At 35.5% G+C, this 144,179-nt stretch overlaps 1 long non-coding RNA gene across 1 annotated transcript; it reads right to left on the reverse strand.

Moving 5' to 3' along the window:
• Positions 1 to 10,205: 10,205 nt before the first annotated feature.
• On the reverse strand, positions 10,206 to 116,678 carry LOC133092404 (uncharacterized). The gene is made up of 3 exons (XR_009701050.1): positions 116,597 to 116,678; positions 31,817 to 31,835; positions 10,206 to 10,347 (listed from the first exon to the last, which is right to left on the reverse strand). It is a non-coding gene; the product is annotated as an uncharacterized LOC133092404 (long non-coding RNA).
• Positions 116,679 to 144,179: the final 27,501 nt, after the last annotated feature.

The following is a 144,179-nucleotide window of genomic DNA, read 5'->3' on the forward strand; positions in this document are numbered from 1 at the left end:
TAGGTCTCATTTCTTTATTTTTGTGTTTATTTCTATTGCATTGGGACACTGACCTAAGAAAACATTGGTACAATTTATGTCATAGAATGTTTTGCCTATGCTCTCTTCTAGAAGCTTTATGGTGTCATGTCTAATGTTTAAGTCTTTAAGCCATTTTGAGTTTATTTTTGTGTATGGTGTAATGGTGTGTTCTAACATCATTGATTTACATGTGGCTTTCCAGGTTTCCCACACCATCTGCTGAAGAGACTGTTGTTTCTCCATTGTATGTTCTTCTTCCTTTGTCAAGGATTAATTGACCATAGGTGTGTGGGCTTATTTCTGAGCACTCTATTCTGTTCTATTGATCTATATGTCTGTTTTTGTGCCAATACCATGCTGTTTTTATTACTGTAGCTTTGTAGTATTGTCTGAAATATGGAAGGGTTATGCTTCTAGCTTCTTGTCCTCAGGATTGCTTTAGCAATTCTGGGTCTTTTGTGATTCCATGCAAATTTTAGGATTATTTGTTCTAGTTCTGTGAAAATTGTCATTGGTAATTTGATAGAAATTGCATTAAATCTGTAGATTGCTTTGGGTAGTATGGCCATTTTAACTATATTAATTATTGGTCTCCAAGACCATGGGATATTTTTCCATTTCCTTGAATCATCATCAATTTCATTTATCAATGTTTTTTAGTTCTCAACATATAATTCTTTCACCTCCTTGGTTAGGTTTATTCCTAAGTATTTTATTTTTTTGATGCAATTTTAAATGGAATTCTTTTTTTACTGCCCCTTTCTGATATTTCATTAGTGTAAAGAAATACAACAGATTTCTGTATGTTAATCTTGTATTCTGCTACCTTGCTGAATTTATCAGTTCTAGTAGTTTTTGTGTGGAGTCTTTGGATTTTCTATATATAGTAGCATGTCCTCTGCATATAGTGACAATTTTACCTTTTCCCTTCTGATTTGGATACCTTTTATTTCTTTTTCTTGTCTGATTGCTGTGTTGAGGACTTCTAATAGTACTTTGAATAAAGTGCTGAGAATGGGCATCCTTGTCTTGTTCCAAATTTTCACGGGAAGGCTTCAACTTTTCACCATTTAGTATTATGTTGGCTGTGGGTTTGCCATAAATGGCTTTTATTATTTTGAGATATGTTCCCTCTATACCCACTTTGTCAAGAGTTTTTATCATGAATCGATGTTGAATTTTATCAAAAGCTTCTTCTATATCTATTGAGATGACCATGTGGTTTTTGTCTTTTCTTTTGCTGATGTATATCACATTGATTGATTTGCGTATGTTGAACCAGCCTGTGACCCTGGAATGAATATAACTTGATCATGGTGTATGATCCTTTTCGTATGTTTTGGATTTGGTAAAATTTTGTTGGGGATTTTTGCATCTATATTCTCAAAGATAATTTGAGAATTTAGGTAGTGTCTTTGTCTGGTTTTGGTATCAGGGTGATGGTGGCTTCATAGAATGACTTTGGGAGTGTTCCCTCCTCTTCAGTCTTTTGGGAGAGTTTGAGAAGGAGAGGCATAAGTTCTTTGTATGTTTGGTAGAATTCCCTAGTGAAGGCATCTGGTCCTGGATTTTTGTTTTGAATTACAGATTTCTATTTCACTTCTAGTAATCAGTCTGTTCAAATTATCTATTTCTTCTTGATCCAGGTTTGGTGCGCTGTATGTTTCTAGAGACCTGCCCATTTCTTCTAGGTTGTCTAATTTGTTGGCATATAACTGTTCATAGAATTGTCTTATGGGTTTTCTTTTAAATTTCTGTGGTATCGGTTGTTATTTTTCCTCTTTCATTTCTTTTTTTGTTTATTTGGGTCCTCTCTTTTCTTCTTGGTGTGCCTGGCCAGAGGTTTGTGGATTTTGTTTATCCTTTCAAAAAACCAGCTCTTAGTCTTAATGATTTTTTCTGTTGTTTTTTAATCTCAATTTTATTTATATCCTCTCTGATCTTTATTATTTCCTTCCTTCTGCTGATTTAAGTTTTGTTTGTTCTTTTTCTAATTCTTTTGGGTGGTAGGTTTGGTTGTTTTTTTGGGATTTTTCTTGTTTTTTTTTGAGGAAGGCCTGTATCGCTATGAACTTCCTTCTTAGAACTGCCCTTGCTGCATCCCATAGATTTCATATGGTTGTTTTCATTGTCATTTGTCTCGAGGTATGTTTTTATTTCCTCTTTGAATTCATCATTGACCCACTGGTTTTTTTAATAGCATGTTGTTTAGTCTCCACGTAATCATTTTTTCTCATTTCTCTTTCTGTGATTGATTTCTAGTTTCATGCCATGGTGATCAGAAAAGATGCTTGAAATAATTTTCTATCCTATTAAATTTGTTGAGGCTTGCTTTGTGTCCTAGTATGTGGCCTAGCCTGGAGAATGTTCCATGTGCACTTGAAAAGAATATGTATTCCGGTGTTTTTGGATGTTGTGTCCTGTAGATATGACTTACTATTCTAATTATTCCATTCTATTGTGTGATTCATGATCTCTTTTGCCTTATTGATTTTCTGTCTGCAATATCCGTCCATTGATGTCAGTGGGTGTTAAAGTCTCCTACTGTTATTGTATTCCCATCAATTTTTCTCTTTATGTCTATTAATATTTGCTTTATATATTTAGGTGCTCTTATTTTAGGTGCAGATATGTTAACAAGTGTGATATCCTCTTCTTGTACTGATCCCCCCTTTCATAATGATTATAATGTCCTTCTTTGTCTTTCTTTATGGCCTTTGTTTTAAAGTCTATTTTTTCTGATATGAGTATTGCTATCCCTGCTTTCTTGTCATTTCCTGTTTCAAGAAATCTCTTTTTCATACCCTCACTTTCAATCTATAATTATCTGTCACCCTACAGTATGTCTCCTATAGGTTTTATTATCTAATCTGCCACTCAATGTCTTTCAATTGGAGCATTTAATCCATTGCCATTTAGAGTAATTATTGTTAAGTATGTATTTATTGCCATTTTAAACCTTATTTTCCAGTTGATTTTGTATTTATTCTTTGTTCCTTTCTGCTTCTTTTTGTTTTTCCTTTTGTGGTTTGATGGTTTTCTTGTACATTATGCTTGAGTTCCTTTCTTTTTGATTTTTGTGAATCTATTATATGTTTTTGATTTGTGGTTACCCTGGTTTTCAAGTATTTTAACCTGTAACTATATCTACTTGCTTTAGACTGGTAGTCATATAAGCTCAAACACATTCTAAAAGATCTACATTTTCTTACTCTCCTCGCCCACATTTTGTGATTTTTATGGCCTACTTTACATCTTCATGTTTATCCTTTTGCTGTTCATTGTAGTTATAATTGCTTTCACGGAAATTTTTTGATTATTTTTTAATCTAGGTACTGGCTTATTTACATGAACTTCAGCCCTTTTATGTATTTATTTTTTCCTATTGATTTCCCCTTTCCTATAGATTTTTGTTTCTTTTCTATTTAGAGAAGACCTTTGAATATTTCTTTTAGGTTAACTTTAGTATTGCTGTATTCTTTAATTTTTTCTTGTCTGAGAAATTCTCTCACTCTCCTTCTATTCTAAATGATAATATTGCTCGGTAGAGTATCCTAGGTTACAGGTTTTTCCCTTTCAGGACTTTGAATATACCTTGCCACTCCCTTCTGGCCTGCAATTTTCTGTAGAGAAATCAGCTGATAGCTTCATGGGGACTCCCTTGGAACTGACTTTTTGTTTTTCTCTTGCTGCCTTTAGAATCCTCTCTTTATCTTTTTTTTTTTTTTTTTTTTGCCATTTTAATTATGATATGTCTTGGAGTAGGTCTGTTTGGGTTCATCTCGTTTGGGATCCTTGTGATTCCTGTACCTGCATATCTTTTTCCTTCCTTAGGTTTGGGAATTTTTTAGCTATAATTTCTTCAAAAACATTTTTGATTCCCTTTTCTCTTTCTGGGGTTTCTATTATGAGTAGATTGGCACAGTTTATATTATCCCATAGATCTAGTATGTTGCTTTTGTTTTTTTTTTCACTCGTATTTCTGTCTGCTGTTCTGATTGGGTGGTTTCCATTATTCTATCTTCCATATCACTTATTCATTCTTCTACATTATTTAGTTTGCTATTTATTGCCTTTAGCTTGGTTTTCATCTCAGCAATTGAGTTGTCTAATTTTGATTGGCTACTCTTTATAATGTCTAGTTCCTTGTTACAGTGATCTGCATTTCTATTGATAGCCTTTCTTAATTCTTTCAGTATTTTTATTACCTCCTTTTTAAACTCAGGGTCTAGTAGACTGAAGAGGTCTATTTCCTTGTTTGTTCTGTCAGGAGATTTCTCTTGTTCTTTCAGTTGGGAGTAATTCCTCTGCTTCTTCATTTTTCTTAGATTTCTGACTATGAATTTAGGAGAAACAGTTATGTACTGTGATTTTGAAGGGTTGTTTTTATGTGGGAGTATACCTGTATAGCCTGCTTGAGTCCAGTATTTTTGGTGCAAGGGCTGTTTTTGCTCTGAATGCTTACCACATCTTTCCTTAGGGTGTTCTGGCACTTGATCCCTTGATAAGGGGTTGTGTTTGGTGTTGTGGTGACCAGAGCCTACACTGGATGTTGAACAAGGCCTCCTGTTTGCTCTGTGGTTGCCCTGTTGCAAGCAGGGTCTGTTCCCCAGTTGTTGGAGTTGAAGCCCCCAGAGGTTCTAATCTGCAGTGGGAAGTAGGCAGGATGGGAACACTCCCTCTGGGAAAGGAGCTGCTGCATGTTCTTCCCAGGAGCTGTCCTCTAGGACATGCGATTCTGTGACTCCACTTGCCACCTGGTGTGTGTGCCCACAAAGATCACTGTTGCTGGCACTGCACTTGGTGGTTGCCTCTGCTTGTGGGCTCTAGTAATCAGCTTGGAGGTCCCTTAGGCATGTGTGCATACTCACAAAACTGCTGGTGCATAAACCCATGTGAGCTGCATCCACTGAGCCCACAGATAATCAGCTCAGACGGCCCTTGTTAAACAATTTTTGAATGGGGTTTTGCATCTATGTTAATAAAAGATATTGGTCTGTAGTTTCCATTTATTGTAATGTTTTTATCTGATTTTTGTATTGAGGTACTGCTGGCTTCAAAAAATGAGTTGAGAAGAGTTCCATCTCTTTTATTTTTCTGGAAGATATTGAGTAGAATTTACATTATTTTCTCATATCATGACTGATAGAATTCATCACTGAAGCCATCTGTACCTACAGTTTTCTTTATGGGAAAGGATAAACAGATATTTAATTTCTTTCATAGATATAAGGTCCTTAGCATTGTCTGTGTCATCTTGTGTGGGTTTTACTTTTGTATCTTCCATGGAATTCATCTGTATTATATAAATTGTCAAGTATATTAGCTATTTGTAACATTCCCTTATTACTCACTTACTAGCTATAGGATTTCTATTGCTGTTCTTTTATTTTTCACATTATTTTTTCTTTATATTTGATGAGATTGGATTGAAGTTTATCACTTTTATCTTTTCAAAGAAGCAGCTCTTAGTTTCACTGATATTTTCTATTGATTGCTTAGTCTCTATTTCATTTAATTCTGCTGTGATCTTTATGCTTTCTTTCCTTCTACTAACTCGGTTTTGCTTGTTCTTCATTTTCTAGTTCCTTCAGGTGCAAGGTTAGACTGTTTGAGATTTTTCTTGTTTCCTGAGGTATGCCTGTATTGCTACAAACTTCCCTCTTAGTACTGAGTTTGCTGCAACCCATGATATTTGGATCATTGTGTTTCCATTTTCATTTGTCTCCAGGTATATTTTTTAGTTTCTTCTTTGATTTCTTCGGTGACCCATTGGTTATTATTAGCATATTGTATAGCCTCCATGTGTTTGTGTTTTTTGCAGTTTTTTTTTACTTGTAATTGATTTCTAGTCTCATGCCTTTGTGGTTGGAACAGATGCTCAATATTATTTCTTTTTAATTTCTTGTTTTTTTTAATTTTTTATACAATTTTTAAAGGTTACAATCCATATACAGTTATTAAAAATACTGGTTATATTCCCTGTATTGTGTAATATATCCTTGTAGCCTCTCTTACACCCAATAGTTTATATCTCCCACTCCTATATTGCCCCTACCCCCCAACCACTCTTAACCATTATAGAGTTTGTTCTCTATATACGTGTCTGCTTCTTTTTTGTTTTATTCACTAGTTTGTTGTATTTTTTTAGATTCCACATATAAGTGATATCATACAGTATTTTTATTTCTCTGACTGATTTCACTAACTTAGCATAATGCCCTCCAAGTCCAAACATGTTGCTGCAAAAGGCAAATTTTCACATCTTTTCTCATTAGTGGTTTATATACATATAAACCAGGAATGGAATTGCTGGCTCATATAGTAGTTCTATTTTTAGTTTTTTTGAAACCTCCCTACTGTTTTCAACAGTGGCTTCACCAATTTACATTCCCACCAACAGTGTACAAGTGTTCCTTTTTCTCCACACTCTGTCCAGCATTTGTTATTTGTGTTCTTTTTGATGATAGTCATCTGATTGGTGTGAGGTGGTATCTCACTGTGGTTTTGCTTTGCATTTATCTGATGATTAGTGATGTTGAGCATCTTTTCATGTGCCTGTTGGCCATCTGCATTTCCTCTTTGGAAAAATGTCTATACAGATTTCTGAATATGTGTTTTGTTGATGTTTTCTTTTGCTGTGCAGAAGTTTTTAAGTTTAATTAGGTCCTATTTGTTTATTTTTGCTTTTATTTCCTTTACTTTAGCAGACAGATCAAAAAAAAAATATTGCTGCAATTTATGTCAAAGAGTATTCTGCCCAAGTTTTCCTCTAGGAGCTCTATAGTATCCAGTCTTACATTTAGGTCTTTAATCCATTTTGAGTTTATTTTTATATATGGTATTAGAGAATGTTCTAATTTCATTCTTTTACATGTAGCTGTCCAGTTTTCCCAGCACCACTTGTTGAAGAGACTGTCTTTTCTCCATTGTATATTATGGCCTCATTTTTTGTATATCGATTGACCATAAGTGCATTGCTTTATTTCTGGGTCCATTTTTTAAATTTATTGAGTCTTGTTTGTGGCCTAATCTGTAACCTATCCTGGAGAATGTTCCACGTGCACTTGAAAAGAATGTGTTGTCTGCTGCTGTTGGAGCAATGTTCTCTGTATATCTTTTTTTTTTTTTAATAGATCTTTATTGGAGTATAATTGCTTCACAATTCTGTGTTAGTTTCTGTTGCACAACAAAGCAAATCAGCCATATGCATACACATGTCCCCATATCCCTTCCCTCTTGAGCCTCCCTCCCATCCTCCCTATCCCACCCCTCTAGGTCATTGCAAAGCACCGAGCTGATCTCCCTGTGTTGTGCTGCTGCTTCCCACCAGCCAACTATTTTACATTTGGTAGTGTATATATGTTGATGCTACTCTCACTTCGCCCCAGCTTCCCCCTCCCACCCCATGTCCTCAAGTCCATTCCCTATGTCTACGACTTTATTCCTGTCCTGCCCCTAGGTTCATCAGAGCTTTTTTTTTTTAGATTCCATATATATGTGTTAGCATACGGTATTGTTTTTCTCTTTCTGACTTACTTCACTCTCTATGACAGACTCTAGGTCCATCCACCTCACTACAAATAATTCAATTTTGTTTCTTTTTATGGCTGAGTAATATTCCAGTTTATATGTGCCACATCTTCTTTATCCATTCATCTGTCGGTGTGTATATTAAGTACACCTGGTCTAATATGTCATTTAAGGCCAGTGTTTTTGTATTGATTTTCTGTCTGGATGATCTGTCCCACTGATGTAAGTGTGATGTTAAAAACCACAACTAATATAGGTTACTATTTTTCCCTTTGTGTATGTTAATATTTGCTTTATGTATTTAGGTGCTCCTATGTTGGGTGCATATATATTTACAATTGTTAACATATTCTTGGATTGATCCCTTTTTCATTATGTAATGTCCTTCTTTTTCTATTGTTACAGTCTTTGTTTTAAAGCCTACTTTATCTGACAAAAAGTATTGCTATCCTAGCTTTCTTTTTATTTACCTTTTTTTATTCTCTCACTTTCATAGTGCATGTCCTTAGATCTGAAGTTAGTCTCTTGTAGGCAGCATATATATGGGTCTTGTTTTTCTCTTCATTCAGTTATTCTGTGTCTTTGATTGGGGCATTTAATCCATTTACATTTAAAGTAATTATTGATAGGAATGTATTTATTGCCAATTTGTTAAATGTTTTAGGGTGGTTTTTGTAGGTTTTTTGGCTCTTTCATCTTCTTTTGCTCTCCTTTCTTGTGATTTGTTGATTATCTTTATTGTTAGGTTTGGTTTCCTCTTTTTTTCTCTGTGTAGGTATTATAGATTTTTTGTTTCTTATTACCATGAAGTTCATATACAACTACATTTTAAGAGCCCTGCACTTTTACTTCCCCCACCATGTTTAATGTTTTTTACATCATATTTTACATCTTTTTGTTTTGCATATCCCTTAACTACTTATCGTGGATATTGATGATTTTACTACTTTTGTCTTTTAACCTTTCTACTTCTTTTATAAGTCATTGATCTACTACCCTTAGTGTATGTTTCCCTTTACCAATGAGATTTTTCCTTTTGTAATGTTCATAGTCCCTTTAACCTTTCTTTTAAAGCCCGTTTAGTGGTGCTGAACACTTTTAGCTTTTGCTTGTCTGTAAAACTCTTTATCTCTCCTTCATATCGGAATGATAGCCTTACCTGGTAGATTATTTTCCTGGTAGATTATTTTCCTGGTATAAAACCCAGTAGGCTTTTTCCTTTCATCATTTTAAATATATTGTGGCACTCCATTCTGGCCTGCAACGTTTCTGCTGAAGAAGTCAGCTAATAGTCTTACGAGAGTTCCCTTGCACATAACTAGTTGCTTTTTTCTTCCTGCTTTTAAGATTCTTTATTTTTAACTTTTGCCATTTTAATTACAATGCGTCTCGGTGTGATCCTCTTTGGGATGATCCTGTTTGGAATTTTCTTTACTTACTGGACCTAGATGTCTGTTTCCTTTCCTAGGTTATAGCAGTTTTTAGCTATTATGACTTCAAAGATGTCCTCTGCCCCTTTCTCTCTTCTCCTTCTCAGACCCCTATAATGCAAATATTAGTATGCTTGATGTTGTCTCATAGGTCTCTTAAACTATTCTCATTTTTAAAAATTCTTTATTCTTTTTTCTTTTCAACTTGGGTGTTTTCCACTGCTCTGTCTTCCAGACTGTGGATCCATTCCTTTGCATTATCTAATATCCTGTTGTTCCTTTTAATGTATTTTTAAAGTTCATTTATTATATGCTTCAGCTGTTTGGTTCTTCTTTACATTTTCTAACTCTTTTTGAAATTCTCACTGTGCTCATCCATTCTTCCCCTGAGTTTGGTGAGCATCCTTATGGTCATTACCTCAAACACTTTATTGGGTAGATTGTTTATGTCTATGTCGCTTAGTTCTTTTTCTGAGGTTATGTCTTGGTCCTTTGTTTGAACATATTCCTGTGACTCATTTTGCCCAATTCTCTGTGTTTATTTCTATGTTTTAGGTATGTTTCCTGATCTTGGAGAAATGGCATTATGTAGGAGATGCCCCATGGGGGGCTAGCAGCACACTCCTCTCTCTGTTCACCAGAGCTATACACTGTGGGGGTACCCCCTATGTGGGCTACATTTGCCCTTCTGTTGTTGCAAGGCCCACTACTGTAGGTACACTGGCAGATGGGCCTGGCCCCTGTCCCAGTTGGCTGTGACGCTGTGTTGTGTGCAGTAGCTGTGTGCCTGCTGGAGGGCAGGGCAGGCTTCCTGTGTGTTTGGCTGCAGAGCCTGGAGGGTGCATGAGGTTGCTGGTGGCCCACTCTTGGTTGGGGCTGGGCGCCCATGTGCCTGTCTGTGTGTACCCGGGGAAGCATGTAGTACCAGCCTGTTGGAGGAAAGGGCTGTGTTCCTATTTATTGGGTGGGCCAAAATGTTCATTTGGTTTTTTCCGTAAAATGGCTCTAGTAGCACTTAGTTGTCTCTAACTTCATTTGAAACTATTTTGTTAGATTGTATGTGACAGCTGTCATATCAGCGTGCATTTAAAAAAAGACTTATCAAAATTGGTGAATTTTTGTATAGCCATTTTACTACTGAAGATGGAAGAAAACAACATTTTCAGCATATTATGCTTTATTATTTCAAGAAGGGTAAAAACATAACTGAAACATGAAAAGATTTGTGCAGTGTATGGAGAAGGTGCTGTGACTGACTGAACGTGTCCAAAGTGGTTTGCGAAGTTTCGTGCTGGAGATTTCTCGCTGGATGATGCTCCATGGTCGGGTAGACAAGTTGAAGTTGATAGTGATGAAATCAAAACTATAACAGAACAATCAACGTTATATCACACAGGAGATAGCTGACATATTCAAAATGTCCAAATCAAGCATTGAAAATCATTTGTACCAGCTTGGTTATGTTCATTACTTTGATGTTTGGGTTCCACATAAGTTAAGCAAAAAAAAATCTTGACCATATTTCCACAAGTGATTCTGTTCTGAAATGTAATTTAAAAGTTCTGTTTTTAAAACAAATTGTGATGGGCGATGAAAACTGGATGCTGTACAACAATGTGGACTGGAAGAGATTGTGGGGCAAGCGAAATGAACCACCACCAACCACACCAAAGGCCAGTCTTCATCCAAAGAAGGTTATGTTGTATATATGGTGGAATTGGAAGGGAGCCCTCTATTATGAGTTCCTTCTGGAAAACCAAATGATTAATTCCAACAAGTACTGCTCCCAATTAGACCAACTGAAAGTGGCACTCAAGGAAAAGCATCCAGAATTAGTCAACAGAAAACCTATAACCTTCCATCAGGATAATGCAAGACTGCATGTTTCTTTGATGACTAGGCAAAAACTGTTACAGCTTGGCTGGGAAGTTCTGATTCATCCACCATATTCACCAGACATTGCACCTTTGGATTTCCATTTATTTTGGTCTTTACAAAATTCTCTTAATGGAAAAAATTTCAATTCCCTGGAAAACTGTCAAAGGCACCTGGAACAGTTCTTTGCTCAAAAAGATCAAAAGTTTTGGGAAGATGGAATTATGGAATTGCCTGAAAAATGGCAGAAGGTAGTGGAACAAAAGGGTGAATACGTTGTTCAGTAAAGTTCTTGGTGAAAATGAAAAATGTGTCTTTTATTTTTTCTTAAAAAACCGAAGGCACTTTTTGGCCCACCCAATAGATGTCTGCAAGGCCCAGGAGATCCTATATTCATTTTACTTGCAACATTCCCTAACCTTTTTTTTTTTTTTGGTGTTTATTTATGTCTTCTGGGACTATAAACCCTTTAAGTGTAGGAGCCCAATGTGTGACTTGGACTCCTTGCTCCTTGGAAAGAACCTCTGCAATTGTGCTTATTCTCTCATTTGTGGGTCACCTGTCCAGGGGTATTGGTTTTGACTGTACCCCATTCTCTACCTCTCCTACTTTATGATTCTTTATATCTTTAGTTACATAGATCTTTTCTGCTACTCTTCAGGTCTTTCTCATAGATACTTGCTCTGTAAATACTTGTAATTTTGGTGTACCCATGGGTGGAGGTCAGCTCAGAGTCTTCCTACTCCACCATCTTGACCACACCCATAATGGATATCTTGATCTGTTTATATTAACCATGGATATCCAATTCTAATTGATATTAGATAAATTGATATGATAAATGATATGATAAATTGATGGGATATTTTTAGGACTTCAACTGAGAAATATTGATGCTACTCAGTTCTGTAGCTATTTTTATTATTTAATTGCAATGTAGATCTAGCACTTAATATCAGAGTACCAGAATGCCAGATTTTAAAGAACATTCATAGTCCACTAAATTATTTGTCTTTATGTAGTACCTTATATAGGTTATTTTTTTTGTCAAGGGCTGTTTTATTTATTTTTTTAATTTTTATTTTATATTGGAGTATAGTTGATTTACACTGTTGTGTTAGTTTTAGGTGTACAGTAAAGTGATTCAGTTATACATATACATATTTTTTAAAATTCTTTTCCCATTTAGGTTATTACATAATAATGAGTAGTGTTCCCTGTGCTGTACACTAGGTCCTTGTTGATTATCTGTTTTAAATATTGTAATGTGTATATGTCGATCCTATACTCCCAATTTATCCCTCCCCACCACCTTTCCCCTTTGTTAACCATAAGTTCATTCTCTAAGTCTGTGAGTCTGTTTCTATTTTGTAAACAATTTCATTTGTATCTTTCTTTTTTAGATTCTGCCTATAACCAATATCATATGATATTAGTCTTTGTCTAACTATGATAATCTCCAGGTCCAAACATGTTGCTGCAAATGGCATTATTTCATTCTTTTCTATGGCTGAGTAATATTCCATTGTATATATGTACCACATCTTCTTTATCCATTCCTCTGTAGAACATTTAGGTTGCTTCCATGTCTTGGCTCTTGTAAATAGTGGGGCGATGAACATTGGGGTGAACATACATTTTAGAATTATGGTTTTCTATGGGTATATGCCCAGGAGTGAGATTGTTGGATCATATGATAGCTCTTTTCAGTTTTTAAAGAAACTTCCATACTGTTCTCCACAGCAGCTGTACCAATTTACATTCCCACCAATAGTGTAGGAGGGTTCCCTTTTCTCCACACCCTCTGCAGCATTTATTGTTCGTAGACATTTTGATGATGGCCATTCTGACTGGTGTGAGGTGATATATCACTGTGGTTTGGATTTGCATTTCTCTAATGATTAATGATGTTGTGCATCCTTTCATGTGTTCATTGGCAATCTGTATACCTTCTTTGGAGAAATGTCTATTTAGGTCTTCTGCCCACTTTTGGATTGGGTTGTTTGTTTTTTTGATATCGAGCTGCATGAGCTACTTGTAAATTTTGGAGATTAATCCTTTGTCAGTTGCTTCATTTACAAATATTTTCTCCCATTCTGAGAGTTGTCTTTTCATCTTGTTTATGGTTTCCTTTGCTGTGCAAAAGCTTTTAAGTTTCATTAGGTCCCATTTGTTTATTTGTGTTTTTATTTCCATTTCTCTAGGAGGTGGGTCAAAAAGGATCTTGCTGTGACTTATGCCATGGAGTGTTCTGCCTATGTTTTCCTCTAAGAGTTTGATAGTGTCTGGCCTTACATTTAGGTCTTTAATCCATTTTGAGTTTATTTTTGTGTATGGTGTTAGGGAGTGTTCTAACTTCATTATTTTACATGTAGCTGTCCAGTTTTCTCAGCACCACTTATTGAAGAGGCTGTCTTTTCTCCGTCGTATATTCTTGCCTCCTTTATCAAAAATAAGCTGACCATATGTGTGTGGGTTTATCTCTGGGCTTTCTATCCTCTTCCATTGATCTATATCTCTATTTTTGTGCCAGTACCATACTGTTTTGATCACTGTAGCTTTGTAGTATAGTCTGAAGTCAGGGAGCCTGATTCCTCCATCTCCACTTTACTTTCTTAAAATTGCTTTAGCTATTTGAGGTCTTTTGTGTCTCCATACAAATTTAAAATGTTTTAGTTTTAGTTGGAAGGAAAACATCATTGGTAATTTGATAGGGGTTGCATTGAATCTGTTGATTGCCTTGGGTAGTATAGTCATTTTGACAATATTGATTCTTCCAATCCAAGGACATGGTATATCTTTCCATCAATTTCTGCCATCTTTGATTTCTTTCATCAGCATCTTATAGTTTTTGGAGTACAGGTCTTTTGCCTCCATATGTAGGTTTATACCTAGGTATTTTATTCTTTTTGATGTGATGGTAAATTGGGTTGTTTCCTTAATTTTTGTTTCTGATGATTCCTTGTTAGTGTATAGAAATGCAACTGATTTCTGTGTGTTAATTTTGTATCCTGCACCTTTACCAAATTCATTGATGAGCTGTTGTTTTCTGGTAGCATCTTTAGGATTTTCTATGTATAGTATATATCATGTCATCTGCAAACAGTGACAGTTTTACTTCTTTTCCAATTTGGATTCCTTTTATTCCTTCTTCTTCTCTTATTGCTGGTGGCTAGGACTTCCAAAACTATGTTGAAAAAAGCGGTGAAAGTGGACACCCTTGCCTTGTTCCAGATCTTAGAAGAAATGTTTTCAGCTTTTTACTGTTGAGGATGATGTTAGCTGTGGGTTTTTCATATATGCCTTAATTATGTTGAGGTATGTTCCCTCCATGCTGACTTTCTGGAGAGTTTTTATCATAAATGTCTGTTGAATTTTTTCAGAAGCTTTTTCTGCATCTATTGAAATGAGCACGTGGTTTTTATTTGTCACTTTTTAAATGTAGTGTACAACAGTGACTGATTTGCAGATACTGAAAAATCCTTGCATTCCAGGGATAAATCCCACTTGATCATGGTGTATGATCCTTTTAATGTATTGTTGGATTTGGTTTGCTAGTATTTTTTTGATGATTTTTGCATCTGTATTCATCAGTGATATTAGCCTATAATTTTCTTTGTACTATCTTTGTATGCTTTTGGTATCAGGGTAGTGGTAGCTTCATAGAATGAGTTTGGGAGTGTTCTTTCCTCTGCAATTTTTTGAAATAGTTTCAGAAGGACAGGTGTTAACTCTTCTCTAAATATTTGATGGAATTTGCCTGTGAAGCCACCTGGTCCTGGAGTTTTGTTTATTGGGAATTTTAAAATCACAGTTTAAATTTCAGTACTTGTGATTGATCTGTTCATATTTTCTATTTCTTCCTGTTTCCGTCTTGGGAGATAGTACGTTTCTAAGAATTTGTCCATTTCTTCTAGGTTGTCCACGTTATTGGTATATAGTTGCTCCTACTAGTCTCTTATGGTTCTTTGTGTTTATGTGGTGTCCCTTGTAACTTCTCCTCTTTCATTTCTAATTTTATTGACTTGAGCCCTCTCCCTTTTTTTCTTTATCAGCCTGGCTAAAGGTTTATCAATTTTGTTTATCTTTTCAAAGAAGAAGCTTTTAGTTTCCTTGATCGTTGCTATTGTTTTCTTCATCTCTTTCATTTAATTCTGTTCTGATCTTTCTGATATCTTTCCTTCTACTGCCTTTGAGTTCTGTTTGTTCTTCTTTTTCAGTTTCTTTATGTGCATGATTAGGTTGTTTATTTGAGATTTTTCTTGTTTCCTGAGGAGAGATTGTATTACTATAATCTTCCCTCTTAGAACTGCTTTTGCTGTGTCCCATAGGTTTTGGATCATGTGCTTTTGTTTTTATTTGTCTCTAGGTATTTTTAAATTTCCTCTTCGACTGACTTCTTCAGTGATCCATTGGTTGTTTAGTAGCATATTGTTTAGACTCCATATGTTTGTGTTTTTTTCTTTTTTTTACAGTTTTTTTTTCTTATAGTTGATTTCTAATCTCATAGCACTGTGGTCGGAAAATATGCTTGATATGATTTCAATATTTTTTTAATTTAATTTTTAAAAAGTTTTATTGGAGTATAATTGATTTACAATATTGTGTTAGTTTATACTGTACAGAAAAGTGAATCAGCTGTACGTATACATATATCCCCTCTTTTTGGGATTTCCTTCTCATTTAGGTCACCACAGAGCATTGAGTAGAGTTCCCTGTGCTATACAGTAGGTTTTCATTAGTTATCTATTTTATACATAGTATCAACAGTGTATATATGTCAATCCCAATCCCCCAATTCATCCCACCCATGCCTTCTGCCTTGGTATCCATACATTTGTTCTCTACTTCTGTCTCTCTATTTCTGCTTTGTTAACTAAGGTCATCTATACCAATTTTTTCAGATTCCACATATATGCGTTAATATACGATATTTGTTTTTCTCTTTCTGACTTACTTCACTCTGTATGACACTCTCTAGGTTCCTCCAAGTCTCTGCAAATGACCCAACTTCATTCCTTTTTATGGCTGAGTAATGTTCCATTGTATATATGTACCACATCTTCTTTACCCATTCCTCTGTTAATGGACATTTAGGTTGCTTTCATGTTCTGGCTATTGTAAATAGTGCTGCAATGAACACTGGGGTGCATGTGTCTTTTTGAATTACGGTTTTCTCTGGGTATATGCCCAGTAGTGGGATTGCTGGGGCATATCGTAGTTCTACTTTTAGTTTATTAAGGAATCTCCATACTGTTCTTCATAGTGGCTGTATCAATTTACGTTCCCACCAACAATGCATGAGGGTTCCCTTTTCTTCACACCCACTCCAGCATTTATTGTTTGTAGATTTTGTCATGATGGCCATTCTGACCAGTATGAGGTGATACCTCATTGTACTTTTGATTTGCATTCCTCTAATGGTTAGTGATGTTGAGCATCTTTTAATGTCTTTGTTGGCCATCTGTATGTCTTCTTTGGAGAAATGTCTGTTTAGGTCTTCTGCCCATTTTTGGATTGGGTTGTTTGGTTTTTTTAACATTGAGCTGCATGAGCTGCTTGTATATTTTGGAGATTAATCCTTTGTCAGTTGCTTCATTTTCAAATATTTTCTACCATTCCGAGGGTTGTCTTTTCATCTTGTTTATGGTTTCCTTTTCTGTGCAAAGCTTTTAAGTTTCACTAGGTCCCATTTGTTTATTTTTGTTTTTATTCTCATTATTCTAGGAGGTGGGTCAAAAAATATCTTGCTGTGATTTATGTCAAAGAGTGTTCTGCCTATGTTTTCCTCTAAGAGTTTGATAGTGTCTGGCCTTACATTTAGGTCTTTAATCCATTTTGAGTTTATTTTTGTGTATGGTGTTAGGGAGTGTTCTAATTTCTTACTTTTACATGCAGCTATCCAGTTTTCCCAGGACCAATTATTGAAGAGGCTATGTTTTCTCCACTGTATATTCTGGTCTTCTTTGTCGTAGATTAGGTGACCATAGTTGCATCGGTTTATCTCTGGGCTTTCTATCCTGTTCCATTGATCTATATTTCTCTTTTGGTGCCAGTGCCATACTTTCTTGATTACTGTAGCTTTGTAGTATAGTCTGAAGTCATGGAACCTGATTCCTCCAGCTCTGTTTTTGTTTCTCCAGATTGCTTTGGCTATTCGAGCTCTTTTGCATTTCCATACAAATTGTAACATTTTTTGTCCTAGTTCTGTGAAAAATGCCATTGGTATTTTCATAGAGATTGCATTGAATCTGTAGATTGCTTTGGGTAATAGTCATTTTCACAATATTGATTCTTCCAGCCCAAGAACATGGTATGTCTCTCCACCTATTTGTGTCATCTTTGATTTCTTTTATCAGTATCTTATAGTTTTCTGTGTACAAGTATTTTGCCTCCATAGGTAGGCTTATTCCAAGGTATTTTATTCTTTTTGTTGCAGTGGTAAATGGGATTGTTTCCTTAATTTCTCTTTCTGATCTTTCAGTGATAGTGTATAGGAATGCAAGTGATTTCTGTGTATTAATTTTGTATCCTGTGACTTTACTAAATTCATTGATTAGCTCAAGATGCCACCCTAAAACTACTAAAGTTTTTCTATGTATCATGTCATCTGCAAACAGTGACAGTTTTACTTCTTCTTTGCCAGTTTAGATTCCCTTTATTCTTTGTTCTTCTGATTGCTGTGGGTAGGACTTCCAAAATTATGTTCAATAATAGTAGCAAGAGTGGGCACCCTTGTCTTGTTCCTGATTTTAGGGGAAATGCTTTCAGTTTTTCACCATTGAGAATAATGTTTGCTGTCATATATGGCCTTATGTTGAGGTAGGTTGCCTCTATGCCCACAAATGAGTTTTGAATTTTGTCAAAAGCTTTTTCTGCATCTATTGAGATGATCATATGGTTTTTATCCTTCAATTTGTTAATATGGTGTAACACATTGATTGATTTGTGTATATTGAAGAATCCTTGCATCATTGGGATAAATCCCACTTGATCATGGTGTATTATCTTTTTAATGTGTTGTTGGATTTGGTTTGCTAGTATTTTGTTGAGGATTTTTGCATCTACATTCATCAGTGATATTGGCCTGTAATTTTCTTTTTTTGTGACATCTTTGCCTGGTTTTGGTATCAGGATGCTGGTGGTCTCGTAGAATGAGTTTGGGAGTGCTCCTCACTCTGTAATTTTTTGGAAGAGTTTGAGAAGGATAGCTGTTAGCTCTTCTCTAAATGTTTGATAGAATTCACCTGTGAAGCCGTCTGGCCCTGGACTTTTGTTTGTTGGAAGATTTTTAATGACAGTTTCAATTTCATTACTTGTGATAGGTCTGTTTATATTTTCTAATTCTTCCTGGTTCAGTCTTGGAAGGTGGTACTTTTAGAATTTGTCATTTCTTCCAGGTTGTCCATTTTATTGGCTTATAGCTGCTTGTAGTAATTTCTTATGATCCTTTTTTATTTGTAACTCCTCCTTTTTCATTTCTAATTTTATTGATTTGAGTCTTCTCCCTTTTTTTCTTGATGAGTCTGGATAAAGGTTTATCTATTTTGTCTTCTCAAAGAACCAGCTTTTAGTTTTGTTGATCTTTGCTATTTTTTCTTTCATTTCTATTTCATTTATTTCTTCTCTGATCTTCATGATTTACTTCCTTCTACTAACTTTGGATTTTGTTTGTTCTTCTTTCTCTAGTTGCTTTAGGTGTAAAGTTAGGTTATTTGAGATTTTTCTTTTTTCTCAAGGTAGGAATGTACTGCTATAAACTTCCCTCTTAGAACTGCTTTTGCTGCATTCCATAGGTTTTGGATCATTGTGTATTCATTGTCATTTGTTTCTAGGTATTTTTTGATTTTCTCTTTGATTTCTTCAGTGAGCACTTGGTTATTTAGTAGCATATTGTTTAGCCTCCATGATTTTGTGTTTTTTACAATTTTTTTTTTCCTGTAATTGATTTCTAATCTCATAGTGTTGTGTTTGGAAAAGATGCTTGATATGATTTCAATTTTCTTAAATTTAGCGAAGCTTGATTTGTGACCCAAGATGTGATCTATCCTGGAGAATGTTCCATGAGCACTTGAGAAGAATGTGTATTCTGTTGTTTTGGGATGGAATGTCCTATAAATATCAATAAAGTCTATCTGGTCTAATGTGTCATTTAAGGCTTGTGTTTCCTTTTAATTAATTTTCTGTCTGGATGATCTCTCCCTTGGTGTACATGGAATGTTAAAGTCTCCCACTATTATTGTGTTACTGTCGATTTCCCCTTTTATGGCTGTTAGCATTTGCCTTATGTATTGTGTTGCTCCTATGTTGGGTGCATAAATATTTACAACTGTTACATCTTCTTGGCTTGATCCCTTTACCATTATATAGTGTCCTTCCTTGTCTCTTGTGACAGTCTTTATTTTAAAGACTATTTTGTCTGATATAAGTATTGCTACTCCAGCTTTCTTTTGATTTCCATTTGCATGGAATATCTTTTTCCATCCTCTCACTTTCATTCTGTATGTGTCCCTGGGTCTGAAGTGTGTCTCTTGTAAACAACGTATATACGGGTCTTCTTTTTGTATCCATTCAGCCAGTCTGTTTCTTTTGGTTGGAGCATTTAATCCATTTACATTTAAGGTAATCATTGATATGTATGTTCCTATTACCATTTTTTTAATTGTTTTGGGTTTGTTTTTATAGGTCTTTTTCTTCTCTTGTGTTTCCTGCCTAGAGAAGTTCTTTTAGCATTTGTTGTAAAGCTGGTCTGGTGGTGCTGAATTCTTAGTTTTTACTTGTCTCTAAAGCTTTTGATTTCTCCATCATATCTGAATGAGAGCCTTGCTGGGTAGAGTAATCTTGGTTGTAGGTTTTTCCCCTTTCATCACTTTAAGTATATCCCACTGGCCTGCAGAGTTTCTGCTGAAAGATCAGCTGATAACCTTATGGGGATTCCCTTGTATGTCATTTGTTGCTTTTCCCTTGCTGCTTTTACTATTTTTTCTTCGTATGTAATTTTTGATAGTTTGATTAATATGTGTCTTGATGTGTTTCTCCTTGGGTTAATCTTGTATGGGACTCTCTGCACTTTCTGGCCTTGACTATTTCCTTTCCCATGTTAGGGAAGTTTTTGACTATAATCTCTTCAAATATTTTCTCAGACCCTTTCTCTTTCTCTTCTTCTTCTGGGACCCCTATAATTTGAATGTTGGTGCGTTTAATGTTGTCCCAGAGGTATCTGAGACTTTCCTCAATTCTTTTCATTCCTTTTTCTTTATTCTGCTCAGCAGCAGTTATTTCCACCATTCTATCTTCCAGGTCACTTACCCGTTCTTCTGCCTCAGTTATTCTGCTATTGATTCCTTCCAGCATATTTTAAATTTCAGTTATTGTGTTATTCATCATTGTTTGTTTGCTCTTTAGTTCTTCTAGGTCCCTGTTAAAAGTTTCTTGCATTTTCTCCATTCTTTTTCCAAGATTTTGGATCCTCTGTACTGTCATTACTCTGAATTCTTTTTCAGGTAGCTTGCCTATTTCCTCTTCATTTGTTTGGTCTTGTGGGTTTTTACCTTGCTCCTATGTCTGCAACATATTTCTCTGTCAGTTTTTTTAGATTTGTCAAGGCTCATTTTATGGCACAGCATGTGATCAGTCTTGGAGAATGTTCCATGTGCACTTAAAAAGAATGTATATTCTGTTGCTTTCAGATGAAATACTCTATAAATATCACTTAAGTCCATGTGGTATAATTTTGCCTTCTTCTTGGATTGAGCTCTTAATTTATGTAGTGTCCTTCCTTGTCTCTTGTAACAGTCTTTATTTTAAAATCTATTTTATCTATTTTGTCTGATGTCAGTTTTGCTACTCCAGCTTTTTTTCTTAAATTTTCATTTGAATGGAATATTTTTTCCATCCCTTCACTTTGATTCTGTATATGTCCCTAGATCTGAAGCAAGTCTCCTGTAGATAGCATATATACAGATCTTGTTTTTGTATCCATTCAGCCAGTCTATGTCTTTTGGTTGGAGTATTTAATCCATTTATATTTAAGGTAATTATCAATATGTACATTCTTATTGCATTTTTTTTCCTTTTTTTTCTTTCTTTATTTATTTATGGCTGTGTTGGGTCTTCGTTTCTGTGCAAGGGCTTTCCCTAGTTGTGGCAAGCGGGGGCCACTCTTCATCGCGGTGCGCGGGCCTCTCACTATCGCGGCCTCTCTTGTTGTGGGGCACAGGCTCCAGATGCGCAGGCTCAGTAATTGTGGCTCACGGGCTTAGTTGCTCCGCGGCATGTGGGATTTTCCCAGACCAGGGCTCGAACCCATGTCACCTGCATTGGCAGGCAGATTCTCAACCACTGCGCCACCAGGGAAGCCCCTTATTGCAGTTTTGTTAATTGTTTTAGATTTGTTTTTGTAGGTCTTTTTTTCTCACTTTCCTCTTTCGTTCTCTTCTCTTGTGATTTGTTGACTAACTTTAATTTTGTGCTTGGATTCCTTTTTTATGTGTGTGTGTGTGTGTGTGTGTGTATCTATTGAAGGTTTTTGGATTGCGGTTATGATGAGGTTTTGATATAGCAGTCTATAGATAAACAAGATTGTTTTTAGTTGCTGTTTTTTTAATTTCAAATGCATTTCCAATATCCTGCACCTCTACTTTGCCTTTCTCATGATTTCTGGTTTTGATATCATATTTGTGTGCAGATGATTTCCTACCTTTACTTTATGTTTGCCATCATGGGTGAGCTTTTCCATTTGTAATTTTCTAGTTTCTAATTGTGGCCTTTTTTTCTGCCTAGAGAAGTTACTTTAGCATTTGTTGTAAAGCTGCTGTGGTGGTGCTGAATTCTTTTAACTTTTGCTTGTCTGTAAAGCTTTTGGTTTCTCTGTCAAAGGATCCTCTGTCAAGGATCTCTGAATGAGATCCTTACTGGGTAGAGTATTCTTGGTTGTAGGTTTATCCCTTTCATCACTGCAAATATATCATGCTATTCCTTTCTCGTCTGCAGCGTTTCTGCTGAGAAATCAGTTGATAACTTTATGGCAGTTCCTATGTATGTCATCTGTTACTTTTAATAATTTGTTTTTCTTTAATTTTTGTCAAATTCATTACTATGTGACTCAGTGTGTTCCTCCTTGGGTTTATTCTGCCTGGGACTCTGCACTTCCTGGACCTGGGTGACTGTTTCCTCTCCCATGTTAGGTTAGTTTTCAGCTATTATCTCTTCAAATCTTTTCTCAGGTGCTTTCTCTCTTCTTCTCCTTCTGGGGACCCCTATAATGTTAATGCTGGTGCATTTAATGTTGTCCTAGAAGTCTCTTAGACTGTACTCATTTCTTTTCATTATTTTTTCTTTATTCTGTTCTGTGGTAGTGATTTCCACCTTCTGTCTTCTAGCTCACTTATTCGTTCTTCTGCTTCATTTATTCTGCTATTTATTCCTTCTAGTATATTTTTCATTTATTATATTGTTCATCTCTGTTTGTTCTTTAGATCTTCTAGCTATTTATTAAACATTTCTTGTATCTCTCGGTCTGTGCCTCCTTTTTCCATGATCATGGATTGTCTTTACTATCATTGCTGTGAATTCTTTTTCTGGTAGATTGCCTATCTGTCTGAACTTAACTTCACATAGTTGTTCTTCTGGGGTTTTATCTTGTTCTTTAGTCTGGGACATATTCCTCTGCCATTTCATTTTGTCTAAGTTTCTGTCATTGCAGTTTCTGTTCTGCAGGCCACAGGGTTTAGTTCTTTTTGCTTCTGCTGTCTCCCCCCTGTTGGATGAGGCCATTCTAAGAGGCTTCTGCAGGCTTCCTTGCAGGTGGAGCTGTGTCTTGACCCACTGAGGGGCAGGGCCTTCTACTCCACCATCTTTTCTCCACCTCCTGAGCTTGTAGCATTCCCTGTAACACTCATATCATTCCTGTTAATAATCCACAAGATGCAATATGGCTTCCACCTTGTGCCGGTTCTCTATATAGTTTAAATTTAATCATGGAGTGTGGGGTAGATTTTGAGAACTTCTTATGGCATTTCTATAGTACATAGCATTTTGCAATTTGTACCATTTATAGTCTGTTGTATTTTGATGATGGTAAGGTGGTCATGCTAAGTGTACTCTGATGTATATTCAGAATAATAGCTTTGTCTCTAAATTATATGGTTGATAAAATCTCTGAACCTACAATGCATACCATCAGGACTTTAGCAAATTAGCATTATTTTTATTCATTTTCCTTTTTGATTCTTTTTTTTAAAAAAAAACACCTTTATTGGAGTATAATTGCTGTACAATGGTGTGTCAGTTTCTGCTTATAACAAAGTGAATCATTTATACATATACATGTGTCCCCATATCTCTTCCCTCTTACATCTCCCTCCCTCGCATCCTCCCTGTCCCACTCCTCTAGGTGGTCACAAAGCACCGAGCTGATCTCTCTGTGCTATGCGGCTGCTTCCCACTAGCTATTTTACGTTTGGTAGTGTATATATGTCCATTCCACTCTCACTTTGTCCCAGCTTACCCTTCCCCCTCCCCGTATCCTGAAGTCCATTCTCTAGTAGGTCTGCATCTTTATTCCTGTCTTGCCCCTAGGTTCTTCTGACCTTTTTTTTTTTTTAGATTCCATATATATGTGTTAGCATACAGTATTTGTTTTTCTCTTTCTGACTTACTTCACTCTGTATGACAGTCTCTAGGTCCATCCACCTCACTACAAATAAATCAGTTTCATTCCTTTTTATGGCTGAGTAATATTCCATTGTATATATGTGCAACATCTTCTTTATCCATTCATCTGTTGATGGACACTTAGGTTGCTTCCATGTCCTGGCTATTGTAAAGAGAGCTGCAATGAACATTTTGGTACATGACTCTTTTTGAAGTATGGTTTTCTCTGGGGATATGCCCAGTAGTGGGATTGCTGGGTCATATGGTAGTTCTATTTTTAGTTTTTTAAAGAACCTCCATACTGTTCTCCATAGTGGCTGTATCCAATGTACATTCCCACCAACAGTGCAAGAGGGTTCCCTTTTCTCCACACCCTCTCTAGCACTTACTGTTCATAGATTTTTTGGTGATGGCCATTCTGACCAGTGTGAGATGATACCTCACTGTAGTTTTGATTTGCATTTCTCTAATGATTAATGATGTTGAGAATTCTTTCATGTGTTTGTTGGCAATCTGTATATCTTCTTTGGAGAAATGTCTATTTAGATCTTCTGCCCATTTTTGGATTGGGTTGTTTCTGCTTTTGGTATTGAGCTGCATGAGTTGATTGTAAATTTTGGAGATTAATCCTTTATCAGTTGCTTCATTTGCAAATATTTTCTCCCATTCTGAGACTTGTCTTTTCGTCTTTTTTATGGTTTCCTTTGCTGTGCAAAAGCTTTTAAGTTTCATTAGGTCCCATTTGTTTATTATTGTTTTTATTTCCATTTCTCTAGGAGGTGGGTCAAAAAGGATCTTGCTGTGATTTATGTCACAGAGGGTTCTGCCTATGTTTTCCTCTAAGAGTTTGATGGTGTCTGGCCTTACATTTAGGTCTCTAATCCATTTTGAGTTTATTTTTGTGTATGGTGTTAGGGAGTGTTCTAATTTCATTCTTTTACATGTAGCTGTCCAGTTTCCCCAGCACCACTTATTGAAGAGGCTGTCTTTTCTCCACTGTATATTCTTGCCTCCTTTGTCAAAGATAAGGTGACCATATGTGCAGGGGTTTATCTCTGGGCTTTCTATCCTGTTCCATTGATCTATATTTCTGTTTTTGTGCCAGTACCATACTGTCTTGATTACTATAGCTTTGTAGTATAGTCTGAAGTCAGGGAGCCTGATTCCTCCAGCTCCATTTTTCTTTCTCAAGATTGCTTTGGCTATTCAGGGTCTTTTGTGTTTCCATACAAATTGTGAAATTTCTTGTTCTAGTTCTGTGATAAATGCCAGTGGTAGTTTGATAGGGATTGCGTTGAATCTGTAGATTGCTTTGGGCAGTGGAGTCATTTTCACAATGTTGATTCTTCCAATCCAAGAACATGGTATATCTCTCCACCTATTTGTATCATCTTTAATTTCTTTCATCAGTGTCTTATAATTTTCTGCATACAGGTGTTTTGTCACCTTAGGTAGGTTTATTCCTAGGTATTTAATTCTTTTTGTTGCAATGGTAAATGGGAGTGTTTTCTTAATTTCACTTTCAGATTTTTCATCATTAGTGTGTAGGAATGCAAGAGATTTCTGTGCCTTAATTTTGTATCCTGCTACTTTACCAAGTTCATTGACTAGCTCTAGTAGTTTTCTGGTAGTATCTTTACGATTCTCTTTCTATAGTATCATGTCATCTGCAAACAGTGACAGCTTTACTCCTTCTTTTCCAATTTGGGTTCCTTTTATTTCTTTTGCTTCTCTGATTGCTGTAGCTAAAACTTCCGAAACTATGTTGAATAATAGTGGTGATAGTGGGCAACCTTGTCTTGTTCCTGATCTTAGTGGAAATGGTTTCAGTTTTTCACCATTGAGGACAATGTTGGCTGTGGGTTTGTCATGTATGGCCTTTATTATGTTGAGGAAAGTTCCCTCTATGCCTACTTTCTGGAGGGTTTTTATCATAAACGGGTGTTTAATTTTGTTGAAAGCTTTCTCTGCATCTATTGAGATGATCATATGGTTTTTATCCTTCAATTTGTTAATATGGTGTATCACATTGATTGATTTGCATATACTGAAGAATCCTTGCATTCCTGGGATAAACCCCACTTGATAATGGTATATGATCCTTTTAATGTGCTGTTGGATTCTGTTTGCTAGTATTTTGTTGAGGATTTTTGCATCTATGTTCATCAGTGATATTGGCCTGTAGTTTTCTTTCTTTGTGACATCTTTGTCTGCTTTTGGCATGAGAGTGATGGTGGCCTCGTAGAATGTGTTTGGGAATGTTCCTCCCTCTGCTATATTTTGGAAGAATTTGAGAAGGATAGCTGTTAGCTCTTCTCTAAATGTTTGATAGAATTCGCCTGTGATGCCATCTGGTGCTGGGCTTTTGTTTTTGTTGGAAGATTTTTAATCACAGTTTCAATATCAGTACTTGTGATTGGTCTGTTCATATTTTCTATTTCTTCCTGGTTCAGTCTTGGAAAGTTGTGCATCTCTAAGAATTTGTCCATTTCTTCCAGGTTGTCCATTTTATTGGCATATAGTTGCTTGTAGTAATCTCTCATGACCCTTTGTATTTCTGCAGTGTCAGTTGTTACTTCTCCTTTTTCATTTCTAATTCTATTGATTTGAGTCTTCTCCCTTTTTTTCTTGATAAGTCTGGCTAATGGATTATCAATTTTGTTTATCTTCTCGAAGAACCAGGTTTTAGTTTTATTGATCTTTGCTATTGTTTCCTTCATTTCTTTTTCATTTATTTCTGATCTGATCTTTATGATTTCTTTCCTTCTGCTAACTTTGGGTTTTTTTAGTTCTTCTTTCTCTAATTGTTTTAGGTGTAAGGTTAGGTTGTTTATTTGAGAAGTTTCTTGTTTCTTAAGGTAGCCTTGTATAGCTATAAACTTCCGTCTTTGAACTGTTTTTCCTGCATCCCATAGGTTTTGAGTCGTTGTGTTTTCAATGTCATTTGTTTCTAGGTATTTCTTGATTTCCTCTTTGGTTTCTTCAGTGATCTCTTGGTTATTAAGTAGTGTGTTGTTTGGCCTCCATTTACATTTAAGGTAATTATCAATATGTATGTTCCTATCACCATTTTCTTAATTGTTTTGGGTTTGTTATTGTAGGTGTTTTCCTTCTCTTGTGTCTCCTGCCTAGAGAAGTTCCTTTAGCATTTGTTGTCAAGCTGGTTTGGTGGTGCTGAATTCTCTTAGCTTTTGCTTGTCTGTAAAGTTTTTAATTTCTCCATCATCAAATCTGAATGAGATCCTTGCTGGGTAGAGTAATCTTGGTTGTAGGTTTTTCTCTTTCATCACTTTAAATATGTCCTGCCATTCCCTTCTGGCTTGCAGTGTTTCTGCTGAAACATCAGCTGTTAACCTTATGGGGAGTCCCTTGTATGTTATCTGTTGTTTTTCCCTTGCTGCTTTTAATTTTTTTTTTTTGTATTTAATTTTTGATAGTTTGATTAATATGTGTCTTGGCGTGTTTCTCCTTGGATTTATCCTGTATGGGACTCTCTGTGCTTCCTGGACTTGATTAACTATAATTTCCTTTCCCACTTTAGGGAAGTTTTCACCTGTAATCTCTTCAAATATTTTCTCAGTCCCTTTCTTTTTCTCTTCTTCTTCTGGGACCCCTATAATTCGAATGTTGGTGTGTTTAATGTTGTTGCAGAGGTCTCTGAGACTGTCCTTAATTCTTTTCATTCTTTTTTCTTTATTCTGCTCTGCAGTGCTTATTTCCACTATTTTATCATCTTTCAGGTCAGATATCCATTCTTTTGCCTCAGTTATTCTGCTATTGATCCCTTCTAAAGAATTTTTAGTTTCATTTATTGTGTTGTTCATCTATGTTTGTTTGCTCTTTAGTTCTTCTAGGTCCTTGTTAAACGTTTCTTGTATTTTCTCCATTCTATTTCCAAGAGTTTCGATCATCTTTACTATCATTATTCTGAATTCTTTTTCAGGTAGACTACCTATTTCCTCTTCATTTGTCAGGTCTGGTGGGTTTTTGCCTTGCTCCTTCATCTGCTGTGTGTTTCTCTGTCTTCTCATTTTGCTTAACTTACTGTGTTTGTGGTCTTCTTTTTGCAGGCTGCAGGCTCATAGTTCCCGTTGTTTTTGGTGTCTGTCCCCAGTGGCTAAGGTTGGTTCAGTGGGTTGTGTAGGCTTCCTGGTGGAGGGTAGTGTCTGTGTTCTGGTGGATGAGGCTGGAACTTGTCTTTCTGATGGGCAGGACCACGTCTGGTGGTGTGTTTTGGGTTGTCTGTGACCTTATGATTTTAGGCAGCCTCTGTGCTAATGGATGGGGTTGTCTTCCTGTCTTGCTAGTTGTTTGGCATAGGGTGTCCTGCACTGTAGCTTGCTCGTCGTTGAGTGGAGCTGGGTCTTGGCATTGAGAGGAGCTGGGTCTTGGCGTTGAGATGGAGATCTCTGGGAAATTTTTGCTGTTTGATATTACGTGGAGCTGGGAGATCTCTTGTGGACCAGTGTCCTGAACTTGGCTCTCCCACCTCAGTGGCACAGCCCTGATGCCTGGCTGGAGTACGAAGAGCCTGTCCTCCACATGGCTCAGAATAAAAGGGAGAGAAAAAAGAAAGAATGAAGAAGATAAAATAAAGTTATTAAAATAAAAAATAATTAAGAAAAAAAATTTTTTTAAGTAATTAGAAACAAAAAAAAAAAACCGGGCACACAGAACCCTAGGACAAATGGTAAAAGCAAAGCTATACAGACAAAATCACACACAGAAGCATACACATACACACTCACAAAAAGAGAAAAAGGGAATAAAACATATATATCTTTGCTCCCAAAGTCCACCTCCTCAATTTGGGATGATTCGTTGTCTATTCAGGTATTCCATAGATGCAGCATACATCAAGTTGACTCTGGATATGTAATCTGCTGCTCCTGAGGCTGCTGGGAGAAATTTCCCTTTCTATTCTTTTCTTGCACAGCTCCCAGGTTTCAGCTTTGGATTTGGAGCCGCCTCTGCGTGTAGGTCACCTGAAGGCATCTGTTCTTTGCTCAGACAGGACGGGGTTAAAGGAGCAGCCAATTTGGGGGCCATGGCTCACTCTGGCCAGGGGGAGGGAGGGGTACGGATGTGGGGCAAGCCTTCAGCGGCAGAGGCTGACATGACCTTGCACTAGCCTGAGGCGCACAGTGTGTTCTCCCGGGGAAGTTGTCCCTGGATCACGGGACCCTGGCAGTGGCGGGCTGTACAGGCTCCTGGGAGGGGAGGTGGGGATAGTGAACTGTGCTTGCACACAGGCTTCTTGGTGGTGGCAGCAGCAGCCTTAGCGTCCCATGCCCGTCTCTGGGGTCCGCGCTGATAGCCGCGGCTCACGCCCGTCTCTGGAGCTCCTTTAAGTGACGCTCTTAATCCCCTCTCCTCGTGCACCAGGAAACAAAGAGGCAAGAAAAAGTCTCTTGTCTCTTCGGCAGCTCCAGACATTTTCCCGGACTCCCTCCCGGCTAGCTGTGGCGCACTAGCCCCCTTCAGGCTGTGTTCACGCCGCCAACCCCAGTCCTCTCCCTGGGATCCGACCGAAGCCCGAGCCTCAGCTCCTAGCCCCCGCCCGCCCCGGCAGGTGAGCAGACAAGCCTCTCGCGCTGGTGAGTGCTGGTCGGCACCGATCCTCTGTGCAGGAATCTCTCTGCTTTGCCCTCCACACCCCTGTGGCTGCACTCTCCTCCGTGGCTCCGAAGCTTCCCCCCTCTGCCACCTGCCGTCTCTACCCGCGAAGGGGCTTCTAGTGTGTGGAAACCTTTCCTCCTTCACAGCTCCTTCCCAGAGGTGCAGGTCCCATCCCTATTCTTTTGTCGCTGTTTTTTCTTTTTTCTTTTGCTCTACCCAGGTACGTGGGGAGTTTCTTGCCTTTTGGGAGGTCTGAGGTCTTCTGCCAGCGTTCAGTAGGTGTTTTGTAGGAGTTGTTCCACATGTAGATGTATTTCTGATGTATTTGTGGGGAGGAAGGTGCTCTCCGCGTCTTACTCTTCCACCATCTTGAAGCTCCCCCTCCTGTTTGATTCTTGTTTAAATAATCATTTTCTAACCCACACACAACACATTCTTCTATATATATCCTATTAATAGTTTCAAAGTACTTGCTTTTATATTTAGTTATTTAAGCAATCTAATATTTGTGTGAGTATATTTTTATGTTGTTGTAGGAATTTAAATACTTTTAATGTAGATAAATAATTTTTTATTATTCATCCTCCAATTGTTTATAGTGCCTTGTCTTTCATATACCAAGTTCCATACATTTCTGACTTGGTTTCTGGGCTCCATTTTGTGCTTACCATTAGTATCCTTGTCAGTCAATCCAATAAATTAGTGAATTTAATTAGTATAGAGATCTAGTATGGCAAATTATACCTTACTCATTTTGTTGCAGTTATCTTGTTATCATATCTGTGAGTTATTAGGTAATAATAATAATAATATCATACTTAAATATCTTAGTAGAAGAGTAAACCTAATCTTAAAGTTATTAAATTTTACTAAAATTAAACTATACAAAATAAGTACAAAAATAATGAAAAGTGACATTTTTTTACAAACATTAGTTTGTTAATTTGGAGACTATGTTAAAATACTTTAGTAGGACTCAGGCCAAAGTGGGATGCAAGATAAAAACAAATCCTCTGTTGCTAATTGACAGTCAGTGAGATTATCATGAGAAAATTATAGTAATCTTCTACTATAAACTTTCCAATTCATATTTCATGTTCATGTCATTTTAATCTACCTGTAGCAAAACTCAACTAGATCACTGTAAAAAGTAAAATTTTCACCTACTCCAAAGTTGCATTTCATGATCCTAATATACTTTTTTTCAAACATTATTTACTATTAGCTCATTTCATATTCATAAATTTTAGCTTAAGGAAACCTCTTCTTACATTCACCACACTACTTGATCCAATATCCCACTGTGTTTATTTACTTATTATGTTTACTCTTCTTTGAGTTTACTTATTCATCTCTACATTTATAGAATCAATTTATGTTTCAATGCCCAGATTAAATGTTGACTTACCTGTCACTCCAAAGCACAGTGACCTCTTCCTTTGAGTATGTTTATCTTTACCCTCTATAACATAAACAAATTAATTTCTATCTTATATTATTATTAGTTATGTGATAGCTCCATCTCTTTTAATAGACTGTCTATTCTTATAAGCCATACCTGTGTCTGGTTCACCTTTATTTACTCAAAGTGTCTGTTCTTATCATATAGTACATGATTTACATTCTGTTGGATTAATGTAAACTACAGATTTGTTAAAAGGATACAGAGAAAGAATAATAAATAATGACAATAAGTTAAGGAGGAGGTTGTGAACACTAAAAAAGAGAAGACAAACAGAATCATAAAGAGCATTTGATGTTTGAGGATAGATTAAAATACTACAAAAATTTTGTTATAGATTTTTCTAGGAAGATAATGGTAGGTAAATCCCTAGAACTGATGGTATCTACCCAAGCAATTAGTAATTCAGAGCTGTATGTGGGAAACTGTTGTACAAAATAAGTTGTCAGTATAAATGACCCATGTGTCAGAGAACAAATATGACTCATATAAGTAAATGGAAAATAGACAATTTATATAAAAATTAAATAATAACAAAGACAAAACAACAACAGTTAATAATTATTAAGGGCTAACACACACATGTAGACTCACAGTCACATTCAGAGATACAGCCAATGAACAACTATGGAAGACTCTAGTTACTGTTCATAGCCCAGGAACAGGGATCTTAATTGTCATAAATTGTTTCCTGATGATATAGGCTTATGTGCTGCTTTGATTTAAGAAAGCAATAAATCATGGACATCACTATGACATATACTGAAAATAAAACAAAATAAATTGGTTAACTGTCATAGTGGTATTGAGCCTTCATTTTACCTAACTTTCTAGTCAAATTTAACAGACTAGATCATGACTGCTGGGATATCATACTTTCTTTGGTTTACTCCTGTCTTACTGGCTGCTTCTTTTAGATCTCTCTCCTATACTAATTCCTCTCATCAACCTGATTTCATATATTGGAGTGCCAGTGATACATTTACTGGACCTTTTCCCTTTTCTCACTAAACTACACTACAAATCTATACCACCTATCTGCTGATATTTCCCAAATTATATCTCTAACCTGGCTCTAGTTCTCTTCCCAAAACTCCACAATATTTACCCAACTGCCTATTTGATATCTTCATTTGGAGATGTCACTTGAAATAGTGCCAGGTGTCTACTAGGTGACCAATAAATATTTACCAAATCAAGAAATTAAAAGAATGATACTTACAACCAAGTAGAGTTTACTCCTGGAATGAAAGAATGGCTCAACATTAGAAAATATTTTAATGTAATTAAATGCATCAACAAATTAAAGAATAAAAGCAATATAACTATTTTAAAATATGCTAAAAAATTTTTTTCAAAATTCAGGAAGCTTTTCCAATAAAAAAGCTGAATTAAAATAGGATTTGATACTACATTAAAATAATTTTAAAACTATGTATAAAATCCTGATAGTAAGCATAATATTATATATTAAAATATTAGTCTTATTCCCATTAAAACTGGGATGAAGACAGTGATACCAACCATCATTCAACTTTGTTCCAGAGGCTCTAAATAATGCAATATAAAAAAAAGAAATAAAATCAAATATTAAAAAGAGATGCAGATGACATGAATGTATGGCAAAATGAAAACAAGAAACAGTATTAAAATTATTTGGAGACTATTGCAAAGTGACTAGAACAAGTATATATTGAAAAAAATTCTTTAAAGTTAAAATAACAAATTAGGAAATTTTTATTACACACACACACAAAGACACTATAATATCTGAAATAAAAAGAAGTATATCGGAATAAAATTGTAAAATTTTGCTGCATGATACAAACCAAAACCTGCACATATATGAGAAAACATGCTACAGACCTGTATAGGAAAACTGAACATCATGAAAATATTTAAAAGATTATATAGTTAATGCAATATATTTATTTATACATTCATTGATTCAACAAATGTTTATTGAATTTAATATCCACTATGTCCCTGACACTAGGAATACAGGGATGAGCAAGATGGCTATGATTCAGCCTCCTACAGCTTACATTCAAATGGTAGATACAAATAGACATATAAACAAATATTTTTTAAGGTAATTATAAATGGTACAAACAAAAATAAAGTAAGGGCATAGGCATGAGCCTGATGGTGGTGGTGGCATTGGTCTTTAAAAGATAGGTGGTCAGGGACAGTCTCTGTGAAGGGGACATTTCAGGAGAGACAACTGAACAGTGAGGGGTCATTACAGGAACAATATGAGAGAAACATCTTCTACTTAGAGGCATCAACAAATGCAAAAGCCCTGAGGCCAGAGTGATTTTGGTATGTTTGGGAAGGGCAAAACAATTAACAGTTGTCTGGAGCAGAAGGGGAATGTGGTAGAAGATGAATTGGGATGAGTAGTTAAAAAAAGAAAAGACTACTGTAGGACCCATACACACATACCCATGTATATTATATCTGCATTGTATTATATTTAAGCATTTCAATATATTTTTTAATACATTGTATTTAAAAGGTGAATACTCTTAGTAGGCAAAAAAAAAAAGTTCTTAAAAAACATAATGTACCAGAGCAGCAAAGATGGTGGAATAGAAAGACCCTGTGCTCACCTCCTCTCATGAGCAGACCAAAATCACAACTATCTGCAGAACAACCGTTGATGAAAAAGACTGGAACCTACCAGGAAAGATTTTCTACAACTAAACACATAAAGAATGAACCACAACAACATGGGTAGGAGGGATGGACTCCCAATATAATCAAATCCCATATACCTCAGGTGGGTGACCCACAAACTGGAGAATAGTTATATTGCATGTAATATAATTACATGAGTGAAAGTTCTGAGCCCCACATCAGGCTCCCCAGCCCAGCAGTCAGGCACCAGGAAGACAAACATCCAGAGCATTTGGCTTTGAAGGCCAGCAGGGCTTGATTGCAGGGGACCCACAGGACTGTAGGAATTAGAGACTTCACTCTTAAAGGGAGCACACAGAATCTCATGCACACTGGGACCCAGGGCAAAAGCAGTAATGTAATAGCAGCCTGGGCCAGACCTACCTGCAGGTCTTGGAGTGTCTCCTAGGGAGGTCGGGGGGTGGCTGTGGCTCACCCTGGGGACACAGACAATAGTGTCAGACATATTTGCAAACATTCAACCATGTGGACTCTGCTGCTGGAGGCTGCCATCTTGGCCCATTAGTGCCAAGACCTGGCCCCACCCTACAGACTCTAGACAGCAGTGCTGGAATGCCTCAGGCCAAACAACTAACTGGGCAGGGACACAGCCCAACCCATCAGCAGACAGGCTGCCTAAAGACTTCCTGAGCCCACAGGGACCTCTAGACATGTCTTTAGACACAGCCCTGCCCACCAGAGGGTGAAGATCCAGCTTTACCAATCAGTGGGCAGGCACTGGCCCTTTCTGCCAGAAAGCCTGCACTAGCCTCTAGACCAGCCTCACCTATGATGGGGTAGACACCAGAAGTAAGAAAACTACAATCCCATGGCCTGCAGACAGAGTCTGCCAACAGTTGGCCAGACCCTATTCAGGGAACAGCTGGGCCCTGGCCATGCCCACTAGCAGGTCAACAGAACCTTTGGGACACCCCAGACCCCATACCAACTGTCAGGAACCGCCCCCTCCCAAGGATCTGAAACTAGCTCTGGGATCCCTGGGCCCTGCAGCCAGACTCCAGGAAACAGCTCTGCCTGCCAGTGGTCTGGCACTAACCCCAGGATCTGGTTTCACCTGCCAGTGGGTGGGCAACAGCTCCAGAGCCTCTGGAACCCTGACTGCACCCACCAGTGAGCCAGCTCTAGCCATGGGGCCCCCTAGGGTTCTGCAACCAGCCACCTGGTGACCAGGCTAAACAATAGCAACATACACACAAGGCAGGTCCTGGCAACCAACCAGACTAGGGGCCAAATAAGCCTACCAGACCACCCTATGTAGTCAGCCCACCACAACAGAAGGACCCATGCAGCCTTCTTAGAGGGAACCCCTAGAGCATATAGGTTGGGTGATGAGAGGGGAGTGTACTACTGGGATGCATAGGACATCTCCTACAGAAGGCCACTTCTCCAAGGTTGAGAAATGTAAATAACCTACCACATACATAAAAATACCAATAGCAACTTGAGACAAAGTTAACAGATGAAGAATACAATAACTAAAGTAAAAAATCAATATTGAAGGAATCAATATTAGACTAAGTGATACATTAGAACCTATCAGTGAGCTGGAAGACAGAGTAGTGGAAACCACTGTTCCTGAAAAGAAAAAAGAAAAAGAAAAAATGAAAAGAAATTAGGACAGTTTAAGAGACTTCTGGGACAACCACAAGCACACTAATATTTGCTTATAGAGGTCCCAGAAAGAGAAGAGAGAAAGAAAGGGCCTCAGAAAATATTTGAAGCGATAATAGCTGAAAAACTCCCTAACTTGGTAAAGGAAACAGTCACCCCAGTCCAGGAAGTGCAGAGAATCCCAATAGGATTAACCCAAATAGGAATACACCAAGATACATCATAATCAAAATGACAAAAATTAAAGATAAAGAGAGAATATTAAAAGCAGCAAGGGAAAAGCAACAAATAACATACGAGGGAACTTCCATAAGGCTATCCGCTGGTATTTGTCAGCAGAAACTCTGCAGGCAAGAATAGAGTGGCACGATATATTTATACTGATGAAAGGGAAAAACCTACAACCAAGAATACTCAGAATACTCAAGAATACTGAGAGCCCAACAAGGCTCTCATTCAGATTAGATGGAGAAATCAAAAGATTTACAGACATGCAAAAGCTAAAAGAATTCAGCACCACCAAACCAGCTTTACAACAACTGTTAAAGGAACTTCTCTAGGTGAAAAAGGAAAGGCCACAATAAGAAATAAGAAAATTATGAAATGAAAAAGCTCACCAGTCAAGGCAAAGATATACTAAAGGTAGGAAATCATCTACACAGAAAGCTAGTAGGGAGGTTAAAAGACAAATTAAAAATCATCTGTATCCACAAGGAGTTAAGGGATATACAAAACAGTTAGATGTAAAATATGACATCAAAAACAGTAATCCTGAGGGGAGGAGAGCACAAATGCAGGGTAGTTAAAACACATTTGAAATTAAGAGATCAGCAACTTAGAACAATCACATATACATAGAGAATGCTATACAAAAATGTCGTGGTATCCACAAACCAAAAATCTATAATAGATATACACACAAAAAAGAAAAAGAAATCCAAACAACACTAAAAACAGCCATCAAATCACAAAAGAGTAGAACAAAAGAACAAAGGGGAAAAAAAGACCTACAAACTATCCAAAACAATAAACAAAATGGCAGTAAAAACCTACATATCCATAATTACCTTAAGTGTATATGGACTAAATGCTCCAAACAAAAGAAACAGAGCCTGAATGGATACAAAAACAAGACCCATATATATGCTGCCTACAAGCAACTCACTTCAGATCTAGAGACATATACAGATATAAAGTGAGGGAACAGAAAACAAGGTATTCCATGCAAATGGAAATCAAAAGAAAGCCAGAGTAGCAAAACTCGTATCAGATAAAATAGACTTTAAAATGAAAACTGTTGCAAGGAACAAAGAAGGACACTACATAATAGTTAAGGAATCAATCCAAGAAGAAGATATAACAATTGTAAATATATATGCAACCAACAAAGGAGTACCTCAATATATAAGGCAAATGTTAGCAGACATAAGAGGAGAAATCAACAGTAACACAGTAATAGTAAGGGACTTTAACACCCCACTTACGTCAATGGACAGATCATCCAGACAGAAAATCAATAAGGAAACACAGGCCTTAAATAACACATTAGATCAAATGGACTTAATTGATATATATAAAGCAGTCCATCTGAAAGACACAGAATACACATTCTTTACAAGTGCACGTGGAGCATTCTCCAGGATAGATTACATGCTAGGCCACAATACAAGCCTCAGCATGCTTAAGAAAACTGGAATCATATCAAGCACCTTTTCTGACCATGATGCTATGAGACTAGAAGTTAACTACAAGGAAAAAAACTGCAAAAACACAAACACATGTAGGCTAAGTAATATGCTATTAAACGACCAATGGATCACTGAAGAAATCAAATAGGAACTCAAAAAATATCTAGAGACAAATGAAAATGAAAACATGATGATCCAAAACTTATGGGACACAGAAAAAAAAAAAACAGTTCTAAGAGGGAAGTATATAGCAATACAAGCTTACCTCAGGAAACAATAAAAATCTCAAATAAACAACCTAACCTTTCACCTAACACATTGATAGAAAGAACAAACAAAACCCACAGTTAGTAGAAGAAAAGAAATTAGAAAGATCAGAGCAGAAATAAATGAAATAGAAACTAAAAAATAGAGATGATCAATGAAACTAAAAGCTGGTTCTTTGAAACCATAAAATTGATAAACCTTTAGCCAGACTGATCAAGAAAAAAAGGAGAGGGTCCAAATAAAATCAGAAATGAAAAAGAACTTACAACTGACACCACAGAAATACAAAGGATCATAAGAGACTACTAAAAGCAACTACATGCCAATAAAAGGACAACCTGGAAGAAATGGACAAATTCTTAGAAAGGTAAAATCTCCCAAGACTGAACCAGGAAAATATAGAAAATATGAAAAAAACAATTACAAGTACTGAAATTGAATCTGTGATTTTAAAAAACTCCCAACAAACAAAAGACCAGGACCAGATGGTTTCACAGGTGAATACTATCAAACATTTAGTGAAGAGTTAACACCTATACTCCTGAAAATATTCCAAAAATTTGCACAGGAAGGAGCACTTCCCAACTCATTCTATGAGGCCACCATCACCCTGATACCAAAAGCAGACAAAGATACCAAAAACAAAGAATATTACAGGTCAGTATCACTGATGAACATAGATATAAAAATCCTCAACAAAATACTAGCAAACCAAATCCAACAATACATTAAAAGTATCATACATCATGATCAAGTGGGATGTATCCCAGGGATGCTAGGATTTTTCAATATCTGCAAATAAATCAGTGTGATACACCACATTAACAAATTGAAGAATAAAAAATATATGTTCATCTCAATAGATTCAGAAAAACTTTTGATAAAATTCAACATCCATTCCAGATAAAAACTCTCCAGAAAGTGGGCATAGAAGGACCATACCTCAACATAAAATAAAGGCTATATATGACAAACCCACAGCTAACATCACACTCAACAGTGAAAAGCTGAAAGCATTCCCTTTAAGATCAAGAACCAAGACAAGGTTGCCTACACTTGCCACTTTTATTCAACATATTTTTGGAAGTCCAAGTCACAGCAATAAGAGAGGAAAGAGAAATAAAAGGAATCCAAATTGGAAAAGAAGTAGTAAAATTGTCAGTTTTTCAGATGACATGGTATTATACATAGAAAATCCTAAAGACACTACCAGAAAACTACTAAAGCTCATCAATGAATTTGGTAAAGTTGCAGGATACTAAATTAATATACAGAAATCTCTTGCATTTCTATACACTAACTACAAAAGATGAGAAAGAGAAATTGAGGAAACAATCCCATTTACCACTGAATCAAAAAGAATAAAATACCTAGGAATAAACCTACCTAAGGAAGCAAAAGTCCTTCACTCTGAAAACTGTAAGACGCTGATGAAAGAAAGTGAAGATGACACAAACAGATGGAAAGATATACTGTGTTCTTGGATTGGAAGAATCAATACTGTCAAAATTACCATACTACCCAAGGCAATCTATAGATTCAATACAATTCCTATGAAATTACCAATGGCATTGTTCACAGAACTAGAACAAAAAAATTTTTAATTTGTGTGAAAACACAAAAGACTCTGAATTGCCAAAACAATTTTGTGAAAGAAGAACAGAGCTGAAGGAATCAGGCTCCCTGACTCTATACTACACTACAAAGCTACACTAATAAAAATGGTATGGTACTGGCATAAAAACAGACACATAGATCAATGGAACAGGATAGAAAGCCCAGAAATAAACCCACACACTTATGGTCAATTAATCTATGTCAAAAGAAGCAAGAATATACAATGAGGAAAAGACAGTTTCTTTAATACGTGGTGCTCGGAAAACTGGACAGCCACATGTAAAAGAATGAAATTAGAACATTCTCTAACAGCATATTCAAAAATAAATTCAAAATGGATTAAAGACCTAAATGTAAGACCAGATACTATAAAACTCCTAAATGAAAACGTAGGAAGAACACTCTGCAGTCTGACATAAATCACAGCAATATTTTGCGGGAATCCATCTCCTAAAGTAATGGAAATAAAAGCAAAAATAAACAAATGGGACCTAATTAAAGTGAAAAGCTTTTGCACAGCAAAGGAAACAATCAACAAAATGAAAAGATAACGTACAGAATGGTAGAAAACATTTGCAAACAATGCAACTGACAAGGGCTTAATTTCCAAAATATACAAACATCTCATATAGTTCAATACCAAAAAAACAAGCAACCCAATCAAAAAATGGGCAGATAACCTAAATAGACATTTCTCCAAAGAAGACATACAGATGACCAAAAGGCATATGAAAAGATGCTCCACATTGCTAATTATTAGAGAACGGTAAATAAAAACTACAATGAGGTAGCACCTCACACTGGTCGAATGGCCATCATCAAAAAGTCTACAAATAGTAAATGCTGCAGAGTATGTAGAGAAAAGGGAAATCTTCTACAATGTTGGTGGCAATAGAAATTGGTGAAGCCATTATGGAGAACAGTATGGAAGTTACTTTAAAAACTAAAAATAGAGTTACCATATGATCCAGCAATCCCACTCCTGGGCATGTATCCAGAAAAGATGAAAACTCTAATTCGAAAAGATACATGCACCCCAGTATTCATAGCAGCACTACTTACAATATCCAAGACATGGAAGCAACATAAGTGTCCACTGACAAATGAATGGATAAGGAATAACTGGTACATATACAATGGAATATTACTCAGCCATAAAAAGAATGAAATATGCCATTTGCACCTACATGGATGGACCTACAGATTATTATACTAAGTGAAGTAAGTCAGACAGAGAAAGACAAAACCATATGAGATCACTTCTATGTGAAATCTAAAAAAAAAATGATACAAAATAACTTATCTAAAAAGAAATAGACTCACTAATATAGAAAATCAACTTATGGTTACCAATGGGGGAAGGGAGAAGAGGGGTAAATTAGAAGTTTGGGATTAACAGATACACACTACTATATATAAAATAGGTAAACAAGGGCCTCCTGTATGGCAGAGGGAACTATATTCAATATCTTGTTATAACCTATAATGGAAAAGAATCTGAAAAAGAATATATTTAAATATCTGAATCACTTTGCTGTATACCTGAAACTAACACAACATTATAAATCAACAATACTTCAATAAAAAACCATAATATAAAAGGAAAAAAATATGTGAGATTCACTGTGGAGGAAGGGCAAATGACCAATAAACATAATAAGATATTCAAATTCTTTAACAGAGAAATATGAATCAAAACAATGGGCTAGTATTTTCGCAAAATATTTGGCATAAGTGAGAAACAATAAAAACATCTAGTGTTACAACATTTTTGGAAAAACAGTATTTATTTGCCCCACCAAAATCTAGTTTTAGAAAATATCCTAAAAAAAAATTATATATAAGGATTTATTTCTAAAGATGGTTATTCAATATTTTTGTAGGCAGCACACTCAAAACAATCCTCATGCCTATCTACAGCAATATTTGAATAAATGATAGTAGTGTGTCTATACTAAGAATATGCTAAAAGAGAAAATGAATAAATAGATTGAGAGTGAATTAATGCTGTATTAATTGACTTGTAGAGATATCCATAATACATTATTAAGTAAATAAGCAATTAAAGAATTGTTATATAATGCCATATATTTATATGAGATAAATCTATATATGCATAATTTCTTTCAGCAAAGAGAAAAGTATGGATGGATCCATATGAAAAGGTTGTTACCTGTTGGTTGAGGGTTAGTTGTTTATTACCTTTAAAAAATACAACTTATTCAAAGAATTCAGTAAAATAAAAAGGAACATAATGATATTAATTGAAGCTTTTCTTTGAAAGTCAAAAAGTCTTCTGGTCCACTGGTGAGGCTTTCTCCTCTTCTTTAAACATCTTCCATGTTTCTGGTGTACCAAAGGGTGGGGTAGTAGGAAAAGTTTGTCCTACATGCAATCAATATGAAAGTATATTGAAGAAAATTTTAAAACAGTAAGCAAACCCACTAAAAGTCAGTTAGATTTTTATTATCATTATGAGCTGGCAATTCTAAACAATATCAGTGATATTGCCTCTCCCTGCCAGAGGGTCCACTATCACCCCCACAACAAACAACCATTTTTCCATGTTCCACCTTTAGTTAAGAAACTAAACTAATATAATGTTACATGGCAGTTATATCTCAATAGAAAAAGAAATGTTTGTCTGGGTAACTAATTTACTAACCTGTAGCTTCTATCATATCTCAATTTTAGAAAACTTTTCTCTACTTAATCCTTTGCTATTAACAAAGAATGTGTGTGTGTGTGTGCCTGTGTGTGTTTGTGTGTTTTTGAATGTACATATTGAATGGTTTTTGGGTATGTGTGTGTATATATATATACATATATATGTATATTTGTGTGTATATACATATTCTGGGGGTGGCATTTAGTAACTATTATGAACAACATTTTTCTTTAGTTAAATCTACTTTCATCACAATAGAAATATATATTCACAAAAAAGGAAATATCCTTAAGAGGGTTAATAGAATCTCCAATTCCATCTCAAAAGGACAACCAATGTCAACCTCTTGGGGTGTATCATTCCATAAGCAGATATTTGTTCCTTCTGATCTTTTTAGACTAAACATAAACAAATTCAACCATTTCAAAATTCAGTTACATGGTTTTCTAAATGTTCTTAAATATGCATTATCCTGTGTTGTGCTATTTATCAAATTATGTAACTTGACTTCATATGTATTCCAAATAGCTTGAGTTTTATAAAGTACTATATGCACTCAATATAAACATAAATATTCTCAAATACACCATTTTGAAATTTTGTATGATGTATATTTTATGCATATCTAATTTGAGAGTTCAAAGGAAGAAAGAAATCCTTTTATTTACCATTTAGATCTGCTTGCCTTATAAACGTTGGTTTTGCATTATATGTGAAACTGAAGAACTAATAGTGCTTAGATAAATCAATAAACACTCAGAAAATGTTTTCTTCAAATTCGAGTGGTATTCTCTTTCTTTACAATATTAAACCTTAAGTGTTATGAACCTCTTCTTGGAATACTAGTTTTCATTTTTTCCCCAACAGTGAAACACTGTCTTAAAATGGCTTTTTAAATAAGAAGCCAAATAAGATAAACAGATACAATTGCAGTTGTTGTGGGGAATGGTTGGGTGGCTACCCTGACCTGCTACTCCTTTTCTCCCTAAAGCCCACATCCAAGAGAGTCCCTGAGGCACTTTCTCAAAATCTCTATGGGTCTCCTGGGCAGTATTTTAGTATTTTACTATGGATGAAATGTATGCCATATGAAGGAATCACTTCAATGACTTCTATAATTCTGAAGAATATTTGAGAAACACTGAAATAATAGGAATAGCATAATATTATTTTAATAATATGAATATTACTGTTTTCTTTTATTGTTCCAACTGGAGACTGTGGTCAGGAGACACCTGTGGTCAGGAAACACTCAGACAAAGGAGACTAAAGTTTAAACTATGTGATAATCAATATATTCTACATGATACAATAGTGTATAAAATTCTATAAAGATGCATTTTGTATCATAAATCATGTATTTTAAGAATTACATTTCATAATGTACACTGAAAAATACTATCATATATATATATAAAACATATCAAATTCTCCTTTGCAAAATAATGAAAATTTTCCACATTATAAATCACAGAATATTTAGTGAAAAACTAACAGCACATATCAGCAAAGCAAATGTGCCTCAGATCTCAATCAGCTGTTTTAGAATCACATAGCTCCCATTAAGAGAGTTCATCCACAATGTTTCCCTAATCTCATTGCCTCCATATTTTATTTTATTGTTAATTACCTATATTTCTGAGGGAGAAGACTTGAATCCAAATCACAAAATAATTGTCTCAATTACTTTCATTTTATTTTATAAAATGAAAACATGTATTGTATAAGCTGAAAGCTCCCATAATCATAGCTTATTAAATATAGTGGTTCTAATAGAATCCAGTATTATAGTAGGGTAGGTTTTACTACATGTTAATTTCTGTTTCTTTATATACTCATAGCTCCCAGAAAGGAGAATATTTTGAGCATGCCTCATTAATTGTCTATTGGTTTGGTTACTGGTCCTTTAAATTCTGTCTGATCATTCCCTCACAATGCCCCGACCAGCACATAAAAAGTAAGCAAGGAATAACAAAACCTTTTCTGGGCACTTGCACTCCTTCTTGCCTTCCTGACTTCCTGACAAAGAGATTTCTGTCTCAGTATTTTAGCTTGTGTACTTCTGTATCTGTGTCTTTATGTGGCATTTCTTCAGTCTTCCTTTTTGACTCTTTAAGCTTGGTCTTTCTATTTGGTTTTGCCTGTGTCTCTCTCTCTCTCTCTTTTTTTTTTTTTTGTCTTTGTAATCATGGGTCAGAAACAACTAATTTTATCCCTCCCATACTGTAAGTGCTAGACTGAAATGTGAAGCTGCCTACTACCTTCATTGTCTCAGCTCTCCCTCAGACATATCAGACTCCAGATGTCCAGAACTAAACCTAATATCTTTCTGCCTGATTCTGCTCTCCCACTGTACCCTCTCTAATGGTGAGTTATAGCAACATCCTACCAGTTATTTTTGAGTCTTTCCTCTATATCACTGCTGTATCTAATTGGACAACCCATCCACTGTTTCCAATGAATCCCCAACTTTCTCTTCTAGATGTTATTATAGAGTAGCTTGATTCAATAATACATCATTTCAGGTTTTATTTCATCTTTATTCAAAAAGAAGACAAAAATGACCATAGTAATTCCAAATCGAAATTCAGAATGAACTGTTTTTACTATAACATATTAACATGCATTTAAAAAATTATAAACATTATTGCATTGTTATTATAGAAAACTGAGCACTCTGTGAAGCCAATAAACAGGTGGATTTTTAATAGTACTACCTGAATATCATGATTATGTATTTTTGCCTGATTTTTAAAAAATGTTTCTTGCCATGTGGGAGTATTTCCAATCTTTGTTTTTCTGACCCATGTTTTCTAGAAAAGTGGCAGCTCGTTTAATGGTCTGACCAAAATACCACAAAGTTTTGAATGTACTAAACTGGTTGTATGTGTTTTTTGTTTGAGTTCTGCTGTAGATTTTGTTTTTGAGTGGAAAGAGAAGTTAGATGGTAGAGAGAAGGGAGTTTACAATTTTTTAGTTATGTGAGAAATCTGAAAGTAGCTTGACTAAATAAAATACATTTCTCAAATATCTTTTTCTTCATTTTCTAGTTCCACTGCATAGGCCAGACTACCACAAGGCTATCTGACACATGAAAGAACTTTCTCTGCCTAAGGGGAAGGAAATGGGATTCAAGTGAACCAGGAGGGAGTTGATTTGCTACTCTACAGTGTTTATACGGCAGAGGAAGAAATTTAGTAGTTTAGAGATCAGGTTTATAATGACCACCTCCAGAGAAACTGAACTATTTTTTTTGTTGTTGTTACCACTTTTAAGTATCTCTTCTTCTAAAAAGCTCAAAGCCTCCAGACAGAACTTTATGTAGAAGTGCACATTATATATTTAGGAATTTGAGAAAGAAAATGGTGTAAAGCATGGAAGGAGAGAAGACTGACGAGGGACTCCGATTCTACATGACATCAATGATAGCAACCTATCCAATTAAGTTCTCATTTCCAGAGAGCACAGAGGTCACTGGAGGTTTTCTTTTTTCCTGATGGTCCATCAGAAAAGAAAAGATAGTGCTCACCCTTCATTAATTAAAACAAAACAAAACAAACTTAGTTGGACATGAATATGAATTTTAAAATCCAAAGAAATCACTTTTTTTTATTGCTTTCAAATATTAATCAGATTGAATACACAAGTTTTTCACTATCACAGATTTTTAAAGAAATCATTAAATGAGGAAAAAAGTTCAACAGAAATAGTTTATGCACTAATTTATTAGAATCATAAACATTTATTTCTTTTAGCTTTCATTGTTTATACAAGACATTGATGATAGGCTGTTAAAGTATAACTTAATCACAGGATTTAGCTTTAAGAGGATATATACTAAAATAATTTAAATATGCTAGTGTGTCTTTTTCCTATCACCTTACTTTCTTCTTTTAGAGGTAATATAATGCTTATACTCTACAGTCTACAGTTTTCCAGATAGATGCCTTACCAAGTAAAGAATCCATTCTTACTGTAGTATACAGAGTTCTATCTTTTAAAAAAATGGCAAAGCAGTTTCAATAACTCCATCAGCCACATTCTTATTTAAATCATAGGATGACTTTTATTTAGTGTCCAGTTCCTGGCAGTGTTCCTTGATCACAATCTAATTATTTTGCATTTGTCTTCTCTGAGTTTGCATTTATCTCCTGAACCCAGTCACCAAAACGGTCTAAATTTTTTAACCTATTTACCAGCTTTCACTTTTTTTCTCTCCATTTTTAATATAATTTGTTAACAGACTAGTCTCCTTTCAGTAGGTTTTAAAAATTATTATTAATATGCTTTGTGATTCATATTACCTAAATACTGTATGACTGTAAAATGAATTCTTGAACGTGTTATACATGTAATTTATTTTAAAGTTGAAAATTTCTTTTGGTGAATCATCATCTGGTGATTCTGTTCTACTTTTGTCATTAGTAAATTAACAATGATACTTTTGGAATCTTTTTCTGTATAAATAAAAGAAATAGATTAATTATAGTAATATATAATTAAGAATTTGCTTTTATCCAATTTAAAATATTTAGTGTTCTTTTAATCCTATACTTTTTAACATTTTAATTTAAAAAATTCTTTTTAGAGGTGCCATGAAAACCAAAAATGGGTATTTTGGAAGATTTTGAATATATTCAGGGAATCTGGCTTCTAACTTCCATCTGTAATAATGTCAAAGCACTGTCTGGTTAAAACTCCCCCATAAGATGGGGTTAAATTCAGTGGCTATGCAATTCTCATGACCTTTTTCAGATACTGGAGATAACTTAGTCATTTTCCATTTCTCAGCTATAATATTTCTTTTGAATATTGTGAACTTTTAAAAAATGTCACTAAAATGTTAACTATTTTTTTTTCTTCACACATTTGTGGATTTTGACTATACTAACATGGGTGTGAAAAAGCCTATTGCAAATATCTTTAACAAACTCTGTATTTCTCAACTTATAGATAATCCTGTTTCACACTTCAATGCATGATTTATGGCATTGAATAATCTATGATCTAGTCTTCTGAAAGGACATGGAAAAACATCTCCGGTTTCCTTTTTTATTCATTTTTATTTGTTTAAAGTAACTCATTTTTTACTCTTAATATTTTTACTATGTTGTTCATATACTTTTTGGATGATTTTGTTAAACTCTAGGAGGGTGTGAATAATGTAACCATAAAATGGAAGAACCCCACAAAAGACAAATGTGATAAACTTATCCATCAAAAAGTAAAAACTTGTATGAAAAATAAACACATTTAAAATCTTCAGAAAGAAATAAAAAATATTATTATTATCAAATACTACAGATAGCTAACAGATGTGGATCATTTACTATGTGCCCACTTCTCTTCTAAGAATGAAACTTCTCTTCTCTTCATTCCTCTCAGTGGAAAATGAAACCAATCACCTATTCCCACTCACAAAACTATTAAGAGGCAGTGGTTGGTTCTAAATCTAGAAAAGTATAGCTTGAGAGAACATGCCCTTAACCTCTCCACTAAGAGTTTAAAAAAATATAAAATTATTTCCATTATGAGTGAAGGAATTCAGAACATGCCACCCTAAAATAAGCCACTCTGGTGTACTGACTATTCTGAGTTAAAGGTACTTGGAAAATGGCAAATACAAAAAAGAAAAGAAAATAACACTCCAACTTTCCAAGCAGGAGGTGAAATTTCCATGTGAAATATGTCCTCCCTATATCAGAAGAAAAGTAACGTTCTTATCATTAAGGATGAGAAGCTGGGACTAAGAGAATTCTGTACAAGTAGACCTTGTTAAAATAATTCTTATCTCCCTTTAGCCTCTCCACATAGGTTAGTTACTTTTCCACAATTGCCTCTCTTTTTTCAACCTAATATAAAAGCCTGTAGATCTTGCCATTTTCTTTTTTCACTTCTTATGAAGGCTCCCATGTCATGTAAAATTGTATTAAATAAACTTGCATGATTCTTTCCTGTTGATCTGTCTTAAGCCAATTTAATTCTAAGGCCCAGTTTAAAAGAACTGTAGTTGGGTAAAGGTAGAATTTAGACTCCCCTGTACTAGTAACCAAAGAAAAATCATTAAAAGAACTAGATGACAATACATGTCAATCAAGTTATCAAAAACTTTTTCTTCAAAAAGATACACAATGACAATAAAAATCTGATGAAAAAGACGACAGTATGAATCAGGCCTCTTAAAAAATTCAAAATATGATTCCCTCTGGCTAAGTAATTCTATGTCTGATCATTTATCTTAAAAGTGAAAAACTGAAAACAGTACAAATTATATATATTAAGTAAGTGTAGAAGTAAAATATGACACAACAACACAGTGGCATATTATGTAGCCCTAAAATATGTTTTTGAAAAGTTTGAAGAGCCTAGGGGAAATCCTGATATTGTATAAATAGTGTAACCACTGCTGCTTAACACAAAAACAAGCAAGCAGCAAGGGGCAACAATAATGAATCCCATAAAGGAATACGTAGAACAATGATTAGGAAACATCCAAATATTTTAAAACTAAACTGATGTAGAAGATGAATCCCAACTTCTGTCAATTACATTTCAGAATGGTTGTATAAACTCCTGAAAGTTTACAGGCTCTCCGACCTTGGTGCTGGATGTTGGGTGTGGCTGGGTATTGAGTAGGAGAAATCTAAGCCATAGGCCTCCCATTAATCATAGGTGTGGGTCTACTTTCTATTACCTTTTGGTATGATAATAAATAGATATAAAGAATTATTTAAAAGCTCCAGAATCTTGTAAAAGCAAATACAACACTTCTTTGTAGGATTATTTTCAGTACTGAACAGATTTTTCTTTCCTAACTCCTAAAAATGAGCTAACAATGAAACATTACAAACCACTATCAGGAAGAATAAGCACATGTAAATAAAAGGAGAATTAGCACACTCAAAAACAATATATAATAAAACAATGTGATGAGACTTTAAAAATACATATGATGAGACTATAAAGTACATATGATTAAACGAAAGATTTAATAGAAACCAGAATGAAAAATCTGGGAAACAGAAACACCAAGATTTTAAAGATTTCTAAAATACTCACAGACTTCTGATTTCAGCTCTAACATATGTAGAGCATGGAAATCATCACTCTTGTCTTCACAACAAGAAAAGTCTGGACAGAAGTGAAAATCAATGACTTTTCTTAGACCCGTCTGAAAACTGAAGTTGCTGGGACAACTACTGCTCTGAAATCTGAAGAGACAGGCACATCCTGAGAGACACAGAGACTGAGGTCTACTGACCCGGAGCAGAAGCCGCTTGAGCCGTAAACTGGTAGGAATACTTACTAGAAAAGTTCGACAGACGGCGAGAGGCTGAGTGTGGACGAGTCTAAGAATGAGAAAATCATGGCGGCTGCAGGCTTAAGGGGGTCCCCTCTCCGATTGCTTCACCACTAGGTTCTTCTGGTGAGGACGAGAAAGATCCCCTTAGAAACCCAGCAAGCAGCATAACTACCACAGTGCAACAAGCCCAGAGCCTTCTCCATAATAAAAGGTCTACTCTCCAGGGGGAAGGACTCTTCCTGAGGTAATTCTGAAAGTTTATACCAGCTGAAGAAAACTGAGGCACAGAAAAAATAGTTGACTTTTTTTTTTAAAGAGTGCATATTTTAAGAGGGCTATAATTATTGGAGTGGACATAAATGTGAGCTTTTTGGCTATTGATATATGCCTACATGATAATGCATTTACATTCCTTGCAAATATTCTGTGAAATAATTCAGTTCACCCACTATTTATCATTACTATTATATAGTGACACATACCAGGCATAGTGACAGGGCAAATAAGCATATAAAAAAATATGCTCAACATTATTTATCATTAGGAAATGCAAACTGAAAAAGCCATAAGATCCTACCACAAACCTATTAAAATTACTAAAATCCAAACAACGGAGAATACAAATTGCTGGTGAGGATGTGGAACTATAGGGACAGGAACAAAATTCATTCTTGGTGGGAATGCAAAATAGTACTGCTACTTTGGAAGATAATTTGACAGTTTCTTACAAAGCTATACAGTCTTACCATACAATCCAGCAATCATGTTTCTAGGTGTTTACCCAACTGATTTGAAACTAATGCCACACAAAAACCTGGACATAAATGTTTATAGAAGCTTTATACATAATTCCAAAGACTAAGAGAAACCAAGATGTCATTCAATAGGTGAATGGAAAAACAAACTGCAATACATCTATACAGTGAAATAAAATTTAGTGAAAAAAGGAATGAGCTATGAAGTCACACAAAGACATGACTACTAAAACTGAAAGTACAGATACTTTATGACCCAACAGTTACTCTTTTAGGTATATAACCAACAGAAATGTGTACATATGTGCACCAAAAGACATGCATAATGATGGATAGCAGCACTATTTATAGTAGCTAAAATCTGGAAACAACCTATAAATGGTCTTTAGAAGTAGAATGGATTAAATACATTGTTTATATAATAGAATGCAAAAGAATGGAGAATGTTATACACAACTACTTGAATCCATATCACAAGCATATTGTTGAATGAATGAAGCCAGATACAAAAGTAGATTCTCTGTGTGATTCCATTTATGTAAAATTCAAATTCAGGCAAAACTGATCTAATAATGTTCTTAGAAGTCAGAATGCTTGTGACTTTTGCAGGCTCTGAAGTGGATCTGGGGAGTTGTGACTGCCTGGGGGCACATAGGAACCTTCTGGAGGACTGGTAATATTTTATTTCTTGACCTGGGTCTTTTTACACAGCATGTTCACTTTTTGAAGATTCATTATATTATACTTATGTCTACATTTTTTTCTATGTATGTTATGCTTTAGTAAACACTTACTTAAATAAATACATGGAGAATGTTTAAGAAGATTAAACAATGTCTAATAGCAGTTCCAGAAAGAGGAAATAAAGAAAATGGAGAAGAGATACACACATACTCATAGTTGAGAATTTTCCAGAAATGAATGAAGACCTGAAGTCCTCAGAATTCTAAAACAAACAAACACACATAAAACCTCTCAGGTCTCTGTTACAGAACAAAAGACAAAAACTACTTCTAGTAAGCTAGATAAGAAATAAAGCAAGATGCAAAATAAAATCTATAATATGTAACTGAGTAGTAAGTAGAAAACATAAAGCAGAGAAAGAGTCTATGAAATATTGGGTTTGGGAAGCAATGTGGAAATCTTAAGTGGAGCTTCTAGGGAGAGCCTTACTGAATGTAGAGAGATATAAAGTATACAAATATAGGCAGGCAGGTAGATGTGGTTGTGGGGGTTGATAGAAGAGGGTGAAGTAAGATATCCTTCTACAAATACTGTAGTTAATTCTCTGTAGTGAAATCATAATTCAGTTACCTATTACCTGATTGTGAGGGATATTCCACGGTGTTATCTAAGGACTCTGGGGAATGATTTTATATGTCAATCGTTAACGTACTATATCATTTGCATCTCCCTCTCCCTCTCTGTGCCCCTTCTACCCCATACACTTAGTAAATGAAGCATAATGTTGCTTTCACTATCATTCTCTAACTATCTGAAAGAGGAAAAGGTCAAAGGATCATACTATTTAAGAATGACAGAAAGACAACAGGAAAAACACACTTCTCTTTAGTACTTGTAAGGGTGTTGGATGGTGTTCATGCAAATAGACTTGATGATTAGGAGGACCCAACCAGCTCAATAATACAGATTTTACAAATTTCTAGCAGAAAAATCTGAGACTGTCTAACTGATATTGACTGACTGTCAAAACTGATATTGTTTAAAAGAGGCATCCTTTGAACCGCATGGTATGAGACTGAGTAGCGAGCAGAGGATTTCTGATTCCAGGGAAAGAGGAATTGCAACCAGAATATTAGCTAAAGAGCAATTGAATAGTTTAAGCCCTGAAGAGAGCATGTTTTGAGTTTAAATTTTGTTTCAACATTTATTTTGAAAAAATTCAAACTTCAATACACCAATTGTTAGCATTTTGTATCATTTGCACTTTCTCTGATCTGTCTTTTTATCTTTCCGTCTGTCTCTCTTACACACTCTCACACATGTATACACATATATTTCACTTTATTATTATTATTGTGAAACTATATATTGTATAACCATTTGAATATACCAAATATCACAGTCTTTCACCTTTAAATAGTTCAGCCTGTGTCTTCTGACAATGAAGATGTTCTCTTACATGACAACAAAACAATGATGAAATCCTGGAAATTTTACATTGTTACAGTCCTTATTCTAATTTTTCTAATTGACCTAACAATATTCTATATCCAGGATCATCTAATGCCTTTAATCATCATGCTCCTTTACTTTCTTTTAATCTATAACTGTTCCTCAGTCTTTCTTATCTTTCAGGACATGGACCTTTTTGAAGCTGTTTAGTAAAATTAGTTTCAATATTTGTTTATTGTCTCTTCTAAATGCATACTTCTAATCAGTAGTACAAAAGTTATCAGGTAATTGTCCTTTCATCCTTCTCTGACAGGGAACAATGTAATGCATTTTTTTATTTTAATATCCCACAGTGACATGAAAAGACATTCATCATGCCAGGAAAAATATAATCGTTGTTATCCTACCAAACAAAAATACCCCAATGATTCATTGTGACTAAAATATCTTAGGCAGTGTGATTTATTTCACATAACAAATAGATACCATATCATTTATAATTTCAGTGAAAACTATAAACATGGCAAATTAGAATATAGTCATTTTAGCTTTTATTTCATTATGAGTTTGAGAAAGAAAACATATAGCTTTGAACATTGAATTGATTTTACTTCAATTGTAATTCAAATTTCAAAGCACTTATCATAATTTCAATGGAATGGCATATATAAATTGTTCTTTAGTTCAGATTAATCTTAAATCAGTTTTGCAAACCATAGAGCACAGAATATAAAAAGTCTAAGTGGACATTAGGCAACTTGCTGCAGACAAATAGTTTCAGATATTTTTGTATTCTGAAAGCTACAATCTGAACATGGTTTCAATGCAGATCAAATATACTTAAAAGCCATCTCATATTCATTCTAACTCCAGATGGAAAACGCTTGGAATACAAAATAAATATTTTTATCTCCATATAGCAAGGATAGCAGTCTTTTTACTTCTCCTACTTGCATATGCTTGAAGAAAAAGCAAATTGTTAATTAGATGATGTTTTTGCATAGTTAAGAACTCATAATTATGTGCTTTCATACATATAACTTCATTTTTTTGCCTAACAGTATAATAAGTGTTAAAGTTTAGTTCTTTGGATATTGTCACCTCTCATCATGTAATTTAGTCTTTTCCAAACCTAAGCTGTCTCTTCATATACTTATTTATTGCTGTTCTGCAATTTATTTGCAGTATTAATGACTTTTAACACTGTATTTTATGTTGCATACCATCCTCAGCTTCTAAGTTTGTATTTTCAATGATAATAAATAGATGTATTCTTGAAAAATTTACTATGAATGTCTTATTTAACTTATATTAAAGAATATGATATGAAATTACATTAAAAATAGTGCAAGAGGATGAATTAATGTTGTCTGGCAAGTAAGAGGTTAGGATGGAAAATGTAGGACATGGTAACATTTGAGTTTGATAAAAGTTGTTTCCACACAAAAATGTGTCAATAGCAAACCAGTACATTTCTATTTTAATCATTATGGCTATAAAAATCATTTAATTTATAACAAGGCATGCTCACTTTGGCAGCACATATACTAAAATTTATAACAGGGCAAGTTTTTTCTCCTTAGTATTCTTTATAAAAAATTACCAATCTATTCTTTCTTGTCTATTCTTTCAGATGAATGTCAGAATTACTCCACGTTTTTAACAGACTATTTTTAGGGCAGTTTTATGTTCATGGTAAAATTCAGTGACAAATACAGAAAGTTCCCATATACTCCTTTCCCCACCCAGCCTCCCTCACTATCAACATCCCACACCACAATGGTACATTTATTACAATTGGTGAAACAACAGCAACACATCATTATCACTTGGAGTCCATGGTTTACATTAGTGTTCACTCTTGGTGTTATACATTCTGTGGGTTTGGACAGATGTGTAATAACATGTATCCAGAGGGGAATGATCAAGATAGTGGAGTAGCAGGACGCAGCGCTCACCTCCTCCCACAAATACATCAAAAATACATCTATACCTAAAAATACATCTGTGGAACAATTCTCAAAGAATACCTACTGAACACTGGCAGAAGACCTTGGACTTAGGAAAGGGCAAGAAGAATCCCCATGTAAACGGGTAGGATAAAAGAAAAAAAAAGAGAGAGAGAATCAGGATGGGACCTGTGCCCCTTGGAGGGAAATGTGAAAGAGGAGAGGAGCTTTGCACCCTACGGAGCCCCACAGCCAGTGGGGAGATCAGCCAGGATGGAGGGGGAGCTTCGGCGCCTTGGAGGGTAGTGCAGCAGCCAGTTTGCAGAATGGAGAGAGACATGCACAGACAATCCCTGCCACCATCCTGCATTCCCCAGACTGAGACACATGTCCACTGGTACAGGCAGGGGCTGGGTGCTAAAGCTCAGGCTTTGGAGGTCAGGCCTAGGCAAAGGTCTGGGGTTGGCTACGCAGAGACAGTTTGAAGGGGCTGGAGTGTGTTGCAGGCGCAACCGAGGGTATATGTGGAGGGAGCCTGGGACTGCCATAGATGTGGGCACCAGCTGCTGCATGTGCACACCCCCCATTTAGGGGATAACAGCCAGCACATGCTGAGGAAAGAGGTGGCATGCATCCATATGAAAAACAACTCTCACACCAAAAATATTAAACCCACACAAGCTATACAGGGACACTCTCACATAAAAATAGCCCTCCAAGACCACAATAGATAATTGTTTCTCTTAAACTCACAGAGTAAGAGAAATATAAGTAAAATGAAGAAGCAGAGGAAACACTCCTAGTTAAAAGACCAAGAGAATTCCCCTGAAAGAATGAAACAGACCTCTTCAGTCTAACAGATATTAAGTTCAAAAAGGAGAAAATGAAAATACTGAAGGAATTAAGAAAGGCTATCAATAGAAATGCATATTACTGTAAAAAGGAACTAGAAACTATAAGGAGGAGCCAAGAAAAATTAGAAAATTCATTTGCTGAGATGAAAGCTGAGCTAAAGGCAATGAATAGCAGAATGAATAATGTAGAAGAATGAACAAGTGGTTTGGAAGATAGAATAATGGAAATCACCCAATTAGAACAGCAGACAGAAAGCCCAATTTAAAAAAAAGCACTATAAGAGACCTATGGGATAATACAAAGCATGCCAATCTATGCATAATAGGGGTTCCAGAAGAAGAATAAAGAGAAAAGAAGATCGAAAATGTATTTGAAGAAATTATGGACAAAAACTCCCCAAGCCTAAAGAAGGAAACAGATGTCCAGGTACAGGAAGCACAGAGGGTTCCAAACAAAATGAACCCAAACATACCTACACCAAGACATATCATAATTAAAATGGAAAATGTTAAAGATAAAGAGAGGATCTTAAAGGCAGCAAGAGAAAAACAAAGAGTTAATTACAAGGGAACCCCCCTAAGGCTATCAGCTGATTTCTCTAAAGAAACGCTGCAGACCAGAAGGGAGTGGCAAAATATATTCAAAGTCATGAAAGAGAAAAATCTGTAACCTAGAATACTCTACCCAGCAAAATTATCATTTAGAATAGGAGAGATAAAGAATTTCTCAGACAAGCAAAAACTAAAAGAATACAGCAATACTAAACCTATCCTAAAAGAAACATTGAAAGGTCTTCTCTAAATAGAAAAGAAGTGAGAATCTTATAGGAAAGAGAAAATCACAATTGGAAAGTAAATCACTTAAATAAACCAGTATACAGATTAAATATTTTTTAATTAAAAAAATTTGTGAAAGTGATGATAACCAGAATGAACAGCAAAAGGATAACCATGAAGATGTAAAAAAGGACATCAAAATCATAAAATGTAGGGGGAGGAGAGTAAGAAAATGAGAAGATTCTTTTTTTTAGAATGTGTGTGAGCCTATATGACTATCAGTCTAAAGCAAGTAGATATAGGAGGGGGTTACATACTTGAAAAACAGAGTAACCACAAGTGAAAAACATACAATAGATTCACAGAAACCAAAAAGAAGAGAACACAAGCATAAAATAAAAGGAAATCATCAAACCACAAAAGGAAAAACAAAAAGAAAAAGAAAGGTACAAAGAAGAAACAAAGAATCAATTACAAAACAAGGTTTAAAATGGCAATAAATACTTATATATCAATAATTACATTAAATATCAATGGACTAAATGCTCCCATCAAAAGATATAGAGTGGCAAGTTGGATAAAAACAAAACAAGAGCCTACAATATGCTGCCTTTAAGAGACCACTTACATCAAAGGACACACAGAGATAGAAAGTAAGGGGATGGAAAAAGATATTTCATGCAAATGGAAATGACAAGAAAGAGGGGGGTTGCAGTACTCATACTGGACAAAATAGACTTTAAAACAAAGTCCATAAAGAAAGATAAAGAAGGACACAATAAAATGATAAAAGTATCAATACAAGAAGAGGATATTACTCTCATCAACATACATGCACCTAATATAGGAGCACCCAAATACATTAAAAAAATACTAACAAACATAAAGGGAGAAATTGACAGGAATACAATAATAGTAGGAGACTTTAACACCCCACTCACACCAATGGACAGATCTTCTAGACAGAAAATCAGTAAGGAAACAGACATCCCAAATAATACAATAGGACAGTTAGACTTAATATTTTCAGGACATTACATCCCCAAAAACTGAATACACATTCTTTAAAGTGCACATGGAACATTCTCTAGGACTGACCACACACTAGGGCACAAAACACGCCTCAACAAATTTATGAGTATAGAAATTATTTCAAGCATCTTTTCTGACCACAGTGGCATGAAACTAGAAATTGACCACAGAAAAAGAAGTGAAAAAAATGATTACATGGAGACTAAACAACATGCTACTAAAAAACCAATGGGTCAATGATGAAATCCAAGAGGAAATTTTAAAATGCCTTGAGACAAATGACAATGAAAACACAACCATGCAAAATCTATGAGTTACATATAGCAAAAAAGTAGTTCTTAGAGGGAAGTTCATGGCAATACAGGCCTTCCTCAAAAAAAACAAGAAAAGTCTCAAAGAAACAACCTAACCTACAACCTAAAAGAATTAGAAAAAGAAGAACAAACAAAATCTAAGTCAGCAGAAGGAAATAATAAAGATAAGAGAGGAAATAAATAAAATAGGGATTTAAAAAACAATAGAAAAAATCAATAAAACCAAGAGCTGGTTTTTTGAAAGAGTAAACAAAATTGACAAGCCTCTGGCCAGGCTCACCGAGAAGAAAAGAGAGAGAACTCAAACAAAATAAGATAGGAAAAAGGAGAAATAATAACCAATAATGCAGAAATACAAAAAAAAAATAAGAGAATATTATGAACAATTATATGCCAACAAGTTCAACAATCTAGAAGAAATGGACAAGTTTCTAGAAACATACAGCCCACCAAAACTGAATCAAGAAGAAATAGATAATTTGAAAAGGCCAATCACTAGAAGTGAAATAGAATCTGTAATATATATATAAACAAACAAACAAACAAACAAAAACCTCCCTAAAACCCTACAGACAAAAGTCTAGGACCAGAGGGCTTCACAGGTGAATTCTACTAAACATACAAAGAATAACTCATACTGATCCTTCTCAAACTCTTCCAAAAGATTGAAGAGGAGGGAACACTCACAAAGACATTGTATGATACCAAAACCAGACAAAGATACCACCAAAAAGAAAATTACAGGCCAATATCTTTGATGGTTATAGATGCAAAAATTCTCAGTAAAATATTAGTAAACTGAATCCAACAGCACATAAAAAAGGTCAAACACCACAACCAAGTTGAATTCATCCCAAATTCACAAGGATGGTCCAACATACGTAAATCAATGTGGTACAACACATCAACAAAAAAAGGAGAAAAACCACATGAGAAAAACCACATCTCAATAGAGGCAGAGAAAGTATATGACAAATTTCAACATTCATTCATGATAAAAAAAATCTTAACAAAGTGGGTATAGACAGAACATATCTCAACATAATAAAAGCTATTTATGACAAACCCACAGCCTATATAATAATGGTGAAAAGCTGAAAGCCTTCCCACTAAAATATAGAACAAGATAAGGATGCCCACTCTCACCACTTCAATTCAACATAGTATTGGAAGTCCTAGCCACAGCAAGAAAAAGAAATAAAAGTTACCAGTTTGGAAGGGGAGAGGTAGAATTGTCACTACATGCAGATGACATGATACTATATTTAGAAAACCCTAAAGACTCCACATAAAAACTGCTAGGACTGATAACTGAATTCAGCAGGATAGCAGGATACAGGATTAACATACAGAAATTGGTTGCATTTCTTTACACTAACAATGAAATATCAGAAAGAGAATGTAAAAAAGAATACCTTTTAAAATTGTGCCAAAAAAATAAAATACTTAGGAATAAACCTGACCAAGGAAGTGAAACACTTATATGGAGAGAACTATAAACTATAAAACATTAAAAAAGGAAAATGATGATGATTCAAAGAAATGGACAGATATCCCAAGCTCTTGGACGGGAAGAATTAATATCGTTATAGCAGCTATACTACCCAAAGCAATCTACAGATTTAATGCAATCCCTGTCAAATCACCAAGGGCAATTTTCACAGAACTAGAACAAATAATCTTAAAATTTATATGGAACTGTAAAAGACCCAGAAGTGTCAAAGCACTCCTGAAGAAAAAGAACAAAGCAGGAGACATAACCCTCCCAGACTTCAGACAATACAACAAAGCTACAGTCATCAAAATGGCATGGTATTGGCACAAAAACAGACATATGGATCAATGGAACAGAATAGAGGGCCCAGAAATAAACCCACACCCCTACAGTCAATTACTCTTTGGCAAAGGAGGCAAGAATACACAATGGGAAAAAGACAGTCTCTTCAGCAAGGGGTGTTGGGAAGTTGGATAGCCGCATGTAAATCAATGAAGTTAGAAAACAGCCTCACACCGTACACAAAAATAAACTCAAAATGGCTTAAAGACTTAAACATTAGACATGATACCATAAAACTCCTAGAAGAGAACATAGGCAGAACATTCTCTGACATAAATCATACCAGTGTTTTCTTAGCCTCCCAAGGCAATAGAAATAAAAGCAAAAATAAACAAATGGAACCTAATCAAACTTACAAGCTTTTGTACAGCAAAAGAAACCATAAACAAAGAGAAAAGACAGCCTATGGAATGGGAGAAAATATTTGCAAATGATGCGACTGACAAGGGCTTAATTTCCAAAATATATAAACAGCTCATACAACTCAACATCAAAAAAATAAAAAGCCCATTCAAAAAATGGGCAGAAGACCTAAATAGACATTTCTCCAAAGAAGACATACAGATGGCCAACAGGCACATGAAAAGATGCTCAACATCACTAATTATTAGAGAAATGCAAATCCAAACTACAATGAGCTACCACCTCAAACTGGTCAGAATGGCCATTATTAAAAAGTCTAAAAATAACAAATGCTAGACAGGGTGTGGAGAAAAGGGAACCCTCTTACACTGTTGGTGGGGATGTAAGTTGGTGCAGCCACTATGGAAAACAGTATGGAGGTTCCACACAAAACTAAATACAGAGTTGCCATATGGTCCAGCAATCCCACTCCTGAGCATATATCCCAACAAAACTATAATTCAAAAAGATACATGCATCCCTATGTTCATAGCATCACTATTCACAATAGCCAAGATGTGGAAGCAACATAAGTGTCCATCGACAGAGGAATGGATAAAGAAGCTGTGGTACATATATACATGGAACACTATTCAGCTGTAAAAAAGAATGAAACAATGCCATTTGCAGCAACATGGATGGAACTCATCATACTAAGTGAAGTAAGCCAGAGAGAGAAAGACAAATACCATATGATATCACTTATACGTGGAATCTAAAATATGATACAAATGAAACAGACTCACAGACATAGAGAACAGACTTGTGGTTTGCAAGGTGGGGGTAGGGGAGGGATGGAGTCGGAGTTTGGGGTTAGCAGATGCAAATTATTATATATAGAATGGATAAACAACAAGGTCCTACTGCATAGCACAGCAAAGTATATTCAACATCCTGTGATAAACCATAATGGAAAAGTATATATATGTATATATATATGTGAATCACTCTGCTATACAGCAGAAATTAACACATTGTATATCAACTCTACTTCAATTTAAAAAAAACATGTATCCAGCATTCTAGTATCATACAGAATAGTTTTCCTATTCTAAAAATCCTTTGTGTTCCAACTATTCATCCTTCCCACACCACTAACCCTGGGTAACCTCTCATCTTTTTACTGTTTCCATAGTTTTGCCTTTTCAGAATGTCATAGTTGGAACCATACAGTATGAAGTCTTTTGTCTTCTTTCACTTAGTAATATGCATTTAAGTTTCCTCGATAGGTTTTGTGGCTTGATAACCCATTTCTTTTTAGACCTGAATCAAATCTCATTGTCTGGGTGTACCACAGTGTATTTATCCGCCCATCTACTGAAGCTTATCTTTGTTGCTTCCATGTTTTGGCAATTATGAATAAAACTGCTATAAACATCTGTGTGGAGGTGTTTTGTAGACAAAAGTTTTTAACTCATTTGGGTAAATACAATTCATGTGGACTGTATAGTAAGAATAAGTTTAGTTTTGTAAGAAGCCAACAAACTATTCCAAAGTAGACGTACCATATTACATTCTGATCAGCAATGAATGAGTTCTTGTTCTACATCCTCACCAGTATTTGGTGTTGTCAGTGTTTGGGATTTTGGCCATTCTAATAGATGTGTAGTGGTATCTTGTTGGTTTAATTTGTAATTCTCTAGTGACATATGGTGCTGAGTATCTTTTCATATGCTTATTTGCTATGTGTATATCTTCTTTACTGAGATGTCTGCTTAGATATTTTGCCCATTTTAAAATCAGATTGTTCAGTTTTAAGAGTTCTTTGTATGTTTTAGATAATGGTTCTTTATCAGATATGTCTTTCGCAAATATTTTCTCCTAGTCTGTGGTTTGCCTTTTCATTTTCTTGACAGTATTGTTGGCAGAACAGAAGTTTTCAATTTTAATGAAGGCCAATTAATTAATTATTTCTTTTATGGGTTATGCCTTTGATGTTGTACCTAAAAAGTCATCACCAAACACAAGTTCATCTCGTTTTTCTACTATGTTATCCTCTAGGAGCTTTATAGTTTTGCATTTTACATTTAGGTCAATTTGGATAATTTTTGTGAAGGGTGTAAGGTCTGTGTTTAGATCCTTTTTGTGTGCATATGGATGTCAAGTTGTTCCAGCACTGTTTGTTGAAAAGACAGTCTTTGCTCTGTTGTATTGCCTTTGTTCCTCTGTCAAAGATCAGTTGACTATACTTGTGTGGATCTTTTTCTGGGCTTTTTATTCTGTTCCATTTATTTTTGTCTGTTCTTTCACCAGTACCACAATATCTTAATTACTTTGTCAAATGTAATGTATAGTAAGTCTTGAAGTTGGATATTTTAAAAATAAAGAACAGTAGCCATTTTAGAATCATATAACTAATTTTATAAAATGACCATTCTATTTTTGCTATATTGGGACTAATTTATAAAACATTATCAGAAGTTCTTTCTAGAAAATTTAAAAGACTATCAGCATACTTATTATATAAAACAATACAATAAATATCATCTCATATACCAGTTTGTGAAGAATCAGGATGATTTCCTAAAATAAAATCCTAGACCTGATATACATTTGTGTTTTCTTCTATTTATTCTACTGTTCCATTTTTAAAAAATTTAAACATTTATATTTGCATGAGCCCATAATGTGAAGATACTATTTATACTCATTTACAAATCTCATTATTCCAGTACCTATGACCTTTGAGTACATCCTTTTCCTGTTGACTTGAAATGCCAATTTTACCATATGCTAAATGAATATGTTTATTTTAAGCCTAGCAGGTTACTTTTCCACTGAATTTACCACCTGTCTTGGGGCTTGAGCCATACTGTTTTAAGTATTATAGATTTATATTATTTTATAATGTCTGGTACTATCTCCCACACCTCTCCAAATCTTTCTCAGATGGACCTTCAATTTCAGACCCTTTCAGTTCCAGAAGCCTTTGGGGAAAGGTTTAGAGAGAGAACTGGTGCAATGAATAGCCACTAGAAGAGTTTCATTTCTTTCCTCTGCTCTAGATAAAGTCTGACATACCTCCACTCCACTTCTATGTCTCCACTGCCCAAATTCAGACATGCTAGTGTCTCCGCTTTGTCTGGCTCCTATTGTCAGAAACAAAGTTGACCATGATAATGTCTAAGTTCATTTCGTGTGCTGTGCCATGATTGAAACTAGGGTCCTCACAAAACTATACTGACTCCAGAGGAGAGAAGACCAGATGGCAGAGTAGAAGACCCTGTGCTCACCTCCTCCCATGAGAACACCAAAATCACAACTAACTGCTGAATAACAATAAAAAAGACTGGAACCTACCAAAAAAGATATTCTACATCCAAAGACAAAGAAGAAATCACAACAAGATGGTAGGAGGGGCACACTCATGATATAATCAAATCCCATAATCACTGGGTGGGCAACCCACAAACTGGAGAATAATTATATTGCAGAAGTTCTCCCATAGGAGTGAGGATTCTGAGCTCCACGTCAGGCTCTCCAGCCTGGGGGTCTGGCATCAGGAGGATAGCCCCAAGAGCATTTGGCTTTGAAGGCCAGTGGGTCCTGATCACAGCAGCTCCACAGGACTGGGGGAAAAAGAGACACCACTCTTGGAGGACACACACAAGATCTCCATGTGCACTGGGACCCAGGGCAAAAGCAGTGACTTTATAGGAGGCTGGGCCAGACCTACCTGCTGGTCTTGGAGGGTCTCATGGGGAGGTGGGGGGCAGCTGTGACCCTCTCTTGGGATATAAAAGCTGGTGGTAAATATATCAGGGAGTACTCATCTGAAGGCTGACATCTTGCTTGGGACATTAGCACCAAGGCGTGGTCCAACCAACAGCCTTAGGTTCCAGTGCTGGGTTGCCCAAGGCCAAACAACCAGCAGGGCAGGAAAACAGTCCCACCCAGACAGAGAGGCTGCCTAAAAACTTCTGGAGCCCACAGCAACCTCTAGACATGCCCCTTCACATGGCCCTGCCCACGTTAGGGCCAAGACTCAACTCCACCCATCAGTGGCAGGGACCAGAAGCAAGAAATATAAAGTCCCACATCCTGTGGAACTGAGTCCACAAACATAGGTCAGAACCTACCCTTGGACCAGCTGGTCCCTGGCCATTGGATGACAAGAGGGGAGTGTACTGCTGGGACACATAGGACATCCCCTACAGAGGGCAACTTCTCCAAGGTAAAGAAACATAACTAACCTTCCACATACATAAAAATACAAATAGAAGTTTAGACAAAATGAGATGGCAGAGGAACATGTTCCAGATGAAGAGACAGGATAAAACCCCAGAAGAATAACGAAGAGGCATGGAGATAGGCTATCTACCCAAGAAAGAGTTCAGAGTAATGATTGTAAAGATGATCCAAGAACTCAGGAAAAGAATGGATGCACAGAGTGAGAAGTTACAAGAAGTTTTTAACAAAGAATGAGAAAAAACAAAGAACAACCAAACAGTTGAAGAACACAATAATTGAAATGAAAAATGCACTAGAAGGAATAAGTAGCAGAGTAAGTGAGGCAGAAGAACAGATAAGTGAGCTGCAAGACAGAGTGGTGGAAATCACTATGGAACAGAGTAAAGAAAAAAGAATGAAAAGAAACAAGGACAGTTTAAAAGACCTCTCAGACAATGTCAAATGCACCAACATTCACATTATAGGTGTCTCAGAAGGACAAGAGAGAGAGAAAGAGCCTGATGAAATGTTTGAAGACATAATAGCTGAAAACCTCCCTAACATGGGAAAGGAAGCAGTCACCCAAGTCCAGGAAGCAGAGAGATTACCATACAGGATAAACCCAAGAAGGAACACACCAAGACACAGTAATTAGACTGACAAAAATTATAGATAAAGAGAAAATATTAAAAGCAATGAGGGAAAAGCAACAAATAATACACAAAGGAACCCCCATAAGGTTATCAGCTGATTTTTCAGCGGAAGATCTGCCAGTAAGAAGGTAGTCACAGGATATATTTAAAGTGATGAAAGGGAAAAGCGTACAACCAAGAATACTCTACCCAGCAAGCTCTCATTCTGATTTGATGGAGAAATCAAAAGCTTTACAGATAAGCAAAAGCTCAGAGAATTTAGCACCACCAAATCAGCTTTACAACAAATGCTAAAGGAACTTCTCTATGCAGAAAAGGAAAGGGCACAATTAGAAACAAGAAAATTATGAATGGGAAAGCTCACCAGTCAGTAAAAGCAAACATACAGTAAAGGCAGGAAATCATCCACACACAAATATGATATCTAAACCAATAATTGTGAGAGGAGAAGAGTACAAATGCAGGGTATTTGAAATGCATTTGAAATAAAGCAATCAGCAACTTAAAACAATCATGTATATATATATATAGACTGCTATAACAAAACCTCATGGTAACCACAAACCAGAAATCTACAAAAGATATACACACAAATAAAAAATGAAATCCAAACACAACACTAAAGAAAGTCATTAAATCATGAGAGAAGAGAACAAAAGAGAAAGTAGGGGAAAAGACCTACAAAAACAAATCCAAAACAATTAACAAAATGGAAATAAGAACATACATACTGATAATTACCTTAAATGTAAAGGGATTAAATGCTCCAACCAAAAGACATAGACTGGCTTAATGGATACAAAAACAAGACTCGTATATGTGCTCTCTACAAGAGACCCACTTCAGATCTAGAGACACATACAGACATAAAGTGAGGGGATGGAAAAATCAGACAAAATAGACTTTAAAATAAAGACTGTTACAAGAGATAAAGAAGGATACTACATAATAACCAAGGGATCAACCCAAGAATATATAACAATCATAAATATATATGCACCCAACATAGGAGCACCTTGATATACAAGGTAAATGTTAAGAGACATAAAAGGAGAAGTTGACAGTAACACAATAATAGTGGGGGACATTAACACCACACTTTCATCAATGGACAGATCATCCAGACAGAAAATCAAGAAGGAAACACAGGCCTTAAATGACACATTAGACCAGATAGACTTAATTGCTATTTAATTGATGTTTATAGAGCATTCCATCTGAAAGCAGCAGAATACACATTCTTTTCAGGTGCCCATGGAACATTCTCCAAGATAGATCACATGCTGGGCCACAAAGCAAGCCTCGGTAAATCTAAGAAAATTGAAATCATATAGAGCATCTTTTCTGATCACAATGAGATTAGAAATCAACTACAAGAAAAAACTGCAAAAAGCACAAACACGTGGAGGCTAAATATGCTGCTAAATAACCAATGGATCACTGAAGAAATCAAGGAGGAAATCAAAAAATACCCAGAGACCAATGAAAATGAAGACACGATGATCCAAAACCTATGGGATGGAACAAAAGCAGTTCTAAGAGGGAAGTTTATAGCAATATAAACTTACCTCCAGAAACAAGGAACATCTCATATAAACAACCTAACATTACACCTAAAGCAACTAGAGAAAGAAGAACAAACAAAACCCAAAGTTAGAAGGAAAGGAATCATAAAGATCAGAGCAGAAATAAATGAAATAGAGACTAAAAAAACAATAGAAAAAATCAATGAAACTAAAACTTGGCTCTTTGAAAAGATAAACAAAATTGATAAACCTTTAGCTAGACTAATCAAGAAAAAAGGGGAGAGGGTCCAAATCAATACAATTAGAAATGAAAAAGGAGAAGTTACAAGGGACACCACAGAAATACAAACGATCATAAAAGACTACTACAAGCAACTATATGACAAATAAAATGGACAACCTAGAAGAATTTGTCCATTTCTTAGAAAGATACAATCTCCAAGATGGAACCAAGAAGAAATAGAAAATATGAACAGGCCAATCACAAGTACTGAAATTGAAACTGTGATTAAAAAACTTCCAACAAACAAAAGTCCAGGACCAGATGGCTTCACAGGTGAATTCTATCATTCTATCAAACATTTAGAGAAGAGCTAACATCTATACTTCTGAAACTATTCCAAAACATTGCAAGGGAAGGAACACTTCCAAACTCATTCTATGAGGCCACCATCACTGTGATACAAAAACCAAACAAAGATACCACAAAAAAGGAAATTACAGGCCAATATCACTGATGAACATAGATGAAAAAATCTTCAACAAAATAGTAGCAAACCAAATCCAACAATACATTCAAAGGATCATACACCATGATCAAGTGAGATTTATCCTAGGGATGCAAATATTTTTCAATATCTGCAAATCAATCATTATGATACACCACATTAACAAATGAAGAATAAAAATTGATAAAAATTGATCATCTCAATTGATGCATAAAAAGCTTTGGATAAAATTCAACATCCATTTATGATAAAAACTCTCCAGAAAGTGGGCACAGAGGGAACTTACCTCAACATAATAAAGGCCATTTTTGACAGACATGCAGCTAACATCATACTTAACAGTGAAAAGCTGAAGGCATTTCCTCTGAGATCGAGAAGAAGACAAGGATATATGCTCTCACCAGTTTTATTCAACATAGTTTTGCAAGTCCTAGCCACAGAAATCAGAGAAGAAAAAGAAAGTAAAGAATCCAAATTGGAAAAGAAGAAGTAAAACTGTCACTGTTTGTAGACGGCATGATATTATACACAGAAAATCCTAAAGATGCTACCAGAAAACTACTAGAGCTCATCAGTGAATTCAGTAAAGTTGCAGGATACAAAATTAATACACAGAATCTGTTGCATTTCTATACAGTAACAATGGAAGATCAGAAAGAGAAATTAAGGAAACAATCACATTTACCATTGCATGAAAATAATAAAATACCTAGGAATATACCTACTGAAGGAGGCAAAAGACCTGTACTTCAAAAATTGTAAGATGCTGATGAAAGAAATTGAAGATGACACAAACAAATGGAAAGATATACCATGTTCTTGGATTGGAAGACTCAATACTGTTAAAAATGACCATACTACCCACGATAATCTACAGATTCAGTGCAATTCCTATCAAATTACCAATGGCATTGTTCACAGATCTAGAACAAAAAATTTTAAAATTTGTATGGAAACACTAAAGACCCTGAATAGGCAATAGCAAACTTAAGAAAAATAAAGATGGAGGAATCAGGCTGTCTGACTGCAGACTATACTACAAAGCTACAGTAATCAAAACAGTTTGGTGCTGGCACAAAAACAAAAATATTGATCCATGGAACAGGATAGAAAGCCCAGAATTAAACCCATGCACATATGGTCAATTAATCTGCAACAAAGGAAGCAAGAATATACAATGGAGAAAAGACAGTCTCTTCCATAAATGTTGCTGGGCCAACTGGGCAGATACATGTAAAAGAATGGAATTAGAACATTCTCTAATACCATACACAAAAATAAACTGAAAATGGATTAAAGACCTAAATATAAGACCAGATACTATAAAACTCCAAGAGGAAAACAGGCTGAACACTCCTTGACATTAATTGCAGCAATATCTTTTTGGATCTACCTCCTAGAGTAATGAAAATAAAAACAAAAATAAACAAATGGGATCTAATTAAACTTAAAAGCTTTTGCATAGCAGAGGAAACCATAAACAGAAAAAAAGACAACCTATATCATGGAAGAAAATATTTGCAAATGATGCAACCAACCAGGAATTAATCTCCAAAATATACAAATAGCTCATATAGCTCAATATTAAAAAAGCAAACAACCTAATCAAAAACTGGAAGAAGATCTAAAAAGTCATTTCTCCAAAGAAGACATATAGATGGGCAACAGGCACATGAAAAGATGCTCAACACTGTTATTTATTAGAGAAATGCAAATCAAAATTACAATGAGTTATCACCTCACAGGGATCAGAAGGACCAACATCAAAAAGTCTACAAATAATAAATGCTGGAGAGGGTGTGGAGAAAAAGGAACAGTTGGTGGGAATGTACATTGGTACAGCCACTATAAAGAACAATATGAAGTTTCCTTAAAAAACTAAAAATAGAGCTTCCATATGTTCCTGCAATCCCACTCCTGGGCATATATCTAGAAAAAAAATGTAATTCGAAAAGATACATGCACCCAATGTTCATTGTAGCACTATTTACAATAACCAAGTCATGGAAGCAACCTAAATGTCCATCAACATATGAATGGATAAAGAAGATGTGGTATGTTTGTGTGTATATACACACACACACACACACATATATATGACTATTATATATAATATTATTATATATATAATGGAATATTAGCCTTAAAAAAGAATGAAATAATGCCATTTACAGCAACATGGATAGACCTAGAGATTATCATACTAAGCTAAGTAAGCCAGACAGAGAAAGACAAATATCATATGATATCACTTACATGTGGAATCTAAAAAAAGTGATACAAATGAACTTATTTACAAAACAGAAATAGACTCACAGACGTGAAAAACAAACTTATGGTTACCAAAGGGGAGGGGGGAGGGATAAATTAGGAGTTTGGAATTAAAATATACACATTACTCTATATAATATAGACAACCAACAAGGACCTACTGTATAGCACAGGGAACTATATTTAATAGTTAACTATATTTAATATCTTGTAATAACCTATAATGGAAGAGAATATAAAAAAGAATATATATATATATATATGAATCACTTTGCTGTACATCTGAAACACATTGTAAAGCAACTATATTTCAATAAAAATTAAAAATTAAAAATTAAAAAAAACCCTCTACTGACTCCAGTACTTTAATCTCAATGATATTACACTACTTAATTATCTCTAGATTGAGAATGACAAAATTTCAGCTTCCTGAAGTGAATATTTCTACTTGGAAGTAGGCTGAGGATGGGGGATAGGAAGCCTGAATCAGCCCTCTAAATCTCCTTCAGTCCATTCCCATCACTATTATATCTACCTGTAATTGTTTGAAAATTTCAGCAGATAGATGTTCCATCCCTGTTTTTCATTAACAGAGTTTTCCCTAATCATATGTTTCCTTGGCCATATCTGTGGGAATTTGAGTAGGAGGAACACTTGATGCCAGCTATAGAGAAAAACAAACCAACAAAAAGACATCAGATAGAAAGTCCCTCATTTACATTTTATTTAATTTATAAATTTATATACATCTGGCTTTATCTCATAATCCTTCCAACTGCTACAATAGAAACTCACTCATTTTTTCTAATACTAGTAACTCCAAATATCTTATGCTATGGATTTTATCCTCTTTCTATATTTTCTGGGACATTTTACTATCAGTTATGCCCTCTTATTCTCATCAACGGGGTAATTTCTCATCTTTAAATAGTTTTAAATCTCCTCTGTTAAAAAAATAAAACTAAAATTATAAACCAGTATTTCCAGATGCTTCATTTACCTCTGGTTATGTCTTTCTCTTTTCTCTTTGAAGCTAAGTTCTTGAAAAACTTTCTCATTAATGCTGTACTTTCTTCTCCTCTTCTCAATTTCCTCCAGTCTGGCTTATATTCACTTTAGCTTACCTCAACTAAGTTAATTAGTGTACTCCTTTTGTTTCAAAATGAAGGATGTTTTTCAGTCCACTTATTATTAGACTTCTCAGCAGTGTTGAAATCTTGGTACACTCTCTTCTCTTGGCTTCGCTGACATACTACTCTGCTTTTCCTCCTGCCTCTCTGCCTGCTCCATTTTTGTCTTTTATAGCCTCCTTTCCCATATATGGCCATGAATTTGGTTTCATAAATTTGACCCTGGGTCCTTCTCTTGTACTGTAATCTCTCCAGAGTCTATTTGCAGACAAACTGCAAATTTTCGTCTTTAACCCATTCTTCTCCTCTGAGCGTCAGACTATAGTCTTCCCTGCTTCCAGAAGATAATTGTAACCTGAAAAACCTCTTGCTGAGTAATTCTCATTTAAGAAAATAAACAAAAATAAATAATTCCCATTGAAATTGGTGATACACAATTATTTCAGTAATTAGGTAATACACACATGCTATTCAATGTTTTCATAATAAAAGCATTAATGCAAAATATAGTAACGAATGATCTTTCTAAAAAGTAAATCAGAAAATCATCTCTCACCCTGTTTTTAATAAACCTCAGTGGTCTCTAATCATGTTCATCATAAAGACTCCTTAACTTGGCTTATTTACCTCCAAAGCATCATCCCTCGTGATGCCTCTGTTTCTTTATTCCACTCCAGGCCCACTGGTCTTCTTTCAGTTACTAGAACACTCTACAGAGTCTTTGCTTATATTGATCTCTGAGGCTGGAGTACCTCCCTCCATCCCCCCATCACCATTGCCTAGCTAAGCTCTATCCTTCCTTCAGACTTCAGTTCAAACATCACTTCCTTAATGAAGCCAATGAATGCCCTTCCTTGGTCAAATCTTCCAATTTGTCTTATGTACCTCTTCTTAAGAGTCCTTATCACTGTTTGATTTTACGTTTATTTTATGATTATCTGATTATTGGTAGTGGATTTCACAAGGCCTGAAATTTTATCTTATTTCTTGACAATTTTATCATTAGACTCTAGTACAGTGCCTGGTATGTTGTAAGCACTTGATATCCACTTGTGGGATAAATGAGAGGAAGGCAGAATAAATGGAATTTACCCAGTTTTCCTTTTTTAAACCATGAAAATTTTGGATTATGACTATATTTTTGGGAGTAATTCTATGAACATTGGTTCATTGTTCTGTTTTGTAAATAAGTTCATCTGTCTTTTTTTTAGATTCCACATGTAAGTGATATCATATGATATTTGTCTTTGTCTGACTTTTTCCACTTAGTATTATAATCTCTAGGTCCATCCATGTTGCTGCAAATGGCATTATTTCATTCTTTTTTTATGACTGAGTAGTATTACATTGTATATATATACCACATCTTCTTTATCCATTCATCTGTTGATGGACACTTAGGCTGCTTCCATATCTTGGATATTGTAAATAATGTTGCTATGAACACTGGGGTGCCTGCATCTTCTCAAATTAGTGTTTTCATTTTCTTTGGATATATACCCAGGAGTGGAATTGCTGGATCATACAGAAGTTCTAATTTTAGTTTTTTGAGGAACCTTCATACTGTTTTCCTTAGTGGCTGCTCCAATTTACATTCCCACCTATGGTTTTCTAGGGTTCCCCCTTTCTCCACATCCTGGCCAACATTTGTTATTTGTAGACTTTTTGATGATAGCCATTCTAACAGGCATGAGGTGATATCTCATTGTTGTTTTGATTTGCATTTCTCTAATGATTAGCAATATTGAGCACATTTTCATGTTTCTGTTAGCCATATGTTTATCTTCTTTGGAGAAATGTTTGCTCAGGTCTTCTGTCCATTTTTTGATTTTTTGATTTTTTTTTTTTTGATATTGAGTTGTGTGAGCTATTTTTATATTTGGGATATTAACCCCTTGTTGGTCACATCACTTGCAAATATTTTCTCCCATTCCATAGGTTGTCTTTTCATTTTGTTGATGGTTTCCTTTGTTGTGCAAAAGCTTTTAAGTTTCATATTTTCCCATTTCTTTTAAGGTTCATTAAGATCCCATTTGTTCCTTTTTTCTTTTGTTTCCTTTGCCTTAAGAGACAGATCCAAAAAAAATATTGCTATGATTTATGTCACAGTGTTCTGCCTATGTTTTCTTCTAAGAGTTTTATACTATCCCATTTTACATTCGGGCCTTTAATCCATTTTGAGGTTTTTTTTGTGTATGGTGTTAGAGAGTGTTCTAATTTCATTCTTTTACATGTAGCTGTCCTGTTTTCCCAGCACCACTTATTGAAGAGACTGACGTTTCCCCATTGTCTATTCCTTTCTCCTTTGTCATAGATTGACCATAGTGAGTGGGTTTATTTTTGGGGGTCTCTATCCTGTTCCATTGATCTATGTGTCTCTTTTTGTGCCAGTACCATACTGTTTTGATTACTGTAGCTTTGTAGTATAGACTGAAGTCAAGGAGTGTGATAACTCCAGCTTTGTTCTTTTTTCTCAAAATTGCTTTGGCTATTCAGGGTCTTTTGTGGTTCTATATCAATTTTTGGATTATTTTTTCTAGTTCTGTGAAAAATGTCATGGGTGTTTTGATAGAGAATGCATTAAATATGTAGATTGCTTTAGGTTGTATGGACATTTTAACAATAGTAATTCTTCCAATCCACTTACACAGGATATCTTTCTGTCTCTTTGCATCAGAAATTTATTTTTAAGTAACTTGATGCAAATATTTACGTTTTGGGAGGACACTATACAAGTAATAATAATAATAATGACAATACTTGATACTTAAATAATGGTGTTGATATGCCAGGCTTGATATGCTTTAAACATATTAATTCATTTAGTCCTCAATACAATACTACAAAATAGGTATTATTTTATCAACCTCATTTTCCAAATGTGAAAAACAAAGCACAGAGAGTAAGTAAGTAAGTTGCTTAAGGACACAAAGAAAGCACATAGTAAGGGTGTGGTCATAGAAAGTCCATGCTTTTAATCACTAAGCTATATTGCTTCTCAAGAACAAAGACTACTTTCTATATTTAATTCAATTAATATACCAAGAAAGTTTGTATAGGGTGGATAATATTGTCTCTATTTGAAAAATTAGGGAACTGAGGTTTATATAGGGGAGATAACCTTCCAAACATCACAGATATTATAAGTGTACAAGTCTAAAATTTCACTGAGATCTATTAAGTATCCTTTTTCATGAAACTGGTTCTAAATCTGTAATTCTCATCCTATCACATGTAGACAATGAAACAATATACATCTATGAATGCAGTATTCTCAAAAATATGTACTTATCGGCTATGCATCTCAATACCCAACTTCTTTGTATATCCTGTTACACAGTGTTCTTGGTGGGGGCATGAAAAAAAAGGATATGTGTTGATAGGGCTATGTTAGGACTGATACCAGTCATATAGGAGGCACTCAATCCATATTGGTTGAATGAAATTCCATAATTTTGTCCATCAGTCATCTCGTTTTAGCAAGAGATTCAGTGGACATTCCTCACAGCAGTTGAAAATTAGGCACTGGGGTTTTGTTTGTTTGTTTTTGTTTGTTTTCTAGTTTTTAGAGTAGTTTCAAATTTTGTCTTTCTCAATATTTTCATTGGTATGTGAATGCTGAATGCAAATGAACTTTTGTTACTGCATTTTCACAGTACTAAAGATAGTTTTGGACAGATGGTAAGCATTTAATCAATATTTGTTGAAAGGATAAATGTTGAGAGAAGACACATCTGGGAAACAAATATCTACTTTCATTAGAAGTAAAACTTGTTTTGAGAATAAAATTATTTGATATTAATATATGCAAAACATATGTATTTTTTTTTCAAAAAATGGTTAAGGTTTCACCAAAGGTTTTGGTCTCTCTCAAATATGTATGCTTTTTGGGAAAACTATTAAACATACTTTAGTTAACCTCATGACTAGTAACTTTTTCACAGTTTAAAGTACATTTATATATATTAACCCTAAGAATCTAAATGTGTAAGATATTAATGAATAGTGTTAGTATGTTACAGAAGTTATTTACATTAATGAACCCATTATTGATTTATGTAAAATAATTTTTCAAAGTTTATGAATGATATAATTAAGATGTTATTCTTTTGTTTGAATATCCGTAGCTCAGTCCGTTTTTAAGACATTCTGTCCTGAAAAGAACATTTAATGTCACTCTATCAAATCTTTTCCCAATTAAAAGAGAAAATGCTTCAGTTATAGAACAAAAGAACAAACAAAAACACCCGGGAAGCAAAGTAGAATCTTCTAAATGGTAAGTGTGCTTGCTTGTCCTCATTGAATCACATGGCTGCTACATTTTTACAATCCACAATTTAACTGTCATACAGAATCTCTGGGTGACATAAAGTTTTTCTGTTTTCAAAGCAATATATTTGCATTCCTATTCTAAAGATTGGTTATATTTATGGCCCCAAGGAGTAATTAAGGGATTATAGTAGAGGACAATCTGCATGCTTCTAGAAATGAGTACTAATCTGGTCAAGAAGGGCTAATGAACTCCTTTTAATGTGTAGGTTCATGTAGATTTGCTGTTGAGGAGTCCTCTCAGTTTTTGTTTGGAAACATTTTTATTTCATTTTCATTTTTGAGAAATATTTTTCCTGGATAAAGAATTCCTTGTTCACACATATTTTCTTTCAGCATTTTAAAGATGTCACTTCATTATCTTCTGCATGTTTCTTTTATGAAATGTTTTTTCTTTGAATATAATGTGTCTTATCTGGCTGCTTTTTCAAATTTTCTTTATGCATTTAAAAAAGTTAATTTTACTCTAATATGCCTAGGTTTTCTTTCTCTCTGCCACAATCCTCCTTGGTATTTGCTAAAGTTCTGGATTGTGTGGATTGATGTCCTTTTATCAATTGTGGAAAATTTTCACACATTATCTGTTAAAATATTGCTTTTATAACATTTTATAACATTCTCTCTCTTCTTATTTTGAAAATATAATTACAGATATTAAATCTTTTTATTGTATGTCATATATCCTGGATTTCTTTTCTATATTACAGACTCTCTTTTCTCTCTGTACTTCAGTCTGTATATTTGCAAACAACCTCTCTTCTAGATCACTAAGCCTCTCTTCAATAGTCTAATCTGCAGTTAAACATATCTGTTGCATTCTTAATGTCAATTATTTTTAATTCTGTAATTTCCATTTGATTATTGTTTATAAATTCCAGTTATATGGTGAGATTCTCCATCTCATCAACAATTTTGTTAAGCATCTTACTCTTCATTATTTTAAAGGCCATAATACATAACTCCAACTCTGATTCACCTTTGGATCTGCTCATATTGTTTATTTTCTTAGTTTCTGTCTTTTAATTCTATCTCCTGGCATGCCTAATAAATTTGATTAAATATTGGTTTTAGCTTATGAAAAATTATAGAGATAATTTGATGTTTTGTCTCATACTATCTTCCTCCAGACAGAATATTCTTCTGCTTTCTCTCAGGCACCTTAAATATGGAGCAAACCAATTTTTTCCAGTGTGGGATTTTGCTTGTTTAGGACTGAGCTTCCCATTTTTGTGAGAATTGATCTAATTCTCATCATCCATGTTCCTAGGGTATAACATTTCTATGATCCTAACAGGAAGTCAGTGGTAATCACTAGAGTTCCTCCCCTAACATTTTTTCCTCCATCCTGTGAAACTGCCAAACACTCTGTGCAGATGCCCAGATCTTTACCTTCCACTTCTGACTCTACTTCTTAGACTCTTGACCCAACATCAAATAAAATTTAGCAATGGCTTGAGGGGCCAAAAAAAATGACACAATGCTAGACTTTCATCAGTGTTCTCTTTTCTTTGGAACTTTTGTCCCCTCAAGTCCTGCTATCTTGGACCTGAACAATAAGGTTTGTTTCTATAGACCCTAAGAAGGCCAGAATCTCAGCTTAGATTCCTATCTACTTCATGGCTGTCTTCTTAGCCTTAGGAACTACAACAGTCCTCCAAGGCAATGTTACGCTCAAAGTTGTGCCCTCCCCATCCTTCTCACCAGGTTCCTGGCCCTCACAAGACATGGTTGTCTGTGTAGCTCTCCATTCTCTTGACTAGATATAAACAAAAATAAATTCCCTAATTTTTCTCAGAGACTTGGTCTGCAACAAGTTACTCTGCCATATCTGAAATTCTTCCTTTACTATAGTTTGCCAAGCTCTTTGCCTTTTACCACTCAATTCTTGAAATCATATGTCTTTGATGAACACTTATAACTAAATATAATATTTCCTAGACATGTAACTATATGGTCATCACCCAACTAAAAGTATACAGTATTTTTAAGAAAGTATATTTATTAACTTACTTGCATATTTATTTCTCTGAGGATTATTATTGTCACATTATAAACTAAAAGAACATGTTAAGATTATATGTTTAATTATTTATTTTTACATGGTGCCACAAAATAAGTCCTTCAAAAATGTTTTCAGGGAAGAGATATGGGAATATATGTATATGTATAACTGATTCACTTTGTTATAAAGCAGAAACTAACACACCATTGTAAAGCAATTATACTTCAATAAAGATGTTTAAAAAAAAAAAAAACTAAAAAAAAAAAAAAAAGTTTTCATGTCCCAGATGTGCCCACCCGCATCCCAAACCCTCTGTGCAATAAACCTTCAGAAGACAAAGCAGACTAGCTCCTTGTTTAACATTTCCATTACAGATGAACAAAAAGACTGATTCCATCTTTTCTCTTTATATACTCTATCATTACCACTAGAGAACCTCAAAAAAAGGACATCAGATTTGGATTCAGAATTATTCTGCATTTCAGTAAATATAGTGTCATTTAGAGGCTCCCTCCTTTAATTAACTTTCAGGAAAAACAATTTTATTTCACAATTAGAGAGGAGTTTAATGCTTGGCTGAGCTACTACATTAACTCTAAAGAAAAATGAGTGAGTTAACATGTTCAAGTGGCTCCTATCAGCTCCACTCATGTTTGGGTGAAGGGGGAGCAAGCTAGATAACAGAGGAGTGTTGGATGATTGAAAATTTGGAAAGAATCACCAATTGAATGTCAAATAGCAAGGATGATGTCACCAAAATAAATTCTCTGGACTTCACAGGTTTAGCCTGGATCAAATAACCACATTTTGCTCAACTGTTCCTGGTCATAATGGAAATAAACATAAAATATTTTTGGCACGTATAGTCTCACATACATGAAACTTCGTGAAAAAATTGATTTCTCCTAAGATGAAATCTAGTACAGCCTTTTATGTGCTACAAGTACATTTTAAAACCAATTATATTATAAAGGATCTTCATTCCCCAAATATTCATCAATGAATAAATCAGTATATCAAATTATATTTTGAAAGTTTTATCAGTATATTTAGTTGTGACTTCTGTTCTGTCAGTTGATACTTCATCTTACTAAATTCACTATTATTACGATGTAACATCCAAACAATTGCAGGTATAATATGTATTTTAATATATACTTTCAAGTACCCTGAATCTCTAGAAGAGTCATTAGGACAATCCAAAAGCTAGGATTTTGGCATAATATGAAATACTTGATATCAGTGATACTTAGTCAATTTGATTAGGGGAAAAAAGGTATTTTGTGAAATTTTTGTATATTTTTAAATTTGAGGTAATGTAACTAGAGGAGCAATCTGAGAGAATATTTTGCCTTAGGTTGAGTAGTACAATAAAGACACCACTTACTGAAACAGGCTTTCTTTCCCCACAGATATATTCCAAAGTTATTATCTATTAATATAAAGGTAAGCTGAAAGTTCTCTCACAAAGAAGTAATTCCATTTTGATGATGTCCTCCATCAGCTGCTCAAAGAAACATAATTGCTCTTCTAACCTCAAGAGATAGAAAAATCTGTTCTTGCAAGACATTTAATTATTTTTTCCTCAAAAATTTTCCTATTACAAAAACAGTATGTGTATTTGTTGCATTCTTTCTCAATATATATTACTAGTGCTTTCATACAAAATATAATGCTGAATAAAGACATCTGATGAAAAGTCTTTTTCACTTTAGACTCTCATTCTGTGACCAGAGAATGCAATTACTTTCCAAATACCAGGCATGCTGAAACAAAGCAAATGATGTTATTATGTGTATGTGTTATCCACTTGACTTATTTTCTTACTCTTTATTTCTCTGAAATTATAAAAGTGGAGAATAAAAATCATAAAAGGAATGTTCAGTATGTTTTACTTTTTGTGAGTTTTATGTGCAAATAAGAGAGCAAGGAAAAAGTGATTGAATTGTGGTAACACAATTTAATTCCAGTAGCCAATATATTTGGGGAAGATAGATAAATATGAAATTCCAAGACTTGGGGTTAATGTTCTACTTCTAACATGGTCTTGAAAAGCAAATCAGTTAGAGATAAGGATTTGGATCAATGGATCTTAATTTTGGGGGGGGGACATAATTATTTCCCCTTTGAAATTTTGATAAAACTTATGGAAATTTAATTAATAAAAATGGACTTATGCTATTTTTAGAATGGCATAAATTTTAGAACCTAAATTTTAGAACCTAAAATTTAGCATAATTTCAAAGGATTCAAGTCCTGAAATCTTTCAATATATTCTAGTTTAAGAAAACTTTATCTAAAATATTTCCACTAGTGTACCTAGAATTACTCATCTAAGACTGGAACAATAAAACCCAGAATAAATGGTCAATGAATACTTGCTCTTCCATTGGATTCATGAATTAAATTGAATTGAATTGGAAAAACAGCACAGAACTGAGGGTTGATGGAAACCTTGAGCTCATGTCCTGGCTAGGAAATGCTAAGTGAATTACTTAATCACCTCGTTCTTTGTTCTATGGCTGTAGAATAAACAGTTGGTGTGCTAGGTTAGTAGTTTTCAAACACAGACACTGCTTCACAATTACCAAATGAGTTGATAAAACAATACGACTTCCCCATCTAACAACTCCCCAACTACTGTGGTCTGTATCCTTGGATGGAGCCCTGGAACCTGTATTGTCCTCTAGGTGTTAATGCGATGAAGTTAAACTGTAGCTACATAGTCCCCAAGGTTTCTATTATCCATAAGGTATTTTTTTCAGCAGTTACTTTTTTATGTCATGTGACCATGTAAAATAGAATTCTGGTCACAGAAAATTCAGATGACCAGGAACATTTGAATTGTATTACATATGTTGCAACACGCTTGCATGTATTCTTTTATGATAAAACTTTATAGAATAATTTTTATTGTCTGTCTTAATTCTATTCTTCTATATTACATGATATGAAAATCTGTTCATGAAAGAAAAATGAAAATTTAGAATGCGGGAGACAGTTGCCAGTCACAGCTCTTAAGACAATACAGTTCTTACATCTGTAATCTTGAATTGTTTAAAAATTTTCTAGACCAGAATTAGTTGGAAAAACATAAGTTGGAAGAGCTTCCTCCCTACCCACCAACTAATCCTCTCCAGCAATTTCATCCAGTAAGTCTCTTATTTGCTTTTAGTTAGTTTTCATCTCTTTCAACTGAACTATCACTATCACTTAAAACATCAGGTTTTCTTGAGGAAACTTATTCTTATTTGATGATTATAGAGCTCATTTCAGAGAGGCAGTTTTTTTGTTTAGGAATATTTTTTAATCATCTTCTGTCCTTTAATGTTACTTTAATAATTTAATCTTTGCTTAATATATTAATGTTCGAGATATTAAATGCTATTACAAAAGGGATTTCACAAGCAGGACAATCCATCATGTGGGTGCTCTCAAAATTTATACCTTTACTCTTACACTGTCACTTTTTTTTTCTTTTTTTTTTTTTTAAAGGGTTGATTTTTATTTATTTATTTATTTATTGGCTGTATTGGGTCTTCGTTTCTGTGCGAGGGCCCTCTCCAGTTGCGGCAAGTGGGGGCCACTCCTCATCGCGGTGCGCGGGCCTCTCACTATCGCGGCCTCTCCTGTTGCGGAGCACAGGCTCCAGACACGCAGGCTCAGCAGTTGTGGCTCATGGGCCCAGCCGCTCCGCGGCATGTGGGATCCTCCCAGACCAGGGCTCGAACCCGCGTCCCCTACATCGGCAGGCAGACTCTCAACCACTGCGCCACCAGGGAAGCCCTACACTGTCACTTTTTTCCTGTGTTGCCCAGGGTTGTCATTAGCCGTGGTAACATAAACAAATTCCTGCTCTTACTCACACCAGGGTATGTTGCCTAAAGTTCCCCATGTGGGAAGCAGCTAAATTATGCTATGACTTGAATAATCTTCCCTTGTGACTTCTAATTCTACGTCCAATTTTAAAGACATTTGTTTTCTTGCTCTCTGGCATTTTAATTAATATAGCTTATTTCTCCCAATCAGTAGCTATTTAAAGACTAGTTTTGTACCTCAGTTTTAGCAGTTCTGGAAAATTATTATCTAACTCTTTACCTCCAAGGTTGCTGAAAATGTATTTTATGTGCCTTATCTTAAGTTTTCCATTATTTTAAATCAGACCTCCCCAATGATTATTCCCAATAATTACTATGGTGCTAAAGAAGATCTGCAGTTGGTTAAATCCACAGATGCAGAACCACAGGTTTGGAAGGCCTACGGAAAACTTATATGCAGATTTTCCAGTGCACACGCATTGAGGGCCCTAACCCCTGCATTGTTCAAAGCACTATATACATATATTTTAAAAGCTGAGTTTTACCTATAAAACGCAAGATAAAAAAGGTTCTTTGATTTGTAATCTTGTGCTCATAAATACTGAATATTTATTTATGTAGGTTAAGTGGTATTCTTAATATTACTTATACCTAGAATTCTAATAAATGTCAAGCACTAAGAAAATCTTAGAGTCTTGTCTACAGAATTATCTCTTATATGTATTTATTGAATTTATAGTAAGCTATCTCTCTAAATTTTTTTACCTAATTCTTAAAAAGATATGGCCTATGTTTTCTTTATGCTCTTTTGAAAGTAAGATGCTATAGAAGAAAGGATACAAAGATTTTGGGGATGGTTTTTGAGCCAATGATACTCAGTTGGAGATAAAACTTTTGAGTGGGGCTTCCCTGGTGGCGCAGTGGTTGAGAATCTGCCTGCCAATGCAGGGGACACGGGTTCGAGCCCTAGTCTGGGAAGATCCCACATGCTGCGGAGCAACTAGGCCCGTGAGCCACAACTACTGAGCCTGCGCGTCTGGAGCCTGTGCTCCCCAACAAGAGAGGCCGCGATAATGAGAGGCCCGCGCACCGCGATGAAGAGTGGCCCCTGCTTGCCGCAACTAGAGAAAGCCCTCGCACAGAAACGAAGACCCAACACAGCCAAAAATAAATAAATCAATTAATTTAAAACAAAAAACAAAAAAAAAAAAACACTTTTGAGTGATGGGGATTAACATAATGAAGAATATAATTTTCTGAACAATAAGAAATCCACATAAAAGAAGGTAACATCAAATCATGAGGTACCAATTAATTTTTCACAAGGCAGTTTCTCATAAAGATGCAACAGATAATTAAAAAGCAAACTGACATCAAGAAAGAAAATTCAGGGCCCATGTCTTGGTCAGGGCCCCCTCAGGACTAAATCTCTTCGTAATACATCTGTGTCTAAAATCATATTTTGCTATATTAAGTAACAAATATTAAATAATAATGGCTAAGGTGTCAAGAAAGTTTCATTACACATCTTCTACTTAACATGACAGTGAAGTGCAGAGTAGGTTGAAGAAATGTGGCTATTAAAAATAATTAAAAATTTTAATTGATAGTATTTAAAATGTTATAGCTCAGCTATCAAGATAATTCAGATATCCAGAATGATATATACCTGTGCATTATGATTTTATCTTTATGTGAAGTAGATCTTATTGATGAATTGTCTTCAGTTTACCTTGGTGCCTATGCATATAATTTTCTTTACAATCAAAGATCTGAAGTTGGATTTAACATTATTCTTAGCAGATGATATCATAGGGGAGGCATAAATTCTTTACTGAAGATTATCTTCTCTTCCCATGGCTAAATATGTCTTAAATCTTGTAAAATGATTTGTAAAACGAGACATTATTCCAAAAATACAAATTATCTCATTTTGAATTTAATCTTGTAAACGGCTTCGAGGGTGAATAGAGATCTACGTAATCTATAGGATTATATGGAACATGACACTTAAACCCATCTTCTTAGAGAGTGGTTCTTACTTGCCTAAATTTTTGTTCTTTTTTAAACAATAGTGAAACAGGGAAATTGAATATAGCATTAATCAGAATTTTATGTAAAAATAATAATATATTGTATGCTGTTTGCTAAGGGGTCACAGAGCAAATTTTTAAGCAAAGGAAGGGTTACTGTCCCAGATCCTGTGCCTAAAGCTGTTCACTCTCAACTAAAGTCATGCAATACCCAAGGATAATTTTTCATGAATGTCAAATAAATGTAAACTGCTGATCCTATAACAAGACGTTAACTACCAATTGATCTTTTGTGCAATAGATCATTGTTTTATTCAGCAATAAAAATGCTTTAAATTTCCTTTATCATTTGAAAAGGTCTTGCTATATTATAGTCATTCTCAATGTAACTGGTGGTATAAATTCATAGAATTACAACATTCAAGGACTTTTCACAACTTCCAGCTCTCAGAGTATAAACCAAATTCTGCAATGAAGAAATGTAAACAAAACTGAAGAACTCCGTAACATTTTTCTTAAATTGCAGGGAGTAGATCTAAATGTCTTTGTACCCCTGATATTTTTATAAATACAATATTACAAACTCTTAAAAAGCAAAGTCCTCAACTTGTATATCTTTGTATCACCCAAAGCGCACAGCAAAATGTTTTGCATGTAATCGTCAGTTAATACATGTTAGTTTACTGAGATCAATCTGGCATGAGCAGAATTTATGATAAAATAAGAGATACAGCAAAACAAAGTAAGGTTTTTCTTTTTCTTTTGCTCAGGCTAAATGTTATCGAAAGTATTAGGCCACCTTCAATGTACATATCTTACTAGAACTTGTTGTAACTTACTTGTGTGTGTGAAAAAAATTTCATATGTATATGGTTGAACTGTGTCCTCAAAAAAGATATTGATGTCCTGATTCCCAGTACCTGTAAATGTGATCTTATTTGGAAATAGGATGTTTGCAGAACTTTATGTTAAGACAGATCAGGGTAGACCCTAATCCAATATGACTCTGCCCTTATAACAGGGAGAATTTTCTCTCTGTGTGAATGCACATAGAGAGAACTCCATGTGAAGATGAAACAGAAATCAGGGTGATGCAGCAGAAGCTAAGGAATGCTGAAGATCGCCAGAAAACTACCAGAAGCTAGGAGAGGGGCATGGAACAGAATCTCCCTCATAGCCCACAGAAACAGCCAACCCTGCCAACACCTTGATCTCAAAGTTTCAGCTGCCAGAACTGTGAGACAATAAATTTCTATTGTTTAGGCCACCTAGTTTGTGATGCTTTGTTCTGACAGCCCTAGCAAACTCACAGAATATGCATGAATCACAAACAACTTAAAATTTAGATTTAAATACTTAGGTTATATAAGAATGAACTTTGTGTTTAACCTTTCTGTTACTAGTTAAAATGTGCTTTTGCAGGCAAAAACAAATGTTTGTGATGCAAAGTCAACAGAAATCTATATACAATATCAGATTTTGATTTAAGGAAATTAAAAAAAAGTCTGTGTACAAACCAGTGTTGGAAGTGAAAATAGAAAAGAGAACCATAGATGAACTAATACTGTAAAATTATTATAGAAATTTTCCTTTCCCTGTTCCAACTTTCTATTCTTTTTGCCCTTTTTCAATTTTATTAATAATCCTCATTTTGTCCACCAACAGTAAAGTGTAGGTGAATTCTATTTTCTTATGGACGGGAGGAGAAGAACAACACCACCTGTTTTTTAATTCTGGTAATATTCATTTGAAAAAAAAAGGAAAGGCATATCCTTGAGAGTATACTTACACACAATCCCTTTGACCACTATGTCTGTATTAGCTCGAACCTTAATTCTCTACTTGATATTATCTAAGTCCTTCCATTTTTTATCACTTTCTTTCAATCCTCTATTATCTCTGAAAATATGTATATAATTCAATAATCTGGATAAATTTTTCTTTACATATTTTCTGTAATCTGTACATTTTTACCATCTGGATACGTTTTCTTTACATATTTAGAAGTGGGGCTCCTTGGAAAACAGTCTCTGGTATGCAGTTTAATGTGCAGAATGTCTTTTAAGGATCCTTGGGATCAACACTTAGGGAAGGGAGGGTGTGGAAGCAGGACCAAGCAGAGGGAGAAGTTGAGCTGCAATCCTACCTCAACAGCAGCCCTAGTCAACCCAGCAGGGTGCTCTGGAGAGAGAATGGGCTTTCAGAATTGTTCTAACTTGGGCTAAAATAGCTGGCCTTTGTACTCCTGCATAGATCAGTCATTGGAGTGGGCCACCCCACAAAGAGTGTGACCTTGTGCAAGGTGGCTCTCTGCAGCTGAGTGAATCCTTTGAAGGTGCTGGCAGTTCAAAGCTGTCTGTCACCAGCACTTCCCATAGCTGAGGCAGCAAGTCCTTCACTGAAAGGAACATGGGTACCGCATTACAGTGCCCATTATAGGGAAGAATGAATATCCCCACAAGTTTACCTTGTAAAAGATGCTCTCCTAATACTATACAGGGCTTGATTTTTTTTTTAAACTGGAACCATTTTAATTATGAGACAAGAGATGTCATATTTAAAACTTTTGTAAATGAAGGATGCTTTAATTCATAAAGGAAAAAATCACCCACTAGTTTAGATTTTTAGCTTTAAGATAACTAATATATTCACATGTTGACCTTGCTGGAGGCAGGGTTCACCTCTATGAACACCCTGTGAAATTTTGAATGCTAAATGATTTCCAACACTGACGGATGCTGACCTGAACTTTCAAACACTATTAGATCAGCATGATAAAGCAGACTTAGAGCAAACTCTAAAGAGCAACTCCCTTTTTTGTCACTGATCACCTCTTCCTGCTACCACTCAAGGGAATTTAAGCTGGGACTTTAAAACAAAATTATTTAAAATGTCATGTCCTTGATGCCGTAAAAATTTATCCTTTGTACTTGCTTTAAAATATTTTCAGCCAGTTACTTCACACCTCTGCCTAGAGAGCTCGGGTTCTAGAGTACTGCAGATAGGGATGCTATGGGTTGATAATTCTGCTGCTTAAGCTCTCTGCACATTGCTTACTTTGTTCATTAAGCTCTTAATGTGACATCTGATTCTTTCCCAGGTTTTTGTCCCCTGGCCATGAATCATCTAGTTCCTTCAATTTTCCTTTGTGATCAATCTCATTCCTGAGCCAGCCTATTTCTGCTTCAGCTCTTTTTCTTTATTGCTAGAGAATTAAGTTCTTATTCCCACCCTTTTAATCACGTAATTATCTCTGAGCTAGATTTTTTCGGTGGCACTTAGTCTCTTCTCCCTAATCATTGTTAAGCTTTTAAATTTTTTATGACTCCTTTCTGCTTTAAATTCGCTCAACGCTTTATGACATAAATTTTGCGTGTTTATTTTCTTTGTAGTGGCAGACTTTCTGGTGCTCTGGTTTAAACTTGTCTGCAAATACTGTGAAGTTTTTACCAATAGATAGACAGGTCCTATGTGCTATTTAAGATAAACTTGCACAAGAAATATATCTGAGTCTAAAGTGTTAAAATACATTTTTATATCTCCTGACCATTTCTTTAAAAATCGATTTTGCTTAGCTCCTAATTCTTCTTTGCTTTCTTCAGTGGTTCATAGGTCTTGGGCTGACAGGTTTATTACTTACCCACCAGACAAACAATGTTTTGTTAACAAAAATAATAGTCTTTCTGAAAGCAAGAGTACATTGCAATTGTTCTGGTCATATGCAGAAAGGTTTATTTTAAATTCACCATTATTTTGTGGAAGAGGTATATAATAATAGCCATAATATCAATTAAAATAGAAATGTGATAAGAAAACAGTCCTTTTTTTTTTTTTTAATGTAGTGGTTTTTCTGAAGTAACTCATTGTACCAAGTTATTCAGGCATTCTCTAGTCTGTTTTTGACTAGTAACTATAACATAGAACATAGTTTTATGAAATGAATTCATCAAAGTTGGAGGATACATGACCAATATGCAAAAATCAGTTGTATTTATATATACTAGCAATGAACAATCCAAAAAGGAAATTAAGAAAACAATTCCATTTATAATAACATAAAAAAGAATGAAATATTTAGGAGTAAATTTCACCAAGGAGGTACAAGACTAGTACGTTGAAAACTATAAAACATTGCTAAAAAATATTAAAGAAGACTTAAATAAATAGAAAGACATTGCATGTTCATGGGTTAGAAGACATAATATTGTTAAAATGGAATTATTCCCCATTAGATTAATGCAATCTCTATCAAAATCTAAATGGCCATTTTTTTTTAAGAAGTGGAAGAGTTGATCCTAAAATTCATACGGAATTGCAAGAGAGCACAAATACCCAAACCAATCTTAGAAAAGAAGAACAAAGTTGGAACACTCACACTTCTTAATTCCAAAACTTACTACAAAGCTACAATAATCAAAAAAGTGTGATGCTAACATAAGGGTAGACAAATAGATTAATGGAATAGAATTGAGAATCTAGAAATAAACCAATACATCTATGACCAATTTATTTTGACGAAGGTACCAAAACCATTCAGTGGGAAAGAATAGTGTCTTTAATAAATGATGCTAGGACAATTGAATATCTACATGCAAAAGAATAAAATTAGATCCTTACCTCATACAGTATATAAAAATTAAGTCAAAATGGAGCAAAGAACTAAGTGCCAGAGCTAAAACTGAAAACTCTTAGAAGAAAACATAAGTAAATCTTCATGACCTTGGATTTGGCAATGGTTTCTTAGATATGATATCCAAAACACAAGAAACAAATTAAAGCAACATAGATGAATTAGACTTCATCAAAATTAAAAACATTTGTGCAAAGGGCACTATCAAGAAAGTGAAAAGGCAACCCACATAATGGGAGAAAATATTTGTAAATCATATATATATAGAGAGAGTGTAGTATCCAGAGTATATAAAGAAACCTTACTAGTCAACAACAAAAGCCAACCCAATTAAAAATTGGGTGAGGTACTTAAATAGAGATTTGTCCAAAGAAGATACACAAATGGTCAACAAGCACATGAAAGATACTCAACATCATTTTTCATTTGAGAGATGCAAATCAAAACACAATAAGATACCACTTAATATCCAGTAAGATGACTATAATAACAATAAAAGTAGTCAATAACAAATATTGCATGGACATGGAGAAATTGGAACACCCATATATTGCTGGTGGGTATGTAAAATAGTGCTGGGACTGTGGAAAACAGTTTGGCAGTCCTCCAGTAAGTTAAACATAGAATTACCATGTGACTTAACTATTCCATTCCTAGGTAAACACTCCAAAGAATTAAAAACAGATGTTCAAACAAAAACTTATACATGAATATTCATAAGAGTACTATTCAGAATAGTCAAAAAGAAATAAACAACTCAGAAGTTGATCAACTGATGAATGGATAAACAAAGTGCGGTATATCTAGACAATAGAATATTACCCAGCCATAAAAAGGAATTAAGCACTGATGTATGCAATAACATGAATATCCTTAGAAGCATTATGCTAAGTGAAAGTTTAAGCCAGACACAAAAGACCATATAAAGTATAATTTTGTTTATATGAAATATTCAGAATAGACAAATTGGTAGAGACAAAAAACAGATTAGTGGTCTGCCAGGGATTGTGGGCAGGGAGGAATGGGTAGTGACTCATTAATGGATATGGAGTTTCCGTTTGGGGTAATGAAAGTGCTCTGGAATAAGACAATGATGATGGTTTCACAATATTGTGAATAGTATACTTATTTATTTGTTGCACATGTTCATTAGTATAAATGCCATTGAACTGTATAATTTAAAGTAGTTAAAATGGTGAATTTTATGCTATGTGAATTTTAATACAATAAAAAACAATTTATAAAAAAATGCCCCACCAATGGATCGTGTACATTCTTTTGAAGTTTAATTTCTCATTAAAGGATAAACTTTTTTCCAAATACTTGTAATGGGTGGAATTTTATCTTGAAATCCAGGTGAAAGAGTATCTGAGAACTTTCCCTTATTTATTAAGTGTGAGAGCATATAATGGTAATTAATTTGCTTGGTCTGTTAGAAAGTAATTTAGCTCAGTAGATACTATGACCTTACCATCAAAGAAGAAATTCTATAATTGTATTAAAGAGTGCGATTTGGATCATAAAATTAAGTCTAATTATATGTTCATTTTATTGAATTGTAAAAACACTGAAATAAGTTTTAGTATACTCTGTGTCATAGATTTGTGGCAGCTGTTTCCACACGTCACCCCCAATTTGTAATTTCCATCTGTAAGTCTTTGTGCCAGAAGAGCTCCAGAACTGAGTGACATCAATATAAATAGATCATCACACTGATTCTTAACTATTCTGCCTCATTGTGGTAAAAATTGATTAAACTCAGAAGGGTCATCTTTACCCAGCAGCTTGCTTTCAAAGAGCAATCATGCTCTCTAAGCACTGGTAGCACAGCCATTGATTTTAGAATCAATGTGACATCAGGGCAACACTGGATCTCTGACTGGCAGCAGGAAAATGGGTTAGAACATTTCAAACTTTATAAAATAAAGGCAAAATAAACATTAAATTTCACGAAATCACATCTGCTCTGGCTGCTTGCATTTTAGGATTTAGCTTGAAGCAGACATGAAATGTCCAACATTCAACTTCAGAAATTTGAAAATCAGCCAGCCACCCCAACTTTGTGTCCCATTGCCCAACATTCCAGTTGAGACTCAAATGTGGACTTACTCTTAAGGGCTCTTTATGATATCTCATTTTGAAATTTTTATCACTTTTCAAGAACTGAGATCCTAGGTTGGTAGGCTGGTAGAATCTGAGCATTCCCAGAAGACTCACAACACAAAGCCCAGCATTGTTTTACAGGCAATAATTTGACAAACGCTAAGTGTATAGCTGCAAGAGTCAGTAAAACATGCTTGTTTGAATAAATGCCAAGTCGTGGCTTGACCTCATAATAAAATGACAAAGTAGAAACAGTGATTTTGTTCAAATTAATGTAAACTTTTAGATGAAATTATACTAAGTAAAGGAATGTTTGTTCTTTGTACTTTTTTCTAAGCTTTGTCTCTCCTGGCCCCCTCTCCATGCCTCCACTGATAGTTTTAATCAGATTCACCTGTCAAACTAGTGGCACATAGTAGAGTGTCCTTAGTTTCGTGGATGCTGTTTTGGGGAGTTGACTTTAAGTTACAGTGTGTTTCATTTTGATTTTGCAGCTTAGATTCTAACACACTGTACATAATTTGTACTTAATTTTCTTTGTACCTTTTGTTTCTTTGACAGATGGCTGCTGCCAAGAATCAGCTTGGGTGGGGAGCTAAAGTTCCAAGAAATATAAGAATTGCATACATAGCTAATATCCCTTAGGTTTATTCCTGCACTCTACATGATAAACAGAGACCCAAGCCACAGTTCCTGCCTTCTGGGATGGTCCTTACCAATGACGGCCTTGTCTCTTGCCTGAGTCCCAGTTCCCTAGTCTGTAAATCAGACATAATTTGTTTGTCATCCCCTTTATTTCACCAGGGGATTTTAAGGATTGAGAAACCACGTAGCACTTGACGATATAAAATGTTATGGTGATGGTTAAAATAAAGAATGACCTTGTCCCGCCAATGAGTAATTTACTCCCAGGGAGTAAGTTAGGTATCTGGGATGTGAATTAACTCTCTCACATCCATCAAGGCACCATTTTCAGCTGAGTGCTATAGGGCATTAAAGAATACACTATTTCCATGAGAAGCCAAAGTACTTCTGCCCTTCCCACTATGCCTACATTTTTAAAACAACTAAAAATTTACAAGGAGATATTAGACACTCTTGGGAAATAACAAAAATTAAATCTGGAAAATCATCCCAGTCTTATACACAATTATTGAAGTAACCTCGAATGTTTATCCCTTTGATATAATAAACTGAAAAATTTTCAAGCTTTCTGTTAGGTTCTCCCTCTAAGTCAGGCTCAGACTAGAAGCACGAACATATCACAGTTGTCCCTCACAGCTCCTTTTAGCTTTATGAATTTATACAGACTTTGTTTTATCCTATTAATAAGCTGATTATCACTTTGTAGTGGTGTGTATTAAGTTTACAACTTATTTTCTAAGTTAATAATAATCAATTTCTAATAGTTTTCTAGGGCTGCTGTAACAAAGTACCACAAACTGGGTGGCTTAAACAACAATAAAGTGCCTCAAAGTGGGTGGCTTTGTCTCTTGGTTCTGGAGGCTAGAAAATGGAGATCAAGTTGTCAGCCAGATCAGTTCCTTCTGAGGGCTGGGAGAGAGAAATCTGTTCATTCCTTTTCCTAGCCTCTAGTGGTTTGGTAGCAATCTTTATCCTTCATTAGCTTCTGCTGCATCACCTTGATCTCTGCCTTCATCTTCATGTGGCAGTCTCTGTGTGCATGTCTATGTCCAAATTTCCCCTTTTCATAAAGATGCCTGTCATAGTGAATTAGGGGCCCATCTTACTCCAATATGACCTCATCTTAATTTAACTAATTACATCTGCAACAACTATTTCCAAATAAGGTCACATTCTGAGATACTAGGGGTTAGAAATTTAATATACGAATTTGGCAGTCGGGGGCACATAATTCAACCCATAACACAATTTTATTTAATCTAAGTTAAATTTATTCAAGCAACATGAAATAATAACTCATTATAGTCTAAAATTTATATTTGAAGCCATATTCATTTTTTTTTTTTTAACACTCTTCATGGCTTTTAGATTTGTCACCTACTCTTCCAGCTTTTATTTTCAGTGTCTATGGTGTTCCAATTGCTTTCATGCAGGTGTCTTACAGTGTTCTTTCTTACTCTTTCTAGGGTAATTTCTACATTCTTAGGGTCTGCAATTCCGTTACCATTGTTTGGATTATCACTGCATACATGTGTTACGTATCACTTGTTCACTCCAAAATTCATAAATGCTTCAAAGCCTGGCACCTAAGCTGGAATTTTAATTTGAGTATGCCTGGTAGTAGATCTATGACCTTAGGCGAGTCATAGTCTATGACCTATGAGTGAGTTTCGTTACTGGTAAAGGGATTCATGATATTTGTAATAGGGATTCAGAGAAGACTGAACAGGATACTGAAAATAAAGTTGGTAAAGCTGTTAGCATAAAGCTTGAGATTTAACAAATGTTCAGGTAATTTACTTGTTTTCATTTTATTATTCAAAATGGCTTAGTGTTATCTACAAATTGAAGAGAAAACAATGCAGGCCTTTCTCCAGGTCACTCAACAAAATTTACACAAGGCTGTGTCAATTTTCTTCTAGGTTAGTTTGCTGTAACAAATGACCCTCCCTCAAATCTCAAGCAGTTTATAAGAACAAACTTTTTTTGTAGTTTTGTTTTTGCTTTTTTTCTTGTTTCTGTTTTATCTACTTGTCACACTAGTTCTGCTCCTGCCCCACATTTCTCCCTCATTCCAGAACGCAGGCTAAAAATAGAACCTGAAGACCCTATCTAGAACATGCTATTCTTGTAACAGAGGAAAGGAGTCCAAACCAAAGTACTCAATGGCTCTTAAAGCTCTGCTCACAGCTGGCATATTCTCACTTCTACTCAAATGCAGATCATTTGGGCCAGCATGGTGCCATGACGTTGGGAAGTATACTTCTTCAATAGAAAGGCACTGCAAGTCACATAATAAAATGTAGAAATGTAATCTTCTAACAAGGAAGGAGGAAGAAAATAATTTGGAACAGAATACAATCTATTACAAAGACCAATCATAGTTCTGATACCTAAAAAACACCAATATTGGTATTTTTCTCTTCATGGATGTACCCCTTTATAGTCACCTCTGTTCTTTCTGTTGTTGTTATTGTTTCTCATCTGGAAAAACATAATTCTAATCTTGAAATGACTAATATTGATCGCCCTCATAAAAGGCCTTTTGAAAAACACTTAATCAGATTACTTTTATCCACACGCATGATTAATCTCTTCAAACTCCCCAAATCAACATAAGGTTTCTTTATATGCAGGTTCATATTACTTTTCCCAAAATTTATACCCAAATATTTAGTGGCCTGTTAGACATCTTTTGTTTCTGCCTGCTTTAGATAACATTCCAGCCTTTTCTGGTAATAATACTCCAATTTAAAAAAAAAATTACCCTTTAACCATTTTCAAATCCCTGTCTCAGTTGGATATTCTGTGCTTTAAAGTGTGTGAAAATTAATAAAAGAAAACCTCAACTAAAATTGGAGTCAGGAAGGACTGTACAGGGAACTCAAACACGGTACCAATCTTGGTCAACTGCAGACCCCAACTGAAAGAGACTACATTGCACTCCCAAACAGGAAGTGTAACTACTTTCCTAGCCAGCAGGGGGAAGGAAGATCTTCCTGCCCAGCAACAAGCCCAGTCAATGGATTTGCCACAGCTCAGTCAATGAGAAGCTATCATCACCTGAGCTCTTATTTTCCTTCAATGAACTTTCATTTTTCTCTTGCTGATGACTTCCTTATCCCACTTTCTTTAAAAGCCTTCTATTTTGTATAACCCCTCAGAATATCTCTCTGCTTGCCACATGAGATACTGTCCGATTCATGAATCATTTAAAGCTTCTGCAAACTCAGGTCTTCAAATTTACTCAGTTGAATTTTGGTTGTTAACAAGGGTCACTTGAGTGGATATATGAATCAGGCTGAACTAAACAGAGCCAATAGGTGTGAGCCAGACTATGGGGAAACACCTTCTATTTTTTGTATGGGGTTTATGAGGTACTACCTGGAACCATACCTGGAACTACTGGTAACTCTCTGGCCACCATGAGAGTATAGCTTCTCTGAATTATCCAGACCAGAGAAAAGAATTTGACAATTGAAGAGAAAAAGAAAATATTAGTAGTATTGTTTAAACACCTAGATACAACCTTAACTGAAGCTTTACTACCTGGATTTGTGAATCAATACATTTCCTTTTTTGCTTAAAGTGGTTTGAGTTGGGTTTCTGTCATTTGCAACTAAAATAGTCTTGGCTCATATGCAATTTTCTAGAATCTTCTGAAATGTGAATGAATATATGCTTTCTTTCTGTTTCCCTTACATTTTCCTTTTTCTTCAGTAAAGGTTTTCATTTGATCAGAGTTGTATAAAACTGTTTTATTTGTTCACTTGACATCAAATTAGTATGACCAAGGATTATAAAATAAATATACCCTATGACAAGAAAATTTTACTTCTGAGCTCCAAGATTGCAAGGAATGAAAACTACTGTAACAAATAATTTACTATAAATTATTTTTAAGTTTCAAGAGAAGGGAGTGGCATTATGATGGCAAGGGAAAGAAAAGTATTTGAAATTAATGGATCTGAATTAGAAACCTTGTTCTGCTACTTACTACCGTTGTGACCAGGGAGAATCATTTAACTTCACAATATCCTTTCTTAATTTTTAAAATGGTATAATACTAGAATTCTAAGAGAGCTATTATGGGGATCAAATAAAATGGTACTTGTGAAAAGAATTTTTTAAAGAGGGGATATACGTATACATATAGCTGATTCACTTTGCTGTACAGTAGAAACTAACACAACATTGTAAAGCAACTATACTCCAATAAAAATTAAAAAATAATTTTTAAAAATTTTATAGAAATGACCATAATTCTTACCACAAGGCTGACATACAGTTCCAATACTAGCAGCATTTGCATCACCTGGGAGCTTGTTAAAAATTCAAATTCTCAGATTCCAGCTCTACTGAATAAGAATTTTTGAGGATGGGGCCCAGGAATCCATGTTTTAAGAAACTCTCTAGGAAATCCTTGTGAGAGCTATAGCTTTAAAATCATCACCTTAAAATTATCATACAAATAAAAGAAGCAAGTCACCAGGATATCTATACTGCTGAGGAGGATTCAGTGAACTATAAGAGGAAGCACATTTACCAAAATCTTTCTGATTTAGCCATAAAGAATTTAAAGAGTCACTATATAAGATAATGGTGAGATATAAGGCATTATGTTTAATTATCAAAGCAATGAAATATAATAAGTGATATGAAATTTAAAAGAAAGGATAATTAAGCACTACAGTTTTCTCAGAGCAATAGATTGGAATAAATTCTCCAAACTATGGGTAGAATTGGGCTAAGTTAAGTGAATGGAAAGAATTCCAGATAAAAGAATTAGGGTGAAAAACAAGATGGAAGGGCAAGGCCAGGAGTAATTTCAGCATGACTAGAGCATAGAATGCTTTGGGGGGAAAAAAAAGGAGAAACAAGAAAGGAACTTGGGATAAGCTAAAAATGGCTTTTGGTGATAATCAAATGTATTTGGACTTCATCTTGTCAGCAGTGACGAATTTATAAAGAGAGAATTAAAACAGTGCACACACATCATGCCATAGTGGTTTAAAACAATGTCTCAGTGTTGCCTGGATTTAAATCCTAAATCATTACTATCTGCATAAATTTAAAATACTTTTAACTACTCTATCTCAAATAGACAGTGGGAATATAATTTACCTACAGAGTTTAGTGCTTATTTGTGTTACTATAATCTACTCTGCCTGGTTTAAGCATGGAGAGAGTTACTACAGAATGGCAAATGGCCTTTGGAAGCATTTGCTGAGTTTTAAAAAATGATGCCCAAAGCCAATGAAGAACTGGACCAACATGGATATACTGCTGCTCCTGCCATAATCAGGAAGCCACTGCTGTATCAAGAAGTCACCATGACATCTCTCAAGTCCAGAGTCACGACATCTTTGCTACAGTTTGTAATAGAAAACATACACCTCCAGTTCTGCATCTCTCTAGACTTCACTCAGTTCTGATTCAAGTTTTGCATGAATGCATATGAATGATGCACTTGGTTGGAAATGAGTCTGGGGAATGTGGCATTTAGCTTTCCCACTTTCCAGCCCAGGAAGGTACACTGGGAAAAAGTTAAGATTAAATGTTGAAGGAGCCAATCCACATTATCACCTCCTAACTCTCAGGGTGACTGTGAGAATTAGATGAGCTTGTTTGTGAAGCCTTCACCATGATGGCTTACATGTAGTAAGTACTCAGCAAATGGTAGCTTACAAAAGATTTTAGGATCAAATATTTGAATAAAAACAGAAGCAAGAGAGTCATTTATGAGATAATTGCTTTAGTTTAGAATAGAATAAATAATGGCACAGAAAATTGTAAATATGACAAATAGAATGGATATATGTGCTATTTCAAAGACATTATGGACAGGATTTGATGATAGAATGCAACAGCTAGTTTCTAAGTTTATTGTTCAGATTGCTAGCGATTATCAGTATAAGGCTACTTTTTAAAATTTCAACATGCATATTAGAAAGGGAATCAAATAAATTTCAGATAGGAGAATTGGTTGCTTGGCCTTCTTGTGTTTTCAGATGCAAACATTGTGAGTGTAGACATCTGAAGAGTTTGTGGCAACTCAGTATTCTCCCTGAAAGAGTAAATTTTAATAAATATGTTCTGGATGGCTCTTATGCAATGTCTCAGAAACTAAACAGGTATTTACCTGGAGCCAGAACTAAAATTAATTTTTATTTCACAAGTCAAAATATCTTCATTTAAAGGTAGAAGTCATTAATGGAGAGAAACTTAGGCCATTTTCTGCAAGACATTTATTTCTCTGAAAAATGACTACTAGAAAGACCAAAGAATGTGTTGATTCCAAATACTGAGTAGGACATCCAGCTTAACTAGTTATACACTCTTCCAGGAAGTCAGTAATAGAGTTCTCAGTGTTTTTTCACAGTTGTTTTAGAAGGGGGAAACAATTATCATTGACTCAGCACCTTGTTCATGTACTTAGTACATCAATAATGGCTGGGTTGGGGATGGAAGAAGGTATTCCATGCAAATGGAAATCAAAAGAAAGCTGGAGTAGCAATATTTATATCAGACACAACAGACTTTAAAGATTTATAAGAGACAAAGAAGGACAATATATAATGATCAAGGGATCAATCCAAGAAGATATAACAATTGTAAATACATATGCACCCAACATAGGAGCACCTCAATATATAAGGCAAATACTAACAGCCATAAAGGGAGAAATCAACAGTAACACAATAATAGTGGGAGATTTTAACACCCCACTTTCATCAATGGGCAGATCATCCAGACAGAAAATGAATAAGGAAAAACAGGCTTTCAATGACACATTAGACCAGATGGACTTAATTGCTATTTATAGAGTATTCCATCCAAACCCAGAATACACATTCTTCTCAAGTGCACACAGAACATTCTCCAGAACTGACCACATGTTGGGCCACAAGGATAGGCTCAGTAAACTTAAGAAAATTGAAATCATATCAAGCATCTTTTCCAATCACAATGCTATGAGATTCGAAATCAATTACAAGAAAAAATATATATATAAAAAACACAAACACGTGGAGGTTGAACAGTATGCTACTAAACAACCAATGGATCACTGAAGAAATCAAAGAGGAAATCAAAAAGATACCTAGAGACAAATGAAAATGAAAGCACAATGATCCAAAACCTATGGGATGCAGCAAAAACAGTTCTAAGAGGGAAGTTTATAGCAATACAATCTTACCTCAGGAAACAAGAAAAATCTCAAATAAACAACTTAACATTACTCCTAAAGCAACTAGAGAAAGAGGAACAAACAAAACCTGAAGTTAGTAGAAGGAAAGAAATCATTAATATCAGAGCAGAAATAAATGAAATAGGGACAACGAAAACAACAGCAGATACCAATGAAACTAAAAGCTGGTTCTTTGAAAAGAAAAACAAAATTGATAAACCTTTAGCCAGACTCATCAAGAAAGAAAAGGAGAGGACTCAAATCAATAAAATTAGAAATGAAAAAGAAGAAGTTACAACTGACACCCCAGAAATACAAAGGACCATAAGAGACTACTACAAGCAACTACATGCCAATAAAATGGACAACCTGGAAGAAATGGACAAATTCTTAGAAAGGTACAGTCTCCCAAGACTGAACCAGGAAGAAATAGAAAATACGAACAGACCAATCACAAGTACTGAAATTGAAACTGTAATTTTAAAAAACTCCCAACAAACAAAAGTCCAGGAACTGATGGCTTCTCAGGCAAATTCTATCAAACATTTAGAGAAGAGCTAACACCTGTCCTTCTGAAACTGTTCCAAAAAATTGCAGAGGGAAGAAAACTCCCAAATACATTCTATGAGGCTACCATCACCCTGATACCAAAACCAGACAAAGATACCACAAAAAAAAAAAAAAAGAAAATTACAGGCCAATATCACTGATGAACATAGATGCAAACATCAACAAAACACTAGCAATCTGAATCCAACGATACATTAAAAGGATCATACACCATGATCAAGTGGGACTTATCCCAGGGATGCAAGGATTTTTCAATATCTGCAAAGCAGTGTGATACACCACATCAACAAATTGAAGAATAAAAACCATATGCTCATCTCAATAGATGCAGACAAAGCTTCTGACAAAATTTAACATCCATTTATGATAAAAAATGTCCAGAAAGTGGGCATAGAGGGGATATACCTCAACAAAATAAAGGCCATATATGACAAACCTACAGCTAACATCATACTCAATGGTGAAAAGCTGAAAGCGTTTCCTCTAAGATCAGGAACAAAACAAGGATGTTCACTCTTGCCACTTTGATTCAACATAGTTTTGGAAGTCCTAGCTATGGCATCTGAGAATAAATAAAAGGAATCCAAATTGGAAAAGGAGAAGTTAAACTGTCACTGTTTGCAGATGGCATGATACTATACATAGAAAATCTTAAAGACACTATCAGAAAACTACTAGAGCTCAATGAATTTGGTAAAGTTGCAGGATACAAAATTAATACACAGAAATCTGTTTCATTTCTATACATTAACAACGAACGATAAGAAAGAGAAATTCAAGAAACGATCCCATTTACCACTGCACCAAAAAGAATAAAATACCTAGGAATAAACCTACCTAAGGAGGCAAAAGACCTGTACTCAGAAAACTATAAGACACTGATGAAAGAAATCGAAGATGACACAAAGAGATGGAAAGATATACCATGTTCTTGAATTGGAAGAATCAATATTGTCAAAATGACTATATTACCCAAGGCAACCTACAGATTCAATGCAATCCCTATCAAATAACCAACAACATTTTTCACAGAACTAGAACAAAAAAATCTTAAAATTTGTATGGAGACACAAAAGACCCCGAATAACCAAAGCAATCTTGAGAAAGGAAAATGGAGCTGGGGGAATCAGGCTCCCAGGCTTCAGACTATACTACAAAGCTGTAGTCATCAAATCAGTATGGTACTGGCACAAAAATAGAAATATAGATCAATGGAACAGGATAGAAAGTGCAGAAATAAACCCATGCACCTATGGTCAATTAATCTGTGACAAAAGAGGCAAGACTACACAATGGTGGAAAGACAGCCTCTTCAATAAGTGGTGCTGGGAAAACTGGACAGCTACATGTTAAAAAAAATAGAGCATTATTTAATACCATACACAAAATAAGTTCAAAATGGATTAAAGACCTAAAGGTGAGACCAGGCACTGTAAAAGTCCTAGAGGAAAATATAGGCCGAACACTCTCTGACAAAAATTTCAGCAATATCTTTTTCAATCTGTCTCCCAGAATAATGGAAATAAAAACAAAAATAAACAAATGGGACCTAATTAAACTGAAAAGCTTTTGCACAGCAAAGTAAACCATAAATAAAACAAAAACACAACCCACAGATTAGGAGAAAATATTTGCAAATGATGTGACCAAAAAGGGATTAGTCTCCAAAATTTACAACCAGTTCATGAGGCTTAATATCATCAAAACAAACAACCCAATCAAAAAATGGGCAGAAGACCTAAATAGACATTCCTCCAAGGAGACAAACAGATGGCCAAAAAGATCATGAAAAGATGTTCAACACTGCTAATTATTAGAGAAATGCAAATCAAAACCACAATGATGTATCACCTCACACCAGTCAGAATGGCCATCATCAAAATGTCTATAAATAATAAATGCTGGAGAAGGTGTGGAGAAAAGGGAAACCTCCTACACTGTTGGTGGGAATGTAAATTGCTATAAGCACTATGGAGAACAGTATGGAAGTTAAAACTATAAATAGAGCTACCATATGATCCAGCAATCCCACTCCTGGGCATGTATCTGGAGAAAAACATAGTCTGAAAGGATACAGGCACCCCAATGTTCATTGCAGCACTGTTTACAATAGCCAAGACATAGAGGCAACCTAAAAGTCCACTGACAGAGGAATGGGTGAAGGAGATGTGGTACATATATACAATGGAATATTAGCCATTAAAAAGAATGAAATAATGCCATTTGCAGCAAGATGCATGGACCTAGAGATTGTCATACTGAATGAAGTAAGTCAGAGAAGTAGAAATATCGTATGATATCCCTCATATGCAGAATCTAAAAAGAAATGATACAAATGAACTTATTTACAAAACAGAAACAGACTCACAGACTTGGAGAATGAACTTATGGTTACCAAGCGGGAAGAATGGGGGGGGAAGGAATAGTTAGGGAGTTTGGGATTGACATGTACACACTGCTATATCTTAAATGGATAACCAACAAGGACCTACTGTATAGCACAGGGAACTCTGCTCAATGTTATGTGGCAGCCTGGACGGGAAGAGAGTTTGGGGGAGAATGGGTACATGTATATGTATGGCTGAGTTTCTTTGCTTGTGCACCTGAAACTATTACAACATTGTTAATTGGCTATACTCCAATATAAAATAAAAAGTTTAAAAAATTGAAAAATTAAAAATTAAAAAAAGCATTTTCTAAAAAAATAAAAATCACCACCCTGAAAAAAAATAATGGCTTTTTTGTTTGTTTGTTTGTTTGTTTTGTTTTCCCCCTGATCTCTAGTCAGGGTCTTTGACTCCCAGTCTTCTGCTGGCTTCTGTTCATGGCTCTTCCCCTTCTTTCTTTTATTCATATATAAACAGTGCAGGCTGTTTAGTTTAACTAATATGGTTTACTGATCACTGATTTCTGTCTGCCTAAAGCCACTGTTTAGCTAATACAAAGTGACACTTACTGCACTTGGTTACCCAGATTGATCCCTTGAAGGATGCTGATTCCTCAGGCAGTATATTCATGACTTATTTGAGATTATTCTAACCTCTGAACTTCTGAGTATGTGGGGCAGATTAGAAGAGTGTTGCATCTTTTCTCTCAAGAACATTCACTAAACCTGAAAGACTCCACAGAAAATCTACTAGAACTGATAAATGAATTTAGCAAAGTAGCAGGATACAAGATTCACATACAGAAATCTGTTGGATTTGTTTACACTAACAATGAAATATCAGAAAGTAAAATCACTTTTAAAATCAAATAAAAAAAAACAATAAAATACTTAGGAATGAACCTAACCAAGGAGGTATAAGACTTACATGCTAAGAACTATAAGACATTGAAAAAGGAAACAGAAGATGAGTCAAGAAATGGAAAGATATCCCATGCTGTTGGATTGGAAGAATTAATATTGTTAAAATGGCCATACTACCCAAAGCAATCTACAGATTTAATGTGACCCCTATCAAATTACAATGACATTTTCCCCAAAACTAGAACAAGTAATCATAACAGTTATATGGAATGACAAAGGACCCAGAATTGCCAAAGCAATCCTGAAGAATAGAACAAACCTGGAGGTATAATCTTCCCAGACTTCAGACAATACTACTAACCTCAGTAATCAAAACAGCGTGGTACTGGCACAAAAACAGACATATGGATCAATGGAACAAATAAAGAGCCCAGAAATAAACCCACACACCTACGGTCAATTAATCTTCAACAAAGGAAGAAAGAACATACAATGGAGAAAAGTCTCGGAGAGGAACCAAGATGGCAGAGTAGAAGGACGTGCTCTCACTCCCTCTTGCGAGAACACCAGAATCACAACTAGCTGCTGGACAATCATCAACAGGAAGACACTGGAACTCACCAAAAAAGATACCCCACATCCAAAGACAAAGGAGAAGCCACAGTGAGATGGTAGGAGGGGTGCAATCACAGTAAAATCAAATCCCATAACTGGTGGGTGGGTGACTCACAGACTGGAGAACACTTATACCACAGAAGTCCACCCACTGGAGTGAAGGTTCTGAGCCCCACGTCAGGCTTCCCAACCTGGAGGTCCGGCAACAGGAGGAGGAATTCCTATAGAATCAGACTTTGAAGCCTAGTGGGACTTGATTGCAGGACTTCGACAGGACTGGGGGAAACAGAGACTCCACTCTTGGAGGGCACACACAAAGTACTGTGTGCATCGGGACCCAGGGGAAGGAGCAGTGACCCCAGGGGAGACTGAACCAGACCTACCTGCTAGTGTTGGAGGGTCTCCTGCAGAGGTGGGGGGGCGGGGCTGTGGCTCACCGTGGGGACAGGACACTGGCAGCAGGAGTTCTGGGAAGTACTCCTTGGCGTGAGCCCTCCCAGAGTCTGTCAGTAGCCCCACCAAAGAGCCCAGATAGGCTCCAGTGTTGGGTTGCCTCAGGCCAAACAACCAACAGGGAGGGAACCCAGACCCACCCATCAACAGTCAAGCAGATTAAAGTTTTACTGGGCTCTGCCCACCAGAGCAACAGTCAGCTCTACCCACCACCAGTCCCTCCCATCAAGCCTCTTAGATAGCCCCATCCACCAGAGGGCAGAGAGCAGAAGCAAGAAGAACTACAATCCTGCAGCCTGTGGAACAAGAACCACATTCACAGAAAGACAGACAAGATGAAAAGGCAGAGGGCTATGTACCAGATGAAGGAACAAGATAAAACCCAAGAAAAACAACTAAATGAAGCGGAGATAGGCAACCTTCCAGAAAAACAATTCAGAATAATAGTGAAGATGATCCAGGACCTCGGAAAAAGAATGGAGGCAAAGATCGAGAAGATTCAAGAAATGTTTAACAAAGACCTAGAAGAATTAAAGAACAAACAAAGAGAGATGAACAATACAATAACTGAAATGAAAACTTCACTACAAGGAATCAATTGCAGAATAACTGAGGCAGAAGAATGGATAAGTGACCAGGAAGACAGAATGGTGGAATTCACTGCTGCAGAAGAGAATAAAGAAAAAAGAATGAAAAGAAATGAAGACGGCCTAAGAGACCTCTGGGACAACATTAAACACAACAACATTCGCATTATAGGGGTCCCAGAAGGAGAAGAGAGATAGAAAGGACCAGAGAAAATATTTGAAGAGATTATAGTCGAAAACTTCCCTAACATGGGAAAGGAAATAGCCACCCAAGTCCAGGAAGCACAGCGAGTCCCATACAGGATAAACCCAAGGAGAAACACATCGAGACACATAGTAATCAAATTGGCAAAAATCAAAGACAAAGAAAAATTATTGAAAGCAACAAGGGAAAAACGAAAAATAAAATAAAAGGGAACTCCCATAAGGTTAACAACTGATTTCTCAGCAGAAACTCTACAAGCCAGAAGGGAGTGGCATGATATACTTACAGTGATGAAAGGGAAGAACCTACAACCAAGATTACTCTACCCGGCAAGGATCTCATTCAGATTCGATGGAGATATCAAAAGCTTTACAGACAAGCAAAAGCTAAGAGAATTCAGCACCACCAAACCAGCTCTACAACAAAGGCTAAAGGAACTTCTCTAAGTGGGAAACACAAGTGAAAAAAAGGACCTACAAAAACAAATCCAAAACAATTAAGAAAATGGTCATAGGAACATACATATCAATAATTACCTTAAACGTGAATGGATTAAATGCTCCAACCAAAAGACACAGGCTTGCTGAATGGATACAAAAACAAGATCCATATATATGTTGTCTACAAGAGACCCACTTCAGACCTAGGGACACATACAGACTGAAAGTGAGGGGATGGAAAAAGATATTCCATGCAAATGGAAATCAAAAGAAAGCTGGAGTAGCTATATTCATATCAGATAAAATAGACTTTAAAATAAAGAATGTTACAAGAGACAAGGAAAGACACTACATAATGATCAAGGGATCAATCCAAGAAGAAGAGATAACAATTATAAATATATATGCACCCAACATAGGAGCACCTCAATACATAAGGCAACTGCTAACAGCTATAAAAGAGGAAATCGACAGTAACACAATAATAGTGGGGGACTTTAACACCTCACTTACACTGATGGACAGATCATCCACAATGAAAATAAATAAGGAAACAGAAGCTTTAAATGACACAATAGACCAGATAGATTTAATTGATATTTATAGGACATTCCATCCAAGAACAGCAGATTACACTTTCTTCCCAAGTGCACATGGAACATTTTCCAGGATAGATCACATCTTGGGTCACAAATCAAGCCTCAGTAAATTTAAGAAAATTGAAATCATATCAAGCATCTTTTCTGACCACAACACTATGAGATTAGAAGTCAATTACAGGGAAAAAACCGTAAAAAACACAAACACATGGAGGCTAACCAATACGTTACTAAATAACCGAGAGATCACTGAAGAAATCAAAGAGGAAATCAAAAAATACCTAGAGACAAATGACAATGAAAACACGACGTTTAAAAACCTATGGGATGCAGCAAAAGCAGTTCTAAGAGGGAAGTTTATAGCTATACAAGCCTACCTCAAGAAACAAGAAAAATTTCAAATAAACAATCTAACCTTACACCTAAAGGAAGTAGAGAAAGAAGAACAAACAAAACTGAAAGTTAGCAGAAGGAAAGAAATCATAAACATCAGAGCAGAAATAAATGAAATAGAAACAAAGAAAACAATAGCAAAGATCAATACAACTAAAAGCTGTTCTTTGAGAAGATAAACAAAATTGATAAACAATTAGCCAGACTCATCAAGAAAAAGAGAGAGAGGACTCAAATCAATAAAATTAAAAATGAAAAAGGAGAAGTTACAACAGACACTGCAGAAATACAAAGCATTCCTAAGAGACTACTACAAGCAATGCTATGCCAATAAAATGGACAACCTGGAGGAAGTGGACAAATTCTTAGAAAGGTATAAACTTCCAAGACTGAACCAGGAAGAAACAGAAAATATGAACAGACCGATCACAAGTAATGAAATTGAAACTGTGATTAAAAATCTTCCAACAAACAAAAGTCCAGAACCAGATGGTTTCACAGGTGAACTCTACCAAACATTTAGAGAAGAGCTAACACCCATCCTTCTCAAACTCTTCCAAAAAATTGCAGAGGAAGGAACACTCCCAAACTCATTCTATGAGGCCACCATCACCCTGATACCAAAACCAGACAAAGATACTACAAAAAAAGAAAATTACAGACCAATATCACTGATGAATATAGATGCAAAAATCCTCAACAAAATACTAGCAAACAGAATCCAACAACACATTAAAAGGATCATCCACCACGATCAAGTGGGATTTATCCCAGGGATGAAAAGATTCTTCAATATACGCAAATCAATCAATGTGATACACCGTATTAACAAATTGAAGAATAAAAACCAGATGATCATCTCAATAGATGCAGAAAAAGGTTTTGACAAAATTCAACACCCATTTATGAGAAAGTGGGCATAGAGGGAACCTACCTCAACATAATAAAGGCCATATATGACAAACCCACAGCAAACATCATTCGCAATGGTGAAAAACTGAAAGCATTTCCTCTAAGATCAGGAATGAGACAAGGATGTCCACTCTCACCACTATTATTCAACATAGTTTTGGAAGTCCTAGCCATGGCAATCAGAGAAGAAAAAGAAATAAAAGGAATCCAAATTGGAAAAAAAGAAGTAAAACTGTCACTGTTTGCTGATGACATGATACTATACATAGAGAACCGTAAAAATGCCACCAGAAAACTACTAGAGCTAATCAATGAATTTGGTAAAGTTGCAGGATACAAAATTAATGCACAGCAATCTCTTGCATTCCTATACACTAATGATGAAAAATCTGAAAGAGAAATTATGGAAACACTCCCATTTACCATTGCAACAAAAGAATAAAATACCTAGGAATAAACCTACCTAGGGAAACAAAAGACCTGTATGCAGAAAACTATAAGACACTGATGAAAGAAATCAAAGATGACACCAATAGATGGAGAGATATACCATGTTCTTGGATTGGAAGAATCAACATTGTGAAAATGACTATACTACCCAAAGCAATCTACAGATTCAATGCAATCCCTATCAAATTACCAATGGAATTTTTTATGGAACTAGAACAAATCATCTTAAAATCTGTATGGAGACACAAAAGAATCCGAATAGCCAAAGCAGTCTTAAGGGAAAAAAACAGAGCTGGAGGAATCAGACTCCCTGACTTCAGACTATACTACAAAGCTACAGTAATCAAGACAATATGGTACTGGCACAAAAACAGAAACATAGATCAATGGAACAAGGTAGAAAGCCCAGAGATAAACCCATGCACCTGTGGTCAACTAATCTATGATAAAGAGGCAAGGATATACAATGGAGAAAAGACAGTCTCTTCAATAAGTGGTGCTGGGAAAACTGGACAGCTACATGTAAAAGAATGAAATTAGAACACTCCCTAACACCATACACAAAAATAAACTCAAAATGGATTTGAGACCTAAAGGTAAGACCGGATACTATAAAACTCTTAGAGGAAAACATAGGAAGAACACTCTTTGACATAAATCACAGCAGGATCTTTTTTGATCCACCTCCTAGAGTAATGGAAATAAAAACAAAAATAAACAACTGGGACCTAATGAAACTTCAAAGCTTTTGCACAGCAAAGGAAACCATAAACAAGACGAAAAGACAGCCCTCAGAATGGGAGAAAATATTTGCAAACGAATCAACGGACAAAGGATTAATCTCCAAAATATATAAACAGCTCATGCAGCTCAATATTAAAGAAACAAACAACCCAATCCAAAAACGGGCAGAAGACCTAAACAGACACTTTTCCAAAGAAGACATACAGATGGCCAAGAAGCAAATGAAAAGCTGCGCAACATCAGTAATTATTAGAGAAATGCAAATCAAAACTACAATGAGGTATCACCTCACACCAGTTAGAATGGGCATCATCAGAAAATCTACAAACAGCAAATGCTGGAGAGGGTGTGGAGAAAAGGGAACCCTCTTGCATTGTTTATGGGAATGTAAATTGATACAGCCACTATGGAGAACAGTATGGAGGTTCCTTAAAAAACTAAAAATAGAATTACCATATGATCCAGCAATCCCACTACTGGGCATATACCCAGAGAAAACCATAATTCAAAAAGACACATGCACCCCAATGTTCATTGCAGCACTATTTACAATAGCCAGGTCATGGAAGCAACCTACATGCCCATCAAGAGACGAATGGATAAAGAAGTTGTGGTACATATATACAATGGAATATTACTCAGCCATAAAAAGGAACGAAATGGAGTCATTTGTTGAGATGTGGATGGATCTAGAGACTGTCATACAGAGTGAAGTAAGTCAGAAAGAGAAAAACAAATATCGTATATTAACGCATGTATGTGGAACCTAGAAAAATGGTACAGATGAACCAGTTTGGAAGGCAGAAGTTGAGACACAGATGTAGAGAACAAACGTATGGACACTAAGAGGGGAAAACCGCGGTGGGGTGGGGATGGTGGTGTGCTGAATTGGGTGATTGGGATCGACATGTATACACGGATGTGTATAAAATTGATGACTAATAAGAACCTGCAGTATAAGAAAACAAACAAACAAACAAAAAAACAAGTAATACTAAATTTCTTTGGGTTATTTTTATGGAAATATGTTAATATAAATGTTTCAGACATTACATGAAATTTCTAAAAATCCTATATGTTCTGGTATAATGTTATAATTCTAGTTATGACTTTAAAATATATATCTCAGAAAGAACTAAATTTCCTTGTCAATTGCATTATTATGAACTTTCATCAAACCTTTAACCATGGTCATTTTTAATTCTTTTGTCATTTACAGACAGTTCTGGGTGTACTCTGATGCTTTTGCAAAAATGTTCCTATAAAAGGGTTTCATCTTCAAGGAATTCATGGAAAAGACTCTGACAAGTACAGGTTTCTGGTAACTGACTATACTGCTGAACTGAATGAATAAGCATTTTCAGAACTCTAATGGAAAACTGATGAATTCATAAAAGGGCTAACAAAAGATCAAGATGAAAAAAAATTAATTACATGGGACTGAGTGAACTGATGAGGATGATTATAATTTTTGTGACTTTCTGTTTGAATAATAAAAAAAAAAAGAAATCAGGGACAGCAGCTACCTTTGAGGGAGTTGTGCCTGGAAAAGAAACATGAGAGGAACTTTTGTGTTCCTGGCAATGTTTTGTTTCTTGATCTAGATGTGAAATACACTGTTCATTTTTTGAATTTGCAAAAAAAAAAAAGAAAGCTGACCTGTATTTAGCCATCACTTATAAGAGCTACTCATGCCAAATGCTTCATTCACCATTTAAAAAAAGAAAAAAGAAAAAAGAACATCAACAAAAAGCCAAGGTTGACAATATACTAACGTTTTGAACCTCTATGTTTTTTAATTGAATAATGGGTAATGTGGAAAAATATAAGGTCATTATAGGAGTAATATGATTTCAAAAGAATATAAGAATCGTGAATCATGTCCACTCTCTTTTAGAAAATAATAACAAAGCTTTTACATCTTGATAAGTGGACTTAGTGGAGGCAGGAATGAAGAAGCAGTGATGTCAGGAGTCTTCCTTAATTTCTATTCAGTATTAATATATGAAAAGTGACAGAGGAATATTTTCTTTTCTTCCCTTACATACATCAATCATATAATTAACTGGCTGGTAGTTAGAAGGAAATGTATGTGTATATATTGAACTCCATCTGTGTTTAGAGTTCGAAAAGCAAGTTCAAAAATGTACAACTATTTCTTAATAATAAAGAATATTTCATGTTTCTTCTAGTAAAAAAAAAAAAAGAAAGAAAAGTCTCTTCAGCAAGTGGTGTTGGGAAAGCTGGACAGCTGCATGTAAATCAGTGAAGTTAGAACACTTCCTCACACCATACACTGAAAAAAACCCTCAAAATAGCTTAAAGACTTAAATATGACATGACACCATAAAACTCCTAGAAGAGAACATAGGCAAAACGTTCTCTGACAAATCATAGCGATGTTTTCTTAGGTCAGTCTCCTAAGGCAAAAGAAATAAAAGGAAAAACAAACAGATGGGACCTAATCAAACTTATAAGCTTTTGCACAGCAAAGGAAACTATAAACAAAACAAGAAGACAACCTACAGAATGGGAGAAAAAATTTGCAAATGATGTGACCAACAAGGGCTTAATTTCCAAAATATACGTACAGTTTGTACAACTGAACAAAAAACGAAACAATCCAATCAAAAAATGGGCAAAAGGCTTAATAGACATTTCTCCAAAGAAGACTTACAGATAGCCCACAGGCACATGAAAAGATGTTCAACATCACTAATTATTAGAGAAATGCGAATTAAAATTACAATGAGGTATCACTTCACACTGGTCAGAATAACCATCATCAAAAAGTCTACAAATGATAAATGCTGGAGAGGGTGTGGAGAAAAGGGAACCCTCCTACACTGTTGGTGGGAATGTAAATTGGTATAGCCAGTAGGGAGAACAGTATGGAGGTTCCTTTACAAACTAAAAATAGAGCTACCATGGATTCCAGCAATCGCACTCCTGGGCATATATCTGGAGAAAACCATAATTTGAAAAGATACATGCACCCCAATATTCATAGCAGCACTATTTACAATAGCTAAGACATGGAAGCAAGCTAAGTGTCCATCAACAGATGACTGAATAAAGAAGATGTGGTATGTATATATATACACACACACACACACGTACATACAATGGAATATAACTCAGCCATAAAAATGAACGAAATAATGCCATTTGCAGCACCATGGATGGACCTAGAGATTATCATACTAAGTGAAGTAAGTCAGAGAAAGACAAATATATATTATCACTTATATGTGGAATCTAAAAAATGATGCAAAAGACCTTATTTATAAAACAGAAACAGACTCAGACATAGAAAACAAACTTATGGTTACTAAAGGGGAAAGGGGGCTATAAATTAGGAGCTTGGGATTAGCAGATACAAAGTACTATGTATAAAATAGATAAACAACAAGTTCCTACTGTGTTTGTAATAACCTATCATGGAAAAGAATCTGAATAAGAATATATATATATATATATATATATATATATTCAGTTTATATATATATCTATATAAACTCAACCACTTTGCTGTACACCAGAAACACAACATTGCAAACCAACTGTACTTCAATTAAAACAAAACAAAACAAAACTCGTCCAATGGCACACACATGCAGCAAGGAAAAGCAGTTCAGGTATGCAAAAAAGGCAGCTGGATTCCAGAATCAAGGGAAATATAAGTGTATGCTATCATGTGAACTAAGATTTTAATTTTTTAATGCTAATATGAAATTGATTCACTAAGCAGTTTCTTAGGAAAATTAATACTAAATGTCACAACAGATGGTATACTAGTTTGTTGTCTTATTCTATCCTTTGCTGCTTCTGGCTTCAAAATTTCAGTTAGGAAAGTCAAAGTTAGAAAAACTGAATGAGAAAGAATAGAACCACAAGGGGGCAAATCTATCAGAAAGACAAATTCAGTATATTTTTCAATAAGGAAATAAAAAAAGGGATACTGCTTATTTCTAAACTACTTTTTAAAGAGCAAGAGTTTTAAGGGGAAAAAAAATCTCATTCTTTAAGCAAAATTGTGGTAATATATATAATGATATCTACGTGTAGCATGCATTAGTATTGCTTGCATCTGCAGAATCCAGAAACTCAGCTATCATTTCTTTGCTTTTGTTTCCCTCTTCTCATATTTAATCACCTGTAGTGAGAAATCGATAGTTTGTGGCCAATGAAATGCCTACTCCAAGACATGCGGCAAAGTGGAGGGCATTTCCATCACTCCTGGAAGTCACATGGATATTTCAAGACAAAGAGACACATGAGCTACCTGCATCTTAGAGCTTCATCCCACCAAAGTATTGTAATAAATTCTAGTGGTCACTATCACAGAGGTGTCTCTGTAACTTCCCTTTCATTTCTTGCCATTTCCAGGTTTTACAATAGCTTATGGTGGCAGCTCAGTGAGCCAAAGGCTTTGTCTGAACAAATCCTCAGCTTCTTTTTGTCTTTCTTTGGTCCAGCTTTTGACAGTGAAACCTGCCTGAAGGGCCCAGTCTGGCAAGGTAAATTCCCAATGATTTATGCAATGTCACTTTCTTGATGAGTAACCTGAATAAATCATGCTGGTCTTTTCAGCAGTGACCTTTATATTCTTATCAATTTTCAGGGCAAGAAGAAATTAGCCCAGTCCTCTCATTGATCTTGTGAGGAAAACTGTACCTCATAGCAGGGGTTCTACTGATAGACAATGAACACTACAAATAAGTTATCAGTTTACTTTTAATAAAGCGTCTCACAATGCATTATTCTAGCAATGGGTCTAAATCACTGTAACTATAACTGTTGTTTTCAAAACCTTTTAATCTAATTGGAAAATCTTCCTTCGTACTAGTAATAAACACTCACTAAACTGTCTGCACCTAATTGAGCTATAATAATTTATGGGTACTCCCTACTGTTTTTCCCCTTTTTAATCAGACAGACCGCTTTACGTCTTTAACTAATGAAATCTAAGAATCCACCCAGTAGATCTGGTCAAATGTCACTAGTGAATAAATCTTCATTAACACTGGCAGGTTCCAAACCTAGTCTCCATCTTGATTTAATTACTGTTTCACAACTGTACTCTTGTCAGATTGCAAACACTTTTTCTCCATTTCTTCAAATAACATGCCTTCATCATCAGATCTACTTGTGGAGCACAGCCCTCTGACAGCAAGTGTCTGTGTAGCCCTTGGAATGAAAGCAGAGCTGACTTGCTAGTCTAAGCAAGACCAGGTGTCCCAGTCACGGGCACTGCTTCTGTTTCAGCTTCCTCTGCAACTTTTTCTACTTCTTACCTTTGTCAGTGTAAGAGCACACTTCTATCAGTTCACTCAAGCTGTCCAAACCCTGGTAAATTAAAGTACACCACCCCAAATCAGAAAAGAACAAAAGATAAACTAAAATAATTTTAAGAGGAATAGAATAGTCCCACAATAGCTATTTATCCCAGTAGGAAAGTTTTCTTGGGAAACTGACTAAGGTCAGAGCAAAAGGAGTCAGATGATACTAAGTTTGGAGCAGTGTCACAAAGCTGGCCCCTACCAATGACCAATCAGAGCCTCCGGAAAGTCCTCATTAACTATATTTGCAATAAACTGACATAGCATTTATTTCCCTGAACTGTTCTCAGAAACACTGGCTGATCAGGTTTATTTTGAAAGCTTGTTTTTTTAATCCCATCTGCTTCATTTTGAAACATGCCATTATATGATTTATATAATTCCAAAAAGTATGCCACCCACAAGTGACTTAGGTACCTTAAAATTAATAAAAGAGAAATAGATGCTGAGAAGCAGGAACTGGATCGCAGGAGAAAGCAACAATATTATCACGAGGAAGCTAGTTTCATTGCCAGTTAACAAACGCTTATGTCGTTTTAACCATATGCCAGTTACTCTTCTAAGTCCTTTGCAAATTTTAACCTTTACAAAAACGCCAAACAAGTTGCTCTTATTTAAAAAAAAAAAATAAGATTTTCCGGCTGAGGGAACTGAGACACAGGAAGTTTAAGTACTTTGTTAGAGTCACACAACCAAAGGGCGGTAGAACTGGAATTTGAATCCTGGTAGACAGGCTTTGGAGTTAATGCTTTTTCCTCTACATTATGCTATCACTTTGTACAACTGAATATCTGACTTGATTGAGTTCTCGAATGTAGGGCAAAAATGGAGCATAATGATACCTTAGGGAAGACATTCCTCTTGGTATCTAATTATAAAAAGGTATCTTTGCACTTACTCCAGAGAACTATAGTCTCTCAGAATAATCATCCAAGGAAGGACTCCATGGCTTAATGAATTGGGGAACTTTACCCATGTTATAACGTCTTTGGAAATTCACAAAGCACGTCAGTATGCTAAAGGCTCTGGGATGTACAACGAAGACATGCGTGTAAGTAGGTGTAATCTAGCGTTTGCAGACCTGCTCAACAGCGGAACAATGTTTTCTGGAAGACTCACTAAAATCTTGCAGAACTCATGACTCACCATGAATCATCTTTGTGGAAAAGTCATAAAAGTCTTGTTTAATATGGGTCCTTAGAGGGGCACTGAATAATACACTCAACATATCCTTGACACAAATCCCAAAAAACAAATACTGAATTGGATTTTACGTACTTTCATGAACTTTTTTTTAAATTAAATGATTAACACTGAAATACAGTGTGTTAAAGATTGTCCTGAATGAAGCTAAACTACATATAACCTTCCTATGGTTATTAGATGGAATGAAAATGGAGTATCTGTCACAATCTCCAAAACTATAACTTATTTAGGTTTCAGATTAGTTGCTTCCCAATTGAAATTTTGGAAAATACTTATTAACATAACCTTAAATCATGCATTAAATGGGGGTAAAGTGATTGTATTCCACAATACAGGAGTTTTTATGTCCATAAGAGAGGTCATTTTTTCTCACCATTGGGTCAATTACTGATCCCCAGAGCCTTGTTTTTCTGAAAAGTTTTATGTAGTCTTTTCTATTTGGGGCCTACAGTTGACTTTTCTGTTGTGCCTACAGTGTATCTTTGCACAGCATTGGAGAAGTCCCTGTCTTTCCCATTTCTGCTTGGATATTCTTCAGTGGTTCAGAGTATGAGCTTTAGACTGGTCAGAATGTGCTTAGAAATCTATCTCCCACTTGATAGTTCCATAACTTTGGTCAAGTTACTTTACATTGATAAGCCTTGGCTTCCTGACCCATACAACGTGAGTAATGATGAAACTTGATTCACTTGGTTATTGTGATGACTGACAAAATGCTTACAATTAGATGATTAACACTGAATCTAGTGTGGTATACCGGTATCACCCAGTAACTGGTGTCTATTCCTATCATAGCTTCAAACTTTAGTTTCCATCAGACACACTGGAGGCTTTTTAACACAGATCTGAGCTTTACCTCCAGAGTTTCTAATTCAGTGGATCTGGGACGAGGCCTGAGTATCTGCATTATTAATAACTTCCCAGGTGATGCTGATGCTATTGGTTTGAGGACCACACTTTGAGAATCACTGCCATAGAGTACCTGACAAATGTTCTATAAAAAGAGAAGCTGTCAAAGTGGTCACGTTGTATCAGGTGCATTTATCAGAGGCATTTAACAGATATGCCTATCAGAGACGTTGAAGAAAAGGGCCTTTAGGCAGAATTATTGTCTTAACCTAGAGTCTGCCAAGAATAGAATGTTTGAAGAGGTATACAAATGTCTTCAGCTGGTATGCATTGGTCTTGTATTGGCCTGGGATGGTTTCTTCCTCCAAAACAGTACTGCATTCAAGCTTGGTGCTAGGCAGCAATGTTTTGTTTCATTGTTGTTTTGTATCAAATTCCCATGCTGTCACATAATGGTGGTCTATTAGAGCCCATTAGAGCCCATTTTACACTCTCCCAGGTGTCAGTGGTGCCGTTAAGATGGCTCTCCCCTAAAAGTTATCCAATGAGAAGTAACACTCATGAGTCACTGGGGGCCCTGAGCATGCAACCTGGACTGGAGTCATTGGAAAGTTCATCTTTTCACCTTAGAACAGATGGAAGCAGCTAGAGAAAATGATAGACAGAAGGGGAACAGAATTCATTATACCTTCTGAGTTAATACTGACCTGGGAAAAATACAATGATTTCACAGTTTGTTCTGGTAACTGAGAAAGTCTTCCTAATTAGAAGTCATGTCCAAAAGGTGGCCGTTCCCCCAAATTCCTGCTCACTCACCATCCGCTGCTGATAAAGGTTGGCAATTAAGGAACGTTAAGAGTAAGTTCGAATTACCTTCCTACCTCTGTACTTTGTTCCCTTGTTGCTCTTTGATAGCTTTAATTGAAGCCCACGTGTGAATCACATCTTCTGCTTCATGCTGGCTCCTTCTGCCTGAATATGCAGAAATCATCATAAATCCAAAGTTGCCCTCTGGTAAGTATCTGTCGTTAGAAACACTCTTATCCATTTCAGCTTCTCTGTGTGTACTCATCTTATTCTACCATCATTACTCTGAGTGTGGCAGTGATAGCAGTCCTAAATTTAATTTCCCAAGAATGGCACTTGTCATTGGCTTAATCCTCCTCTTTGGTAAATTTGATGATGCAGTGGAAGTGGCAGCCTTTCTCACCAAGCCCTCACCAAGTGTATTGAAATCTGTGTGGTCCTATTCATGTCACCTCTTCTTTTATAAGTCACAGAAACAAATTTTAGAATCTCTGTTTTTAGTAGGGAAATTTTGCTTCCTATGCTTTGGTACTGCCAGTAGCGAACAGAAAAAGAAGAGCAGTATTATGCTGGAAGTAATTTATGATTGCTGAGGCTTTGGCTGTATAGGAATCAGAGCTTGTTTACCCTCCTACTGTCATAAAAACTATGACATTCTGGCTCCATGTTGCTGCGGTGTTTTTTGGAAGAGAGATTCACCTCACTGCACTGACCTGGAAAAGTACAAAATAACTGTTTCATTGAGGCCATCATAAATATATCTCTACAAGTGGTGCCCAGAATTCATAGATCTCTAAATATCTGAGCTTATGAAATTTATTTATATCCAGCGTCTGTTCAATTTTTTCACTAATTATTTTAGCAAAAACTGAAGAGCCAGATCCTGATAATTTTCCACTTTATCACACAATTCAGAAAAGCAGCAACATGCAGGCAGTTATTCTTTGTGGAGCACTTACAGGAGCAAAACCATATGCTGTTCTTGTTTGGGATAATTATAAATTTTTAAACATTTAAATGTAGTTATCTTTAAAACTGGTATTAACTCCCAAACAATTTAACGTCAACAACTCAATACCTAGACTGTCTATCATACAAAAGAGTTAATTAGGTTTATATGTGTATCCCTGCAAACAGTTGCAAATGGCTTTCATGTGTTTGCATGAATAATCAAAGTAGGTTATACATTAATACATTATTTTTTCCTTTTAAAATAGTTCACTAGGATTTGAAGTCACTGAATTTTAAAGTTAGGACTTCAAAATCATCTAGTCCAGTGATTTGCAAGCTTGAATATGCATTATAATAAGCTTTGGTGCTAAAGCATATATACTTGAGCTCCTGGTATGTAGGAATAAGAATTTGAGATGCTTATTCACTGGATGAGTAAGAATGAGAACCTGGCATGTATATTTTTAGATGTGTAACAGATCATTCTGATGGGCACTTGTATTAGTTTCCTAGAGTTGCCATAAAAAATTATCATAAACTGGGCTGCTTAATGCAACTTAAATGTATTCTATCACAGTTCAGGAGGCTGGAAGTCTAAAATCAAGGTGTCAGCAGAGCCATACTCTCTCCGAAAGCCCTGAAGAGGAAGAATCCTGCCTCGCCTCTTCCTAGCTTCTGGGGGTTGCTGCAGTCTTTATCATCCCTTGGCTTTGCAGCTGCATTGCTCCATTCTCTGCCTCTGTTGTCACACGGTCTTCTTCCCTTTGTGTCTGTGTCTCTATACCTCTCCTTATAAGGATACCAATCACTGGATTTAGGGCCCAACCTATCCAGAATGGTCTCATCTTAACTTGGTTACATCTGCAAAAATCCTATTTCCAAATAAGGTAACATTCACAGGTACCCAGGGTTAGGAATTAAATATATGGTTGTAGGTAGGGAGGTGACACAGTTTAATCCACTAAAGCACCCAAAGTAAAAAGTTCTGATCTAGTGTCTCTAAAATCTACTGACATCACTGTGTTTAAAATAGAGAAGTTAAGCAACTTATATTAGTTTTCTGTTGCTCCATAAGAAATTACTCCAATTAAAATAATAAACCTTTATTATTTAACAGTTTCTGAGGGTCAGGAATCCAGAAGAAGTTTAGTTGGGTTGTTCCAGCTCAGGGTCTCTTATGAGGTTTTAGTCAAACTGGTGTCTGAGGTTACAGTCATCTGATGGCTTAAATAGGGTTGGAGGATCCACTTGGAATCTCACTTAGTTCTGCAGTGTTAGTTGGCTTTAGGCCTCAGTTCCTCACCAGGTCAGCCTCCCCAGAGGGATGTTTGTGATATGACAGTTAGCATCTAGCAAAGTGAGGGATATGAGATAGAAAAAGAGAAACCAAGACAGAAGCCACAGTGCCTTTGGTAACCTAATCTCAGAAGTGAGATACCATCTATTCTGTCATATTTAATTGGTCACACAGACAAAGGAGGGGACTTACAGTCTTTAATACCAGGAGGCATAGATCACTGAAGGCCATGTTGGAAGCTAGCTACCGTAAGTGGGGAGTCAGGCATTTTGACTTCAGGACCAGAGACACAACCTTTGCCACTGAAGGTGTGATCCAAGGGTTGGCATCGCTTGGGAGCTGAGTAGAAATGATGAATCTCAGGCTTTATGTCAGATCTAGTGAATTAGAACCTATATTTTAATAAGATCTCCAGGTGATTTGTATGCACACTACATTCCGAGAAGCAATAGGTTAGAATTACTGATTCAGACACATTGTCCTTTTGAAAGTAGTGCCTTGAGTAGTACATCTAGTCCAAAGAGACTGTCATTGCTTGAAATCTGCTATGAACTTTGCTTTGGGACAGAGCATAAGACACCCCAAGAAATCAGTATCTTCCCCTTGTGGCCACACTATCTTACTGTATCCATAATAATGTTTTACCCTTTGGTCACACAAAATTTATTTAACCAGGTTGATTCAAAGATGTTTAATTCATTTTAAAATACCAAAAGTCCACTTAAAGAATAAAAGTCTATTCTACAGTAAAGATATTAAAAATATATTGCATCCTCCAAAGATCATATGATCCCAAATCATAATGCTGTTTTCAGAAACAGTGCCATGCACGTCTAGCCTCTCAGCTTCTACAGGGAAGATTACGATCTTGTCCTCAAATAATTGAAGCCAGTGGTGAACTGAATCTTACTAGAAGTACAACAAAACTCAGACCAAAATAAAATAGAGATTACATTAACTCAGGCCCCTATACCAACAGCTTGAGAGAATAAGAGGCATAACGTCCAGAAGAACACTGTATACTGGTTCCCATTTCCAAGGGAAGTCTCCTCAACTACATGGAGAGTAGCAAAGATCATCACTGTGCCAACCACCAGGAATAGGAGTCCAGACACCTCTGCCCATTGCATCTTGGTATTGGAGTTTCCAAGGAAAACAATGCATCAAGCACTGGATGAAACAATGCTTTACTTACATAGAGAAGGGACAGAGTGAGATCAGCTTCTGTAGTGGGTGTCAGTTCCCCATGGCCTGCAGGTCTCTCTCTCAGCAGCCAATGCAGGGCAGTTCTCCTATGTGCAGCCCTCCCGTGCTGCAGTGGAAACACCCCGTGCCATCCCTGTGAAGGACAGACATAGCGGTAGGGCTGATCAAGTGCTCTATAGCACACACATTTAAGGAGAACCACAGAGAACCCACTGAACATGAAACAGGGAAAGGTATTTTCACACAAGGTGATAAGTATGGCATAGGCTGTGTGAGCTTTTTTAAAGTATTTTTTTAAAACTTTTAAAAAAATCGAACAAAAGATTCTTTAAGTTCTATAGTGCTTTACAGTTTTCAAAAGTTTCACACACATGATTTCATATAATTCCCATAATAACCCTTTTTAAAATCCTTTACCCCTATATTGCCTCTTCTCCTTTCCCTCTCCCAACTGGTAACCACTAGTCTGTTCTCTATATCTGTGAGTCTGCTTCTTTTTTGTTTTATTCACTAGTTTATTATATGTGGAATCTAAAAAATACAAGTCATCACATACAGTATTTGTCTTTCTCTGTCTGACTTATTTCACTTAGCATAATGCCCTCCAAGTCCATCCATGTTGCTGCAAATTGCAAAATTTTGTTCTTTTATGGCTGAGTAGCATGCCATTGTGCATATATACCACATCTTCTTTATCCATTCATCTGTTGATGGACACTTAGGTTGCTTCCATATCTTGGCTATTGTAAATAACGCTACTATGAAAACTGGGGTGCATGTATCTTTTCGAATTAGTGTTTGTGGTTTTTTTCAGACATATACCCAGGAGTGGAATTGCTGGATCATATGGTAGTTCTTTTTTTAGTTTGAAATATCTCCATACTGTTTTCCACAGTACATTCCCACCAACAGTATAGGAGGTCCCCTTTCTTTTGGTAAGGAAGTGTTCCAGGCCCAAGGCCCATTCTTATGAGGCCGAGTGGGAATCAAAAGCCTGTAAACATGAGACTGCCTTTCCCAACACACAAACTTTTCTAAGTGGCAAAAAATATTTAATGTCATACTTTTTTTGTTGTTTTTTATACAGTTACTGTCATATAATAAAAACACATGATGTGTTTTATCACAAGATAAAGTAAAAACATTATATATATATATATACATATATAGTCAAAAGAGAAAAGCATCAATAAAATCAGACTCAGAGATGACCCAGATGTTGGAATTTTCAGACAGAGACTTAAAAATAACTATGAGAAATAATGTTAAGTGTTCCAGAGGAAAGATTAGCAACTTAAGGGAACAACGGGAGAGAGATGGAAACTATAGAAAGAACCAAAAGGGATTCCTAGGGATAAAAATATATGGTATGAATCATAAAGAATTTATCTGAAAAAAAAAAGAATTTATCTGATGAGCTAATGTGGTCTGGGCACAGATGGAGAAAGATTTAGTGAACTCGAATCAATGTCAATAAATCTTATCAAATCTGAAACTTATGAACATAGACACAAAAATCCATAACAGGATATAGTGCATCAAATCATACAATACATATAAAGGATAATCCATCATGATCAAGAAAAGTTTCTCAGAAATGTTAAGTTTGTTCAGCACTAACATTTTTACCAATTTAATTACCATATTATGAGGAAAGTATCATAGATTAACCTCAATAGAATCAATATGGGCATTTGATTAAAATTTAGCACTCATTTTAATAAGAACTTGCTGCAAGTGAGAAATAAAAGGAAACTTCCTCAGCCTGATTTAGGGCATCTCTGAAAAACCTACAGCCAACATCATGCTTAGTGAAGAAATATTCATCATTTTTCCTTTGAGACTGGGATGAATGCAAGAATGTAGACTCTGACCACTATGCTAGAACATAATGCTGTTTTATTTTAGAACCACAGGTTCTCACCAAGTAAGCTAAGACATCTTACCCAGGGAAGTCTTGTCCTCTACCTGTTTTCTTCCACTCTAGAATCTGAAGGTAAATATACAGTAGTGATAGTCTCAGACTTTGGTGTCCTTCAAAGTCACAGGACATCATTCACTTTATTAATTCAGAGTCTACTATGTCTCAGGCACAGTGCTAGGTGATGGGAAATTATTTATACTTTTCTTTAAAGAACATACAGACAGGTGGAGGAAGTAAAAAAACACATTGTGTTTTACAAAGCACAAATGACAGTGTGCTTCTACAGAGATAAGCACAGGCTGTCACGGGCACATCGGAGGGCGTTAACCTAGCCTGGGAAGGAAAGGCCAGGGGAAGTGAGGAAAGTCTTCCAGGAGCAGGCAAATATTAATCCTCAGATTTGACTGCGATCCAGTAGTTCTTGCTGTAAGGTCCCAAGTCACAAGCACCAAACCCAATGTAGCCAGAAGAATTTCCTATTGTCCCCAAGGGCAGTTGGCCTTCTTTATTAGCAATAAGCCAGAGACAACACATTCATTTATTCCCACTTGAGAGCAAGGGGTGTGTATCCATCCTCAGCCTAGCCAAGGTTCATGTCCATTGCAATATACTGTTGGACCTTCTTTTAAACTGGGTACAGTGTGTGCCCACTTGTGCTAATCAGTCCTTCCTGGTCTTGGTCCTACTTTGTCTGGAAGCATCTGAATTATAATTTTCTGCATCCACTACTCCTAACTCATGTGTATAGAGAGGACTAGATAATGGGCAGGTGCTAACACTTTTACACGTTCCCAAAGGAAAGAAAGGAGAGTGAAGATGTGTTTTGACAGAAAGAATAACAAATGCAAAGGCTTGAAGGTAAGAAAAGCATGACTCTTTCAGGGAACTGATAGTGCTTCAGAAGGAGTAAATTTTGAGTGGCTACCGCGGGAGGAGCAAAGCCATAAAAGGGCCTACATGTCACACTGAAGAGTTTAAACTTTCCTTTCCCTTAGGCCAACAGAGAGCTATTGAAGGGTTTTAAGAAAGAAACTGTGTCACTACATAATTCAGGTTTAAGAAATATTACCCTGGTGACAATGTGAAAAGTGAACTTAAGGGGGCAAGATAGGAGTCATGGAAACCATTTAGGAAATTGTTACCATAGTGGACTGCGAAATGATGATGCCATAATTCAAGGTGCTGGTGCCCTGGTGGAGAGAAAAGGACAGATTCGAGAGATTGAACAGATAGCACTTGGAGGTTAATTGGACATGAGGAATGACATAGGATAATTATGCTTTAGCCCTTCCTCCTTCATCAAAGGATGTTTTTGTAACACTGTGTTACTCTATGTTTTATATTGATACTTCTTCACCAAGCATGTATTTCGCACTTTGTTAAAAGCCTGAAAATGTTCATCCATTTATAATGTTTTTTTACTGTCAGTTCCTAAGATAGCAAAGATAAAATGTATCTTTGAACAAACTCTCACATCACTTTCCAGCAAAAAACACCTTGAATACTCAGGTACAAATAAGATAAACACAAGATACAATTTTCATCTATTGTGATACAGCATTACATATTTCAGTGGAAACTTGAACTAAAAGAGATCTAAGAAAAGAAGTATTTAAAATCGTTTTCTGGTTAACCCTAAATTAACCAGAATTTTCTCCTTATTTCAATATTCATAATTGAAAATCTTATTAAAATTAAACTGTTAATCCTTTGCTTTACTATCTACATCATACCAAACATAATTTTTTGATGAGTCAAGGTTATTTTTGTACTCTTTAAGTCATTTTTATAAATACCAATGATTAATCACCCTTCAACCCACTCTATATTCAGTAATGACTTTGCTCATTAAGCATACCAAAGGAAGAGTAAGATGAAGCTTCTTTAAGAAACAAATATCCTCGTATAAAAAATAGCATAGTTTCAAGGGGATATTTTAGAGAAAGCTTTCAGGAACACTATAGAGTGTAGACAATCTGTGTGTGGTCATGGCAGGAGGTGGGGGGAAAGGGGTGCAGTAGTGCAAAGGCCTCAAGGAAGGGGCCTGGATGGTGTGTTTAAGGACCAGAAGGGAGCGAGTATGGTTAGAATTGAGTGAGCGAAGAGAAGAGGTACAGGGATAAGCTCTGAGAGGTAGCCAGCTATGGTGGTTTCGAAACCTAATTCCCAGATTCTTTGACACTTCCCTCATCGAGAGGTGGGGCTTATCGGTCTCTCCCCCTTGAATGGAGGTGGGTGAGTGACTGACTGGCAATGTGGCTGAAGTTATGCTGTGCCAGTCTCTAGGTCCAGACCTTAGGAAACTGGTAACTTCTGCTTTCTGTTCCTTGGATTGCTTGCTCTTAGAACTGTGAGATGTGCAGGCCACGTGAAGGGGCTACGTGTAGATCCCAGCTAACAGGCCACGACCACCTACAGCCGGGATTAGTTGTCAGTCTTGTAACTGGGAAGGCCTGTCAGGTGATTCCAGTCCCTACCACCATGAAAGAACCTGAGAAAGAACCACCTAGCTGAGCTCAATCAACCCCAGAACCATGAGAGAGAGTAATAAAATGATCACTGTGGGGTGACTTGTTACACAGCAATAGGTCATCAGAACACCAAGTTCTATGTCCAGTAAGGCTTTTTAGGCCATTATAAGGCTTAGACCCTGAGTGATAGGACTGCCAATTTGAAGATGGATAAGATTTGACTTCTCTTTTAAAAGGGTCACTATAAGTGCTGGTTTGGTAAAACACTATAAAGGGTAAGGGGTAGAAGCAAGGAAATTAGGCCACTGATGTAACTGAGGTGTGAGTTCACAGTATTTCCATTTAAGGTGGTAGCAGTTAAGTGGGTAATAATGGCTCACGGGCAGGATATATCTTAAGGGAGACTGAAGATATATCCTGACTTGATTTCCTGAAAACAATGTGGGTGTGGTCCATTTTTATAAGCATATTCTCCCAGGATGATCCTGATTTATAAACATTTTCCTTCAGTACAGAGGAGGGTATGTATATATTATTTTTCCCTTGTTTCAGTCTATTTATTAACATATTTGAAGGGAATATTGGAACAGCAGGCACTTGCTGTTTCTGTACATTCTACTTCATTCTACGGAGCATATTTCACTTGTCACTGGTGGCCACTTTTACAGCTTTCTTTAAACTTCCACAAATAAGTGCTCCCTCTTCCTTCTTTGTTTAAAGTAAGATAAATGAAAATTAGAGGAAGAGTGGACTAGATGTTATCTGGAGCCCACCTCGATGTTTTCACCTGATATCTGTCACCTAGGGAAAGATTTAATTAGATGGCTACTGTTCTCACTGTTATGCTGTGAAAATTTTTACTTCAGTGGCTTATCTTGTCTTATAAAAAGAAATATATAATTAAGCCCTATGGGAAACCATGCACTTTGTGGCAGCTTCCACATTTGTTACACTCTTGTAAAAATACAGTATGCCAAGTAAACTATGCATAAAAACAAAGTTCACTTTATGTGAATAGTCTGTTCAAAAATGATGAAAAGAATGAGTTTAGAGCAAGGGCTCAGGAGGTAAAAGAAATGGCAAAAGAAACAATGCAAATATAATACAAATAACAGAAAAAGGAAGGATTCGGGGATTCTGGTTATGAATGTGTTTAGGGAAGAAGAGCTGATGAAATTACTAATTGTCATAAAAAATATACGTAACTGAGCTCTCTGAGACCAACTGCTCACAGCTGCCCTCTAACACTGAAGTGTGAGCATGTGTCACAGCAATCTGAGCTCAGTTTGTCTCATGCGGCCTGAAGGTCTGAACCATTTCACTAATATTTCACACAACTTTAAGGCACAATTTCCCAATGAAGAGAACCACCAGTCTACCAGGTAATGCTAATTTTGCCGATGAGATCTCAAAATTCAACCCAGAAGACACCAAATACTAGCCAAATAGGAAGTGCCCTTCACTCACAGCTTGGCTCTGAAAGCATTAAGTGTGGAAGATGGGAAAGTAATATTTTTACTTTGACTTTACACTTAAAGATAAGAGCGACTCTATCAGAATTTCTACAAAATTATAAATAGAAGGAAAATGCGATGCCTGGTTATAACAGCTGCTGGACCATTTGCAACACCATTTCGGGGGGTGGGTAAGAAATGAAGCATGAAAATATAGTAGAGGCACCATCAGAGAGTCACACGAATCTTTTGAAATTATAACCTAATTAGGCCTATGGGAAGAGAATGCCTTGCCAAATGCAGGTATTCATCTATCATATTCTGAAATATCATTTCTTCTCATTATTATTCAAATATATTCATTGAAAATAAGCTTTGTAATACTCATTGTCAATCAAGAAAAAAAGTGAAGCACCATTTAGTGGAAAGAATTAGAGTTTCAGACCTTTCCCTATCACTAATGTGTAAACCTGGACAATTCCTGACATGTCTGGTCACAGTTTCCTCATCAGTAACACTGCAGTTTAAATACCTCTCCCCACACTCTTCCTCAAGCCCTTGCTTTGTCTTGTTTGTAGGTTGGCTCAGCCTAGACTATGGTGGGGAAATGTAGATGTTGGTCCTTGGTTGCTTTTGATTTGCACATGTCCCAGCATCTCTCGGATCCCCCACTCACAGTAATGCTGACCACCTTCTAGAACTCCTCCTCTCTTGGGTACAGCCTGCTGAGCATGGGAGTTAGTGGAGAGGTGGAGGTTGTCCTCCTTGGTCATCTAGGTCCTTCAAACAAAACAAAGACCATAACACCAAGACAGCAGGGTTAAAGGACTGTATTACTGAAGGACTTGGTTACAGTACAAGGGCAGTTATGATGGAGGAGGGCAAAAATCAGCAGCATGCACTAAATATCTTCTCCAGAGTAAGTGCTGCAAGGAAAAAGTACTATTCTGGAGTGCATCTCCCTTCTTAGACAAGCTTCCCCACCCTCAGGTTCTACAGGATAGTGGAGGTAAGAACCAGGAAGAGGCTTTGTATTTCAGGCTTCTTCTTCTACTCTTCAGAAAGAGTAGAGATGAGTCTTTGAGGCCCTGTCACTTGTGCAATAGTGTAAACTGCAATAATGTTCGTCTCTAGAGCTTTTACTTCTAAATTTTTAATGGTTACATATGTTGAATTATAATATATGCTCACATCTCCCCCCAAAATTTTCATTCATTCACTCATTCATTTTAAGTATTAAATGAGAGCCTACTCTCTGCCAAGTTAATAGTAAAATAGTAAACAAGTCATTTAAGCGAGAAAATCTTGGATTGTGATTAGTGCTCTTAAGATATTAAACAGGGAGATGAGTGAAAGTTGCATAAAGGGGGTGCTACTTTAGGTAGGATAATCAAGAAGGTCTCTGAGGAAATAACATCTGAGATGAGATTTTGTCTATGAGGTTAAGATAACAATTGTATCTACGTTGAAGTTTTTGTTGAGGATTAAATGAGATAATGTATGCAAAGTGACTACCACTGCATGGCTCATAGTTAGGACTCAGTAAACATTAGCAGCCATTATCCATGTTTTTATCATTAATCATCATAACAGCCTGGCAAGATGGGCAAAGAGACTATTGATATTATTTTATAGATAAGGAAACTGTAACTCAGAGAGGTTAAACGACTTTTCTATGGTCACAAAACTTATAAATGGTAGAACCAAAACTCGAACCCCAGTCTTTTGACTATTATTCCAATGCACTTTCAATGCACACTGTCATATCACTTGGGAGCAACACCTCTATCTGTCTGGCTATCTGGCCATCTCTCCCTCTCTCCATCCATAACCATTCACCTATTTAACTAATTAGTCAGGGTTCCCCAGAGAAAAAGAACCAAATGGATAAACATAGATTTATCTCCTATCCTATGTTCTTTCTCTCTCTCTCTATCTATATATACATACACACAAACATATATATAAAATGAAAAGAACACATAGGATTAATATATATAGATATAGATATATCCCTATATCGTAGCAAGATTGTATGTTGCAGACTTGAACCTGAAGATCATCTAGAGGGAGAAAGCCTTCCTTTTCAAGGATCCCAGTCTTTTAAAGTCTTCAACTGACTGGATGAGGCCCATCCACATTATGGAGGGTAATCTGCTTTACTCAAAGTGTACTGATTTAAATGTTAATCACATCTAAAAAATACCTTCACAGCAGTATCTAGACTGATATTGCCAAAAAACTGGGCACCTTTGTCTAGTCAAGGGGAAAATTATATACCTACTTTCCTACCTATCTAGGAGTGCCTACTACCTTTTGTCATAGGATTTACATTGAATAAAAGGAAGCTCTTTCTTAGTTTCAGCTGTGGGTTTGGGAGGTACAGGCAGACTCAGATTCCTGGCAAGCATTCTTCCATGGATGCTCCTTGATAGAATGTGTTTGTTCTAAATGCCGTTATAAATCATATTTTATTTTAGTTACATGGTTATAGTGGATGTACATCACTGTTCCAGGTATGTGGTATAACTATTTCTTTTCCTTTAGCTCAGCTGAACAAACAAAATGCTTTCACAAAATAATTTCCCACAAGCTCATTCTTCCATAACAGTATCAAAGAGACCCCAAGAGGAGAAAAGTAGTCTTCTCTTTGTGTATATGAGGGTATTGGTTTGATTCTTGGTTATTCATTAAATTATATAAAACAAATATTTTGCAAGATTGATAAAGAAGCTGGTTGTCAAAATAAGGTATCTCAGTTCTACCCACTGTTTCTGTAATATAATGCCTAGATACTTAAGGTAATAATCTGCAATGTATATAATGATTTATGTACATAAATATTTGGAATTGTGAAAATGAACACAAACGAAGTATTTAATAGGCAAATGGCTAACTATATTAGAGTATGTTTTTCAGTCCTTCAAAATGTTGAGTTTTTTTTAATAAAGACATGGAAAACTGCTTATGAATTTATACAATTAAAGTAGAATTCTCTTTGTCTCTATTTATAATATCCCAATTATGTAAAAAAATTCATAGACCAAAAGGATATCTACCTAAAAAGTATATAGTTATCTATAATGACTATTATCTCTAGATGGTAGTATGGATGATCTTATTTTGCTTCTTTATATTATCTTTATTAAAATTAGCTTTTATGCCATACATGTACTTTTTATAATAAGTAAAAAATTAGCTTAAAATTAAAAATAAAGAAAAAAAACCCCCTAAGTATCCTAGTTCCATGTGGTGAGCTTAAGTGGCATACTATACTTGTGGCATATGATCTCTTTTTAATGCTCAGTCTTGTATATACTAATAAAATAAGAAAAATATAGCATATGCCTAGTCCATTCTATTGGCTATCAGACTTTTATCACTTAATTTAGGAGAGAAATTCTAGGAAAAAAGTAAAACCATTTCTCAGTTTCAATTTGTACGTCTAGATCTTCACACCATGAAGTTTCTTTTAAAATTGGTGAGCAGTTTGTGTGACTGTGCTCACATTGTTTCCCTGCCTGGAAAACTCACATCTTCTCTCTCATTCACTTTGCTCTAACTTCAAGGTGCTGAACAAGACTTGACACCTCCAAGAAGTTCTCTCAGATACCTCAGGCCCAGAGTAATCTTTCTTTCTCATATTCAGCACATGATGTATTACAATTGATGTAAACTGAACCCTTGACTTCATCTCCTCTCTTCCATTAATTGTCCTTTATTTCCATTAACCTTCCTTCAGATTTAGCATCGAGTCTTTTTTTTTTCAACAAACTTACTAAAAGCACCAGTCTTAGAATTAGTTTTATTATAACAACAGTATACAAACTAGAATGAGCCAAAAGGAGAGATACACAGGGCAAAGTTGGGGAGAGTTCCAAATGCAAACTTTCCAGGGATGTGTTACCTTCTCAGAACCAAAGTGTGATAATACTCAAAAAGTATTGCCAACCAGGGTACTTCAGCTAAGCTGCAGTGTCCAAAGTTTTCATTGAGTCTTCATTCTGTGGGCATGACTGATTAAAAGATTTGGCTATGTGATTGAACTCAATCTCCATCCTCCTTACCCTCCTCAGAGGTAGGACAGATATCACCTGGGTCAAAGCCCAAACCTTCTAATTACACGATTGGTCTTTCTGGCATGGCCAGCCCCCATTTTGAGTCATTTCATTAGCATAAACTATATAGGGGCCCACCACGATTCACCTTGTTAGCATAAACTATCAAATGTGGTCCAGGGGCCCACCCTGGATAACAAAGACAGTCCTATCACTTGGGAACTTTGAAGGGTTAGGAGGTTATTTCCTCAGAACTGGGGTAACAGTCAGCCAAATCCTTTATCACACAAAATAAGTACACAAATTTAACAACTTTCTTACCAAGCAGAAGAAAATTTGGCTCCTTAGATTTCCATGCATGCATTTTTAAACATAATGAGAAAAAGGTCAGTGGCCGTAGTTTATAAAGTATCTATATCTTGATTCTCTATTACATTTATTAAAATGAATAAAATACAATATCAAGCAATTAAATACTGTTCATATCCTAGATTTTCATTTGAAACAGAAGGGGAAATATTTTTTGCTGCCAAGCCATGAAAAAAACGTGAACAACACTTTTTGCTATCTGAACTGAAATCTTGAAAAATGAAAGAGTAAACGATAAGCTTAAAAGTAAGTGAATTTAAAATGGATCAAAGACCTAAATTTAAGAGCTCATACTATAAAACTCTTTGGAAAAAAAAAAAGGAAAATCTTCATGACCTTGAATTTGGCAATGATTTTTCAAATATGACACCAAAATCACAGGCAACAAAAGAAAAAATATATAAACTGGACTTCATTAAAATTAAAAACTTTCATGTATTAAAGGAGACTATAAAAAGAGTGAAAAGATAACCCACAGAATGGGAGAAAAATTTTGCAAATCATATATCTAATATGGATTTAATATTGAGACTAAAGAACACCTACATCTTACCAACAGAAGAAAACAACTCAATTATAAAATGGACAAAGGACTTGGATAGACATTTCTCCAAAGAAGATATATAAATGGTCAATAATAAACAAATGAAAAGATACTCATCACTAATAATTAGAGAAACACACATTAAAACCACATTAAGATAGTACCTCACACTCAGTAGGATGGCTAGTGTGAAAAAACACACAAAACAACAACAACAACAACCCAGAAAATAAGTATTGGCAAGGATGTGGAAGAACTGGAATATATCAAAGGTATATTTGTACATTCACGTTCATAGTACCATTATTCGCAAAACCCAAAAGATAGAAGCAACCCAAGTATCCATCAACAGATGACTGGATAAACAAAACGTGATATATACACACAATGGAATGTTATACAGCAATCAAAGGGAGTGACGTTTTGATGCATGCTACAACAGGGATGGACCTTGAAAACATTATGCGAACTGAAAGAAGCCAGTTACAGAAGAAAAACCATTGTATAATTCCACTTATATGAGGTATCTAGAATAAGGCAAATTCTTAGGGGCAGAAATTGTTACCAGGAGCTGGGAGGAGGGGGCAATAGGAAGTTGTTGCTTAATGGGTAGAGAGTTTCTATTTGAGATGATGATAAATTTCTGAAAATAGATAGTAGTGATGGATACACAACATTGTGTCTGTACTTTATACCACTGAATTGTACACTAAAAAATGGTTAATTTAATATACTGTTATGTAAATTTTATCACAATTTTAAAAAGTCAGTGAAGTAAAGAAAAAATAGAAGAATGTATCATTAGATAGATACTAAAAACAAAATAAAAAGTTATGACAGTTGATAACTACAGAGAGGCTTTCAAATGGGCCTCTATACAGAGACGAAAAGAAAGTGATGGAATCAATTCCAAACAAAGATCACAAAAATTACACAACAGAAAACTCTTTTGAGATACCATTTCCCCCAATTTAAAGATGTTTATGGCTCTATGCAGCTGTCTATTATTAAAGTATAATTTAACTTACTTGAAGAATAGTGTGGTAGGCAGAATAATGGCCCCCCCAAGGTGCCCACTCTCTGATCCCTGAAACTTGTGAATATGTTGTGGTTACATAGCATAAGGGACTTTGCAGATATGATTAAGATTACAGTACTTGGGGCTTCCCTGGTGGCGCAGTGGTTGAGAATCTGCCTGCCAATGCAGGGGACACGGGTTCAAGCCCTGGTCTGGGAAGATCCCACATGCCGCGGAGCAACTAGGCCCGTGAGCCACAATTACTGAGCCTGCGCGTCTGGAGCCTGTGCTCGGCAACAAGAGAGGCCGCGATAATGAGAGGCCCGCGCACCGCGATGAAGAGTGGCCCCCACTTGCCGCAACTAGAGAAAGCCCTCGCACAGAAACGAAGACCCAACACAGCCATAAATAAATAAATAAATAAACAAACAAACAAACAAACCCAAAAGTTAAAACAATGCAAAAACCATTATTAAAAAAAAAAAGATTACAGTACTTGAGGTAGGGAGATCCGCCTGGATTTTCTGGATGTGCTCAATCCAGTCATATGAACCCTTAAAAGCAGAGAAATTTCTCTGGCTGTTGTCAGAGAGATGCAACAGGAGAGAAGGGCAGCAGATAGGTGAGGCAGAGAAATTTAAAATGTGAGAAGAGCTTGAGCCCCTTTGAAGATGGAAGGAAAGTGGTCATAAGCCAAGAAATGAACTCACCTCTAGTGTTACGGAGTCCAAGCTTGTACTGCTCGCCACAAAATGGGCCAATCACTCGAGAAACAAGGTTTTGGGGCAAGGAATAGCAAGTCTATTCAGAGAGCCAGCAGATCGAGAAGATGGCAGACTAGCATCCTCAAAAAACTCTCTCCACCGAGATGGAATTCAGCCTTCTTTTATACTAAAAGGGGAGGGGCTAAAGTCCTGCTTCTGGCTGGACTCCGGAAGGGATGCGTTAATTTATTCTTTTCCCCAGCCATTCACAGGTGGGCCTGGTCGAGATGCTCCTGTGAGTTAACCAAAGGTATTTTAGCTTAACCTTCATTACCTGGTAGGCAAGGTTCCCAGAGATGGATCATTATGTAAAATTTAAGCTTATAGGCAACATCTCTTTAGTGATTAACTTATAATAGAATACAAAGTTTCTTCCCTATTACACTTGGAGCCAACAGCCAGCAAGGAAATGGGGACCTCAGTAGCACAAAGCCATGGAATTGAATTCTGTCAGTGGGTGGATTCGAAAAGGATTTGGAAATGGATTCTCTCCAAGAACCTCCAGAAAAAAGCAGAGCCCTGATGACATTTTTTGGTTTTGGCCTTGTGGGACCCTATGTAAAGAAACCAGCCAAACCCTCTAGATTTCTGACCCATAGAACTATGAGAAAATACATTTATGTTGTTTAAATGGCTAAGACTGTGGTGATTCTTTTTGGTAGTGATAGAAACCATACAAACAATAAATCAGGAAACACTTTGTAAATACATCTAAATTTCTTCCAAACACTATTTAGAATTTAACATCAACATCACTTTTCCCTTCAGATGATTTCCTGACATTTAATAGTCATTGCAATTAAGCAACATAACTCCAAAGTTTCTGAAAATCAGTTATTTTTCCCTGGGTATGTTTTGACTTTTTATAAAGGGCACCCAAGAAAATCAAGGGGCAGCAAGAAAAATAAAAGAATAGTGTTATTTTTTTTCCTTGTGTGTTAGCAAAATCTCAACTCAAATATTAAATATTTGATGTTGAATAATAATGAATCAGGAGATGATTTCTCACTTGCAGAATAAAAATACTTTAACTTGAGAGAAAGCAAAACTTCTCTCCACTTGACATGAGGTAACTCTGAGCGCTATCCATTTTGGGATTTGCTCTAGGCCTCAAGGTCGAGATCATTGAGGTAACTGCAGAAGTCTAGAGTCGGTATCTCAAGGATGGATAATGCACACAGATATGGTTCAGATGCAAGTGAATTAAAACAGAGATATTTTACTTTCTGAAATATTCCTGCCAAGCCTGCTTCTCATCCTGCATTAGTTTTATATTCTCCATAAAAAATTACCATAAACTTAGTGGGTAACACAACACGTATTTATTACCTCTTATTCTCTATAGGTCAGGCGTCCTGGCACAGGACCGGTTTCTCTGCTCAAGATGAAGCAGGGCTGCAATCAAGGTGTTTGTTGTCTGAACTGCGTTTTCATCTGGCTCAGCTGGGAATGTATCTTCTTTTAAGCACATCCAGGCAGAATTCATTTCCTTGTGGCTGTAAGCCTGAAGGCCCTGACTTTTTACTGGCTGTCAGCTCTCATCTGAGGCTCCCCTCAGGTCCTAAAAAACACCAGTGATTCCTTGCCAGGTGGGCTTTTTACTTCATCAAGCTAGCAAGGAGAAGCTGTGAAGCAATTTGGCTAGCAAGACTTATACAATGGGATATAATCACAGAAAGTTCCATCCCTTTCTCATATTCTAGCACTTACAAACAAGTCACAGGCCCCACTCACACTCAGGGGGTAGGGATCTTGAAGGGCATGAATGCCAGATAGCAGAGATCACTGGGGTCACCTCAGGGTCTGTCTGTCACACCCAGTTAAAGAGTTCATGATTTTATGTTGTTTTTCTAAGCTTAGAAAATGAAAAGATAACCCGACTTGGGTTGATTTTTTTTTTAATTCCTGTACTCATTTAGAGGCAAATATGGTAAGCATTGGTTAAAAGCATTGGTTTTTGAGTATTTACATAGGCCTGGGATCAACTACCAGTTCTAATGTGCAATTTGGGGCTAGCTGCTTAATTGCTATAAACCTTGACTTACTCTTATAGGAAATGCAGATAAAATTACTTATCTAATAGTTATTCTGTGAGAATTAAATGACAGAATGCATATTTAGTAAAGTGAGACAATTCAAATTATTTATTTTATATATTTTTCATTTTTATTGAAAAAAATCCTCCTGATCCACAGGCAAGAGTCAAAGTTAGTATCTGGGCAAAAATGGTATCTGTTACACATGGTATCTGTAGCATAAACCAATCTGTCAAACAGATGCAATATATGCCATGTAAAGAGATTTTACTGAATACACATTTCATTTTAAGTCATTCTTTAGTAATCCATAACACCAGTTTTGGAAATTTCAGTTTCACAAATTTCTATTATAAGAAATACCAAACGTAAAGCTCACATTTTAAATAATTCCTTCTCTAAAATTGGATAGAACTGGATTGACTTATTTATTTATTTGAAGACATTACAAAATAATTGAACTCCTCAACAATTTTTTTCTTTTTGTTTCTTCAGTGATCCCCTTTAAGTAAGGACTTTGCATGAAGTGTGAAACCATGGGAGTACTTAAATATACAAATCAAGTGGAGGTAGAGGAGGTCATTTTTCTAACAACCGTTTTATTGTTATGCCATGTGGGCCCCATTCAGTTTCACATAAATTGTTGGAATATAAAGCATGGTTCATGATATGAGTTCATCTACCAGCTGAATTTATTTTTGTCAATTAACAGCTGCATATGCTGTTGAGATCCTTTGGCTAATATATTGCATTTAGTTCATATTACAGCATCCAATACAGATCACACCAGGCCATGGCTGTCTTGCAGAGAACAATTTTATTGTAATTATTATTGTGGTCAGGAAATATTTCCTTTTAGCTTTTTATTTTTGTACTTCACTCATCGTAGACATAAAAATAACTAGATAAGTAGGTAGGTAGATAGAAGATAGATAGATAGATAGATAGATAGATGGATAGGTACTTCTTGTGGGTGATTCATACTAGATCATTTTGGCAAATGAGCCATAGTAAAAGTGCTGTACTAAGAAATTTATTAAATAGAATTTTTACAAATCAGAGAAAGTATATATTAGAATTGAGGGAGAAAGTTAATTTCTGATTTGATGGGTTTGTCTACTCTTGTCTATGTTTTTACTACTTTTTTCTTTATACTTTTTTGTCCTTCACCATTATTATTAAAATGAGCATGACATTCAGGAAAAAGATGCAGACCTGTGGTTTAAAGACCTGGGACCATGTCTCAAAAAAATAATTATTCATTTTGGCAAATCATGGAGTTCTTTTTAGCCTCAGCTTCCCTTTCTGTAACATGGGATTGTTAAACTTCTGCCCTACCTACCACACACAGTTGTCACAATGATTAAAAACATATAAATAATGTATTTGGTGTGTCTCGCCGTTTTTATCTACGTAAGTCTTAAGATCCTGGGGTATGGATGTATAACCCTGGGACACTGGGGCTAAGTCTGAACCAGCTGTACAAACACAAAATTTCTTTGATTTACTAGTTTTTTTTTTAATAAAAAATGTATATGACTTTTAAATTCTATCCCTGAATATATATTACATTAACTGTAATAAAATTTTGTTTTGTAGTCACCTCTGAGTAAAATTAATGCCATGCAAAGATATACTTTGGCTTTAAGAATTTCCTGGCTTATGGCTGCTTTGTAAATACAACTGCTTTGTATATTGTAGACATTTTACACATCTGAATTATTTTTGTAGATAAAGAAGGAAAAAACTTTCTCTGTGAGATAAGCTAATAATAATTTTCATTTCTCTAATAAAAGAATATGCTTGAATGAGATTAAGGAAGGCCAAAAACATGTGATAGAGTGAGAAATATAAATATTCTGTAATGGTTACTTCAAAGTACACTTAAAGTAGTTATTAACAACAATCAGAAGAATATCTGAAAACTTATATAGAAGAACGGTATGAAATAAGTGTCTTTTAACAAGGTAATACTAAATGCTTCATACAGCTCATCATGAACAATAGGTCTAGACACCACCTTACATAATGTAGTGAGCCTTTTACTGATCATGGCAAAGTAATTGAAGGGGGCAATTCAGTGGCAATTTAAATAATCCAGTGTTATCAACAGCTATGAAGCTATTTCTAAGACCAATGTGACACTCAAGATGAAGAACTGGTTCAAGGTACAACATGATTTGCTTTTGTGTGGGAGTTCATCTGGTCATTCCTGGCCCATTCTGGCTATTTTACAGGCCTGTGTGGCAGAGGCTGGGACTCCACTGTTTTCCAAATGTGCACATTTATCCATACGCCTTCTTCACCCAAGAAAATCTTAGGTTAGTGAACATTTAAATGTCACCATTTGATTGATGTCCATAGAGCTTCTTTGCATTTTATAACGATTGAAGAAATCATACAAGGCCATGTGGAGTATATAGGTTGTCATGTATCCTTAAATTCCTACTCCAGACTTACCATGGCTGTATCACTGGGGCTATTCTTAAAAAAATGGGTTTCCAAGGAAGCTGAATCATTTGATATATGATACAATAAATAGAGGAGAGAGAGCATAAATGTGAAATGGAGAAAATTTACAGGGTGACCATACTCTTTCGATTTTTATGTTTCTACATTATATCATTACAATTCCATTCAGCTGTTCATTCTTTTAAAAGTTGGTTAAACTGCTCCATTTAAGGATTTATGTACTAGATTCCTTACAAATATGGAACATAATTATCTGTGAATTATATTCTGAATATGGCACTTCTGCATCACTGTCACTTGAGCCTCAGAGATATAAATAGGAGGTCATATTTATGTTTGCTTGACCTTACAGCATCTAACAATTGATTTTTATAAAACACAGTAAAAAAATCCTATCAAGTGTCCTTGTTGAAATATAAAACAAAGTGTAACTTCTAATATCTAATTTTCTAATTATTTGTTTCCATCTTTAGCCAGTTACTGAAAAAGTTAGATCCCTCAACACTGAATATACTATATCTTTCTCAAATCATTTCCAGCTCAAAGTCCTGCAAATGTAGATGATTCCAATAATTGTGTTTATCTTCTTCAGCAATTTAACTCTCTATTATGTAAATTCAAAGACATTGAAAAATGTACCCCCATGTCCAGATATTGAAGACCCCACTCTCTCATTCATGCATCAGCTGGAAGCAGGAGCTGGGAGAGCAATTCAGCTGTGGCAAGACTGCCAGAAACTGACCAATCCAAAGCAACTCAGTCTCTAAAGACAGGAGCCAGTTTTTCAATGAGGCTGGTTGGTAGAGAATGTGAAACAACACAAATTGGCCAATATTAATTTATTTTCACCATCTATTAATTTTTTGATGGGAGAAATAACTCAGCTACATTCCCCAGTTCTTAAACAAGCATGCTTCTTCCTTTAGTCTCTCTTTCGCCTCTACTCAGCTTTCTACCTGTGTTACCACCATCATCCCATGGGTTGTTCATTCATTAATTTAAGAACTATTTGTTGTGTATCAGCTATGTGCCAAGCATCTCTATTAGGCATTGGAGATGTGGCACTGAACAAAATAGACAAAAATATCTGCCCTTATGAAGCTTATATTGGGAGGGGAGTGTATAAGATATTAAAATAATTAAAGTGCTGATTAGAAAAACAAAGTAGGGAGGGGGGTTAGGGAATTTCTGTGTGGGAGGCAGGGCTTGCAATGCTGGCCAGAGGAGGTCTCACTGAGAAGGAGGCGCTTGAAGGGAGATCAAAAGGGAGAGTTGGGATGAGCCTTGTGGCTATTAAGAAAAGAACCCAGGCACAGCACAAATGCCCTCAAGTGAGGACGTGTTGTTTAAGGAATCACAATGAGAGTAGTGTGGTAGAGCAGAGGCAACTAGCATGAGGTGAACAGGAAGTGAAGTCAAAGAGGCCACGGGAGAGAAGCAAATCACAGTGAGCCTTGGAGGGCCTTTTGACGACTCTGGCTTTTACACTGAGTAAGTGGGAAACTCCGTGGAGAGTTCTGAACAGTGATGAGGCATTTGACTTAGATTTTGACATGATCACTCTGATGTCTTTTTTGAGAAGAAAATGAGGAGAAACTAAGAACAGAAATGGGGAGATCATGATTCTGGTAAGAGATGGATGGCAGCAGTGGAGGTAGAGAGAACTGGCCAGATTCTGGAACTATTTTGAAAGTACAACAAACAGGATGTGCTGACAGATCATACGTGAGTGTGAAAGAAAAAAAAAGAGAAGATAAGGGAGACCATCAAGATTTTGGACTAAGCCTCTGGGAAAATAGAACTAAAGGCTGTAAGAGGAACAGTGGAAACTCTCAGGAGGCCGGTTTTGAACACGTCAGGTCTGAGGTGTTGATTAAATATCCAAGTGAAGAGAATGAAGAGCTAGTTGGATAGATGCCTGAAATTCAAGGGTGTGATCTAGACCAGATGTATAAGATTTGGAGACACAAACCTAAAGATGGTATTTAATCCGCTGAACTGGATGAAATCACCTAAGGAGTGAGTATAGATAGTAAAAGAAGTTCACAGATGGATTAAACTCCAAGGTTGATTTTAGTTTGTTATCTTACTGTTTCTTAAATTCTTTTTGTCTTTTAGTGTGATTCTTTTCTTGGGGGGAAAGGGTAGTATAAGCATGCTTTTTATTACAGTAACTCCCCTACATATGAATGAGTTTTGTTCCAAGCGTGCATTCATAACTCCAATTTGTTCTTAAGTCCAACAAAGTTAGCCTAGGTACTCAACTAAACAATCGGCTATACAGTACTGTACTGTAATAGGTTTATAATACTTTTCACACAAATAATACATAAAAAACACAAAAAACAAAGAAAACATTTTTAATCTTACAGTACAGTACCTTGAAAAGTACAGTAGTACAGTACAACAGCTGGCATACAGGGGCATGTTTGCATCTTTGAAAGTTCACAACTTGAAGGTTTGTATGTAGGGGACTTACTGTACTTACTTTTAGGCTGGCTTACTTCTAAAATATCATTTGGAACTTAACTGTAGCTAATACATTTTATTGATTTTTATATATATTTTTAATACCCAACAAATACAAAAAGGTAGTACAATACATTTTAATAATTCCCATAGTAAAAATTCCTATAATATATATGATTATCTTGTTAATAATAGTTTTCATTATTTCAAAAAGTAACATAGGAGAGATGACTAATTCAAAGCCTGGCACTTTGTGCCCCCAGCATCTAACACACTGTCTCATATATAGAATGTGCTCAATATACATTGATTGAATGAGTAGTTATGCACGCTAATTTATTTGGCACATGAGAAATTTGAAAAAGAAATTTTATTAATAGAATTGAAAAAAAATTAGTGTTCTAATTATTCCTTAATAAGATTTTTAAAGTTATTTTTAATTTTAAAAGTTATACAATTATAGAAATACAGTTAATACAGAAATGTAAAAAGAAAGGAAAATAACCTAGTCTAAAGAACACTAAAAATACACTGTTAACATTCAACTGCATTACTTTCTAATCATTTTCTATCTATACTTTAAAGTTAGTTATGATTGTTTCATATATATGTATATTAGTTTAATCTTACCTGTCTCAGCAACATCACAACAAAATATTTTCTAGCTATTTTGTTTTAAAACTATACTAATTTAAACTGTTAATCTCTTTTTAGGATATTTTTGGATATTTCCAATTTTTCATTATCAAAAAACAATGCTCAATGAATGTATTTGTACATGAATTTATTTTCTGAATTAAAAAATCATTGACATATATATACACTGCTATATTTAAAATAAATAACCAACAAGGACCTACTGTAGAGCACAGGGAACTCTGCTCAATAGTCTGTAATAACCTAAATGGGAAAAGAACTTGTAAAAGAATAGGTACATGTATATGTATAACTGAATCACTTTGCTGTACACCTGAAACTAATACACCATTGTTAATCAACTATACTCCAATATAAAATGAAAATTTAAAAAAAAGAGAGAGAGACTGTGGAAGAAAAGAAAAAAAGAAAAAAATTATTTTCTTAGGTGATATTCTCGACTTAGAATATAATAAAACTTAAAAGGTATTTTTAAATGTTTTAGAACCTCAACATTAGAATATGTACATTATATCTTTGTTCAAACAGTAGCTGCCAAACAGTATAACTTCAGAGGTAGGAGATATGTTTTCTCAAGCACAATATCATCACACTTTTGTAATATTTCTTAAGAATAAAGTCTAATATTCTGACTATACCTTCAATATATGTACCTTTAAGATATATGCTAAATATATCTATGCCTCTGTCTATCTCTCTATATATTTATACATTGATATATATATATATATTTAAGGTAACACAAATATATTAAATCTTTCAAGAGAAAGTTATTAAAATATTGTATTGAATAATAATTTGCATTTGGAAATGTCAATGTAGCATCCCCAGGACATGTTGTAGTAATCACACAATTGTTCAACCATGGCCAGAAATCAGATATGAATAAAAGAGAATTGCCTTTAAGAAGGTTAAAATTTAGAGAGGGAGAAATAGAGATAAACTGAGTATTATATTAAGGCCCACAAAACCTGGGGCACGGGGGTTCCGCATCTGCACAGACACACTTAGAGAAGCACTGAACAATAACTCATGTTACTCTTGTCTCCTGAACAGCCCAGGGTGACGCAGCTCAAACAGCCCATTCACTCAGAACTCATTTGGAATCTCTCACACCTCGCACCCACCATTCTTTCCATTTCAAGTTTTCTTTTACCTAATTTCTCCCTCTACTCCCAGGTTTTTATTGCATTGATAGATTTAGCCTCTGAAGTCAAGTCCTTCACTCTTGCCTCCACCCTTTCCTACTATCCTGTTTATTCATTTACAAAATATCCAATAAATTGTGTCATTCCCTTGGGGAAAGGGAAGGGATTAAGTTAGATAAGGAGGCAGAAACATTCCCATGATAATGAATCTAGTCCCTACCACGTTTCCCCCATCTATATTTAAAAATGTACGCAAAGAGATGCCTGACATTTAATTGTGCCACTAAAAAGCACAAACCCCTTTCTTCTGGAGTAAATGTAACTTCATGTGGTCTCTTCTGGAGTAAATGTAACTTCATGTGGTCACTTCTGGAGGTGCCGTCAAGCTCAGCCTATCTGTGGCAGTCAAAATCCTATTTTGAGGACTTTGACAAGGGGTGTAGCGTGGGAGGGTAAGGGGTGTTTGAGTACCAGGGTTTCAGTATTGGAGGTCGCAGAAGGGTGCCCTATTACCGTAGGCCCTTCTTAGTGAGAACCAAACATATACAGCTTTTGTTGGTGTGGATTTGGGATTTGCCACATGCCAAGCCCTGAAAGCAGAACTGTTATCTAAACCAAATGGCTTCATGGGAAGCAAATGAGCAGGCAAGGCTGTCAATGGCTGTCTCTGAGAACCTGCTATTGGAATTACTTTTCTTGCTTTTCACCACCCATGGGTACCTCCTTTAACACAAGTACAACCCTATGTCCCAGATCTGAACTATCCAAGCATCCGATGTCAGTAGTTTCCTTCAACAGTGACTAGAATTCAGATAAACCACTGGTGTGACAAAACGACATAAGATAAAAATCCTGGATTCCTGTTTTTCATGCTTCTGCTACTATAAGAGTTTATCTCCTAAGACTACACACTGGTTAAATTCTAGATGCTTAGACTTTGTTCATATTAGAAAAAAAAAACTACAGGAGAATTTTAAGAGTAGATTTAAGAAGGTACTGAAGAGAGGCACAAGGCTGTGAAATATTTTAGAATAATCTGTGAGAAGTGCTAAAGAAATTCAATTATAAAAAAATAGAAATTGGCAGCTAAATGGTAAGCTTAGTAAGTTTTGACCATATGAGGAGACATTAAGTGGCTTGCCATAGAATTTGATAAATATCACTTTAGAGAATAAATGAATCTCCTGTCACAGCTTTGAAAAAAAAAGAAAAACTCCTTTTTGGAGGTTTGCATGAATAAAATAGCCAAATTTTCTGTGAATGATTTGATACAGTTTTCCTGGGAAGATAAAAAATAAAGATACATCCTGAAGTCCCATTTAGCCTCATGGTTTTATGAGCCTCATCTTTATTTATTAGCATGTCTGAGTAACTTTCTAGGAGCAGATGTTGATTTGTCACGATTTTTGTAAAGTCTCAAAATAATTTGCAAATTGGTTTCCATTTGCATTTGTTATCAACTACGAGTTTTCCATATTTGTTTTTAAGGTACAATTTTCTGACAAATAGGTTGTTGAAAAGAAATGATAGTTATGAGTACAGAGAATAACATTTGTTTATCTTTCTGTATCATTCCTCCAGGAATTTATAAGATTTTAATACATTAATTATCTCAGAACCCCACCCAACCACACATACAGCAAAGAAATATTGCAAACTCTGTTAACTGAAAACCATCCAAACCATTATGAATCGATTACTCCAGCACCAAGATTTTTGACACTCAGTGGGTGTTCAATAAACATTTGCTGAATTTAAATAAATTGATTCAACAAACTTGAACTGAGTCTCCTGTGGTTGTTCATTTCTCTTCACAATCTGCATTGTACAAAGAAAGTGACAAATTTACTAAGAAAAGTCATTGTCTCTGAGTTTACAAATTCTAGCTCAGACAGTCACGACTAGGTAAGATGGCTTTTCTTGTATGTTGAAATTATACATAACGTCCCTTAGAAAGGGATTACAATATATGTAAAGTATTTCATCTAGGATTCACCGAATACTATGATAGTTTCATTCTTTTCCTATTTTCTTTCTCTCCACTCTGTATGTGAGTAATGGAAATGCTATTATTGTAATCTCTTTCATAATATTCAAATCAGATCTAGTAGTCAAAAGTTTGTAAGTTGGAAATAAAGGCCATAGCAAAAGAAAAATAAATTACCATTAAATAAGCTTAGAGAAATGTCAATCATTGGATACAAATTTTATTTATTTATTTTTTGAGTTACTTCCTCTATATTAGTGAGTGGGGGGGAAAGTAATGCAATTATTTCTTTCTTTCATGACCAGGTTCTTTTAATCATTAGTATCACTCTTGTTTTAGAATCAATGGATACATCCAGCCATTGTTTACACTCAGGCTTTGACTCCGGGCACACAGTAGGTATTTCATAAATATTTTTTTTTAGATTTATTATTTAGTTATTTATTTTTTGGCTGCGTCGGGTCTCAGTTGTGGCCCGCGGGATCTTCGCTGAGGCATGCGGGATCTTTCGTTGCAGTGCGTGGGCTCTGCATTGCAGTGCGCATAGTTGTGGCACATGGGCTTAGTTGCCCCATGACATGTGGGATCTTAGTTCCCTGACCACGGATTGAACCTGTGTCCCCTGCATTGGAAGGCGGATTCTTTACCACTGGACCACCAGGGAAGTCCCTCCATAAACATTTATTGGGTCAATAAATGCAAGAGTGACCTAGCATCAATTTCTATGCTTTTGAATACAGAATGAGTTAGGAAACCTTAGTAAAATTATAGAGATAAATTTCTACTCTTTGCAACCTGACCAATGTGTTTTGCAACATTTTTAAAATATGAGAAATGCTTAGATTTTTTTCATAAGGGGAAAGGTAGACCTAAGAGAGGAGTTCAGATTTTTAAAAAATTTCCTCCATCTTTGTAATTAGCTCACCCTAGTAAGGGCAAGGCAAATAGAGCTTGAGAACTTAAGAAATAGCAGTTCAATAGGTTTAATTTGACTGCTAATGTCAGAGAATTATATAAGCCATGTAAATAAGCATTATTATGTACCATGTCCTGCTTTACATGGCAAAGGGTATTGTTACTGTGTTAGAATTATTTTTCGCTACTATAAGGAAAATTTTAGGAAACAACCTTGCACATATACTTTTTATTATTTTTCTCTTTCTTTATTATGGATTCTACAAATGGAATTGCTTCCTGTGTTGATTCAGATTGCCGACTCTCCTTCCAGTGTGGCAATATGATTCAGTTTGAACTTCTGCATATAATGTGCTATGTTCATTTCTCAAAATCATGCCAACATCGAATAGCATCATTTAATTCTTTGACTAAGTAATGAATGAAAAATCTCTCATTAGCTACTGATGCATTCATTTAAAAAAAAAAATTCTCACAGAACACCACGAGGTAAGAACTAATACTGTCTTTCTTTTATAAATAAAGACATTGAGACTCACTAAGACTCAGAACACCATGTAAGTATCTTACCATAGGTCACAAAGCTGGAACCCATGTCCTTCTCACTTATGAGCTAGTGTTGTCAACAATGTATCATTCAACATTTCCTACTGAAAGGGAACATTTCAAAATTTCATGTCCTGGATACTGGTATTTTATAAAATCTATTCACGACTTGTATTTTTTTACTCACAATATTTTCCTTTGGACCACCATTGTTTGTTACTGATTTTTTAAGAAGTCTGTAAATGTAAAGCAACAGCTCTGTTACACTACATTTTGATTTGCATTTGGATCTTATTCAACTTTGTGCAGTAACTCAGTATATCCATAGAATTCTGCAAAGTTTCCATAGGTTGGAAATCAGTAGTTTATTCAAAATTAGTGACTTTCAAATAAGTAATATGCTGCTTGAGCTGACATGGTTTACCACATGAATCTCTAAAGGATTTCTTCCAACTATGTCCTGTTTCTCAGGATATTCCAAATCATAATCCATACATTAAACAACTTGCTTAATTTCTCTTCCACAATTTTCCTTCTATGAATAATAGAGTTCCTTACTGGCTTCCTAAATCTTTCCACATAAACTGTATGTTATTCTTTGTTTAAAGTGCTTTCACACATACACACAAACACACACACACACACACACACATTAGATAAGAGTAATATTTCATTTTGAAAAATTCATTTCAAGGCATTCATTTTTAGATCTAAGAAAAATGATCTTTAAACACTTTGGCATAAGACTGAAAAATAAGTAATTGATAGATATTTTGAACAAGTAAAGAGATCTGCATCATTACCAGATTAGAAGTTGGTTTGATGAAATGGTCCAAATGCAGGGAAAATGAAGGCTATTAAGGGTCTTAAAAGCAATTTCTAAGTAGAATTGTTTTCGTTTATTGAGTACCACCTTAAATTTATTGGAAAGCTTCCTGAAGTTGTTCAACAGGAGTTCTATAAAATGTATCTTTAACCCCATTTTCCCTTCTTTTCTCTCATCTAAAAACAGCTTGAGGATACTTGCCCAGTTGGTTGTCATCTTGAGAGGGCCTTTTAGTAAACATGTTCTGAGTAGGAACTCCCTGGCACTATAAGAGACAGCTGGCTCTTATTAACAAACTTTGCATTACAAATAGAGGCAGGCGCATCACACATGGGGGCTTGTGCATCTATTTTCCTGCATTCCAGGCAAGCGTTCTTCCCACAGAGGCCAACTCTCAGGCACTTTTATTTTAACTATAGATAAATTATAGGGAACATGTGTTTTCCTTTTGGGAGCACTGCGTAGCCTAGAAGCAGTTACCCGACTGCAACCACAAATGTGAAACAATAGTCTCCCAGAGTAGAAGTAAACACAGGATCAAATATTCTTGGGAAAGAAAGAATAAATAGCTAATAAACTTTATGGAAAGATACATAATATTACTAATAGTAAAAGAAACACAATTTTGTGGGGGTTTTGCAAAGATTATTGGTAAAGGTATGTATGGATAAAAATACACTTTGATGTACAATTTCATGTTTGTATATACCTACATACATATATATGCAATATGCACATGATACATACACAATACTTACATGATATATGTGTGTGTGTATAAAACTTATTTGTAAGAATATAATACACACATGTATAACATATCTATATGCATATAGAAAATTCATCATCAAAGTTTATATTTCTCCATTTGTACCCTTATCAATAATCTTTCAAGAAACAAAAACTGTTTTTCTTCTATTTGTTTTACTATGTACAGTTGACCTTTGAACAACACAGGTTTGAACTACATGGGTCCACTTATACGTGGATATTTTTAAATAAATACTATAGTACTGCACTATCCACTGCTGGTTGAATCCTCGGATGTGGAACCATGGATACAGAGGAACCTTGAATATGAAGGGCAGACTATAATGTTATACATGGATTCACCAGCTTGGGGTTGGTGCCCGTGAGCCCCACCATGTAATCAAGGTGCAACTGTACATGCATATATGTACACACATATGTGTATCTCCCCCTTGCCCCCCCAGTCTCCTGGAACCCAGCTAGTCTATTTATCCTACAAAATTATCCTTTGAAAATGATTGGACAAATATACATATATATATGTATAGGATTGCTTATTGTGACATCTATTTTAATAGTAGAAGTAGCTTACATGTTTATCCATATGGGATTAATTAAATAAACCATGGTGCATTTATACGTTGGGCTGCCAGGCAACTATAAAAGAGGATGAAGTCCTCTGTTATTCCACATCTTAGTGATGTAATCAGGGACAATTTACTTGACCTCTTTGTACTTCATTTTTCTCAGCTGTAAATGATAATAATTGTATCTAACACACTGATTATTATGAAGATAAAATGAGTTAATTTATGTCAAATGCTGAGAAAAATACCTGGCATATAGCTATTATATATGTTGGATTTTTATTACCTATAGTACATTTTGAAATATAACTTCTTTGCATAATTATGTGAATAAATCAGATTACAGGATAATAGGTGTATATATGTATTTATAATTATATGCACATTTAATGAATGTTTTATACACACACACACACACACATATATATGTATACATATTTCCAAATTTTGTTTATGTACATAAGCAAGTCCGAATGGATATTTACTGACTATTGAACAGTGATGATCTCTAGGGTGATTTAAGGTGCAACTTCATTTTCTCCTTTATACATTTCTTCAGTTTAGACATTTCTATATA

This window comes from Eubalaena glacialis, chromosome 5 (genome assembly GCF_028564815.1).
Source record: "Eubalaena glacialis isolate mEubGla1 chromosome 5, mEubGla1.1.hap2.+ XY, whole genome shotgun sequence".
Classification (NCBI taxonomy): domain Eukaryota; kingdom Metazoa; phylum Chordata; class Mammalia; order Artiodactyla; family Balaenidae; genus Eubalaena; species Eubalaena glacialis.